The sequence below is a fragment of the Labeo rohita genome, chromosome 19, assembly GCF_022985175.1.
Source record: "Labeo rohita strain BAU-BD-2019 chromosome 19, IGBB_LRoh.1.0, whole genome shotgun sequence".
Classification (NCBI taxonomy): domain Eukaryota; kingdom Metazoa; phylum Chordata; class Actinopteri; order Cypriniformes; family Cyprinidae; genus Labeo; species Labeo rohita.
Window position 1 is genome coordinate 22,365,804 of NC_066887.1, and position 119,354 is coordinate 22,485,157.

At 37.1% G+C, this 119,354-nt stretch overlaps 10 protein-coding genes and 1 long non-coding RNA gene across 14 annotated transcripts in view; 9 read left to right on the top strand and 2 right to left on the bottom strand.

Annotated features, from left to right (window-relative positions):
* The window catches only part of hibadha (3-hydroxyisobutyrate dehydrogenase a), a 27,205-nt gene extending 20,486 nt beyond the window's left edge, over positions 1-6,719 (top strand). Inside the window, exons 7-8 of the mRNA XM_051137629.1 lie at positions 3,456-3,612; positions 3,693-6,719. Of these exons, the coding sequence (XP_050993586.1) occupies positions 3,456-3,612; positions 3,693-3,848 (313 nt within the window). The 3' untranslated portion in view covers positions 3,849-6,719. The remainder of the gene's footprint in view (positions 1-3,455; positions 3,613-3,692) is intronic.
* A 12,079-nt stretch (positions 6,720-18,798) lies between these two features.
* Positions 18,799-42,913, top strand: hoxa13a (homeobox A13a). 2 transcript variants are annotated; one of them, XM_051137316.1, is made up of 3 exons: positions 18,799-18,826; positions 40,970-41,703; positions 41,856-42,913. In XM_051137316.1, the coding sequence occupies exons 2-3, from the start codon at positions 41,019-41,021 to the stop codon at positions 42,101-42,103; spliced, it is 933 nt and encodes a 310-aa protein (XP_050993273.1). In that variant the 5' UTR covers positions 18,799-18,826; positions 40,970-41,018; the 3' UTR covers positions 42,104-42,913. The 2 variants fall into 2 exon arrangements, with proteins under 2 accessions (XP_050993273.1, XP_050993272.1); XM_051137315.1 differs by lacking the exon at positions 18,799-18,826 and adding an exon at positions 29,038-29,324.
* evx1 (even-skipped homeobox 1) lies at positions 29,312-32,518 on the bottom strand. The gene is made up of 3 exons (XM_051137314.1): positions 32,115-32,518; positions 30,997-31,229; positions 29,312-30,641 (listed from the first exon to the last, which is right to left on the bottom strand). The coding sequence occupies exons 1-3, from the start codon at positions 32,479-32,481 to the stop codon at positions 30,105-30,107; spliced, it is 1,137 nt and encodes a 378-aa protein (XP_050993271.1). The 5' UTR covers positions 32,482-32,518; the 3' UTR covers positions 29,312-30,104.
* Positions 42,914-47,263: 4,350 nt separating the features above from the next.
* Positions 47,264-48,813, bottom strand: LOC127182174 (uncharacterized). Its single transcript, XR_007829852.1, has 2 exons — positions 47,812-48,813; positions 47,264-47,586 (listed from the first exon to the last, which is right to left on the bottom strand). It is a non-coding gene; the product is annotated as an uncharacterized LOC127182174 (long non-coding RNA).
* Positions 48,814-49,215: 402 nt separating this feature from the next.
* On the top strand, positions 49,216-52,646 carry hoxa11a (homeobox A11a). 2 transcript variants are annotated; one of them, XM_051137317.1, is made up of 3 exons: positions 49,216-49,339; positions 49,477-50,042; positions 50,661-52,646. In XM_051137317.1, the coding sequence occupies exons 1-3, from the start codon at positions 49,278-49,280 to the stop codon at positions 50,891-50,893; spliced, it is 861 nt and encodes a 286-aa protein (XP_050993274.1). In that variant the 5' UTR covers positions 49,216-49,277; the 3' UTR covers positions 50,894-52,646. The 2 variants fall into 2 exon arrangements, with proteins under 2 accessions (XP_050993274.1, XP_050993275.1); XM_051137318.1 differs by lacking the exon at positions 49,216-49,339 and having other exon boundaries at positions 49,398-50,042; positions 50,661-52,645.
* Positions 52,647-60,030: 7,384 nt separating this feature from the next.
* hoxa9a (homeobox A9a) lies at positions 60,031-61,947 on the top strand. Its single transcript, XM_051136345.1, is given in 2 exon segments — positions 60,031-60,716; positions 61,011-61,947. Coding segments are annotated over 2 exon segments (789 nt in total). The 5' UTR covers positions 60,031-60,166; the 3' UTR covers positions 61,250-61,947.
* A 5,156-nt stretch (positions 61,948-67,103) lies between these two features.
* hoxa5a (homeobox A5a) lies at positions 67,104-71,041 on the top strand. The gene is made up of 2 exons (XM_051136344.1): positions 67,104-70,290; positions 70,788-71,041. The coding sequence occupies exons 1-2, from the start codon at positions 69,744-69,746 to the stop codon at positions 71,036-71,038; spliced, it is 798 nt and encodes a 265-aa protein (XP_050992301.1). The 5' UTR covers positions 67,104-69,743; the 3' UTR covers positions 71,039-71,041.
* A 6,979-nt stretch (positions 71,042-78,020) lies between these two features.
* Positions 78,021-79,222, top strand: hoxa4a (homeobox A4a). The gene is made up of 2 exons (XM_051136316.1): positions 78,021-78,426; positions 78,897-79,222. Exons 1-2 carry the CDS (start codon positions 78,021-78,023, stop codon positions 79,220-79,222), a joined length of 732 nt encoding a protein of 243 aa, XP_050992273.1.
* Positions 79,223-89,208: 9,986 nt separating this feature from the next.
* Positions 89,209-92,768, top strand: hoxa3a (homeobox A3a). 2 transcript variants are annotated; one of them, XM_051136341.1, is made up of 2 exons: positions 89,209-89,707; positions 90,522-92,074. In XM_051136341.1, exons 1-2 carry the CDS (start codon positions 89,266-89,268, stop codon positions 91,313-91,315), a joined length of 1,236 nt encoding a protein of 411 aa, XP_050992298.1. In that variant the 5' UTR covers positions 89,209-89,265; the 3' UTR covers positions 91,316-92,074. The 2 variants fall into 2 exon arrangements, with proteins under 2 accessions (XP_050992298.1, XP_050992299.1); XM_051136342.1 differs by having other exon boundaries at positions 89,229-89,707; positions 90,525-92,768.
* A 58-nt stretch (positions 92,769-92,826) lies between these two features.
* Positions 92,827-96,779, top strand: LOC127181572 (homeobox protein Hox-A2a-like). Its single transcript, XM_051136343.1, has 3 exons — positions 92,827-94,689; positions 94,830-95,290; positions 95,790-96,779. Exons 2-3 carry the CDS (start codon positions 94,921-94,923, stop codon positions 96,515-96,517), a joined length of 1,098 nt encoding a protein of 365 aa, XP_050992300.1. The 5' UTR covers positions 92,827-94,689; positions 94,830-94,920; the 3' UTR covers positions 96,518-96,779.
* Positions 96,780-99,075: 2,296 nt separating this feature from the next.
* hoxa1a (homeobox A1a) lies at positions 99,076-100,826 on the top strand. Its single transcript, XM_051137052.1, has 2 exons — positions 99,076-99,715; positions 99,887-100,826. The coding sequence occupies exons 1-2, from the start codon at positions 99,076-99,078 to the stop codon at positions 100,237-100,239; spliced, it is 993 nt and encodes a 330-aa protein (XP_050993009.1). The 3' UTR covers positions 100,240-100,826.
* Positions 100,827-119,354: the final 18,528 nt, after the last annotated feature.

Sequence of the window (119,354 nt, forward strand, 5' to 3'; positions counted from 1 at the left end):
AGCATGAGCCTGATTTTTTTGTTTTTGTTTTTGTTTTTTTGTAAATGATGCACATACACACAATTGAAAGGCTTTGAAAGTTCATCCAGCACACAAGCACCCTCACACACACAGCCTGTGTACAGATGTTTAAAAAGATAATTGACATTTGGTAATAAACTCGTTTGTTGCCTCTTAAAGACATTAATAAAATTGTGGCCTGTGTGTGTTTGCTTATAAGACTATGTGTTTATAATCTTGAGAGCACCAGGGTTTGATGAAGATGAAATGAGAACAAGAAGCATAGTGTATAAACATAAGTCTTTAACAAAATAGGCCCCCCCTTCTAATGCAGTGATCAAACATCAAACGCCTCCAGTTTATTTCCTCCTTTCCTTTTTCTTTAACTGTAATTCACTCATCCTGTTTAACTAGACTCTCACATCTGTTTTCCTTTCCCTTGCTGCTGCGGTATTAACCTGCACACACTTCACACTCGATTTCATCAGCCAAATTTTCACAAGCATCCTTTGAAAGTGTCTCTTTCATGTAAATTTGATGTGTAAATGGTTTGGATAATATCCATAGGAACAGAATGAGTGCTATACAGCGTTTTAAGAGTCAAGGCGCCTCCTCTTCTTGTGCCGAAAGAGTGATTTGTGTTGTAGCAGAGAAGCCAGGTTGCAGTTGAGGCGGTAACCTTTTCAGTCACTGACCCAGAACGTGTGTGTGAGCGTGTGTGTATGAGAGTGAGCTGGGGGAAGGAGGGGACGATGTTGAACATATGTCACCGGTTGTCCCCAAGAGACCGAGAGACACAGACATAAAGGGGGAAAGCGAGAGAGCGAGAGAGAACGGGAGATTGATACAGGGTCAGTCAGTGGGCTGTTTACAGACATTAAACCCCCCAAAAACAACTGTCAAATGACAGCGACGTTCACAAACACACACACATTATAGAGATTAGATTTTCCAAAACAGTCTGTAAAAACAGACAGTGTGGGACGGATGGATGGAATAATAGAAAGGGGGAAGAAATAGCCTTTTTATGCACAGCTGTGTGTCCTTGTCTCTTAATTATTGCATAGACTTATAAAAGTCTTGGTGCGTGTGAGTGTGTATATGAAGGCGCGGCCCCCTGAATGAGAGACAGGTGGAGTTACTGTATAACTGCCCTTAAACACTCATCATAGTTTAATAGACATAAGAAAGCTAAAAAGCGCACTTTACTGTCTCACCACCGCTGCCGCTCCGGCGTGAGTGCGCACGCACACGCGTGTGTGCCGAGGCGCTCTTGATGTGGTCATATTTATGTTCTTGTTAAAGCAAGAGACGGCAGCTCTTTGCCCAGTTACACATCATCCTCAGATTTCCCTCTTTTTTCTTTTCTCTTCTTCATCCTTTTGTTTTAAAATGGCTTTTTGTCAACTGCCACCTTTTTTTTTTGCCAGCAAATAGTGCAGGTTGACGTTATTTTTATTTTTTTTTATTAGTGGTGTATTTTGTTCTAGCTGTTCATTTATTCTAATATACAGGGAAATGCGATTCATAAATAAAAATGTTATTTAAACACATTTCTTTAAGCATTGTTTTAGTTTCTGAGTTAAAACTTATTTTGAACATTTTTGGAGGCATAAAGTCAAAAATGTCTGGATGAGACAACTGTCCTGGTATAATGCTAAAAAAATATTATGCCTAAAAATGCAATAAAATAATTATTGAATAAAACAAATACATTCTTTACCGCTTTCTTAAGAAAGTAGTTTGGCAAAATTTCTGATTTAGAATTTTTTTTTTTTTAAATATTATTTGAAAAAGTTCTGTTTTCAGATGACCTATTCAGATGTCATGTGGAGTGACTCCCCAAAAACATATTTAATATAATTATGTACTAAAATAAATATTATGGTAACACTTTACAATAAGGTGTCAATTATTAATATTAGTTAATGTGTTAACTAACATGAACGAACAATGAACAATACATTACACTATTAATTAATCTTAGTTATTGTTAGATAATAAAAATACGGTTGTTCATTGTTCATAGTTCACAGTGCATTAACTAATGTTAACAAACACAACTTGTGATTTTAACAATGCATTAGTAAAGGCTGAAATTAACATTAACTAAGATTAATAAATGTTGTAGTAGTACTGTAGTCATTCTTAGATCATGTTAACTAATGTAGTTAACTAAAATGAACCTTATTGTAATGTGTTACCATGTTGGTTAATAAAAATACAGTTCATTGTTTGTTCATGTTAATTCACAGTGCATTAACTAGTGTTAACAAACACAACTTGTGATTTTAATAATGCAAATCCTGAAACTAATAAATGCTGTAGAAGTAATATTATTTGTCCATGTTAACTAATATAGTTAACTAATGTTAACTAAGGAACCTTATTGTAAAGTGTTACCAATATTAACATCAAATAAAAAATATATATTCAAAAGTGTTTTATGGTGTATTCAGATTTTATAATGTATATTTTATATATTCAAATATTCATTAATATTCAAAGTGTAAGGAGAGTATGATGTTATTTTGGTAACACTTTACATATGGTTGATTAGTTAGTTAATGCACTGAACTAACATGAACAAACAATGAATGACTATATTCTCATTAACTAACATTAACTAAGATTAATAAATACTGTAATAAATTTATTGTTCATTGTTTATTCATGTTAGTTAACACATTAACTAACATTAACTAATGGAACCTTATTGTGAAGTATTACTGTTATTTTTTACTTGATGACTTTACTAAATCACATTTGTAATATTTACAATGAGTAGTTAGATTAAAACATTTTCCTAAATCCTATTAAAATAATACAAAAAAAATGACATGAATACTTGTTTCTACAATACAAAAATTCCACAGTTGTATTAATGTCTTTAAGAGACAACAACAATCATAGTTTATTACCAAATATCAGAGATTTGACGTTTAGCTCTTTTGACTAAACAACTAAACAAGCACCTAACTAGGCCCTAGCAGCCACATAGCTAAGGCCTAGCAATCATACACTTATCATCACAGCAGAAAATGTCACAATCTTTGTGTTGTGTTTGCTATCTTGTCAGTTTTGTTCTATTACACTGTGTTATTTGGGTGCACAATCATTTGTAAAGCAGCAAGGCCCATTTCACTCAGATCTACTTTAAATGCAGGACTGAAATCACCCTAGTCTCTCTTATGGGGGACAGATTGGTGGGGGCGAGTTAATAAGACAGCTGCTTGTGTCAGAGTTTTATTACCCCTGCATTTGTGTGGGGGACAACAAGCGAGAGAGTGGAAAATGATGAACTGCAGCTCCTGTTAAATATCAATACTGTATTATCCAGGCTCGCTTTCCACTTAGGGATGAGCTGGTCCTGAGCCTAAAGGTCAGTGCTCTGTCTGACCTCTCTCCTTTGACCTTTTTTTTTTTTTTTTCCTCTCTTTTCGTCTTTTGATCAGACTGGGTTTGGATCCAAAACTGCTGGCGAAGATTCTGAACATGAGCTCAGGACGATGTTGGTCCAGTGACAAGTATAACCCCGTCCCAGGTGTCATGGAAGGAGTGCCGTCTGCAAACAACTACCAGGGAGGCTTTGGTACAAAGCTAATGGCTAAAGTAAGTGGAAGCATTTTTTTCCTATTGATCATATTATTTACACCAAGGCGAAACTGAATAAAAACACGTTGTGTTCACAGGATCTTGGTTTTGCTCAGAATACGGCGACCAATACCCAGACCCCAATTCCTCTTGGTTCTTTGGCACACCAGATCTACCGTGCAATGTGCACTCGTGGCTACTCTAACAAAGACTTTTCCTCCGTCTTCCAGTTTTTACGTGAAGAGGGGATATAGTAGGTCAAGTGAAAGTGAACCAGACTTTGTGTGAGAAATGGGCATTATGTCTGGCTGGTTTAGTCTTGATATGCATGTGTGTCTGTTTTGAAAGGGATGTTACAGGTTTGTTAGGTTGCAGCCTGATGTTGACATTGAAAACTTCACAGAGCCTTTTTTAACTAGTTCTGTATGACCGGTTCAAACTGTTACTCAAGCTTGCTTACATCACCCGTTTACCTCCAAATGTTTACATTCATTTATTTCCATTTCATTCTACTTCAAACCAGTTCTGAGCCAAAACTGATTTTAGGTCCTGATCAGAAGCTGCTAGAAATGCTTAAGGATGCCTAAGACATACCTCATCAGTTTCAATTTTGCTTAAACTGAATCGAAACTGTGAAAAATTTTACAAAGAAGTAGTGGGTCCCTCATTTTTTTATGGAATCGTTACATTAAAGGAATAGTTCGCTCAAAAAATACAAAATTTATGAACATGTACTCATCCTCAGGCCATCCAAGATGTAGATGAGTTTTTTTCTTTTTTTTTTTCATCAGAACAGATTTGGAAAAATTTAGCATTACATCACTTGCTCCCCAATGGATCCTCTACAGTAAATGGGTGCCGTCAGAATGAGATTCCAAAGAGTTGAGAAAAACATCACAATAATCTTTACAATTAAAAGCTGCATCTTTGTAAGAAATCCATCAAGATGTTTAAAATTCAAACCGCTGTTTCCAGCTAAAATACGAGTCCTCTGTCCATAATTTTGCTTTCTCCAATGAAAAAGTAGTTTCATCTGAATAAGGAGAGAAATATGCACAGATCAAGCACTGTTTACAAGCGAAAACATTTTAACAGTTCTATTAAACATATATGGCGGTGGATTTTGATGTGACAGGACAACACGGGATAGACTTTTTCATTGGCAGAAGCATTGTTATGGATTATGGACTGGTATTTTTGGCCAGAAGTGATGGATTTGTTTATTTAAACAGTGAACACACAGCTTTTTGCTTCACAAATCAATAATTGATTGACTGGAGTCATGTGGATTATTTGTAGATTATTGTGATGTATTTATCAGATGTTTGGACTCTCATTGTGACGGCACTCATTCACTGCAGAGTGAGCAAGTGATGCGGTGCTAAATTTCTCCAAATCTGTTCTAATGAAAAACAACTCTACAATCTACCTTTTGGATGGCCTGAGGGTAGATTTCCAGCAAATTTTCTTTTTGGGTGAACTATTCCATTAAAACTGAACTGTTTTACACTAAATAGTTTATACAATTACATCTCTGTCATTTTTGTGTCTATATGTCTTTGATTCTGACCATACTTTCTATCATTCTTTGTTTCTTTTCCACTAAACAAAAGGCTTTATGTTGCCCTAATGTGTGTACATATACACTATATATATATTTGTAATGGTGCTGTATTGAGAATGAGCAGTGTTAATTGTCTCTAATTAATAGAGGTCCTGTTAAGATTCACACTAAGAAGAGACCAATGTATGTGTATGTATGCTAGACACACACTTACCCATGGCTCAAGAATCATGGTGTGTCTTCTATACAAAAATGTTCTTGTTCATATTATGTCCTCAATAAAGAAATTAACTGCATAAGGGCATAATATCATCACCAAACTAATTTTCAACAATAATGGTTTTTTAAACATTCGTCCCACCCCAAACTTTTAATAAGTCGCTATGTTGGGCTGGTCAGCCTGCTTAAAAAAAAAGAACGAAGATTAGATTTTGATAGCGTTGAAAGTATTTATAGGTGGTTTTACAGGGAAATCAGCCAACAAATGGCTTATTTATATTAGTCTTTGCAAATTAATCTGATACTATTTTAACATTCAAACATTACCTTTATGCTGTTTCTCTGATGTAAAGCTATTTATAACTTTCTCCAATTCATATGAATGTTTAATAAGGCTGCGTTTGCGTTTGATGTCTGTTGAACTGAAGGGCTGGTGTGTTTGGGTGGGGTTAGGTAAGGATAAGGGTGTTAATGGCATCACCTTCAGGTTTAGAGGTTAAATGTAAGAACATGTAAGAAATACAACTTTTTACAGCATATGGCATTTAGAAAAAGAGAAGGAAGATTGTAGGCTCAAATGAATTAGTCTCCTCACTTCCTGTCCTGATGTCGGTCCTCCGATGTCTGCGGTCTGCCCGTTTTTTTTTTTTTTTTTTTTCCATTGTTCTGTCCACATGCTCACACGCACTCATGCTCTACAAATGATGCCCTTATTTCCATCATCACAATCAGAAAGCCAACAAAACAAGGCATCACCCGTGGGCTCTTTCCTTTAATGGTGTTTTTGGTCTTTCGTTCTTGTGTTTTTATTATTCCGGCAGTGCTGTTTGTGTCTGTAGACAGCCTCAGACAGGCCAACCCAGTCTGAACTAGCGCAGAGGTCGTTAAAACCGCTCTTATCCTCAACTTTTAATTGTAGGACTTAATTTTATGACCAATGCTCGTGATGTGCAGTTATGTGGCTGTAGCCTCAGACAGTCCTACACACTATAAGTGCACTAATTGTTTAACTGAGACTGCCGGTTGTTAACTCGGAGCTTAAAGATTGTAGCTGTGTAAGTGTGCGTTAAACTCAAAATGCAGACCTTGGAGCTATTCTGGATAGTGAGTTTTAGTGAATAGTAATGCTCTACTAAATGTTTTAAAAAGATGATGTATTGATTTAGTTTACATAGCTTTATAGGAGCAATAGACGTCTGGTTTACGTGATCTAATTTTAGATCACAGAGTTCACAGTCCACACCGTTTCTTTGAACTTATCAGACTTTCTTTACAAATTTAAACATAATTAAGCTACCAATTAAAAGTTTGGGATTGGTAAGATTGTTTTATTGTTTTTGAAAAAAATCTCACCCACCAAAAATACAATATAAACATTAACACTGTGAAAAACAATTACAATTTAATGTTTTTTTTTTTTTTAATCTTCGTGTATTTTAGTCTTCAGTGTCATATGATCCTTCAGAAATCATTCTAATATGCTGATTTGCTGTTCAAGAAACATTTATTATTATCAGTTTTGAAAACCACTGTGTTGATTCGTATCGTATTCGTATACGATAGTGGGTTTTTATATATTATACTTATATAAGGGTTGTAGAACCTTTGGGAAGTAGCAGCAGTCATACGGACGTGCCATGAATGGATGTCATTAGCTGCCCAGACGATGTGCTGTCCAGTCTGACCTCGGTGAAAATCTACAACTTTTGAGCGTCGGCCATGTCGAGTGTGATTCATATTTGGGTTTTAATTTGTCCTCGTTTACAAGGGGAATGCTGGGTGCTGCGGTTTTCTCATTAACAGGACATGAAAGGAGCTGTAAAGAGAGCAGCGGTGAAACCGGCCCACACTGACGTCTGTGCGTTCACACACATGGACAAGCAGACTCTTTAGACGGGCCTGGTCTCACATCCACTGCAGAGGTCATAACTATCTTAAGCATGTCAACCCACCCAGCCAATCAAGATGTCATCCAGTCGTTTTAGACATGCAAACTACTGTTTAAAAGTTTGTGATCAGTAAGATTTTTGTTTTATTTATTTAAAGAAATTAGGATGAATCAAAAGGATAGTTCTCTCAAAAATAAAAAAATTCTGTGATTAATTACTCACCCTCATGTTATTCCAATCCTGTAAGACCTTTGTTAATCTTCGGGTCACAAATTAAAATATTTTTGATGAAATCCGAGAGCTTTCTGACCTTGCATAGACACCAGCACAACTGACACGTTTAAGGCCCAGAATGGTAGTAAAGACATGTGACATCAGTGGTTCAACCGTGGTAAAACCGCACAAAAAGTATTCTCATTGCTTCATAATCGTAATATTACGGTTGAACCACTGATGTCACATGGATTTTTTTAATGATGTCCTATGCAGGGTCAGAAAGCTTTTGGATTTTATCAAAAATATCTTCATTTGTGTCCTAAAGATGAACAAAGGTCTTACAGGTTTGGAACAACATGAGGGAGAGTAAATAATGACAGAATTTTCATTTTTGGGTTTAAGGATGCATTGAAAATGACAACATGTTTAATGCTGCAAAAGATTTCTAATTCTAATAAATTCAGCGTTGAACTTTCTATACAGTGAAGAACCCTGAAAAAGAAATGCATCACAGTTTCCACAAAATATTAAAAACTGCAGGGTCAGAAAGCTCGCGGATTTCATCAGAAATATCTTAATTTGTGTCCTAGAGATGAACGAAGGTCTTACAGTATAGAACGACATGAGGGAGAGTAATTAATGACATAATTTTAATTTTGGGGTGAACTATCCCTTTAAGGATGCATTGAAAATGACCGTAAAAACATTCCGTTTTGAACTTTCTATTCAGCAAAGAACCTTGAAAAAGAAATCACAGTTTCCACAAAATATTAACTGTTTTCAGCAATGGTAATAATAATGGTTTCTTGAGCAACAAGTCAGTATATTAGAATGATTTCTGAAGGATCATGTGACATTGAAGACTGGAGTAATGTTGCTGAAAATTCAGCTTTGCCATCACATATTTTGAGTCGTAAAAATATTTCACAAAAGTACAATTTTACTGTAGTTTTCATAAAATAAATACAGCTTTGGTGTCCATAAGAGATTTTTTTTTTTTCAGAAACATAAAAAAATTTACCAACCCAAACTTTCGAACTGTTTATACATGTAATTTCCAGTTGGAAGTACTGAGTGAGTTTCATGCTAAGTGACAGAAACTTTCACTTGTGTTTCATCTTGCACGCTTTTTAGTGTGATGTATTATTTATTGAACATTGTTGTTTTGGAAATTTGGCTAAATATTTTACAAATGTAACATTTTCTAGCTGGCTAACATAAATTGTGATAGCCAGCTAGAAAATGTTACATTTGTAAAATGTATTGATGTAATATTTAATGTTTTGCTCTCTGTACATCATATGTGTAGAACAAAATGTGGTAAAAACATAATTAAAAAAAGTTATAATTTATATGTTGTCATTTTATGTATAACTTACTTTTTATTTTTTATTACATTTATAAAGTTGTAAATATTTAAATTCAAAATAAAAGTTTACAAATTTTAAAAGTTTCAGTTTACATTTCCAAACATTCATTTTGCCATTAATTGTAATAATCCAGTAAGATTTTTGTTTGCAAAAGGACGCTGACAACAGCCAGTGCTCCACACAGAGATCTGATCTCATCATGAAGAAACAGAACAAAGTGAGACAGACTAAATCCAGAAGAACTATGGATGTCTTCAAGATGCTTCAAGAGACCCACCTGCAAAGCTACCTGAAAAACTATGTGCAAGTGCACCTAGGAAGAAGGGTCTTATGTAGCGAAAAAATCAGTTATTTTAATAAAAAGAATACAATTTATATACTTTTTAATGCCAAACGCTCGTCTTGTCCTACTCTGCTTGGACTGTTTTTGTTCTGGTTCGTGACAGTTAGGGTATGACGAAAAACTCCCATCTCATGTTCTCCCTCAACTTGTTAGGGGTGTTTGATCTTCTTTGCATATTCACTTTGCAAAGACTGGGTCGGTACTTCTGCAGCGATGTAGGATGATTTTTGAAGTTGAGGGAGAAAATACGATTGGAGTTTTTCAACATACCTAAACTGTCTTGAGTCAGAATACACAGAGTTCATGGAGAGAAAGACAAGACAAGCGTTTGAGATTAATGTATTTAAATTGTATTTTTTTTAATGAAAATAACTGATCGTTTCACTAGATAAGACCCTTCTTCCTCGACTGGGATCGTTTACAACCGCATTTATGATAGTTTGAAGCTGCATTTAAACTGCATTTTGGAAGTTCAAAATCGGGGAACCGTACCAGTCCTTTATATGGAGAAAAAATGCAAAAATGTTTTCCCCAAAACACATAATTTCTTTACGACTGAAGAAAGAAAGACATGAACATTTTGGATGACAAGGGGGTGAGTACATTATATGTGAATCTTTGTTTTGGAAGTGGACTTCTCCTTTAATAGAAGTTAACTGATAAAGAAAATCTATTTATGACATTATTTTTGACAGCATCCTTATTTTACAGCGTTTTTTTTCACACAAGTGAAACTTTTAACAGTATTGTAGCTTTGCAGGTAGGTTTCTTGAAGCATTTTGGAGACGTTGCCAGAATCCTTCTGGATTTAGTCTGTCTCAGTTTGTTCTGTTTCTTCATGTCATTCGAGACAGACTGGATGATGATGAGATCAGATCTCTGTTTGGAGCACTGGCTGTTGTCAGACTCTTTGTGCAAACAAAAATTGATTATTAGGATTATTACAATTAATGGCAAAATGAATGTTTGGAAATATAAACTGATATTTCCTACTGACACACTACAGGAAAAGATAGAAATAAGTGACTTAAAACCATTTTTAGATGGTGAAAATACTGCTGTTCTAATAATTTTGGCCACCACTGTATGTCAAGGTATGGACTATTTCGACAAGCATGTATGCATTTCAGAAAACTCCTTTATTTGGGAGTATTCTGGGCATTTAAATTTCAGCATAGTTTTGATTGTAGCTGTGGAAAGTGTATTCCTGTATCTCACCTGCTCAGTGACAACAACATCTTCAGAGCTTGGATACCCTTTAAAGAATATACAAGGAGAGCGCTTAAACAGTATTCCACAGCAAGGCTGTCAGAAATGTACAGATGGGAAACAATTGCGGATTAACAATTGCATTTAGGAATCGCTGATTAATTGTTAAAAAGGGAGGATGAAAAATAGAGAGAGAGCAGCACGAAAAAGGATGAGATATTCTGCACCACTGGGAGTCTGCGGTTTTCTCTCATTACGTTCCTGTTGCTCAGGCCTTTAAAAGTGCTTAAGATGATTAAGTGTGTGAGAGGCACTAGATTAGCCAATTAGTCACATCCCACGACATATCTGCATATGTACTCATGTTGTGCAGTGGGAGGTCCCTCTCTGTCTTCTTGTGTATGTGTGTGTGTTATGGGGGTCAGGTAGAAAGGCCTACACTAATTGCCCTTTCCCCAGTGAGTGTATATGTATGTAGACTCATTTAGATTCCTCTGTGGTGAGCCCTCAGTTCATTCCACTGTGTTCATTATCATACTCTAATAACTAGAACTGCGGCTTTTACAGAGAGAGAGATGCATGCGTAAGTGCCCTAGGGGTGGGAGGTGGGGAGGGCTGTTCAGGCTAGTGAATCAAGGGCCCTTGATTCATTTTCAGTGTCTTGAAAGGGCAATCTGTAATTTCAGACACTGCATCACTTTGTGCTACCTAGTGCGTCTTGTGTTTGAAAACACAGTGGTGGTATTTCTAAACAAGAGTATGTTCAATATAAAATAATATTAAATTAAACACTAACATAGTATAATATAATATAATTTTTAAGCTAATAATACAAGCTAAAAACTGCAGCTACAGCAATTTGCCAAAACACATCTTCAACCTTGGTACTCAAATTTACAGGGAGATGTTTTCTTCCTTTAATTTGCTGTATTACAAATGTGTAGTGCCTTTCCTGAGCATTTTTTCTTGTGCGCCTGTGCTTGTTTTGTGCATTATGTGAATCTTTTCCCCTCTCTCTGTCTGGCTTTCTCTCTGTATGATGTCATGTATGAGTAACGAGCGATGGGCACCGATATTCATCACCCACTCCTGCACGTGCTCGGAGGGTCTTCATTATATTAATTACTCTTATTGGAAGAGTGATCATCGACCCAATCAGAATCCATCACATGCTGGTTCCCGTGGTGATCAGAATCCATCGCCAGCCGGATCCCATGACGATTGGTCTGGTAAATGATGACAGTAGTGTACGGGCTGATGGCACACTGTACCCCACGGGGCGTTTCTTGTACATTTATTTATGTTAGCACAGGCTAGGCTAACAGCAGTGTGCTGTTCGCCAGTAGTCCAGTAGTGCAACTCGTCTTAGCACAGGTTTATTCAAATTACCCAGTGTTTTTGTGTGGAAATATCCAATTTCTTTTTGGGTTTTGTGCAGCTGTGTGTACCTTAAAGGAACAATTCATCCAAAAATGAAAATTCTGTCATTAATTCCACACCCTCATGTCGTTCCAAACCTGTAAGACCTTTGCTCATCTTCGAAACACAAATTAATGTGTTTTTGATGAAATCCGAGAGATTTCTGACCCTGCATAGACAGCAACACAACTGACACATTCAAGGCCCAGAAAGGTAGTAAGGACATCGTTAGTCTTGCGTAGCCAGACCTTCAGACTGACAGCAGAAGGTCTGGGAACCTTGGTCACTTTGAAAGACGACCAAGCAGCCATGACAGGTAAAGCAACCAACTACGTTTCATCTTGTGCTGCATCATGTTTAGGGGCGTGGAAATGTCCACATAATAATAGGCCGGTGTGTAAAACTCTTTAACGTATTTTAAAGATTTTGTGGTGCAAATTTTAAATATTTCATATATTTTAAAATGCCATTAAAATGCCAACTTTACAGCAAAAAAAAAATGTTTAAGTTCTGCATAATTTAAGGTGAAAGGTGGATTCCCGCTGCTATCACCACCGCTGAGCTAGGTGGGCGTGGTTTTTGCGACCAGCTCCACCCACGTTCCACCTCAGGAGTAATGCGCTGCCAAGACACCCACTTTGGGCTTCAAAAATGCTCTTCACAAACCTAAGGATGACATCACGTCCATTTTTTTTACAGTCTATGTTGTAAACTCAACAACTGTCTTCATTCGTGAGGGGGTTTGGCATCAAGGCATATTTGTTTCTAGGCTAACGTTAAAGAACGTGACACACATTCAAACAATCCGATGATGACTACGAAACTCCGGAAGTGTTTCCTCTATTTTTTTGTGCTGTATGCATCAGACGTTCAGCCAGTGGTCTGTGGGCATGACGTCTGAGGCATCGTTAAAATAGTCCATATGACATCAGTGGTTCAGCCGTAATGTTATGAACCCACACAAATATTTTTTGTGCACAAAGAAAACAAAAATAATAACTTTATTCAACAATTTCTTCTCTTCCATGTCAGTCTTCTGCGCACATTCACAAGAGTACATGACACATACATAGAATGTCCATCTCTCTTAGTTCATCGTCTGTATATTCTGGTTCAAATAAGTAAGGCTGGGAAAAAAAATTGCTAGTCATTCTCTCTGTCAAAATCTTGAGAAAAGCTTACAGTTCTACGCTTCTGAATTCTACACATGCATCGTGGTACTGTCGTGAATGTGCATCGTAGACTGACACGAAAGAGAAGAAATTCTATACTTGATATGCACACAAAAAGTATTCTCGTGGCTTCATTACATTAAGGTTGAACCACTGATGTCACAAGGACATTTTAACAATGTCCTTACAACCTTTCTGGGCCTTGAACGTGGTAGTTGCGTTGCTGTCTATGCAGGGTCAGAAAGCTCTCGGATTTCAACAAAAATATCTTAATTTGTATTCCGAAGGTGAATGAAGGTCTTACATGTTCGGAGCAACATGAGGGTGAGTAATTAATGAGAGAATTTTAATTTTTTGCGTGAACTAACTCTTTAATATGGTATTTGTAGCTTCAGAGGCAAACACATCCAATACTAAAATGCTGTCAGCCTATGATATCGCATTCTTCAGACCATATTTTACAGACCATATGCTGTGTCAGTTGTAGTACCTTGTTGGCCTTAATTTTTCTTCCAGACAACATTTACTTTATTTTTCTTCTTTTCATGTTTCCAAATTTAATTTGACAGCATCTAAACACTGCTTCAGGGCTTGTTTGGCAATACTAATTGGGTTGGATGAACCAGGGCAATCAAGTTGTATAAATTAGGCAATATAACAACGTAATCAATACACCTAAGCATGTCACTTTAACAGCGGAATTCACATTATGGAGATAAAGCTCTTCAAGCCATCATGTCGTAATGAAAGAACAACTGTTTCCAATACCTCTGCTGCTGCACTTGATGTTTGCTTCATGGTCAATTGACTCGGCAGTTCATCCATGCCTCTGTTAATTGAACGAGGTAAGAAGGCAAGAGTTAGAGAGACTGAGAAAGGCACTTGGTGTAGAAAAGATGGTAGAAAAATGTGTGCGAAAGAGAGAAAGTGATTTAGCACTAAAGCGCCATTGATTAGCTGTTCAGCTTTGCAGTGGTTCTCAGCCAACTCAGCCTCATCACAGCAACACAAACACATAAACACCCATAATTGGCTCATTTAGAGATAGGAGGAGCCTGTGGATAATGGACCTGGGGATTAGCCACTGTTCTTTAGCAGAGACAGCCAATGAAAAGCTGGTAACTGTATGCGTGTGCTTGTTTGCATCTCAACAAAAGCTATAGCGAGTGTTTCGAGAAAAGATACAGAGGACAAAGGTGGCCACGGAGTATTCTTTCCCTCGTTTTCTCTCCCTTCTCCCGCAGCTCCAATCATTCATCACCCCATCATGCCCTCTCGATGGGGTGGAACTGGCCGGGGGCTTCTGGGATACGCTGCTGGACAGGGAATGATGGGATAGCGTAGTCGCGATGTCATCACTAATCCGACGCTCTCATCCACTGAGCTAAATCTTCATCTATCAGCGAGACCCTGTGCCATTAAAGCTGCTGCACACACGTATACACACACACATACAGCTCAGTGGAGCATTGGGCTGGGCAGATGGAGTAAATATAGATAGAATTGGTTTGATTGGAATAGAAAAGGCCAGTGAGTTCCTGTGTGGCTGTCAGAGGGTAAAGAGAATAGATGGACATGGGGGTGCCCTCTCACTGCCTTTCGAACACAAATACACACAAAACTTTTTCCTTGCACATAAACATTTTAAAGCCAAACAGGACAAATCCTAACTCTTCTTAACAGTTCATTCTGAACAAACTGTTTACATTAACATATAATGAAAATTCTGTGCGTCTCTTTTGTATTATCTGGTGCAAAATTTCTATATCTGCAGACATGACGCATTAAGTATAGATATAATACCATTTAGACACATAGACACTTTTTTTCTCATGGGCTCATGGGCTTAAAAACCCTTTTCATCTCAAGCCTTAGTTTTGTTTCAGTTGAGATGAACCAGATAGTGAAACAAAATCAGTCAACAGGTTTCCAAAATGAGAACTGAACACACAACTTGCCCAATTAGACAGGATAGTTGTTACACTATGTCAGGCAAGTTGTCACAGTGAAAACTGCCATTAAAGTTTCAATATAACAAAAGTGGTGGCAGAAATCTTTTCTTCCATATTGTGGTGTACATCTGAGTGAAATAAATTATTCAAACTGAACGGAGGCATATCTGTATGTGAGCTTGCAGTAGTTTATCCACCTTATTTTTCCCATAACAGCAATTTTTTAATGTGTCTGGCTTCTGGTGTTATCCACTTTTGGCTATTTTTAGCTGTAAAAAACAGCTCATTTTGTGACCTGATATTGCAAACTGGTGTGTCTTACCATATTTTTTAATGTATTATCTTAATTATGAAGACACAGTTTTTTTTTGTGCAAACAGTTTTACCGTTTACTGCACTTTGTTATTGATTATTTCCCTACAGCGGCTAATGACCCGGAAGTCTCGCACATTCACAGAATACGGTTTTCTTCCACATTGAAAAATAAGGTGAATAAGATACCAAATGCAAGCAGACCAAAAGTTTCGTAAGTTTAAATAGAGATGTCTTTCATAAGTCACTAGAGAGAAGTAACCTATGCCTTTTCACCAGAAGACTGAGTTATGAACTTTTGTTTAAAAATTACAAGGTCAAAAAAAGTGAAAATAAAATAAATGAAACACATGTAAGGTTGCATCGTTTGTAATAAGATCAACAACATGCATTAAAAATAGATTTCATTTTATGTTGACTTTAAACAGCTTTTTTCTTTAGCTAAATGTAAACACTAAAACAGTTATGACACAAAACTTAATGAAACAGCAAATTAAGTTAAAGGTAACATTCAAAATACACATATTAATCATTATAAATGAAGATTTAAAACGTGAACTTGACATTTTCTGATGGGGTAATATCATAAAAAAAAACTTTTTATAATTTATTCTTTTGAAATAAAAAGATAGTTATAATCAGTAATGTTCAGAACTGAAAACGTCTTCTTCATTCCAAAAGTTTGAAAATAAACGCTCGTTTAAAAGTCGTTTGCGATTGTACTTCCTCCCGGCAGAACACTCGAAAAATGGCGGCTCACATTTACACCACAACGACGCTTGTTTGCTGTTCACAAACCTGCCCCGCCCGTTCGCGCTACGGTAAGAAATCTGTAGGACTCACTGATTCTATTTACTACACCAGCAAGTAATATCGTCCAGCTGGAGGTTAAGCAAAGGTTTCATTACTCCGACAAACAACTCAATTTGCGTTACAAACCTGCCAAACGCGGTACTGTTTTCGAGTGCTTAGCAATCTTAGAGCCCTATGATTTCCGCGATGTGGAAATCGCGGAATCCAGTCATAAAAACGGAATTTACTGAATAACGCAGAATGCCACGGAATTTGTCAAAGTTCTAATTAATTAATCAAAAGTATGTCATTACACTTAAATCAAACCGCGATATGGACTAGTATCTGTAAATATAACGCCGCAAAAATACCATTTAAATGCGAATCCTGCATTTTCCCAGTGTCTCTGTTTTAATGAATGGAGCAGAGGAGCGGTTTTGTTTACTACACACACTGAAGCGCCGGTGAGGCTTGCAGTGATTTCAGCATCTGTGGTCTCACTAAATGAGGACATGAATACATGAACAATATCTGCTGAGAGTCACTTCATGAGCATTTGACCGTTTCATTTTAGGAAATCATATACACACAGGAAGGTTTTATCATATACACACAGAAATGTAAAGGTAGACACAGCAACCAGTCAAAATAAAAGTCCAGTTTAACTTAAAGACATTGTGCTAGATATATATTACTACTATTAGTACTACTACTAAAATGAAACAAACATTATTTTTTAGGGTATAATCACACAGCATTTCTTCCATGTTTTAATTTTAATAGTACATTCTCTTTTGTTTGCCAAACGCTTTTGCTTAATTTTCGATAATTTAAAAGATAATTGATATTAATGTTTTATGCCTTCATTTGATAACCAGAACATTTTAAATACACAACACAGACTTTCTGAGGGGAAAAAAAACTTTTGTAAGGCTATTTTAAGAATAAATTTGAATAAATTAAGTATGCATTCCAAAAATTAGACATGCTAAAACAGAATTTGATAACAATAAAACATATGGTGAGAAAAAATAAAACATTTCATAGGGCCCTAAACATGTCATTTTTGTTAAAACTTGATTAAATTGATGAGAAATTGTATACGTTTCATGATTTTAATTCATTAGATATGCTCTTTGATTAATCAAATTTAATGTAACCATTAAAAAGGAGTTGAAAAAAATTTAAATGGGAAAAAACAGAACCTAGAAAAATTAAAATGGAAAAAACAGAATGTGGAAAAAAATAAAACGGAATTTGGGAAAAAATAAAACGGATTTCATAGAGCCCTACAATCTTCATAAGGTTATCAAGTGTGCCTTAAGTTTTAATTTTAAGCGATTCTTGATCATATTGGTTTCACCTTAACAGTTTGAGCAGCTCATTTTAAGGTGGACTAAGTAAAGCAGGTTTCGCAAAAATGTAAGGACTGGGGCAATGCAAACGTTATTTAACTTGTGAGTAAACCCACATTCAGTGAGAATGCCTTAACTCGTTTTACATGCAAAAAGCTTGTTTATGTAGAAGTTTTAAAGACATAGCAGCATAAAAACAAAAAACCTTTTGTGTTTGTTGCAAGAAAAGCAACCTCTAACACTGCAAGTGGGAAAATTTATGATAGCTAAAAAAAAAAAGACTTATATTCTGAAGTCTTCGCATTTCAAATTCAGACAGTGTCTACAAGCCTTTAACACTCATCTGCTGTATCCAACAGAGTGTTTTCACGGCGCATCATCAATTGGCCATCTTGGCGGCACTGAACGTAAACAATATGACTGAACCAAACAAAACTTATTTTGTTGATTTTTGCTGCCGAAAATGTTCAGTTAATGTCATGTTTTGGGCTGTACTAATCGGTCAGACCAGGACAAAATTTGGAGTACTATAGACTGCCAAAAGTTATAAGAAATCAAGTAGAAGAGTGCAAAAAACTGTCTGAGGAACAAAAGGCGTTTGTGGTTGGCCAGACTGAAGGAGGATTTCCAGGGTAAGAATCTTGACAACATTTTTTCTTATAATTTCCGGTCAGGTAGGTGAAATATTAGGCTAATATCTTAATTAATACTGCTCGTACTTGTCTTTACCACCTGTTAACTTTGGTTTGTATTGTGCCCTTTCCTGGTTACAAAGTCCTTCTCTATATGATTTAGCAACTTCCACACATTTTTTACGTGGTTTAGACAGCGTAAATTAGCAGAACAACGTATTTAGTAGTACATTATAAGCCGAAAGCTGCATATTGTACGCAGACATGGCAACACTAATACACACACACTTTCCCGTTTAGCGGAGCACCTTGAGGCTCTATCTATCCTCTAAAGCTCATTGATTCTGTCAAGCTTCAGATGGAGAGGAGTCCATTCAACCATCTCTCTCTTTCTCTCCCCCCTCCTGCCTTTACCACCCCAACATGCTCTTTTTTTCCCCCCTCTACATCCCCATGCATCCATTCCTTCTCCATCTCTCTCCTCTATTATTCCCCTTTTCACACCCTCTCACTCACTTAAAATCAATATTGATTATTATCTTTTAAGAGTCATGTCTAGTCTGCAGCATAGAGAAAAGGGAGGCAGCATAGCTGTATTTTATTTCACATCATCATCATCATCATTTCTACTGTGCAGGAGTTACTACTTATCAGTGAGCATAAATTGCAAGAGGAGAGGAGGAAAGAAGGATGCGAGGGAAATGAGAATGAGAAGGAGGAGGAGAGGAAGACTCACAACCTATAGGGCAGCCCATATTGATTGCTTTTATGAAGTGAGAAGAGAAAAGGTGTGTATGTGTTTAAATTACACAGCAACTTTATATGTTAAGTTTTCATTTTAGGCTTATTGCATTCAAATAGCATTTTCAAATGCATGACCAGCATTTTAATACATGTATAGAGAATGTGTACTTTGAATTTGTGTTTTAACTTCAATGTGTGCCAAGTGTGTGTGTGTCCTTTCATGGCTGGTGCTCCATCACACTGTTTCTGATTGGTCCATGATTACTATTGACACTCTGATGATGGACATGAATAAAAGTGACTGTGATGAGATAAGACTTTTACAAGGCTATCTCTCACCCACCTTTATCATCCAGACTGTGTGTATGAGTGTGTGTGTGTATTGGACAGGGCATTCAGAGAACAGGGAATGAGAATAGAGTGAACTGGTAAGAGAAAGAGAGATGGAAGCTCACATTCAGTATTTTTTTTTCAGCTGTCGCTGATAAATCTGATGCTGTTGACAGTTTAAAAATCTGCAAAATCCATCAAAGTGGAGGTCAGCCATTAATACCCATATACCTTATTGTTCGAAGTATTACTGTCTGCCATTTATGAATGTCGTGCATGTAAGGGAACTGTAAATCTGCTTGCGGTATGTGGTTTGTGTACTTGTCTGTAAAACTGACCCTGGATGTATTATTTGAAAAGGGGATGATCTTGCAGTTCGTGAAACAACATTTTCCAGTAGGCAAAAGAGAGACTGAATAGAGAGAGAGTAAAATAGACAGAGAGAAACTCAAGAGGTCAACTGATTGTAAGAGAGACCTATAAAACTTCCATTAACCTGTTCAGAGTTAAGAGCTTGTTCAGCTTAGCTACAGACAACTAGCACAAACAGAACATCACCATAAAAACCAAACACACATACAGGTTATACTCAGAGCCCTTCTATCTTCAACATACTTTATCTGGCCGAGCTTAAAGCTGTGCATTTCCTCTGAATGAGTCACAACACAGAGACGCCAGTATGTGTGTGAGAGAGTTTGCATGTGCATGATTTAATGTGCTTGACTCCCACACTCAAAGTGAGTGGCTCAAACACAAACAGTGAGTTATCTTTAAAGTTGTCCATTAAAGATGGAAACTCAGATCCAACCGCCGTGCTTCCATTCCTTGTTCTTTCATCCCTTCTTTTCTATTCTTCCCCTTCTCAAAAATTATTATTCCATTGGAACTTAAGTTGCGTAACATACACTTGAGTCAGAGGACTTTTTTGTGTTTTTACTTGACTAATTTTCTGTGTTTAAAGGGATAGTAATGTTATGTAGCTACAAGAATACTTTTGTGCACAAATAAAAACAAATAACAATGTTATTCAACAATTTCTTCTCTTCCGTGTCAGTCTTTGATGTGTTTATGAGAACTCAGATGTACTTACAAACACGCATAAAAAACTGACACTGAAAAGAAGAAATTGTCGAATTAAGTTGTTATTTTTGTGTTAAAAAAAGTATTCTCATAGCTTACTAACTTTACGATTGAATCGATGTCGCAAGTATTATTTTAACAATGTCCTTACTACCTTTCTGGGCCTTCAACATGTCAGTTGCACTGATGTCTATGCAGGGTCAGAAGGCTCTCAAATTTTAACAAAAATATTTTAATTTGTATTCCAAAGATGATTGAAGGTCTTACAGGTTTGGAGCGACATGAGGGTGAGTAATTAATGACAACACTTTCATTTTTGGGTGAACTATTCCTTTAATATTCTTTCAAAGTGTTCGTGTTATGTAAGTCTTGCCATTGCCGTAACTAAAATGGCAAGTATTTATGTGTCACAGAAATAGAAGTTATTGTCATGCATTATTTGAAAGAAGTCCTGAATTTTTTTGAATGTTGCAAAAAAAATCCTAATAAATAAGTAGAAATAAAGTGAATTAAATGTGAACAAAACTACTGTAATATCAAAAATGAAAAGTGGATCCCATTGCAAAATACTAAAAAAAAATCCACATCCAGGCACTCACATAGTAAGCAAAATAAAAAGCCTTTATTCTAAGACAGGGCTACATATTAAAAACTGTAATTAACTACTGTAATTTTTAAATAGAAAAGCAAAGATTGTCAAGACAGACTTTGTAAGACTGTAAGAACAGTTTAACAAGCATTGAAGTTTGAAGATATTTGTCTGTCTTGTATAGAAAATAATTTTATAATTTTTATAACTAAAGGATTAGTTTACTTCCAGAATAAAAAATTCCCTGAAAATTTACTTACCCCCATGTCATCCAAGTTGTTCATGTCTTTTTTTCTTCAGTTGCAAAGAAATTAAGGTTTTTGAGGAAAACATTCCAGGATTTATCTCCATGTAGTGGACTTCAATGATTCTCAATGGTTTGAATGTCCAAATTGCAGTTTTAATGCAGCTTCAAAGGCCTCTACAAATCCCAGCTGAGAAATAAGGGTCTTATCTAGCGAAACAATCGGTCATTTTCTTAAAAATAAAATCTATATACTTTTCAACCACAAATGATTGTCTTGACAAATGCGCGACTTGACGCATTACATAATCATGTTGAAAATGTCACATGTACTTAAATTAGCGTAGGGCGAAAAACTCAATCTCATTTTCTTCCGTAACTTTAAAATCGTCCACCATCGTTGTTTTACCTTTTTTGTAAAGGGTGTTTGACTTTCTTAACATGTTCGCTTTGTAAACACTGGGTCAGTACTTCTGCATACATCCTGCGTGACCTTTCTAATATGACTATGTAATATGTAAGGTCGGGCTGGTGCAAGACGAGTATTTGTGGTTTAAAAAGTATATACATTTTTTATTTTTTATGAAAATGACCAATCGTTTTGCTAGATAAGACCCTTATTCCTGTCGCGTAGAGCCCTTTGAAGCTGAGTTGAAGCTGCAGTTTGTAAGTTCAAACCATTGAGAACAATCCTGGAATGTTTTCCTCAAAAAATTAATAAAACGCAATTTGAACATCTTGGATGACATAGAGGTGAATAAATTATCAGGAAATTTTTATTCTGGAAGTGAACTAATCCTTTAACATTTTGGAACAGGGTACATTAGAATGCATCACCAGTGTTAAATTTCGTTGAGTTACAATTTAGTCAAATTCCACTTTCTGTCAATTTTTAATTTAAACTTCAGTATTTCAGTTCTGCATTTTGCACAACCCTGGAATTGTTACAGTAATGTGAAAATGTCATGGCGCTTGTTAAAAAAAAAATCGGTTAAAGTGTTGCTCTGTCCCATCTGAATATGGCGATCAGAAAAAGTATATCATAGCTATAGCTTAATACAGTCTAATGAAAGCTTGAGCAAACAGCTTAGCCACTGCACATAGCTCATGTCTTGAATCTTTAACAGCAGCTAGCGTGTAGAGGGGGAAAACCAGGACACCCCTGTCATGCGCCAATGATTCTCCTGTCAGTGTGCGCCTTGTCCTGTTGCCTTCTGGGGGTTGGGGGTTGGAGCATATCGGACACAAGTAAAAGGGCCAGAGAGCTGTAATGAAAACACATCACTTGTTCCCAGGGCTACACCATCACACGCATACAGTACTTGCAAACACACTTCTCTACTTGTATAACATTCGCCAGCAACATTCACCTCTCATCATCCTTCCTTAAAGTTTAGGTGGAATGTTTCTCTTTATTAGCAATTGTCAATCCAGTATAAATACTGTCAGTATTTGTGTATGAGAAATGTCTTGAACTGAACATTTTTGTAACGTATATGTTGATATTCTTCAGTGTTTTGATATTTCACAATACTATAGATTTCTTCTATGATAAAGGACTGAGAAAAAGATGGGAAAACTCAGGGTTTGGCGTGGTTGCCGTGCAGCTCGGCGGCATGGTTGCCGAGTAATAAAGCGTAGTGCTGTAAAATAAAACGAGGTGTGGAGAGAGCTGGAGAGCACTGCAAAGCCATTGGCTCCCTGAGTCATCATAAAACAATAACTCACTCCCATAAAACAAAGTGCTTATTAAATTATTTTAAACAATATTGCATGATTTGGGCATGCCGAGCTCACAGCGGCATGAGAAAATAGAAAATAAATTTAATTATTGGCACTTATCAATGTACATTAAAGTAAAGACTATCAATTAAAATATGCGTATGCATATGCATATACATATAAGTATTTTGTGATTACAAAACAGTTGTTGTAGGTATAATCTTTCCAAACCCATAATTTAGAACCAAGAATTTAACAGATAAAAGTAATTTTGTAAATAAATTATAATAATATAATAAACTGAATTGTCAAGTGTGGAATACAACAATAAATAGTTTAGAAACAATACCAAATAAAAATCTGATTATAATTCAGAAATTTGGTAGATTACAGATTGAAAAGAGAACACAAGACTGGTTTGTCTCAAATCAGATGGATGTTTGAAATGTACTATTGTTGCAATAGAAATTCAGGGTCACGCTATGTAATTTATTTGCATTAGTAGACTAGTGCAGAGACATAATAAAGGGGTGGAGTTATCTGAAAAAACAGACAACCATGACCTTGACTATTGATTTTATATTGTTGATGGCACCAAATGATTTTCGTGGTTGTTTTAAATATGTCCTTAGAGCCTCAAATAAAATGGGTTTATTTTAATAGAAACATTTTATTATTTTTCCTTCATAATTATTAATGACTTAACCAGTGTGTTCTTACAAGTCCAATTTATCCAAATAACAGTTTTAAAGCATCTTAATCACATTCCCCGTGTGAACTGTATTTGGACTAAAAGCAAATTTGCTCAACACAGTAGTCACCAAGGTGAATTTTAAAAAAAGAAACCTTGTACTATTCATGTGTACGTATTTTCTTTAAAAAAATCAAGATTGAAGTATTGCTATGGCTTATGTGGCCATCTTACACAAATCTCAATTTGTTTCAGTTTATTACTTGAAAAAGGGTGTAGAGCCAAACTAATAGTCAACACAAAAAGATTATCCTATTTTACTTAAGTGAGTGGTGAGTGGAACATGTCAAAATCCAAGGCTCATCATTAGTTAATATACAGTGTGAGTATTCGAGGCTAATCTGTATTATTTAGACTGGCATAGTGGCATTGTAGCAATGTAAAGCACCTTAAAGGGATAGTTCACCCAAAAATGAAAATTCTGTTAGTAATTACTCACCCTCATGTCAAACCCGTAAGACCTTTGCTCATCTTCAGAACACAAATTAAGATATTTTTGATGAATTCCAAGAGCTTTCTGACCCTGCATAGACAGTAACGCAAGAATATTGTTAAAATAGTCCATGTGACATCAGTGGTTCAACCTAATTTTATGTAGCTATGAGAATACCTATGGCATCAGCAGCACCACACGGATGCGTTGTGTTGCTCTTGTGAACGCGCATCAAAGACCTGCATGGAAGAGAAGAACTTGTTGAATGAAGTCTTTTTTTTCTTTACACACAAAAAGTATTCTTGTAGCTTCATAAAATCACAGTTGAACCACAGATGTCACATGGACTATTTTAATGATGTCCTTACTACCTTTCTTGAACAATGTCCTTTCTACACCTTGAACGTGGTAGTTGCGTTGCTATCTATGCAGGATCAGAAAGCTCTTGGATTTCCTCAAAAATATTTTAATTTGCCTTCCAAAGATGATAGAAGGTCTCACGAGTATAGAACAACATGACGGTGAGTAATTAATGGCAGAATTTTCATTTTTAAGTGAACTATCCATTTAATTAAGAGTCTATGTAATGCATAAATGCAAAATATCTGTATAATTATTTCTATTTGAATTCCATCCATTATTTAATCATTTTAATGTTTTGGCATTTGATAATCATAAAATGTTTTCTCCGATCACTTTGGTATACCTCAGAAAAGCATGTAAGCTGCTTGGAAGGTGAAAATAACACAGAGGAAGCACCAAATTTGTATCTTCTACCTCCTGAGACAAAATTGTGAAGGCATACTCATAATTCGTTTTTGTGGATTTTAATAACAACCTTCTAAGCAATGCTCCTATGATCCATGTTGCACCTTAACCAGTAGGAGATTCTGACTTCTTCTCAGCTCTGAGCATTGACCAGGTTAAACACATTGCTTGGCCTCTGTCTCTCTCTCTCTCTTTCACTGGTAAATGAAGAATGTGGGGGCATCGACCGGCCGCTCTTCTGATATGTGAATCCATCAGTATAGGCAATGAAGAGCTGGACAGAGCTACTATTACTGCTGCAGCTACTGAAGAGGGCCACAGTAGATCTATATAGAACAAGACAGAAAGAGAGATAGAATTAGAGAGAGAGAGAGACAGAGAGAGGAGAATAACTCTACTGGGGGTTTATAGCTAGAAATTATTTATGGCTCTCTGTGGTGAAATTGACCATACATCCTTAAGTGTACATTGACAGTCGCGAACAAAACACCGAACAATAGTGTTCTAATACAGCACTGAATATATAATTTGACTGTGTACCTAATACCAATATAATTTTACACTATGTTCTGAAGATCCCCAGAACACATACTGCAGTCTAACATTATAGTCACTGGGATTTACATTTTAGTTTTTAGCCTTAAAAGATATTGCTCAGTGTTGACAGTTATGCTGAAACCCTGACAAACAGTTAGATGGATATCATGTTGTATCTGGAGTCTTTCTCAATTGGGTCTCTTTCATGGATAATCCACAACATAATTTTTGTATACCTTCAAGATTCTGGTTTTTATTTAAGGATGCTGTAAGATAAAGGTTTAAATCTCCACCTCTGGCACATTAGGTCTTGGATCATCTAATATATAAACACACTGTTGTGAATTATCATTTGGGTACTTAGTAGGGTTTGGATCTACATTTTGCAGGAAGGTACATATCCAGAGCAGGTTTGAGTATGCGATTATGTTAATTCTTATGGTTAAAAAAGCCTCAGCAGCATGGTTTTCTCAGTAGATCGATGTATGCTTTGGAGAAAATCCAATTACATTCCCTTGTCGAGCAAAACCAAAGTATTTTTCATTCATTTATTTTGATGTATAACAACATGATTGATTTTGGAATATGATATGTACCTCTAGTTTTATTGTGGCTTGCTGAGGAAATACTTGAGATAATAATGATAACCTAGTCCAAATTTGAGTGAAATTTAAATTATTAGATGTAATTTCACAAATATTTCTTACCATAGTGAACATACCACAGTACTATATTCAGTTAATAATCACAGTTTTAACTTCTGCTGCCCCTTGTGTTTCTATAACAATGTTTTGCTTGAGTTCTCCAAAATGACTAATGATGTGACCTTATGTAGATAATTGATAGCTTTTGTAGCAACAGAACAGATCCATATATAAAGACAAGCATGTTCTTTAGAGGATTGAATAGACAGTAGTGGACTGAAAGCTTACAATCAGTGATATTTCTCCGTCTTTTTCCTGAGTAATCGATGAGCGGCGCCATGAAGGATTTTAACTTCCCTTTGGATGCTTTCGTGTTCCGGTCTCCATAAAAATCCATGTTAAAACGGAGTGAATTGAAACTTTTTCAGTATAACTACTTATAAAAAATTGCACAGGTTTGACTTTATATCATCGGCTCGGAAAATATGTTAATTTGACTAGAAAAACCAGAGCAGTCGGGCGAGATTTCCGTGTTCAGAAAAAGGTGGATATTTGTAAATGTTTACATTACAAATTCAATTTCAAGGCTAGAGTAAAGCAGAAGGTTTGAAAAATGATCAACCCATTTCTTAGAGTAAATTGTGCAGATTTGTTTAATATTCTTAAGGACACTTTTATATCATATTTTGAAAAAAAAAACTTGTACTAAAATTCTCATGCTAGTGAAAAATAAGGTTCATTTTGAAAAATATTCTCACTAAGAGGATGCAAGGATGAGGTTTTACTTAGTGTGACTTAAAATCTTGAATTACCCCTGATCAAGACTCTTTGGAGACAGAATCTTCCCTATTCACCTGTAATACACTGGAGGAAGCCTAATTTGCTAAGCAACACTAGAAGCCTAAACTAGAAGCCTATCCAAGCCCAAGTTGACTGCTTTCATAAACAGTGTAATAAAGAATAGACTGTGAAAGAAAGACATGCTCTGCAACAACATACGCTTACATATAGTAAGACAGCAGGTCAGTTCTATACCAAAGAACACGGTACCCATCATACTTGTTCTCTCTTGAATAAATTACAAAGGCCATTTTTGTTGGCCTGCCTGACGATACTGTTTCTTCAACCTGGATTCACTGTCTCCGGTGCACCGTAAATAACGCTGATAGACGCCGGATGAATATGACTTTCACACACCCGATTGATTTAATGTGACCTCTACTTTCTTAATGCTATTGGATGCCTATTTAACCAGATGAAGGCTCAGATTGTCCCGTACACTTGCGCATTAATTCCTCATTCATCATCATTAGGCAGTGAGCGGTCCATTCACGCCTCGCTCTGCCTGCTGTAAATTAGAACGTAAACAGGCTTTTAAACAGTCGCCGCCTTGAGATGCGCTCTAACGGACAGATGCGCGGTTCCGCCCATGCCTGTGGAGTACTGTCGCTCCAGAAAAAAGGAAACGAGATGTCAAATCTCATTCTCACAATACAGTCATCCACATCTTTACCACTGTTTTTTGTTTTACTTTTGGTGTGTAATGTGATCATGGTTGCAAACATGTTTTTAACCATGGATTTCTAGGATTTCTAGATGATGGACATGCAACCTAAATTCGCATAGAACAGATTAATCAATCATACAGCTGAAAGTAATATTATTCTGCTACTAGTGCTACTAGGCACTAGTGAAAATACACTACATGAACTGACATGGATTTCTTTTTAACCCACCTGCTCATTGGTGCTGGTGAACTGGCGTTGGGTACGCGGATAAAATGTCACATTTTAAGTGTCGAACAAGCTTAAATTTATTAGACGGTGGTGAACTATCAGCCCCATATGGTATCTGGATTTTTTTTTCTTTTATTATTAATTGTCAATTTAGTCGTTGGCCATTTCTTATACCTACGCCTTAGGTAATTTAATGTAACAACCAGACATAAATCCGTCTTTGAGTTAACTGCTCCGGTTTAAATGGCATATTATTCAAAACATATGCATTTTAATCAACTTGGTCACACTTACAAGAACTGCTTCTAATAAGGCCATCAATCACGTGCGCAACCAGGACCTTCTGGCGCGGGCTTGTGTGTGTGGGAGGAGGTGAATTGCTTGGGCAGGGATCACTAGCAATTGTTGACATTTTGTTTGTATAATATAAGATGAAAGGAGCAATTCAAAATCAAAACACATCGTTTTAATGAATCAAAAATCTTTTGATATGTAGTTAAAACTGACTTAAGATTATATAGTAGCATATGCACGGTTAATGGAGGGAAAACAGCAGTAAGATTATTATCCCCCCCCCCAAAAAATAGCTCTAATTGCAGTAACTTAAATTCTGAAATTTGTAATGTATTTTAGGTTGTCTAATTGTGTAATTCGGCTTGGAAGGTGGGAGTCAGTTTTGATCTCATTTTAATATTCTAGTTTGTGCTTTGGCAGTTCGACGTGTGATGGTTAGACACAATATCCAACCTTCTCTATTATGTCCAGAAAGCTTCAATTTGCCGCTCCAGGTGCCACAATTACGCGGACAACCCAGCTAATTAACGTGAGTTGATTGGTGAGGTGGAGGCATCATCGATCTTTTTGCATTCCAATATCTCCACAAGACATTTCATTCCAATCTTTCTATTAACAGCGGCGGAATATGGCTTGTGCTGGGTGTCCGCGGGGACTACTTAACAGCTCGTTCAGATCAAGAGGTCCAGTTATGTCCAAGTTATTAGATCATTTCAGTGTTTCAGAAGAGAATAATAGAGGCCATATAACAGATAAAAGTGACAACACGCTGTAATTTTAAAACAATATATGGTGAAGATTGCTGCTGTCGTACTTTTATTGTCGAAGCCTGCGTGTCGGTTTTTATTCATTTTCGTTCTCACATTCTTCACATCAGATTGATTTGCCGCTTGTATGTCTTCCAGAATTTCTAGATTGATATATACATATGGATACATATATAGAATAGATTAAAATCATTTACAAGAAAATAGCTTAACAGTGTTTCACTAGTCACTAATAGCGTAAAATCTTTTCAATATATACCTTTGTCGCTTCAGGAATGGATACTAGTCACTCTACACATTTCGTTTGAAATAGTTTATTATGAAATTCATTTTAATCAGAACACTACTGACCCATTTTTCGCGCATTTTCCAAAACCTGAAATCAACCTAACTGAGCAGAATAGGAATACGTAAACTGTACAATAAAGAACTTGATGCAGCAGTTGAACTGAAAATACATACAAAATATTGCGGTCAATAAATCAATAAATAATGCCACGTCTGATGATGTCCATAAATATGATTTGATTTATCATTTTTCTTGTGTGTATGTTTATTGTATTGTGTGTCTCAGAGTGAAGGTGAAGCCAACAGCAAGGCCGGGAAGAGACGGTACTGGATGGGGGTATTCAGCTGACGGTATGCGGGTAAGACAGGCATCTCTGGCTTGCCCCAATTTGCCGCATGTGATTGTCCAATGGATCTCTAGCGCATGTTCTCCCGTCAAGCCAGCAAGCCTCGCATGGAGCTTCTTAATCCGCTCCCCTGGCGCCTTGTTACCGGTTTGGCAGACAAGTCTCTGAGCGTGCAGCATTATCATTAATTCAACATTCAAAATTTCTCCCTTCCGAATACATCACTCCTTAATTTCCCTCGCATCTGCACATTTCGATGTGCTATCGGGACCGGGTGTTCGTGGAGGAGGAATAATGAGCCAACCGTGCTCGGTTAACAAATCCCCTTGTTAAAAAGCTAGATGAAAAACATCGTTTAAATGTGAAAGAAACTGCATGTGGGTCAATTTGTATGGGTATGAAAGAGTATAAATTATGATAGATTTTTGCGCTATCCTCCAGTTATTTCTCACAAATACATTTCCTTGTCTCCTATGTCACATTTTTGTTTATAGGGTGTAGCCTACTTAAAATGTATTTGAGTTAATATGATATCTCTGTTATCAATATCTAATTTCTCCAAAGATTATTTAAAAGTCCGTGGCCTGACAGTGTATAAGTAGTCTCCGTCTGCACAACATATAGCTTCTTAACTGGAAAACATCCACAGTTTCGAAACTTAACTAAAGCAGATTGCTGTTGTGTTGTGCAAGCTGCTTTGAGTAGTTCATGCGATGACTTATTAAATACTGCCAAAGTGCCCAAAGCTGACCCGGATAGTACCCGAAGAAACTGTAGCCTCTTGCTGTCGTCTTATCTGGTTAGTGGCACTTCCTCCCTCTGGTCCAAAGACACTGAAGATGATTTACTGATGACTGCTGGCGAGAACGTGAGGAAGGCCTCAGTCCTGGTCGTGGGCGAACATGAGAAGTCTGCGCTGTTGGACCTGTGTGGGAGCCCGTTTGACTGACTGGCAGCGTGACAGGCAAGGCAGGAGCATGGGCTTCCCCCGGGACCAAGCCCATGACCCGGGCTGGGGTACAGTGATGGGTGTCTGAAGGCGCACAGCAGCTCAGGACGCGGGTATGGATGCGAAAGAACCCGAAAACTGTCCAGCGAGCGCAGAGGATTGGAGAATGGACCCCCGGTGGCAGAGGCTGAACCTGCAGTCACACCGCTGAGTGGAGAGTAGTAAGGTAGAGGAAGGTGAGATTGAAACGGATAGGGCAGGCTGCCCGTAGCTGCAGCATGGCTCATCATATAGGTGTAAAAGGCGGGGTCGGCAGGATGCGGCCAAGTCATAGCCAGCCGCTGTCTCTTGTCCTTCATGCGTCGGTTTTGAAACCAAACCTGTAACCAAAAGTAGCGAAGTAGGCATGAGGTAATACAATAATGGCTGAGGCCTGGTGCATGTAGGCGAAGCCAATTTCGGTAAGCAGCAAACTAAGAGAAATGGTCCCATAATTAAACAAACAATAAGAGGCCAGACATATTTTTTTTTAAATTATGTTTTTCTGCCATTAAAAAAAAAAAAAAAAAAAAAATCTCATCGTTTGATCAGCCTGCTCGTATTGATTGATTGGAGCAATCCTGGCAGGGTTATTTTTATACTCATAGTAGCTGGATGGTAATCTATCAGGCCACCTTTATCGAAATAAATATCTATGAATTAACGTAAAATAGAATCGGAGGCGCAGTGCATTACCTTTATTGTTGTTTCCGGTAAATTTAAGGCAGCTGCCAACTCGCACCTACGTGGCCTGGACACGTAATTTTCCCGATAAAACTCTTTCTCCAGTCGTGCTATCTGCTCCCTCGTGAATGCTGTTCGATACCTTCGCATCTGGTCAGAACCATAGTTGAGAGCACCGGGGCCTGTGCCCATCTTGTTGTCCACACCGACTTCTTTACCGTGGTTCGGCGAGTCCATTGCCAGTCCTTACAGAAAATAAATATTAGTGAATTTATGACATACATTGCAAGGTCACTGATTACCGATTTATTTATGTAGCGTTCGTACTGCATTCCTTGCGAAATAAATTCGATATATTTTGTTTCATAATAATCGAGATTTCGGACAAATAACCAGAATAATAGCTAGCGCAAAAAATAACAAGCTCAGAGATTGAGACTGCATGCTTTTATTAGCTCTTCTCCATCAGTGTCCAGTCAAAAAAGGCTAATAAAACATGTCTAAATTTTTGAACATATTATGAATATTTTCAAAATATGGACTAAACAAACCGGTTTTGATAATACATAATTGAACTAATGTGCACGTCCGAGGATTTTTTTTTTTATTAAATCATTGTGTTGTTGATTTATGCATGCTTAAAATAGCTATACTTAATATATTTTTTGCTAAAATAATACATTTAATTCTAAATGATGAAGCATAAAAGTATAACCTAACAATTTAAGGTACATTATTATGTTAACTGTTAAACAGCTAAATTGAACCGTATTTACAATGGACATTCTTAAATATTGTTTTTGTAATACAGCCATCACCAAAATAAAAAAAAAGTTATTAAGATGTTAGAGATTGGTGTAAGATGATTTGACAACTTGTTAAAGTCTAGACAACACCCCAGATCCAAGGTGGCCTTGTAATTGACTTGTAAATTCAAAATAGCTTGCAATAACATAACAGGAACTGACAATCGAACGCGGTCTCAAACAGTGGGATGCAAGGCAGATCGATTAAACGTGGTAATATGGTCGCTTGTATTTTCAATCACTTCAAGAGATGAAACAGGAGAAGAAAAAGAATAAATATATACAATACAAATAAACAAGAGTACTATGAGCCGCAGTTTTTACCTTGCCCGCTCGAGTAATCCATGCTCTCTGGGGTACAACTGACATCTATTTCCTCATAGAGGTCTGATTCCGCATCTGAGCTGCTGGCATCTTTGTTAGGGATGTCTGACAGGTCTCTGTCCGGCGCGGAAGGCTTGCTAGCAAGTGTCACGTCTCCGTACTTTGCGCTACGTTGTCCCATTGTCGCGTCATCCACTAGATTTTGCGAATAAGGCACAGGGCTTAGTCTGTTTTGGTTAATCGGTTTGTCCGGCAGCTTGCGCATGGAGTCTCCATTAGCCTCGGTCAAATTAGAGCCAGTTTTGGCAGACAGTGTGCCAACCTGACCACCCTCGGCGCGCATCAGCATATCCTTAGCGCTGTCCATAACCGTTAGACGAAAGCAGAGTGCCAGATCTCCCGGAGCTTGGTGAGACAGTTTCGAACAGCAAGCGCAGACGAGAAGCTGTGCGATGCGAGCGCTCGAGAGTGCTGCACGAACTCTGGGAGGGATCACCATTGCCCTCTCTCTCCTCAAGCGCTGTCATTCTTAATAGGGCAGTCGTCATAATAGAAGGCTCAGTGACGCCACACGTCGATTTGGAGTGAATAAACAGAGCGGCAGAGTAGTCTAGCAGAGACTAGAGGTGAATTCAAGGCTATAACACAAAACATCACCAACGGGACCAGCTAAATACTAGATGCATGAAAGATGCACCAACTTTAACTTTGTATGTGCTTTTTCTTACCACACGTTTAAGCGTTGGATAATCACATTTTTTATTTTTATTTATATATTTTTACTGCTAGTATATATATAATAATATAATAACCCAACTGTTCTGCTTCAATGAACTCGGATAATTTGGTTAAATAATCTTCTCACATAAGAGAACAAAAAATGTTTGAGGGCTTATTTGATGACTGAAAAAAAACTAATGTCCATTAACGAGGACAGTCAGGGTTTGAATAATGTGATAGAACGCAGATATGGTCAAACCCTATCTATTATCTCCCTGTCTTGAGCCCACTTGGATAAGAAGGAGTCATAATGGCAGCTTTTCGGAATATATTAGCACATGTTCTTCGCCGATCAACACAGTCACTGCGCGTTGGAAGACGTCAGACTGAATGGGAATATTCCAAAGATGAGGAGGGCTGTCTCACCGCCAGCAGCGTAATTTGAAGTGTACAAGTTCCATCCTTTCTTCTTTCAGCGCACCATCTCAGTCACGCTCTCTTCCCTTTGCTCTTTCTCCCGCCCTAACTCGATCTTCCAAAGTGGTGTCAAGTAAAGTGCAAAAAGGTCAGGTCCCCGTGACCAAGAGTAAGAATAACAGGCTATTTGACATTTAATTAGATTTGTTTGAGCCGCGCCAACAATGCATATACCCTCACCGTCTACTGGCGGGAGGCAGCTGTCCAGTTTCATTTTCTGGAATGTTTCAATTGTTTCAATAGATTAGTCCAGTCGCAACACGTCCATTTCGCCATTTCGTCATTTGTTATATTTAATAGTATGTTTATTTCATTCATGACGAAATCAAATGAATCACAATAAAAAAAGTAATAAAATAATGAAGGAACAGATAAAATATTGGTCTTCAAAACCTACAAAATGCAAATTAGTTGTTTTTTTTATTGTATTTATTATATTCTCAAACGCGTTTTCTTTCTAAAACTTATATTTGACATCAGATCCTATTGTCTTGTTTTTATTTCAGACTTGTTTACATTTAGTTTTATCTTCATGTCTTACACATAGTTGAAAGCATGGTAACTGACTATAGTGGACAAAGTTCAAAATTCTGTTCTCTCTCTTGGTCATTGACAAAACCAACACTTTAATGATAGTGAGGCTTATGAGTTTCGGGCTCCAGGAGACGAGTCTGTCGGCTATATTATAACATATGCAAAGATAACCTAGAGCACTGCTTGCTTTCAGGGAGGAGGCCGCTCCCTCCTCCGCTTTGATGTCGGCGTTCAGGCAGTAAAAATTCACAACAAGCTGTGATGAAGTTCAATAGCTTTAAAGAATATAGCCTCGGGAGGTTTTTACTTGATATTAGTTCTCAACCCAAATCGCTTTCATCGTTTTTGGTGGCGTAATATAGCCCGCTACAACTGTGTGGCTTTTCCTTATAACCGCACTTAACAACACCGATGATGCACCACAGAGGCAGCAATAGGATCATAACTAACTGGGATGTAATTAGTTCGACTTCTTTATCTTAATTGCACGCAAACCACCCTCTCTCTGAAAAAACAAAAGACGTTTTCCCAAAGTGAGCCCAAATGTTTTCATTAAAATACGTTATTTGATTGTAATTATGTTCATTAAAATAGTTAATTAAATGCTCCTGTATTTCTTTCTGCAGCGAGCAAGTGGCCAGAGAGCAAGTAGCCAGGTTAAGAGTTAAAGGAGTATTTTTGGAATGCTTTAACAATTTTTCGTTTCAAAGGCTTTGTTGAGAAAGGTGGTTATCTTATCTTATATGCAGATCAAAATTACCATCTTCACATTTCTCATCAGTCATCCATGTCCTCCCCTATCGTTTAGTGTATGGGAAATCCGGGGATGTTTTACAAGCGCTTCTACACATAACCGCCCTGAGTAGATGGGACACGCAAGTTGGAGAGTGACGTCAGATGCTCCATTTGTGTGGCCGCTGTGACACAATCATCAAAGCTGTCCTCGTGCGCCCTCGCCTGTTAGAAAAAATAAGAGCACGCTCTCTCTCTCTCTCTCTCTCTCTCTCTCTCTCTCTCTCAATGGTCAATTTTGGTGTTCCTTATTGACAAGAAAAAAACGGTTCATGTGTGTTCCCAAAACATCTGAGGCATAGCTGCCTATAACGAGATACATTAAAAAAATTATAATGCAAATAAAAAGTAATGTTAACAAATAAAATATGAGTAGTGCACAAAACGTAAAATAAAATGAGTAACTGCAGCAGCTTTCCTGTAGCCCAAATTTTGTGTAGCAATAGCAACCCTAAGGTTGGATTCAATTGTTCTATATGTGTGAATGTGAACTAAATAGGTAGAAAGAATAATTTAACTAAGAAATATTAATTGTAGAAATAAGTAAAGAATAATTCTGATAATAAGTATTAAATGCACAAGTAATTCTAATTAGTTTCTCATAAAAAGACGAACTTAAAAAGAATAATTTTATTGTAATGAGCATAGGTTGAGTATAAGAGACCGATTCAGTTGTTTCATACATAATGGCAGACAGACACATAATATTACACAACAGTGTTTGTGCTTCCCTGTAGTAAGGGTAGTTTCTCACTGTAAGGTTGTCAGATGTGCAGTGTATGTGTTTAAACATTCACTTGATGTGCTTGTGTTTTGTGGATTTTGTCAGAAAATGAAGCTATGACTTCTGTATTGATCACAGTGTGGGCACAAACTTTCCTCTTTTGGCAGCCATGTTTTCATGTTCATTTCTAGTGAAACTGTGTCCACTGAGGCTTTACCTCGTAAAGGTGGGGGAAAAAAAAGAAAAAAAAAACTGGTGTACTTTCTATGGCCATAAAGTATTTTACCTTGTTGTTGTGTTTCCCTGTGGATGACCTATTTTTTGTTTAACTTTGGTTGTAATTTGTTTAATCTCATTTGTTTGACAGTATTGTTTTGGTCCAAAGTGTCAGTGTGATGTGGGTGAGTGGATGTTAGTGAAACGTCAGGACTTAAGATAGTTGTCCCTCATGATATTGCAGAGCTTTATAATGTATTTTAGATGTTTTCAAAATGTGATTAATTGCTTAATAACCTTTGTTATGTTTCTTGGTCTTTCATAGACCCTTTCTAGCTTGCAAAAAGACAGTTATGTATTAATGCAACAAGTTATTTTTTTTTCACTAATACTTTAGGACACCAAGTACAAAATCTTTTAACAAGAGGTGCCCTCCAATCTTTAAGGTAATACAGTAAGTATTAAAAGGTAGATTTCAATTGCGTAAAATTGTTAATAAGCCAGTTTGATTGGACTTGACTAAATCGGTATGTTTGGGCTCACTATGGCTCACAAACATGGACCCTGATTCGCATACTTTGTATCTTATTTTGTGTACATTCCTAAACTGCCAATAAACCTTTTTGTGGGCGGTCCTTGCAGACGTCCTTGAACTTTAAACAATCATATATTTGTCATTCTCTCCTGGAAAGCACAGGCACATTTACTGCATCCTGTACATTTTTGTGCAGTCAAGTCATTAAATTAAACGGACAAATTCGCTATATTGATGAATTTGTGGGCTAGACCTGCTTGAATATATTTATTTCATATATTCCTCCCACACCTTATTCTGGCATTTTACAACGGCTATAATTATTATAATTATACTCTGATTATTTAATTACGACTGCCTTCTCTGTCTGATACTTTATTATGTAACAACACAAAAATTCCTGCATTAAAAAATACAGTAGTCAACATCTGAAGTGTATCAAAACCTTTCATCAAAGTTGTCCTAAAACCAAAACAAAACCCGTTCTTGTCTTATAGGGCAACTTTTGATTAACTTTTTTGATCCATTTCAGATGCTGACTACTATAGTATCTTAGCAAGTTTATGTACATGTTTACCATTTTATTTTGTAGTGTATTCCCAATATTTTTTTCCCACGAAGCTTACATAGCAATATCCATGTTTTATCATTTGCATTCACTTTCAGCTACGCGTACTGTCAGTACTGTCACCTGCAGGCCTATTAATCAGAAAGTCATACACTTAGTGGAGCAGATAAAGTATTAAAACTCTTATCGGAAAAATGTTGAAGAGTTTCCATTGTCATTACTCCCTGGCCACCATGCATCACCATGCAACATGCTTTTTGCAAGTGTTACCTTTCTTTGGTTGATTAACACCAAGAATGAGAGCACTTAACTAAACCTGATCTCTGGTTTACTGTGGCTTCTTATTGACAAGTCGTTTTTCCTTGTCAGGTTTAGTGGGATTAAATAACATAATAGACTAATAACATGTTGCGGTTTCGGTAATTCTGGTGTGAGCGCAGATCAGAGGGGAGTTTTAGGCCTTGTCGCGCGTCGACTGCACCAGATCCGCCCATAGTGCTTACCGAACTTCCGCTAGAGGTTTAACAACTGTGCCCAACTTGAACTTGACCATGGCGAACACAGAATGTCGTCTCTTTTCCATTTTAAAAGTTTTAGAGGGCGATTTTTTTAAGTATGTGGCCAGTGTTAGCAGAAATGTGTAGTACTTTAATACTCTTTAACTAGAACAAAAGGTACATTCTGTTAAACGAACACCTTCTACCACACGTCTGCAGTGATCCAGTGGCCAAATAAAGGACGCTTATCTTATTTAGAAGAGCCGGATGTCAAAACACGGACACTTTGGTTTCCATTTATCATCATATTTTTTGTAATTTGAGAGAGGCTGCCCAAATAAAGTTATGCGCGTGAAATTAATGTTAATGTTATGATTCTTGCTTAGCATTTAATAAATGCTTTGAATTCATCTTCAACACACAGTCTAATTTTTGTGTTTTCTGAATGTATTGTGGATAAATACAAGACGAATCGAATGAGTTTCACAAAAGTGTCTGTTTAAAATGCTGATCAAAAAACATCGAGAAATAGGCGACCTTTCAAGGCCTTCCTCGAATTTGGACTGCTTAGCAGACAACGGTTAACTCGACGAATAATTATTAAACTGTGAAATTTCGTTTTTTAAAAGTGAAATTCAATAAGATTAGTCATTAAGGATTTATCTTAAAACATCGTCATTATTCAATGTGATTTTCTGTAAATGCACAGAATCTCTATTTCTTCCAGTGTCACTGTAGGCAATTTAAAATATTGCACATTAAAAAAGAAACATATATTTGTGGATTTTACATTTATAGAGTTCGGTTTATTCATAAATTGGATAAAATATTGCATTTGCTTTCTATGGTTTGTTGTGGGTGAGTACCGTTGATTATTTCGCTTTAGGCATTCGTTAAATACACCATTATTTGTACACGGGCAACAAAGCAATTGAGATACAGCTCGTGAAAGTCCTGCATCTTTAGTTTTTCTTATCGAGAACAGAAAAAAAAAAATTACCTAATGTCAGTGAACTATAATTTAACATTATTTTTGTTGTTTTAACTAAACACTAATGATTAATATACCGAATAAGAAATGTTAAACGCTCAAAAATGTTAAATTCTCAGTTCTCTTAACTATGAAATGCATTTTACTTTCCAACTGGTTTGATTCAGTGCATCGTGCATCTACAGCCAAACATTAAAATCTATTTAGGCTCTTATCAGTTTGTATTTTTTTTCCCATCAACAGTTGATAATAAACGCATGACCGTATTATTCTTCACTATCGCTAAATATGTTGTTTGCAGTTATTTCGTAATATTTATTATAAAAATATTATTTTCAAATATTAATTGCAGGCTATGTTGAGGTCAAAAAGTGTAAATTCATGTTAAAATATATTATATAAAAACATTTTGGATTTGCAGTGCAAATCACCCTTTCGATGTTGTTTTTGAAAACACGTTGCTGGCTAAACAAGACATATCCCAAAACATGGGAGTAAATTTAATTTACTATAATAAATGTGCTCTTACTCCCGTTTCAGTGTCTATACTTAGAATCACGCATGTATCCCACATTATTATCCAAAATACACAGTCCTGCTGCCCGTAGATCACGCTATGCGCACCCCACACTATTAAGCTTATTTTCTAAAAAAATAAAAAATAAAATAAAATCTGAAACCCCAATTTCAGTTCACTACAGCGTGAAATCTTTGTACGATACTTGTTTTTTAAAGATAATAACAATGTAACCCGTGATGTGTGTTTCTCTGGACAAAAATACTTTATTTTATTTTGCCAATTTATTTTCTAATGCGTATTTGGTAGTGAATGAATCTGCAGGGTCTTGTAGTGCAGTTGAGGTTCAAACATCATTCGATAAAGGCAACAGATGCGTTTACTTTTGTTACCTTTAGCAGGTTAGCCGTGTAGAATAATGAGAAAATAAAATTACATTGAAAATATTGATTTAATGTATGTAATTTTTGTAATTCATAATCTGATTGTCCACCTTAATAGTATCTTGTGTATATTTCGTATTGTGGATCGTCTTCGAAAAAGCACATAGGAAATGTTTCACATGCACGCGATTGTGTAGTTTTCTACCAGAAAACAATCAGTGTCTGAGCTACCCAGACAAGAAAATTAGCCCAGTTTACACATCAGGAAGAAATTGTGTTTGTCTTTTCTTTCTTTCTTTCTTTCTTTCTTTCTTTCTTTCTTTTAACTACTCATGGCAGCGTTTTTCTTCGAATTCACAGTGTGTTGTTTTATAGATGAGCATAGAATTACATTTAACATTAAGCGCGCTTTGGACTCCAAACTCATAGTGTTACTGTTCGAAATTTCTGCAGAAAAAAAAAAAACAAATCACTACTTTCATGCATTATCATAACCAAATAGAGTGTGTGTTGATTTTTGTTCCTGCATTTGAGCAGTCAGAAAACACGGCGCCCATACAGTACAATGCTATTTAGTTTGACACTTTTCAACATCCGTATCTAAATATACGGTTTCCTTCCAAAAAACAGCTGCATTCTAACCCACATCCAACTGGTTAAAAGACTAAATCGAAAGTAAAGCGTGTTAAATTGTATAATAATTCCTCACAGATTCGCTAACATTTCTGATACAAAGTGGTAGGCCAGTAAAAGTAAAAGGCTTCTGTGAGTCTCTCATTCACCAAAGATTTCTCACCATTCGACTCTTCTCCTTTGTACGCTTTTAGGCTGGCCATCAAAGTCTGAATAGGCCAACAGGCATGGTGTTGCGGCCAGACGGCAACTTTCAACTTGACCTTGGCCTGCAGACGCGTCAGCCCCGCACGTAAAATACACAGACGAATACAGGGGGTGTTCTCTGTCTCCGCATCTTGTAAACAAAACGGAAGCCGCCGCAGCAGGACTTCATGCCACGTTAAAAAATTGGACCTTTTTCTTTAACTGCCATCACTTGCAACCAATTTTCTAAGTATCGTGAAAATAACCTGTAGATTTCGTTGTTAACCGTTAAAGGGCACACCTGGCTTGCTTTAGCACACTTGTATTGCATCATAAGACATGCAATGCTTACAGTCTTGTTGAATGAACACAGTTTAATGTGTGAGGATGTATAGAAATTAGAAAAACATTTAGAGAGTAGCTTTTTTGACGAGTATGTACTTACTAATCCCCTTATTAAGCAGATAACACGACGAGTATGTACTTACTAATCCCCTTATTAAGCAGATAACACGAAGAACAATAATTAGGATTTTTAAAACATTTTCATTGTGTATGTTGAAGCGTTAATCTTGAAGTTGATTGAAGGGCCACCAAGGACTGCACAATGGCAGCAACCCACAAATGGCTCTCGAACGTACTTGGACGTTTGCAAAAACGAACTGGAATGAGGTAGAATAAGCTTACTCCTTTACAATTACGCAGTGTTCGTTCAGTGTTTACGCAGTGCCCAGGACTGTTTTAAATAACAAAACACTAATGCAACATTGGTTTTAGGCTGTCAATAAAGTGGATACAGAGATGAAATCTCATGAAGGACTGCATTCTTCATTTTTCGTTTATTTACTTACGCATCCCTTCACCTTTTAGGGCTTCTTGAAATGGATGAAATCCTTTGACAGACTGTCATCTCACATCACTGCATTTGTGCTCAGTTTAATTGTTAGCACTTGAGCTGATTATCGTCCTCGTTTACATATCACATGACCAGTTTTGAGCCAATCAAGGCGTGATTCTGGTTATGCGCAGGGTGCGTCAGAGTCGCTTGACTCTCGCGGAATCGACTATCTCCTCTTTTTCAGTCTCGGGGCTTCTCAAAAAAGAGCCATACGTCTCAATGTCCGACGGGCTATGACAACGTCACTGCTTCTCCGCCCGCGCTGGATTGACCCGGTCATGTTTCTCTATGATAACGGTGGCGGCTTGGACGACACCGGTAAGAATATGGAAGGGTTCACGGGAGGTAACTTCTCGCCGAGCCCGTGCAGGAATTTGATGGCTCACCCTGCCTCTCTTGCTCCCAGCGCTGCTTATCCGTCAAGCGAAGTGGCTGCCGCTGGAGCGGGTGAGCCTGGGAAGCAGTGCAGCCCCTGCTCAGCCGTCCAGGGTTCAGCCAGCGCTTCAATTTCTTACGGATATTTCGGTGGCGGTGGATACTATCCCTGCCGAATGTCCCACCACCACGGGGCTGGTGGAGGTGTGAAGACATGCGCCCAGTCCCCCGCCTCTGCCTCACCTTACGGGGAAAAATACATGGACACGTCCGCTTCTACAGGCGAAGATTACACCACCTCCCGCGCCAAAGAGTTTGCCTTCTACTCGAGCTATGCCTCGAGCCCGTATCAGCCAGTTCCGAGCTATCTGGATGTGCCCGTAGTCCAGGCAATGAGCGGGCCCGCAGAGACCCGGCATGAGTCCTTATTACCAATGGAGAGTTACCAACCGTGGGCTATCACAGCTAGTGGCTGGAACGGGCAGGTCTACTGCACCAAAGAGCAGCCACAGACGGGAAACGTGTGGAAGTCGTCTATACCAGGTGAGAATAATGTCAAACAAAAAATTCCACAGTATTAATACATCTCTTTTCGCTGTCAAAACAGTATGTTCATGTTGTGTGTATATCAAAACATCCTTAAACTCTTATTCTTAAACACATTTGAATACTTTTATTGTCATTTTTATATTCAGAGGGAGTGTCTCACGGAGGGGCAGACGGTAGCTCTTTTCGCCGCGGGAGGAAGAAACGTGTTCCATACACCAAGGTGCAGCTGAAGGAGCTTGAAAGGGAGTATGCTGCAAACAAGTTTATCACCAAGGACAAACGCAGGCGGATTTCCGCTCAGACCAACCTGTCTGAACGTCAGGTTACTATCTGGTTCCAGAACCGACGGGTAAAGGAGAAAAAAGTCGTCAACAAGTTAAAAAGCAGCAGTTAGCTCTGCTCTGTGTAAATGCAATTGAACAGTGATGGCCCACACACATTCAAAGCAATGAAATTATAGACGTTTTAACGAATATTTGTTTCCCTTGGACTACCGCTTTGAAGTGACACACTTTGGATCGGACAGGGTTGATGGTGACGCGGTGCGTCATTTCTGGGCTACACGGTGTATGGCCATATTCCAAACTCAGGACAAAGAGGGCCAAAAGATAAGTTTGTTTGTTGAGATTATTTTCTGCTCACCAAAATATCTAATGGAAAGAAATACATTGGATGTTGAAATTGTGATACTGTAACTCTTCACAGTGTGGTACGACGTTTCCACCACCTCCAGTGTCGATTATAATTGAAATTATTCTTTGCTTGAAATCTCAAGTTCATGAAATGAAATTTCGTCTCATGCTGGAGAATATGAGGTATGGAGCCTGTAGTTTATTAAGGTCATGTACAATCTGTGGTTATATTTGTGCCAAAATAATATACACTATAGACTTACTGTGTGTTTGTGTGTTAAAGAGTACCTTAAGTGTGTTTTGTCGTTGTATAGTGGTGCGCAAAATCCGTCCTAATAAACCATTCATAAGAAAAATATGTATGGCGACGTAATTAATTTATACTTTTGTATTGCAACATCAAACCAATCATAATATTAACCACCAAAATGGCAAAAATACCTGAACGTGAACTGAATTTAACACGTTGACTAGCTCTTTGTAAATGTAGTAGTTGGTACAAGCAAGTAATGGACCTGATGGATGGTGTCCGAAACTAAGGACTGTAAATATGTATGTCTTCGTGAATATACTATTTTTTTCTTATCCACAGACTGACAAGAAATGATGCGTTTGGATTTGCTCTTGAGTGCCTGCGAAAACTAGGTGACCGCGTATCTCAGCCGTATGATAGAGCAATTGCGCCATCTTCTGATGTACATTTGTAAGTGAAGCGGCTGGACTTGGTAATGTTAATTATTAAATTTAATAAAGCTTCAGTACAAAAAAATTTACAAATTGAATTACACACACTAATCTGTTATGTATCAGTGTATAACTCATTCACTTCAAGTTTACCTGTCTTATAAGTTATTTTTTAACAGAGCGTATGTGTAGTATGTGCAGAAATTAATCATATAAAATAAAAACAAGAAAACAATAATAAATTCCAACAATAAAATCTACACAAAAAATAACCCAACATAGTTACCATTTTGTTGTTAAAAATTGTATTATTAACAATAAAGTTTCGCCTTATTATATTGTTATTAATTGTTATAATTGTATCTTATATAGTTGTTGAGATAACTTGGATCTAATTGCCGATTACGACAGTTAAGTACTACGTTCATGCAGATTATATATTTATTTTACATACATTAAACATTTAACTTGCCGAGTATTGGACTGATTGAGACAGAAATTAGGACTTGTAGATAAATATTAATGCATTCAAATTACACAAGAAGATAAAATAAACAATTCAGATTCATTTAAATCATCGTGTGTTTATCAAGCCTCTGGCGTTTAAATCGATCCTATTAATGGCAATATCAGTCTTGAGAAAAATAAATAACTTAATTCGCACCGCGCCATGTTTTGCTCTACTGTTATGATATACCAGACAGAAAATGTAATTTAACTTTGTGTTAGTTTTTAAAATATACATTTTAGATCATTTAAAAAAATGATTTTAGAACACCTAGAATTTGGAATCATTTTTGTTTGAAAACTTTCTACGGCTTTCTACTGCTGCTGCTGAATCCCCTCGAATTCTGGTGTTACGATCTGATCTTTCATCTTATTTTTGGAGTAAAGTTGGCCTAGTTTATGGAGTAGTACTTTGTTTATAGTCATGTCATGGTTAATTTCAGATCAGGTTTGATGGGGTGTTACTGTATTTGTAGTTCTGTTTGGCATATAGGAGAAGCCACACGCACACGATCAGACATGCATGTTAAAAGCTTTTTTATTTTATTTTATTTCTTTATTTTAGCTTTGCTTAGCAATAAGCTGTGGTTTGCTAAATTATACAATAAATTAAACCTTATAATCAACTAAATTGAACAAGAAATTATTCTTTTTTATCAAGATGGGAATTCAACGGTAAATTTAAAAATCTGCTGACTGCTCAAAGTAGCATGCATTATCACAAACACAATCGGATGGTCTAAAGGCCAAACATTTAAAGCGTAATTTGATTAACTCGTGGTTGACACAATTATGAAAGTGAGTTTCAAAGTTTTAGTGGAAAAATGGTACCACCCTGGTGTCAAGACAACCATAATTTTGTCCTATTTTACAGCTAAATCTGCAGATGACGTTTTCCCGTGTGAATTGTCATGTAGGCGTACCTTAAAACCTCCGTGGTCTGTTAATATAATTGCTTGAAACGACTGTCTCATATCTACTTTTTACTTCCAGCATTATTACTATTATTATTATTATTATTATTATTATTATTACTACTACTACTGCTACTACTACTACATGTAAACAAATAAATGTAGAAGGCATTCGGGTTATTTTTGTATCTCCATACACATCCATATTTATATTCATATTAGCTCATAACCACGTATTATTTAAATCACAATAAGACAATGAATTGACAGTGGTAATGTGCTTAGGCGTTCCAAACTCACGTTTCAGTTTTCTGTTTCGGCATGTGTGTGTAAGGTCTGTTGTGTTGACGTAATGTCTCAAGTGCGCGCACGTAGTCTAGGGAGAGCGAATGCATTTTAAGCATTCACGAGTCCTGTGCTCATTAGTAAATGTGGTTTCTGGCGCCATCTAAAGAACAAAAATGGAACAGCACCTGCAATTCTTTTCCAGGGGAAATTAGTTTTCTCTTTGCATTTCGTTTTTTTCTATATAGAATTTGTTGTTGTATTAGGTAACGACTAACGTTATCTAATTCATCTATTGTATGTTACATCTTAATAAGGACCTGTCCAAACTAGAAACACTGATTTGTTTTAATTTTGATGTGATTTGTTCTGTATAAACCATAGTGTTAAGATTTGACATGTCTGTATTGATAGAAAAACATAAAACTGCAAATAAAACAAAATATTAAAAACGTAAAAATAAAATACAAATGTAAACCTTTACCTTTGGAGATGATTTAAATTTAGACAGTTGACGGAAGGCGTTTCAATAAATAATAATAGTAAAAAAAAAAAAAAAACATTTTGTTTAGCTAAACTTAGGTCATACTCGGAGTTTGGATTAAACAAATGAATGGTTCATGAAAGAATGTCGGAATGTGCTGTCAGACAGATTCGGGTTTTGTGAATGACCAGTAAAATGGCGCAGGTTTTTTCTCAGGTTTCATTCTGTGCGCCATTAGAAGGGGTTAAAGCTTGGGGTGGTCGTCTAGACAATGAAAGCCAAGGCCACAGACAACATCTCAAGCATATATCTGGTTCTGGATGTTCTTAAAAAATAATAAACAAATAAATAAATAAATAATAACATTTGATAACCGTTTCTTGCCATTATCTGAACAATGCATTTGATGTAGAAAAGTAGTTTTTTTTTTTTTTTTTTTTTTTTTTTTTTTTTTTAGCTCTAATGAAGGCCTGCTCTCCGAAACGCGTTAACGCAATAAAGGACCTTAATTCATTTTTTATTTGATGTGTTGCTAGTTTTGTGTTTAATTAGTATTTTTGCTTTTTCCACACACCTTGTGGTTTTAAGTTGCACTAGAATAACTTCAGAAGACGTAGAAATTAATGACGCAAAGTCTTTGTCAGATACAGAAATACATGTGTGCTCTCATTTTATCGCGCTCATTTTCAAAACAAGACTCCAATCATTTTATTGCTATAAAGTACCAAACACACTTCTAATGGTGAAGGATGTAGATGGTAGAGATAAGCAGCGTTGTTAGTTACAGACTTCTTTGCATTTATGTTTAATCAGTATGAATCTCAAATTAAAACAGAAAAAAATGAAATGATCTAAAATGTGCTTCGTGTGGTAACACTTTATTTAAATGATTTTGTTCTAGTTAAAAACAACATCGCTAAATAGCTTAAATACGTTTGGTTATGGTTATAGCTCTTTTAGTTTATATTGTCTTAAACTTGCAAGACACTAGTCAACAATGCGCGCTACTCTCAAAATCCCACGACATTATAACAAATAGTTGTTTTAGCTTTAACATTTATAAACAAATCGTTTATTGTGCATGTAAATATTTTAGCCATGAATTTATTGCATTCTCAGTCAATCCCTGAATTGTCGTACACTTTCAAAACAGTTTTGTTAGATACATTTTTAAAAGCTACACAAAATACAGAATTTTAACCGGTAACCTAACTTCCAGCAAGACTGTCAATTACGCCTCAACAAACGTAGATAACACCAGTCCAGCAAACAAAGTTACGAAGACGTAAAATAAAGTCCCTAGTAGTTGTAGTTGTTGTTTGTTTTTTTTTGTGTGTGTGTGTTTGGGCAGCACACATTGTCATACCCATTTCAAAAGTTTTTGTAATTTAGTTCAAAATTGGGTCAAAATCACTTAGAATTTTTACCATCTTGCTATTTGTTTTTTCGTTTTATATTTATTCGACTTAACAAAGAAGACAAATGCTAAATTACATTATTTACCTTATTTGTTTTATTATATTCGTGTTGTTAATTACTGTGTACATTACACTATTGTATTTAATAATCGTTTTAATTAAAAAATAGCAGTGTAATTTAAATAAAAATTGTAGTTAAAGCTGCAGGCATTTTAACAAATACATTTCACTTCATATCAATTGTAATCTAATTTGTGACTCTAGAAGTAGTCTATTAATTTTCAAACATGCCCAAACATATTTAATAATGCACAGGGTTCCAAACAAATAGCTTTAATCGTTCTCTTGTGCGTTGTGTGACTACAACAGACATAGTTTTGTCGTACCTAAAGTTATTTCACACTGTAGATGTAAACGGACATTCCATAGTTCCACATACAAAAGCTTGGCTGCAAAAACATGATTTTTGAACAAATGAAATATTATTTAGCTTCACACTAGATGTATACAGTTATATATACAGTTACAATTATAGTTACAGTTATTTACACTTTGCACTGTATGATATACATTTACTTTGTGGCGTGTATGTGACAGAGACTATGTGTAATATGTTGATGGGAGGTTTCGTTCGTTTTTTTTTTTTTTTTTTTGTTTTTGTTTTTTTTTTCCCCCAAGTGCCTGTTTTCCCTACTTGTCACATTATATTGCTCTCTGTCGTTCCTTTGTAAAGTTCCCTGATGTGAAAGCGACGTTTGTGAAACTCCATCCGGGGCATAGAGTGGCTTGCGTGGCGTTTGTTGTTCATTCTCTTTTTTTCAGACTTGCACGGTGGGCGGTAGCCCGTCCCCCTCCCCGAACTTGAAGTCGACCGCACAGCCAAGTCTGTGCGGTAACCCTGAGGGAGGGGGGTGCGGGCCGCGGGCCGCAGTGCCCGACTAGACATAGATACACTGTGGAAGACCAAAAAGTGGGAAATTTTATCGTAACTTTATATAAAAGCAGGTTATATGATGCAGTATCTTTCTTTGCATAACATAGGCCTATATAGATTATATTTAAAGATTGTTTGATATATTAATGTTCATATGGCATTATATCCTATTATTCATATATTCTTATTTTAATCCATGTTCTAATTTATTATAATAATTTTTTTTTGTCTAAACTAATCTTACCTTATTCTGAATCTGTTGTTACACAGAAATCGTTGTTTTTAGCTGCATCTTGCGCTACCTCTTCATCTTGGTTGACCAGTTTCGCTCTGTTGTGTTAAAAAAAGAGAGTAAAAAGGAGGTCGCATTATGTAGACCCTACAAATTGCATTAAAATCATTACTTTCCAGGTACCAATCGCAGGTTTCCGTTGTACTCGGGCCCTAAATTACTGCTGAAAGCTTTCCAACACACGGCGCGGAATTTGTCATGAGTTGACGAAGAGGCGGAGCGTCTTGTCTCGGAGCCACCGATTTTGTATTTGTGTCTTTCTGCTAATTATCGTGGAGAAACTATTACTTAAACGTCCGACAATCACACCTTGCAAACATTATGAATGTTGCACTAAATGAGGTTCATGTTACTCACCTCCCTGTGCGTTCCTCAGAGGCACGTTTGGTGCAAGGGGATTAAGAGTTATGCGTTGTGGAAAAGTGAGGCCTTTACCGGCCTAATCCGGGTTTAAGACCCACGGTTAAACTCGTTTATTCTCGGGCCTTTCAAAACTCAATTAAACTGTTTTCTATAGTACTTAATGAGCTGTCGAGACAAAATGGCACACACGTGATAGTTAAAATACTTGCCAGAATTGTTATATAAAATTAGGCACTGTTAGGTAAGTCCACAGAATGTGTCGTTTTTTTTCAGTAGACCTATGTCAAAATGAAACGGCGATAAATACTTTCCGAATGTAGTTCGGTCATCTTTTTACATTAATTAAACTTAGAATGATTTTGTATTGCACATTTTGAACAGAGAAGCACTGGTCTTATTATTTTGAATAAGCATGTGTTCTGATTTACAAGCATAATCACTGATCATCATACTCCTGGCATTTTGCGTCAAATAACTTAATAATAATAATCAAAATGCAAGATGTAAGACTGAAAGACTGTACGGTATAGTGCATATATTTTTAAATGTATTGTTTTGTATGAAGTCTAGTTTACAGAAGCTATATACACGCTTCTCATACCTGCCTTTATTTTCTTCGTATTGATGCCGTTTGTGGTATGATAGACAGTACTGATCGCTCGCATTCCATGTTAAGTCATAAACACTGTGTTTTTGACTCATACATTTCTAAGAATAGATTACAGTACTTTGGCAAAACTTTGTATATATATATATATATATATATATATATATATATATATATTTCATAAAGTCTATTTGTCAGTTTAAAATAGGACGTCAGTAAATTGAACACGATCCAAATTATGTTTAAACAGAGAATGTTTTAATCTTCACAAGATAGTGTTCGCAAACCCATTAGAAATTCATTCACAATTCCGTTTGAACTTCGTTGCACAGTTTGGATCTGCCATTAATTACTTTCCCTGTCAATATACAAACAAAACAAGTGAGCGAGGATCTGTCAATTTCTTTTCTAGATCACGTGACCCTGGCCTCAGTTGGACTGGATAGAGATGGATTTCCACGTCATCTTACGTCTCAAAATTTCTGCCTCGCGGATACCCCTACAACTCGGGTAAGAAGCACGCGCACATGAGAGCTATGTTGTGGGCGTTGCGTATAGGTCTCGCTAGCCCAAGCTAGAAGCTGCGCGGGTACAATGATGGATTTTGACGAGAGGGTTTCTGTTGGTTCCAACATGTATCTGCCCAGCTGCACGTATTACGTTCCGGGGGCTGATTTTTCCACGTTGCCCTCTTTCCTTTCCCAAAGTCCGTCTTCTCGTCCCGTCACCTACTCCTACTCATCTAACCTGCCTCAGGTACAGCATGTCAGGGAGGTTACATTCCGAGACTATGCTATTGACGCGTCCGGTAAATGGCCTCATCGGGGTCCACTGGCTCAGTGTTATCCGTCGGAGGACATAGTGCACAGGGAGTGTTTACCAGCGGCAACGACAGTTGGTGAAATGTTCCCCAAGAATAATGCATCTGCGTATTATCACTCATCGAACTCGACCTCCGCGTCCAATTTCTACGGCAGTGTTGGAAGAAACGGGGTGCTTCCTCAAGCATTTGACCAGTTTTTTGACACCGCCTACGGGGGCTCGGACAGTGTAGCGAACAGCGACTATGCAGCAAGGGATAAAATGCACTCCAGCAAGCAGCCAACGCCGACGCCCGCACCGGAGCAGGAGTCCGAAGGAAAGGAGCGACAGGAGACCAGTAGTCCCGAATCTTCTTCCGGAAACAACGAGGAAAAGACTAGCGGTGCGAGCAGTAAGTATGAGCTCAGCGAGACTGTCATGCGAGAAAGTTTGCAATCTTGCGCGCTCCTGTTAAAATTTTTATATGCTGTTTTATAAGCGTATAAGGTTTATGGAGGGCCTGAGATTTCCCCAACAAAACCTAGGCTACTTATAAACTGTGAGAATCACGTGCTTGGAATTGAAATTGGCCATGAAAAGACTCAAGCTAGCGCATTTTTAACTTGAACTTTAAAATGCATTTAAGTGGCCGCAGTGATTTCACAGGATTGTTTACAACAGTCAGAGTAGCATAAGCCTACTATTTCTCTGGTAATTAATGCATGTTTTAAAAAAGGAAAAACGAGCTATTTTATGTTAGTATAACAATATATATATATATTAAAATCTACAACCCTTTAGATAAAAAGTATGTGCTTTGTAGCCTAAATAAAACTGGACATTTAGATACATTGTCTTTGTATTTATTAGTCTTAACAATGGCAATAATATTTAGATAGATAGATAGATAAATAGATAGATAGATAGGTAGATAGATATTACGTGCACTGTACGTACTTCCTTAACTTATTTTTCATAATCTAACCCTTTGGAGAAATGACGATTATTTGTTTATTGGTCTTTTTTTTAGGTGGACCCAGGGTTCGCAAGAAGAGATGTCCCTATACAAAATTTCAAATCCGGGAGCTCGAAAGGGAATTTTTCTTCAGCGTGTACATCAACAAAGAGAAACGACTTCAGCTCTCACGGATGCTTAACCTTACCGATCGCCAAGTAAAAATTTGGTTCCAGAACCGGCGGATGAAGGAAAAGAAACTAAATCGGGACCGGTTACAGTACTACAGTGCCAACCCACTGCTCTAGGGCAAGGGAATAACGACAGATACACATATACAACAGCTGCAGTAATGAGATCACATACAGACGTTATACAGCGGTTAACTTCAAGTTCGTGACAAGGCACCATTCACTTGTATACAATTACAGAGATCATATAGGACATTGAATTTCACAGTTTAAATACGGGTTGTTTTGTGCTCGTAATAGATAAACGTATACAATTTTGTGGCGAACAGCAATGATTTAATGAAGAGCTCGTGATACACACTGAACATGGACTATTCCGCTTGCATTTGTGATGGACTACACGCGAAGACTGAGTGCAACTGGCTTAAATATTTGGGTCTAAACGAGGAAAGGTTTTTGACAAGCCATTCGTATGGCGTGTTAATTTGTGTGGAGGAATGTAGTACAGGTTGGCCTATATATAAACTGCTAAAATGTTAGCGTGACTGATCCCAGTTTCCGAATTATTTATTTGATTTGCCACCAAATAGAATTTCTTCCATCGTTGTTAGTGAACGTCTTTAAGCAATAACACTTTCTTCTACGGCCGTCTCTCGGGAATGTAAACGACTCATTACAAGCAACTATGTACTGATTATATTCTGATCATCCAAAGTTTTCACTTGCTGCAAACTCTGTGAACAAAGAAATAAAACGGATCGTGAGCTTGACTAAATGGAGAATATGCAATCTCGATTATAAACATTTCCGGACTCGGAATTGTAATCTTCGAAAGTGGACTTTTTCAGGCTTAAGAAATAACGTTTTCACGATTACCTTATTTGCCCATGTTCTGTTTTGCACCGCTATGAACATTGTCCTGGGTTTAAAATAGGGTTTGGCTGATTGTAATTCAGAAAATAATCTGTATGACATATATTTCCTCAATTAAGTAATTAAAGGGGTACAACGTATATTTGTAGCACACCGTCTTATTTTCAAATATATCTATAATTGTGTGCATATACATTGTGCATGAGTCTTCACATGCGCATTATGTGCATTTATGAAAAGCTTTGTTTTGTTTCGTTTTTCTTCTTTTTCTCAAGAATTCTCTCGGACCATGGCATGAAACAATAGTTACCTGACAGTTTTACCGTCACAGTGGTTACAGTATTTGCAGTTATCATCTGAATGTTTATGGCCGTACTCGTAGTGTTCATATATGACAGCCTAAGAGCAATAAACTAAAGACAGAAGGAGAGAGAAAGAAAGTAGAAGAGAGGGGGAGAGAAAGACTAAGCTTTATGGTTGCTTGCCGCGGAGCGACTTGGCCTGGCTGGCGCATCCTTTGAGGCGCTGAGGAATATCCGCCTAATTACGGGGACATCCTCCTTGTTGCTTCAGCAACACGACCATAAAAGCTGTCTGTGTCTGAAGCATTTGGGCAATTGCAGTGTGGTGCCATAAACCGTCTGAGAACCAAGGTTATTAGCCACGATTCCAAGGGTACAGAGGCAAAGAGATTTTGAGGTGCGGCTTTCAGGAGTGCTCGTGTGCTTTCTGTCTGTTGTATTACTTTCACACTAAAAGTTTTTCAAGACGCGTGTTGTGCTGTTTCCTCTGTTTTATTTATTGATTATTATTATTTTAATTTAGTTTTTCTCTATTTACATATTGCATGCAATGATAACTCTTCCATGAGTAGGTTCAAATGGCTTCCATTGGGAGGCACTCGTGAGATCAATGTCATGGCCGTGGATCATCGACTGAACAGAAGGACATTTGCAGACTGAAATATCTGAACGTCAAAAATATTTTGAATCGTTGTTTTAAGGCAACATCATAAGCAATGCTTTTATAAATTATATCGATATTTTCTCTATCTATCTATCTATCTATCTATCTATCTATCTATCTATCTATACATACATAGATACATACATACGTATATAGTTGGTTGGTTTGGGTTCGTTGAATACCAAATTCCCTGCAGGTGTTCCGACCGTACTGCCTTAAATTCAGACAGTCACTAAAACATTCCACAACTTTAACCGTCTGGAACAGAACACGCATTAAATGTCCACCGGTCTTAATATATTAAATATGATAGTGTAAAATATGAGGGTATTAAAATTACCACTGAATCAAAAAGTTTATGGCAAATGAACTATGCTCCGTCGATTAAGAAATCCATTAAGGATAAGTCTATACCAAAGACTTTTTCGCTTAAATCTCTGAGCAAAATTGTTTGATAATTTTTTTTTTTATATATATATAAAAATGGCCAAGCTAATTTATAGCCAGCTGTAATCAAGGATGTATTGGTCTCAAAAATGACGCATATCGTTCATGCGAGCTTTCAGCGATGATTGAACATTAACTGGAGAATATAACAGTGACTATGCTGTCTGAACAGCTCTTTTTCTCTCCTGTTGACAAATTGAATTATGTAATTTAAAATGGTGTTTGTAATTTTGATACATTGTCGTGCCTTTCCGCATTAGGACTTAAGTAACAGCATGAAGAGGTGAGAGCAGGCGGACGGGTAGTGTTACGGTGCGTGTGGATTATTTGTCTCTAGTGCAAAATAAATGCTTCCGCTGATAGCAATAAAATGTGAGGTTTCTGTTCTTGAGTTTCTCTTACAGCGAACTCGATCTTGGGAACAAAGAAACGTGAAAATAAGAGGGGTGAGTTTATCTGGCATGTCAGATTGGTAGGTATAGGGCATAGTAACTAAAACACATAGGCCTATCAAATATTACATTTAGATCGACAGATATTAAACAAGTAATGGGTACAAACTGTTGTTATACAGAAAATAGTAATGTCTGTATATGCATCTTAGTTGTAGTCCCCAAATGAGGCCTAATTTCATTATTAAACCAAGTCTAGACTATTTCCTATAGTGTACTCGAGTGTAACCACTAATTGACATCAAATATGGATTATATATGGTCTGTACTAAAGACAAACAATATACAATATACAACCACAACCAATAATAATAATGAGTTTTTATATAGCCCTATCACATTTTAAACTAAAGGTTTATAATATAGAAAAAGCGATTTGATTTTGATATCCACAGTTCCTTTAATTTCATTGTTACAGTAACTTCTTAAAAGGTCAGTAATAAGGATTAGATTACCCTTATTTGTATTATTTTAAATATAACAAATAAAAAACTTAAAATATCGAGAGATAAAGGGTCAGAAATGTGGCCATGTGGTGGAATTTATGACTGTTAAAACTGTTAAAATCTCTTTTTCACGTTTATTTTTAAACTTGAATTTGAACAAGCCAGTGTCAGTGTCAATCTCACGGCGTGGATTTTGCAACCTAAGAAACGTTGCACTGTCGGTGTTTTGTTTGTGTTGTTTTAGCATGTGGATGTTTAAAAGATTTGAAAAATTAGTAATATGTTGAGTTTGAAGACGGTACTTTCAAATGTGTGTGTGCACCAGAAACGCCAGTAGTTATTTTGTTCCAGGCATAATTCTACAAATACTTAATATTAATTAAAGAATTAATATTTATGTTTTGTTGTTAACACGTAGGCTGTTGGTAAACTGAACTCTTTCGAGCTATATGTTTTACAATAAGCAGCTATATCAAGTGTATCTTAATATAGCTGTTTGTTTGGCTTTAAATGCATGTTTTAAAACGTTGTGTATTTTTCAAACACTGAGGGTGGAAAAAAAGTTTGTGGCAAACCGCAATTTCACACGTGCACACATGTTTTAGCTCGTGTGCGCGAGGTTGAGCGCAGAATGGCGCATAGTTCGAGAATCCAGGCGTCCTACATCTGGTCTTCTCTGCAGTCCAAACGTTGCAGCTATACAGACAGGTGACGCAGGCCTGGAAGGGGTGTGGCTCTTTTTGTTGCTAGGCTCCTACTGGTTGAAACGTGCGCACTGAACTGAACGAGGGCACCTCAGCACACCCACCTTGTCAAACGAAGTAAATGACCACCAATGAGCTTTCTCATGCACTATCCCCAAAACACTTCCCGGTAATGGCGTGCCTGGTGTTAGCGCAAAAGGGAGTGAGTCTCTTTTGGATTCCCTAATTAATAAGCGGACTGAACATGGCAGCTAGATCAGCGTCAGTAGATGGAGTTTGGCATTACTCGCAATCCAGTAAATTTAAGAAAACTGTGGCTGCTCAAACCATAACTGTGGCCAGCATAGCGATGTGGTTTGGAGCAGCTCGTGTCGCATCGTTAATACAGTTTGCCTCTGTCCTTAGGACATCAAAGGAGACGGGGCATTGTTTTTTTTCGAGCCGCTGAAGTGCGCAAAAGTAGCAGCCAGTCAGAATGAGTGAGGATTATGGTTCACGGGATGCGTCGGGCTTGTGCTAGGATCCTATAGCTTTTCAGTAGTGTCTTGCAGGGATCAGATAGGCCACCAGACGTCGAACCTTTGACTTCCCTATCACTAAGAAAGTATTATCAAGCGAACAAGATGGAGATTGTATTAGTGTTGTCTAAACGCCGGATGACAACGATGAGGAAAAATCACAGGAAACGCAGCACATTCGGGAAATATGTCAGACTTGACAGGGGTGCTTGGTGCAATGTGGCAAAGGTAAGGTTTTAGGTCTGTTATAGGTCTGGTCTGTAATATACATTTTATACAATTACTTTATTACTAATAAACCTTTTAAGTCATTAATGTATTGATCTGGTACAGAGGCTATATAATATATAATATAAATAGCTTGTTAAATAAATTACAAATTTGAATAAAAATCCAAATTAATTGATTGAATGGAAGTAATATATTTCCAGAAATTTACTGAGAGAAAAATACTCAACAATATTAGTATAAAATGCTATACGATAGAATATGTGGTTCAATAAAAAAGTTTCTATACTAAACGGTGTCTATCGAGTGCGGCGTCAAATAAAAATAAATAAATTATAAAGGTGTATTAATTACTAAAAATGCGTATATAGGCTACCAAAATGTGCTACAATCAGGCTATATCATTTGAGTTAAGAAACACTACAGAAATATTCCTGTTCCTATTCCGATATTCCTTTCCTAAACTTTCCTAAATGTTTGATATTCCTTTCCTATTCGAATCGTGATCTCAAATATTGTTGCTTTGTGTTTTATTTTGAAACTAAACATCTGAAACAACACAAATTTTATTATATAGACCATAAAACAAACGCTGTTCCATTTTGCTGTCACTAGCGTTATTAATACATGTGCTATATCTTGTACTTCGAAATGGAGTGTTCAGCAAACTGGATAACGGAAGACTTGCCGGAAGAAGCGCTGTCCTTGCACCAAACAACAAACCTTAGAGCTGGAGAAGAAGTTCCTCTACAGTCTACATGATGTACTTGACTCAGGAGCGCCGCCTAGAAATCAGTCGCAGGGTGCACCTGACCGACAGGCAAGTTAGTTTCCCAGAAGCCCCGTTTGAAAATGGAGAAAATTACCCGCGCAAAGATCATTTTCTAAGTCTGTGAGAGTTTATTTAGCAGTATATACATGTATATATGTATGATTCATGAATAATGTATACCAGTACGATTAAAATAAAAACGAATAATACATGCCATTAAAAAATGCAATATATTCAATTATACAGTTTCTTTTGCACAGTGCTAACATGCTAAACATACCTACTACTAAACATAAGGCATTTAACATTTATATTCCATACGTTGTGTGTGTGTATATATATATATATATATATATATATATATATATATATATATATATATATATAATATGAAGAGTTCAGATGCAAAAGCCTCTAAATTAATCTGACATATTTCTTTAAAATGAGCATTTCTTTCTGGCTACTTTGTATAGGTTTCTATGTAAGTACTGGTACTTCTGATTGGGTTGAGGCTGGAATTTAGCGAGTGTGAAGTAAAAGTATTTGATGGACGTATACTAGGTGTCAGGAGCATTCACTCAGTATCATTCTCATTTTGACCGAGATGGCTTTTAGCTGGTTTTGCATCTGAGCTTTTATATATATATATATATATATATATATATTTACCAAAGTATGGAATGAATGATAAGCCATGCGTTATGTCTAGTAGTATGTTTAGTATGTTAGCACTTTGCAAATATTTCTTATTTTCTTTGTTTTTTTTTTTTTTTTTTTTTTTTTTTTTTTTTTTAGTCGTGATGGTAGGCTACGCATTATTCAAGAATCGTGTAGCAAATTGTTTAAATATTTAGAATTTGTGTGCCCGCGCACGCGCTTTATTTTTATACAAATTATCCTTGGCTATACTACAGCATAAGCTACTTGCAAAGGCGACGTTGTGAAATAAAATCGCCACATAGGCTAAACAATGTGTTTTGCATAAGGAAATCGTAAACCACTGTAATGTTTGTGAATTTAGTGGGTATCTATCTATCTATCTATGTATCTATCTATCTATTAAAACTGCCTAGGTCGCTGAACTACGAATTATGAATCTCTGTGAGGCGAAACAGAAAGAAATGATTTAGGGTTTTGGCATCGGATAAAGAATGTGTATGTGTACAAGCTTACACATATAATGTTGGTTTTCAAGGTGTATATTTTACATTTGTGCTTACTTGACCTCTATTGAGCTTTGCTGTGAAAGCGCAGTGTCTTAAATATATATATATATATATATATATATATATATGTGTGTGTGTGTGTGTGTATATATGTGTGTGTGTGTGTGTATATGTATGTATAATTATTATTATTTTTTTTAATTTAAGTCATATTTCGTTTTGCAATGAAATTCCGAAATGTATTTAAGCATAATTCAGCAAAGGGCCACGACATGTATAGACACCGTAGTATTATGGCGACTTTCGTCTGCTTTTGTGGCATTTTATTGCTGGCTACTTTATGAGGCTCGTCACTTTTCTGAGAGACTACCCTCAGTACAGACTGGATAGAGGCAGGAATATAGACGTTCGGATTTCAGGCGATGAAAAACAGTCATTTTGTGGTACGCAGTTTCATTAAAGTGAAGTGAAAACACAGGTAAGATGCTATTCTGACATGAAAAGTCTTGGCTGTTACGAAAAGTGCATGTTGTCTGATAGAAAATGCAGATTAAAGATTAGATGAAAGGTAATGATGGCGATTTGTTTAGATACCATTAGCTGTTTTGTCTTAAGAGTTGAACCAGACTGTCGAGTGGTTTAGGTAGTTTCATGTTGTTGGGACTGAATATTTAAACTCTGCAACACGAAACTGTCTTAATTGCCCCAGTTTCATTCGTCGGTAACCTACGATCTGCTTATTTTTACCTAGTGAACATCGAAACGGTCCGAAATCATTTAAATTACCATAAAATGTAAAGCATTATTATTATTTTAGAAAGTGCCTTTTGAACACAATCGCCATGAGTTGTTTGATGTTTGAATTTTCGGACTATTCAGACACTGATTTGTCGAACTCAGTGTAGACAGTACTTGACAAGGCCTCGGTTACGTCCAATACACGGCAATCGAGCCTTGTCTGCTGTAAGCAACAGCGACCTCGGTGGCGTGCCACTGAGCTCGAGAAATTGCGTTCCCGGCTTCCGCCTAGCGCCGTAAGAACACAAAGGGCAAGACTGGCTTTATGGTGGCACTCCAGTACAGCTAAAGGAAATTTATTTGTGTCTAAAAAGCATGAATAACGCCTATGGTAAAACTCGGTTGTGTTAACAAACACCCCCGAGCAGTTTACGGCCTCAAAGGGCCATGTTGTTTCCGTCTCTCTCTTCTTTTTTGAGAACTAGTGCCGTTTCCTGTTGTAAAATAGTAAAATCCTTCTGAATGCCCTTCTGGTAATCACGAATGGACTTCTAAATGGTGTGAACAATTATTTAATTATTTGAAGAAAAAACATCGTTTTTGATAGCCTATTTCTGCATTTCCATTGTACGAGGCTCACAATTACTGAGTCGATGCGTATTAGACTTTTTTTGTGTACTTGTATGTCTGTAGGAAAAAGGTTTTAAAAGTTTTTAATGGTAATTACTCGTTTTTACTTGAGATTCCCTTTATTGTATTACGTTTTTATGTTAATTTTGCTTGTGCCGGTAAATGTTAAAGTAATAGTTAACTTATTTTAACTGCTTTTTTTTATATGTAAACGATATATAAATGGAATTCATTTATGGCCAATGATTGCAGAATAAAACGTACAACAACATTTATAATAATAATAATAATAATAATAATAATAATAATAATATTTTAGTTACTATAATCTGTTATTTTTATATAATATAATTAATAATAGTATTAGTATTAATAAAAGCTCTTTAATTTTTTCAGTGGCAATTACATTTACTGTACAAAATCACCGTTTTGACGTTATCTGTTCGGTTGTGCAGATTAAAATTATTTGATAAATGTATTGTAGTAATTGCCAAATTGTATGTTTACATTTTCATTTTAAGACATATGTTTGGCTTCGACGTGTATTTTGTGTATTTTTTCTGAACCATTTATAAATTTGCAATTCGAAGACTTTGTATCGATATAAAGAAAGTACTTTCTTTCAGTCAGTCATTACAATATATTATCATTCATTGTGAACATTCTGAAATAATGTACTATGCGAAAGTATATTTTAATGCATGAAGGACAAGAAACTACTGGCATTCTACTGATATAATCGGTAGTATACCAGCAGGTCGGGTCGCCATGTACACTGCACTGTAACATTTTTTTTAAATGCGTAAATTATGAAAACTAAAACCGCACAACCAACAAGTAGAACATCTATTATTCAGTATTCATAAAACAGGCCGTTCCTATCATAGTGGTCTAATCCCTCTCAATTTCTTTGTCAAATATAGTGTCAGTTTGATTACGTACATTTATGCCAATATCTCCTGTCCATGCTGTTTGTCTGCAGAAAAGTAGATTTTCTAGTTTCGAATGCAGTCAACTCATTTGAGACATTACTTTTTGTAAATAACATCCTTGGGGTTGTGCTTTGAATTTGATCTAAACAAATTTAGATATTTTTTTTTTTTTTTTAGTGTTTACATTTTGCAAATATGCCTATTTATTTATTTTAATAGCTTATTCGATGATTGTTTTATTAGAGAAGATTACAACCAAAGCAATATTATTTTTTTTTTTTCTTTCTTTCTTTCTTTTTTTTTTTTTTTTACAGAAATTCCATTGATTTTTTTTTTTTTTTTTTTTTTTTTTTTCCATTGTTCTGTTCCAGTGGTCACGTGCGCACCTCACCCAATCAAATGGCAGTTTGCTCTCAACTTATTAGCTGACTGGGGCTTTGTGAGGGGGATGTTGCCTCTCCATTTTCACAGATTGTTATTTTGTGAGCGTGTTACTGTATGTGTGTGTTAGTGTTTTTATGTGTGTGTATGCATGAGAGTGCGTCCCTGCCATGTCGACATCCGGAGCTCTGACAGGATATTATGCTGACTCTCTTGTTATGCCGGACAACGAGGAGACTCGCTTCTCCTCAGGGTCAGGGCTCATTCAGCACAGGCCCTCCGTTCTACCCACAGACCATACAGAGCTCGGTCCCTGCACATTCCCGGCAAAGCAACCCGTTTATGGTGGCTCGGGTTGGGGCCACATCCCAACGCATTTCTCCAGCGGTGTACCGTCAGTGTATCAGCCGCATACGCAACCTCCAGTAGCTGGGGATTACGTGCAGTCTTGGCTCTTGGACTCTGCATGTGGGCTGCCTCTCACTGAGCTACCGACGATCCATCATCACTTTCATGCCAAACCTGATACAAATAGAACGAATGATAACGGCACAGAGGCCAGTTCACATGCCGTACTACCTTCTGGAGACTTCACTAATGGAGGATGTTCTGCCGACACTGAGACAGTTTCTGGCCGGACTGCTGACAAGGGAGGCGATATAGAGAAGAAACCGGGCGCTGATCCAGGTAAGGCTGGCCAAATAATGGGATATATGAGTACAATGATATTAAACTTATATTAAGCACTATTGATAAATTCCTATGTTTTAACATGATTCTTGTTCTAGTTAAATGCTGTAAAATCGTGCGACATATTTACTTCGGTTTAGACGTGATTGTTACGAGGCCCTGAGATATGTTTGGGTAACCGTGATTTATGCCATGGTCTGGATTTTAGATATATAGGGTCTTGTATTAAAAACATTCTCTACTCGCTTATGACTTCGAAACCCTCATTCCCTTCCCTCTACCTTTCCCCAGACAACCCTGTGTCCAACTGGCTTCACGCGAGCTCGACGCGTAAAAAACGATGCCCTTATACTAAGCACCAGATCCTCGAGCTGGAGAAAGAGTTTTTATTTAACACTTACCTCACGCGCGACCGGCGGTACGAGGTCGCCCGTCTACTGAACCTCACGGAGAGACAGGTCAAAATTTGGTTCCAAAACCGCAGGATGAAGATGAAAAAATTAAACAAAGATGGAACGAAGGACGACTAAGAATGAAGCACTTCGTGTAGGTGAGGATGTGAGATAATCCATCCTTTTACTGAAATGATCATGTCGTGGGATTTTACATTAGGTCTTGTGTTATTCAAGCATTTTGTTAACGCATGCTGGGATCCAATAGTTTTATATATTGGATTAGGCTAATTTTTGTCATGAGTGGTTCCATCTTACTGAATACGGCACAATTATTTTTTCCAGACGTATTTTTAAATACTCGCTGACGCTGCATTCTTCAAAATTTCAGTTGGACCAAATTTATTAGTAATGAATAAACATGTTGGAACAATATGCTATACCTCTTCAATTGTAGTTAGTATATCCGTGTGTATTTCGGCCCGCAAATTAAGTTCTGTAGCGTTTCCTAAATTTTCGCTAGAGTGAGAGAGAGGGAAAAATATGGGCCCATGTATATGTAAAGTCAATACACTTGTGTACATGAGATATGTACCATTAGAAAGTATTTCCTTTTTTTTGTATGTGCTATTAGAAAATTTTGTTTTGTATTGACAATTATGACATTACCACTACCTAGTCACTTCACTACCTATTTGTTTTGAATCGACCAAAATTTTCACGCCATATCAGCCGATATGATATTGGGTGAAGTCTGTGAACTTCAGGGAACCAGTAAAAATAGATACTGAGCTGTAGAAAAAGCACTGTAGGCAACTTTTTAAATACCTCATGGTCTGTTGGCCATCATATATATATATATATATATATATATATATATATAGTGTGTGTGTGTGTGTGTGTGTGTGTGTGTGTGTGTATATATATATATATATATATATATATATATATATATATATATATGTGAAGAGTTCAGATGCAAAATCAGCTAAAAGCCATCTCAGTCAAAAATGAGATAATGATAATGAGTGAATGCTCTCGACACATATTATACGTCCATCAAATACTTTTTCTTCAAACTCGCTAAAATTCCAGCCTCAGCCCAATCGGAAGTACCGGTACTTAGGTACAAACCTATACATCTGAGCCTGATAAAAATGCATTTTTTAAAGAAAGACGTCAGATGGATTTAGCTGGTTTTGCATCTGAACTCTTCATACATACATACATACATACATATATACATATATATATATATATATAGTTAGTTAGTTTACTTAGTATTTGTTTCGTTTACTTTTTTTCAGATGTAATCTGTGATTTCATTTTATTTATTGAATAATAAAAGCATTTCATATCTCCAAACAAGTCTCCCTTAGATTTTGTGGTCCTCGTGACATTTTAAATAAGAAATACGATGAGAGAGTGAGAAAGTTGTATTCAGTTTGTTAGAATTTCTTGTAGTTTCCAGATATTTAATAGAGTTGTATTTTGCATCATAAGAAATAAATATTTATTTTTTTGTAGAATTGTTTTTATTGTATATGTGTATCTGTTGAGTCATTGGTTAACTTTAGTTAAACGATGCTGTGTAAACATGAAAAAAAGAGCGTAAAACGTCCTTAGATGTAAATAAAAATATTCAAGTCTTATAAAAACGCAACTATATATTTTACCCATACCAGGAGATGGGTATTTCACAGACCTGCCATCAACTCTTGCGGAATGTGTTCTGAGGCCAGGCTATGCTGGGCGAGTTCGTACTCGGGGAGAACAGGTCTGGCAGATGAGGTTGTTAGCTGCATGCTGCCATAAAAGACAATTACTGCTATAACCGTTTATGGTGTGCAAAGCGCTGCGAGGCGAGAGAACGCAACACAACAGAGATATTATAGGACTCGACAGCTGGGGCCAGTGAACAACGCACCATGTGTGTCTGAATCTTTGGAATTAAAAAAACAGACCTGTCGTCTTAACCTCCATGATTATGTGCTTTTGCTCAACGTGATGTCTGTTCAAACATAGAAACATTAAAATCTAAATCTGAATGTGTTTTATTTTATTTAAAGCTTACTGTATAACCTGCTGGCGGCATAAGGGGCACAGGTATAGCGCGGGACTTTGACTTCAAAGTCCTCACCACGGAGACAAGGCAATGAATCGCAGACACGGCAACAGACATTGGCATTCCATTTTCAATGGCTTTATGGCCGTCCAGACACAATTAGACCGTTTCCAGAGGCCCGACACCCATTTGGAGATTTTTTTTTCTTCAGTCACCCTTCGCTTTAAGAGAGACTCGACTACGTGCACAAAAAGCCAGCGGAAATAATCTAGTTTTATTGGCCTCTGATTGCAGTTTGCCCAACGGCACCCTTTGTGTAGGTCTACAGTGAATTGGAGGCGTCAGTGCAAATTCTCCAGAGGTTTTAAAACAATACTGACGAAATGAAAATAATGAAAATCATTCATATTCTTGCATTCACTTGCAGAAATTAATTTGCCCATAACACATTGCCTTATCGTGGATGTCCAAGCATAAATAAAACCACTCTATCGTCATAGCAGTTGCCTGCGTTGTTATACAGTCTGACCACTTGATGTCAGTAAAACCTCAAAATCGCGACTATGTTTGAACGTCTTAACACGTATTTTCATTACATGTTCCCGCTTTCTTTTTCAAGTCTTCATTAGTTTATTTTTTGTCTGAACTTACAAACAAAAAATCTTCTTGAGGCTCCCCGTTTGTTCTTTTTCTATTCATTATCAAACCATTGTTTCGTGTAAAGCAATATTTACAACGTACGCTAACGCTGAATCAAAGTAATTTGAGTAATTTCTGCATTTCTGCATTATGTATTAATAATGTTCTTTTTTCTGCATTTAATTAACAATGCAACCCCATCTTCCATTCATATAGCCTATATATAATGATAGAACATGTCAATGTATTCTTTTTATGACGTTATGTAAAAATCGCTGTTTTAAAAAAAAAAGTCCGCGACTGGGTAAATTGTGTATAGAACACATGTTGGATTAAACTAACCCAGAAAGGGATTATAGAAAATGTATAAATAAACTAACAGTGAATTTAAATAGACTATTACGCCTCCCAAAAATTACACTTAATAACTGGTAATGGAAATCTTTATTTGATAATGTCAGTTAGACAAATTTATTCTTCTTAAGTCTTTTTTAAAAAGAGGGGAAAAAGAAGCACACAAGAGCAAACTCGGTGCACTGGCATCTGTGGAAACACAATTGGTATCGGTATAGTGTGGTCTGGAAATCATAATAAAAAAATAAAAATATGAAAACTATATTCGTGTTTGTAAAATGACGTCGAAAAAATATATATGCAACGTTACCTTGTGTGCTCTCCTATGAAAATAGCCTAACATACTCGACAACATCGTTAAGTTTCTTCTTTTTTTTTTTTTTTTTTTTTTTATGTATGCATGTATGTATGTGTGTGTGTGTGTGTGTGTCTTACCGTACTATTACTATATTACACTAGTTAGCTTTAGGCTACTGAAGGTTCCTTACATTGGATTGTTTTACGTTCAGTATTCTTTGTTTTTCTTAGTTTTTTCTTCAGATATTTTTTTTTTTATTCAGTGTTTTTTTTTTTTTCTCCAAATAAATGAAAACAAATAAACATATATTAATTAAAAAAATCTCGCTTTTGTTACACCTCCAATCATATTTGATCATGTAGAATAATTAATTATTATTATTGTTATTATTGTTATTATTGTTATTATTATTATTATTATTATTATTATTGAAATCATTGCATCAATCAAGCTGTTGTTAAAAATGACTCTTTTGACTTGTGTAATTTCTAAATCTGTTCAAAACAAATTTGAAAATTTTGGGGATACAATATATTTTGATATACAAATTTTCATAATCGTAATCATTATCGGTCCTTGGACTAATTTATAAGATTAACTACTGTTCTTACAAGCTGATGAAAAGGCAAAAGCAATACTTATTGGCTGTCTAGTGCTTGCGGAGTGATCATGTGACTTCATGGGCCCAATGCCAGAGAAGTGGGATTTAATATGAACTCCAGCTATAATAGGATTGTATATCAACCTAGCTCGTAAAAACGACACCGAGGATTTCTGCTCAACAACCCAGTAGGATGAAAAAGTATATGAATTATAATTAAACTGGAATGTCTTACAGTCGTACGCAGTGCGCACTCACTCCTCCTCTTCAACACTGCCCAAAAAATGTTGCTTTGTGTACGATTTGTCGTCTATACTACAGGAGGAAATGACTGTTTCCAAAATGTTGCTCATACATGACGTGGTCAAGCTGCGGCTTATCGGGGATTTAAAAAGAACTGGGCTCAGATTCATATAGCAAGCATAAACGGACGAAACCTCTCGAATGTGTATCTTCAAATGGGAATGTAAGGTATGACTTTCACGTTTATTTGAAACAGCTTGCGGTGTATTTGGGTCAGAGGCTATAGAAACGTGTGCTGCAACTACATCCATTAAACCACCGATGCAGCTGTTCATGCATGTGTAAAGTCGTAAACGTTTTAATGCCTCAGCTTTGTGGTAATAAATTAATTACTCTGTGTGTCTTAATTTAGAGGATCTCCTATGCGTGCCTGGTTGCATAATTGATTTCTCTCGTTGTGTCCGCTTCCAAGATTTATAGCCTACCTTGTTTAAGAACCATGGTTTCTGTTTCTTGTAACTAATGACCAGGATCTTGCTCAGTGGCATCTAAACTTTCATAATGTATAATAAAAAAACAAGAATAATAATTATTATTTAGGCGATGACGTCGCCTAAAACTAGCTAAGCATTAATAAAATGTAGCGCATGTCTCTCCTTAAAGCAATTGTGTAGTTTAAAAGGAAATGCATTTTAGCCCTAGGCTATATATTTCGATCATTTTACGTCAGTACTGACAAGGTGACAAGCCAACATGAAATCAACGATGGGCCTGCTGTAAACTGTATGTCACAAAGCGATATAGTCTCAGGATGGGACACCAAATGTATATATTTGTGCATGGACTATTTAGATCTTATCATGTAAACGCGTTCAGTTAGTCACATAATTCAAATGACAACAACATGACTTTATTGCTCTATTAACATCAGTAGTAAGTTTCTAAATTCTGGGAGCATATAAACTTAACACCCACCGTGGTGCTGTGGACACAAAGAGCACTGGTCGTACATAATGACAGCTTAACAATTAAATAATGCTTTTTTTCTCACTTGTTCTCTAATTCTATTGTAATGTATTTGTTGAGGGTCGAGTATTAATTATCCTTCACAATTATTTGGAGACTTTTTTAGGCCTATGTATAGAATATGTAAGAAATATTTATTTAAATCTGTGTTTACGTCATTAAATTAATAGCAGTATAATAGAAATTCAAAACTGGTGGGAAAAAAGTTTAGTTATTTCACTGTAATGCGGATAAATCTATAGAGTTACTTTTCCTGTGAGCTCCTCCTATTTGTAAAATGGCGCCTGGCTGCAAACATTGCTTTACCAGCCCCCACCTCTGTCCTCTTCCCTAGAGAAGCTATAAATCTGTTGTTGTTTATGAAAATTTACTACTTCGCCGTACAACTTTATGAGCTGCCGCTAGCTCCTATTGGCTACCAGTTGGTCACGTGTTTTAAGGCCACAGGAACGTTAACTTTTTATGTGTATGCATCCCTACCCAAAATAGAGCTGCATTCTTCTCCTGACCTTGCTTTGTCTAGCCTTCTTTTACCTCCGCTTTTCCACAATTTCGTCGGTTGTTGATTTCTTGTCTTTTAATTTTGAGGTAATATTTGACATTCGCTGCCATCGAATTGGGCATTGGGTTGGCTGACAGTGAAGATAAAACTGCACATCCTGTTTGGCACACTGTGAGATGATAAAGCAGCTTTCCAAAAAGCTGTTAAGCATTTTTCGTCACCAACCTCTGTTTCTTGGACCAACCGACACACTGAACGGTAAGGACTCTGGTTGTTTTGTAGGCTACTATCGAACTATCTCTGATGTCATGTAATACTGCACAATAATTTTCAGATTTAATATTAGGTTGGTTTGTTGTTCTGGATAGAGAGGTCGTCGTTGTTGTTGATGTTGCTTGTCGTTTGATGTCCCTGTTGTGCCTTAAAAACTGTAGGGCATGTCATATAACTAAAGTATGCAGTTTAAATGTTTCAAATATTGGTCATGTCTTGATAAAAGCGGCTTAATTAAAAATAGAAGGCTGAATAAAAGGCTAAAGGTTACATTCCCATTTGGAACAGCTTTTATTGCATAAGTAAAACAGTATTTGTATTTGAAGAAGTTTCTGTGAGAGGGTTGTACAATTCAGTATGACGATTAAACAATTTGTTTAATTTGATTATATTAGCCTATTCCGTGCATTGCACTTGCGTTAAGTGTTGTGGTCCTTGTTTTAGAAAAATTTGATGTTTCGAGCAATTACAATTTTGCCTAATGATGAGATTCGTAATAACGGTCTAGTTCGTGTTTTTTTAAGTAGATAATTGAATCGATGCTACAAATAATCACAGAAGTACAGTCTTTACCCCAAAAGCTTCTTAGTTAGGACTTGGAAAATTATCGTAGGAGTGCTGAAGTGTACGATAAAGAGACAAACTATGCAGTCACCTGCAGGACAACTGCAAAATTACACCTAAACTTATTACAGACTATTTAGTTTATATATGTACAATATGCGATAGACTTTGCAATGTGACTTTAAAATTATTCAATTCATTAAAAAATTATATAAATATTATGTATTTATTTGTTCAGCAAGCAAAGCGTAGAAATCTTCCAGAACGCTCCTAAGCGCTCATTTCCGTCGTTGTCAGGGAAAGGGGACCTATAGGATGTTAATTTTTTTATATGTAAAATCTTTCAATACAAAAGAAGACAATTAATAACAGCTGGGCATAATTCTGCAAACCTTTTATGTGAATGACGAGGTAAATGGTGGTACATTAAAACTACCACTAGGTGGTGATCTACTACTTTGCTGGCAGCACAAGCAGGTTTGAGTTCGTTTGTTCAAGCTAACCTAAAATGTAGCTGATGCTGAAATATGGAGTGAAACGATACGGAATCATTCCAGATCCTGGATTTCAGATTATTAATTTTTTTTCATAGCATTTTAGTTATACAGAGAGTGGTCTTGTCAGGTTGCTTGGAATATCTGCAATACCAGAATGTGTAGACCTCTTGGTATTGCCACAGTGTCTCTGCTTTGTTTTATCTAACGGAATGTATACATTGCTGTGTGTAGACTGTTTCACTCGTTCTTAAAAATCAGTTTCTAATTTTATTTTGTTAAGCTGTCACATTTAAACGAAAGCTGCACGATGAATGGATATCTGTATCTTAAATCCACCGGAGCTGTCGGAAAGGTGTTGAACTAAGGCAAAAATAGTAGAAAAAATCGTTGTACAGCTGAATTTTAACAATGCACTTTAAAGCGTTAATTCTGAGGTTCTCATTAATAAATGAATGTTTCTACGTATTGCTTAGTAATGTCGGTTACAAGCGTTTTCATTTAAATGTGTTTGACCAAAGACCAGCTTCTACTTTGTCACCGCTTAGCGCTTTTCATCATCCTAAGATGCTGATGTTTTTTTCTGCTGGTACCTCAGTCCGTCACGGTAACAGGCAGAACAATGGAAATTCCATTAAAGTTCTGCTCTTTTTAAATATTTCAATATTTTTTTTAAATATTTCTTTAGTATTTAGAGACATTTTCTCGTATGCTCTTAAAACATTTATTGACAATTAAATGTATTTATATGCTAAAATAAATTAGAAAAGATAGGCCAGACTTTTATGTTGTGCAGCGTCTTTTGAATCGTTTATTTTCGAAGACATATATTTTTTAGAATTAATCAGACTGAATCATAACTTTAAAAAACATCCTGTTTTCAACCAAATATAGAGGAATTATCGGGAGTATTTTAAGTGAGTACACTATTCTCGAGATTCAAATGTTTTTTTGTTTTTTTTTTGCCACTGATTTTATATTCTTGTTGACGATTGTTTATTTCAAACGTCTAGTTGCGCATGTCTTTGAATCTGCTAAATCCGTTAGACATTCTGGTACGCGTGTTTTGTGTGCAGGTCACGGCGCATTGTTTCGGCAGATACAATTTTTCTACCGCAGAGTCGTTACCCTCTGAATGACCCCATCGCGTGCTCGCCTCCAGTCTGATGGTTTAGGTAGTCCCGCTTCTAACCAGAGGGTGGCGCGCCGCTACAATCTTGCGGCGCACACATCAGCTAGTTCAGTGAAACTCTTGTTGCGCGCTCCCGTGTCCAAACAATTCCACCCTGATTTCCTGCTTACGCGTGAGTTTACCGCTGGAGGTCACAGAATAGGATTTACGACTGGTCAACAAAAACACGTGACTCTAAGCCGTACCCCATATTTGGGAGTCTACGTAAGGGAGCATTAAGTCTGTGTCTCACTCATTTCCATAATTCATCATAAATTGTGCAAGGGTGCAATAGAAGCTCAAAACCATCAAGAGACACAAATCAAACACACACGGTAGAATTCTTCTCTCTTTAAGGGTAGTTGTAGCAACTAAAAATAATTATAAGGTAATTGTCAACCAATGAGCTCTTATTTTGTGAACTCATTTTGCGGTCGCTATCCAAATGGCGCGGACTATCCCTTACATAACTATGGAGATCACAGCTCTAGTGGCCAATGCAGAGATTCTACGGGCATGCATTCGGGCAGGTATGCTTTTGGCTACAATGGAATGGATCTCAGCACCGGGCGTTCTACCACCGGACACTTTCTCTCATCTGGTGAGCAAACTCAAAGCTACACAGACAGTCCAACTGCGACGCCTGTCCGGTACAATCAGCCGGTTACCGCGGGCAGCGCTGAGCCTTCCTCTGACCCTCTCCCCTGCTCATCCATAGCCAACTCTCCTGTCAGCGAGCAGTCACACCGCGCCCTGAAAACCTCACTACCGAGCACAGCTGGCTCTGCGACCAACAGCGGCGGGACGGTTCTCAGTCGCGAGGACGTCTCTAAAGCGTCCAGCACTATGGAGGAAGAAAAGCCACCGGGAAGTGCGCAGACAGCTGCACAGAATGTATCCGAGGCGCCGCAGATTTATCCATGGATGCGAAAACTTCATATAAGTCATGGTAAACGGCAAACATAGTTATGTTTTTTTCTTCTGTTTGTTATGAATGTTGTAGTGTGGTGTGAATGACCCACTGTCAAATTTTACACAAAATCAGTTAGGGAAGTTGAATGTAAATACAGTTAGTTGACTTTGGTTTTCGACTGTTATAACGAAATATGTCACAGCCAGCATGCTGTCCCAGTTTACTGGCTCCATGTCTCCTGAAAAAAAAAGATTTTCTTTTGTAAAAATTAAAGGACCTAATTATATTGTTAACTGTCTTGTCGATTATCCAGTAATGAATTGTCCGTGCTGTTAAATTCATTAAATAATTTTGTTTTCATCTGAGGAAATTACCCGAATTAAATGTTATGATTTCTGTCCCTGAGAATGTCACGCATGCTTGGAGGTTGATGCATGTTCTTTCAACCATGTTTTGTGTCGTGCATTACATATTATGTATTATAGTACGTTAAGATTATAAAAATGAAAATGTCACACTTTTGTGTATCACAGACAGTTTGGCCGGACCGGAAGGGAAAAGGCCCAGGACAGCCTACACACGCTACCAGACACTTGAGCTTGAGAAGGAGTTCCACTTCAACCGCTACCTGACACGTCGCCGACGAATTGAGATTGCACACACGCTCTGTCTCTCAGAGAGACAAATCAAAATATGGTTTCAAAACCGAAGAATGAAATGGAAAAAGGACAACAAGTTGAAGAGTATGAATATGGCGGCTGCAGGGAGCGGATACCGGCCGTGAAAAAGTGTATATATTGTATATGTGCATATAGGAATTAAATCTGTTAGTGTTTGAATATGTGTGTGCGCGCGGGTGCGTGTCTGATTCCTTATTCTAAGTGTGTGTTCGAAAAGGGGATGAAGACTGTGCCCATTTCACAAAAGAACTTTCCACTGGTCTTGAGAGAGTGAACGCCCTGCGTTGCGTCCTTGGTCAGAAAAAAATAAAATAAACACTTCCTCTCTGTGTTTTCCTGTAATGTTGCGTATGTGGGTAGATCTTTGCATTGTCTTAGAAAAGCCACATGAAGGTGTAAATTAATATAACACGTATTGAAGAAAAACGCTTCTGAAAAAAAGTTTCTGAAAGGTGCTTTTGGTAAGCCAACCTGTAAAAGTATTTGACTCTTACTAAAAGAGGCAAAACAAAAAATACTTTTCTTGTTGTTTTCCTATGTCTTTTGGTTTGTAAATATGAATTGATGTATTTTATTGTATTTATTTCATTTCGATATCAAATATCGATTGTATTTTACTTGTTGTGAAGCTGAAGTAGAAAACCTGTTTTGTTCGTGTTGTACTGTCATCTTTGTGTATTGATAAAACCGTTCCGTTCAGACTTGTCCGCATATTTGTCGTGTCCTCATTTTTCTACTTGAATGTTTGAGTGTTGTACGTTTTCATATGTTGGGGGAAACGCGAATTATTTATTTTCCTTCTCGTGAAATTTGAATGATAACTGGAAGTGCAGAATACAGATTTGCCAATGATAAATGCAGTGTTCATAACAATAAAGTTTTTACTTCAAAAAGTAGATCTCAGTGTTTGTCAGATGTTTTTTTGTGTAAGTGACAGTCGTAAAAATTAAATGTATGACACAGTTGTTTGATTATTAATGTGAGGGTGAGCATTAGTAGTCATAAAACTGCGAAATACTATATTCCGGTTTCGGAAACTTAGATAAAATGATAATGCAAGACAATGTTTAAATTCTAGTTTGTTAAGAACAATTTCCTAATTTCTGTAAAAGTTTGTTTGAGTGGTTCAACAGGTATGAGACGCTCTATAATCACTACTTTACTCACCCGATGTGGAAAGGGCACTTATGGTCCCCCTTGCCAACTTCTCAACAGGAGTGTGCGTCCACGCCCAGTGTCTCGCACTCTTCTTTGGAAATCTGGACAGGGTTTTTGAGCGGCAAACTTTACTAGACCTTTTACCATTCTGGATCCGTGACATTGGCGGGTAAGATAAATAATGAGGTTTGGTCCACGAATTAGATCGTAAAATTCACCCGGAGTGAGACGGCAGATAGGCTCACTGGCCATAAAACAGTCACGTGGTGGCAATTAAAGTCAGTTTTATGGTTTTGGGGAGTCGACACTATATCGCATATAAAGTTTAATCGCACTGACGTGGAGCTTCGTTCTCTTTTTCTGCAGACCGTAGAGGTGTTCCTTGAATGCATCCACAACTGCTTCTGACAAACCAGATTGCTATGGACTGGAAAAACATCGACCGGATTCACTCGAGTAAACGAAAGTCAGCTCTTGGTAAGTTCGAGTTTGTTTGTTTGTTTGGGGTTTTCGCTGCTGTTAAAAGACAAAAATTTTCTTTAGGCCCTCGGTGAAACAATGAGCAGAACATAAATGCACTCAAGTTCCAACTGTGTTAATTAGGGCTTGTACTGTGAAGACCTGCTTGTCCGGCAGATGGGTGGTAGGGGGCATTGCTCTTTGACTGTAATTGCTTCCTTCCTATACTGTAACATTCTCTGCCCTTTGTATCCAGGAATTAAATAATGATTTTTAAAGACGTTTTTGATATTTGTCAGTTTTTCTAGTATCAAGCACACCCTTCAGAACTTTTTGGTAGATGTTCATGCACAAATTCTCCCCACCAGAAATGCCTAAAAGTTTTGAGGAAGAGGATTGGAGTGTATGTGTGTATGTATGTATGTATGTATGTGTCTAGCTATCTGTCTATCTATCTATCCATACATGCATATATAGTTAAAGGTTGGTTTGGGTTCTATCAATCTGTCTATCCCTCTGTTAGTGAGATATGTTTATACACTCAGTGTAGGTAATTTGTTAATGTTTCTGCACATTTTGACCAGTTTGCAATTTTGTGACTTAAATCTGATCAAATTGAGTAATTATTAATCACAAACATCTTCAAGCACCACTACTGCTCAACAACAAAACTGTAGTTGTCATAACTAACAATGCTGTTTTATTTTATCGTCAAGGCACACAAAACGTAGTATAGGGGAAAATAAACACGTTAATGCAGAACACAAAGATGTGTTTTTGCTTGCCTTTTTTGAGGAAATGCGCATATAACATCCGCATACTTAAAGTGAAGTGTGAGAGCGAGTGGGAGATAGACAGAATTCGATAGACAATGAAGGAGTGAGAGCGACTGAAGAAAAATGTCTTCGCTCCTGGTTCACCGTGAGGTCAGCGGCGGCAGGAAGATGAATGTGCACACGCCGTAAACCACCAGCAGAGCTCGCTTTTGGCCAAGTTCAGTGTCACCCGCATTGGCGCCCCTTCTCCCTATAAGGATAGAAAAGACAGAAAGAAAAAGAATAATAACTCCCACATACACCTTTAATTGCAGGGACTCTCGGTAGAATAGAAATGGTTTACAAATCTGGGTGCAGCATGGATATCAGCAGAACGAAATTGATGGCTACAGCAGGCCAAGCTGTCTGGAGATATAAAGGTTGTTTGATAACATATTAATAGTTTTGGCCTAATATTAGTAGTCATGATAAATGGAAGATACCAAAGATGTATGAGGAAAACAACAGCATAGAAAAGAATGAAAGAGAGAGAAAAAGGGAGAAAGAAAGTTGATGAGCTCGAAGGCTTGTTTGTGTCCATCTGTTTATTTGTGCTTGTTTGTCTGAGAGTGAGAGTGAGATTGTAAAGGTAGGGGGAGGGCCGGGGTCAAAAGTTTACAGCAGAACAAGTAGCTGTCATCTGTTCTTGTAGAGCGCAGTGCCACTTTTATAATAGCACAAAAGATGGAATAGCTGTGAATCCCGTGAGTTCTGGTCTAACCTCGCGATGAACTCTGCAAGCTGGGTGACCCTGGGTTAGCATCCCCAAGAGACTATCTCCTCCGCCTGTGCCAGAGATTGAGTATTCAGGTTTTATTAAGGGGTTTGATTGGTGAATTTCCTTTGAATAAATCCCATTTGATGACCACAAGTTCGACGGGACATTTGCATTTAGGATTGATAATATTTCCGCAATGAACATTTCTTTGTTTGCATAGTTCCGAAGAGTATTTTTTTCATGTTGTAGTATCTTGAAAACTAAACATTCGTTAATTTTAACAAAAGCAAAGAAGAGAAAAGAAAAAATATAAAAGAAAAATATTCTGTCCAGTATTATTTACCGGTAAATCAGGACTAAGCGAGGACGAGACGATATGAGATTTGTAATAAAATTAGTTTGCATTGGCTTACAAATAATTTTATGTAATACTCATCACTTTGGGACAAATCTAGTTTTAGACATGCGAAAAAGCATCGACGATATATATACATGTATATGTATTACTATGTATAGTAGACTATGTTTTTGCGAATACAAGCCTTGAATAGTTTAAACAATAAATCCTCCAATTTGGATCTTTTTATTGGATATCCTTTTTTTCTGTTTAATATTAATTTTCATTTTTTTTAAAAAATGCATAGGCCTACATTTTGTGCAAATGTCTGACCTGTCCGAAAAAAAAACAGAATCATTTTGTAATAAAGAAAAGTTAAACAACAAACGGCATTATAAATAAAGCTAAAACCCCATATTTGTGTCCACAAAATTTGTTTAATGTAAGTTATTTCGATTAATTTTGTCCTAAAGTTATATATTCGTTTAGACTGCCTAATTTAAAGGTTTACAGAGGGCTGGGGGACGCGATGACTTGATACGGCCGTATTCCTTTTTATAGGAGACCGGAGCTAGTTGTTACACTGGGAAACACAACGGCTGTAGGCTCTATAACTGTAAGATTTTGAGTAAAAATCCAATTACATAAATGCTCGCGATTTGAAATGATTTTGATTTTATATGCTGGTTTCAGCCAAATGCAGTTTAAATTAACAGAAAACTGGAATTTTTATTTTAAAATTATCCTCAAATCTGAAAGTGCAATTACCATTGTATTTTGTAAAAGCAGTTGAGCCCGTTTAACACGATAAGACTACACTGGATTAACTTAAGACAGTTCTATAGTAAAAGTAGGTTTTTAACAGAACATTTAAACTGTTTTAGAACAAGGGTTTTAAAAAAAGGGGGGTCGGTGCAGTTTGCTCCGTATGTTTCAGTGTCTTTTTATACAATTTCCTGGCAAAATATATGTTACCTTTTACATTTTTTCGTGTTGCAATTAATGAATTTTACTGATTTATTGGCTTAATGTTTAGGCCTCCTTATAGAAAATGTATTGTCAGTTTCTCATTCTTATTTTCTTTCATTTAAATGACTTTCAATACCCTCAGTAATAGTCACTGGAATAAAAATGTGACAACTAGCCCTGGTCTCCCCTGTTTATGTTTTATCATATATATGTAGAACATTAGAGTTTTACATATTCATAATCAGAGTTTTCTTTCATCTGATCCTGTGATGAATTGTTAGTCTTACTTGTTTTAAATATGTAAATATTAGAGCGTGTTTAATTTTAGGCCTCCAGTTTTGTACACAAAGGAGCGAGAAGTATATAATGAATAACAGACGATGGTATTATTTTATATGCGCCCCAGAAAACTAAAGCCTTTGCTTAGAGCTTTGTGGTACAACCGTACGGTTAAAAGACTTTTCGTTAGCAATTTAAATTTATCAAGAAGTTAAATCCTATAATTTAACAGCATTCTAATAACGGTTATTATTAGTAGTGGTAGTAGTAGTAATAAATATGTTGTTACTATAAAGATAATATATAATGAAGATTATATATATATATAATACATACCGACCTCCAGAAGGACCCTGTTCCCTGAGGGGATAAACGAAGTCCAAGGCCGGGGTAAACGCAAGGTCACTGCGTCTAACAAATATGAAAATGTCACCTTTTCAGAGGGCACGCCTTGTTGTTTAACAAAGACTGTCAATGAACAAGATTAATAAGAGGCGAAATGGACATTGAGTCACTGAGAGGTCAACCCGAAGTTATCTCTGTGTAGCTATTAAAGAAAGGTAGGCAGAGCGGTTCTGAAGCTGTGGAACATCATGTGGCTTTCATAGTTTAGTTAATGCAAACTTGAAGCTTGCGTGGATACTTAGACAAGAGTTTCCAAGTCAGAGTGGCTGTCGATTCACTACATGGAAATGTTAAAGATAAAGAAACATTACATGGAAACTACCTGTCGCGCGAAGGATGTGTCATTATTTTGGTTTATCTGGGCAGGGAACCTGACATATCAGCTCAGGGATAGTATTTGCTCACGAACTTACAAAAGGTAGGCATTCTGCGTTTTATTTTAGTGTCCATATAAACATTGCTATTTAACAAGTCCAATAGGGATATGGAAAAGTTATGGAATTGAGTCTATCTGTGTTGTGCATTTCACAGGAAAGGAGAATTAGGTGACAAAAAATAGTATTGGCTTGACTTTTTTTAAATATGGATGTTACATGTTGCGGTCTGCATTATAACGATTCTGTATAATTTCCATAACCATTTAAGCAATATCAATACGAATATAATTGCACGAAGATTGCTATGTATTGCAGTAAACTAAAAGGCCAGCTGCAATAAACAATTAGTGGCTGACTGCAGACTATATATGGTAGTTCAATCGGTCCCGAATACAAATTCTGAGTTGGTTTTGGTCTGCTCTTATATAGGTAGAGTAAAAGACGAAATACAGTGGATCTAAGACGAAATACAATGGATCTAAGCCACCGTGCAGAACATGAAAGGTAACAAGATGTCCAGTTCAGTTTAACTGGACAGTAAACAAATATTAGATGTAAAAAGCCAAAATATTTCATTATGGAGCTTTTATGAGACAATAAGGAATGCCACGTTTCTTTATTTAGACTACATGTTATGTATTTTTGCTTTTGCTTAAGATATATGTGAGATATATGTGAGATTTTTCTTAGTAATTCAGTGATTATAATAATAATTTAAAAGATAACAATCAAAAGATGCAAATGTGTGCAACTAAAAGGCTCATATAGCATCCTTTCGTTGTTCTTGACTGCACATGCTTGGGTCACTTTAATGTAGAGTAAATCGTCTAACTGTTTGTCCTTCGCAATATTTCTTTGACAACGCCGGTGATAGAACCGCCAAAACTAAGTCTTTTTATTGTGTTGTTACAATTGTTACAAAGGACGTGTAAACTTATTGGTTGATACGGTTGCTGGCTTGAAAATACTCTTTGTGCTATTCATTAACAGGTGCATAGTCACTGGGTGTACTGATACAGTTGTTTTCGTGCAAGTGGTTGTGGGCCTTCTTGAAGGTTCATTTGAGGAACCTTTAGAAATTTGAAAGTCCCTGGAGGGTACAAAACTGCAGGTCGTGATACACAACAAACGAGATTCTTTGTACATTTATCATCAGAAAGGGCATTAACACTGGAAGGGGATGCTTTCGTGATAAATCACGTTCTCTGTTGAACTCAATTGTTTATCACTGTATATAATGCATTTTAAAATACATCTTGTACATTCACTCAGTTGTTTCGTTTTCTATACGACCTATATGCTAACTATATCGAATTAATCTATTATATATTTTGATTCGATAACAAAAACAGACGCAGAGACCGCTCGAACACATTTTTGCTGTGCTGATGCCTGGCCTGCTATTGGTGCTTGTTTACACGATGCCCACAAGAGGCGCTGATTGGTCGCATTTCTCACGTGACCGACCAACTTTGTACATTTGACAGAGGAGTAGGTGGGTTTTGGAGAGATCAGAAAAACGACAGCACGATAAAAATTAGAATTGTTGCACTTTTCAAATTAATGATCATGAGTTCCTACTTGATCAATTCAAATTACATCGAACCTTCTTTCCCACCCTGCGAGGAATATCAGCAGAATGGATACATGCCCGTGTCCTCTGATTATTATGAGCGGCCGAAAGACGCGGGCTTCCCCCATCACGAGGAGGCATCATACCCGCGATCAAACTACCAAGAGCCGAGCTATGATTACGGTAATGTGTCAACCAACGACCTCAACGATTTCACCGACCGTCATCACGCGCAACCTCAATCCGTTCCGCAGAATCATGGACCCCGCCTCACCACAGAGAGCTGTGCTGGTTCAGCTGCGAACAAGGATTGTAGCCTCGTGTCAGAGGCTCTCCCAGGCGCACAGAAGGGTAAAGAGCCGGTGGTGTATCCCTGGATGAAAAAAGTCCATGTTAATACCGGTAAGTAATGTGCACGGGCAATAAAAGCTCTAGGAGCCCTGTGGAGGGCGTTCGTCGTAAGGCATGTAGGGAACATACCCTGTTGTAATTGCTCATTTAGAGGATTTACTGCCATCGAGATGAAGTCCCGGTGCTTAGGAGTTCTCGCCAATTTTATTTCCCTCGATGTTCCGCCCGGCCCATTTGCGTTTGTTTCTTATGACCCACAAGAAAGTTTATGGTTGACCAAGTTAGCACCGAAAAGGCCTTTTAATGTAGTTATTTTCCATGTTGCTGTGCTACCAAATTAGTTACAGCAAGGCTGCGTGTGAATGGAATGCTGTCGTCGGAGAACGACGCATGTCCATTGTTTCATACTCTACACGTTTAGTGCCCTTCTAAATGTTTAGGAAGTGTACTAATTATCCGACATCTCGCCAATACCTGAGAATGTCAATAACACCTGCTTGGTTATGTGTTTGTGTGTTTAGTGACCGCCAGCTACTCTGGAGGAGTGCCCAAGAGGTCTCGCACCGCCTACACGCGCCAGCAGGCTCTTGAGCTTGAGAAAGAGTTCCACTTTAACCGATATCTGACTCGACGTCGACGAGTGGAGATAGCGCACACTATGTGTCTTTCTGAGCGTCAGGTGAAAATCTGGTTTCAGAATCGCCGCATGAAGTGGAAGAAAGACCACAAGCTGCCTAATACAAAGATCCGCTCCTCGAGCTCTGCGCCCTCCAACCATCACGTGAAAACGGACGCCACTCAGCAGCAGCAAACACTGCTTCCTACGCCTTGTTCCTCGAACCTATAGTGCTAGAAGCAAATCGGCACAAACGGAACTGAACAAGAAAGAAGAACACATAGCAGTATTAGGATCGGAACTTCACAGGGTTACTTTTTATTCAGTGTCCGATGAGGCAACTTAACCTCGCCATCCCAACCTCTTCCTCCACTCTAATTTGAGCTGGAAATCACATCCTTCCTGTAAAAATAGTTTTTCCCCTCCTCTCTCTCTTAAAGGAACAATAGTAGAATGTACTTTAACTTGGACAATGGATCGTTACGTTTTCTGTCTTTAACCGAGACATACCGAGTCTTATTTGTGAAGATCTGCGCTATAGTTACGCGTGTACAAATGGACATTTTAACTTGAAGGCACAAGTATAGGAACAATCTTCCTGGAGTAGTTACCTTATTTGTCTTAGTCCCATATTTTAGAGTATTGTTAAGTGTATTTACGTCATCAAAGCTGTGAATATTCGTGTATTTGGTTATTTGTATATTGGTGAATGATGTCAAGTTGTTTTAGTAAGCCTGTATGCAAGTAATTGTAGGCTTCCCGTGGAAATAATAAAATGACTTTATTGTGCATTATATATTTAGTTTAATCCATAGACAAGACTAACGTAGGCGGCGTAAATTAGCTGTTTCCTGAATCATGTTACTGTTTTATTCCAGCATATCTTGATAACGAATAACAAAAACTTTAAAAAGTGAATGCAAAATTTCGCTATTAAACTATAAGCTTGGCTCCGAAATTTCTATTACGTGAATTGCGAGACTAATGCTGTTTAGGCCAACGGTTTAGGTGTGCTTATAGAATTCAAGATGCTAGCCTATAACATCGCCAATGAAAAAGTTGCACTTTACAAATCAAATTATTTTGCCACCAATCTTGTGACGTTTAGTTTTTTATTTATTCCATATGACTATTCTTTTGGCTTTGTTGAAAAATGATTAAAACGCGCATAACACTTAAATATTAGTGTTTCCTTAAGCTGACCTGTCATACCATACAGTGTTGCAAGATACCGGATAGTTGAGCTTGCAGCGTTGTTGTTTGAATTATATGACTTAATGCAGTATCTATTTCTAAATATCCAAACTGTTGTAGGCTACTGGGACAAAATCACATTCAACTGATATTAAACACTGACTAGTTCGTGAAATAATAATAATTTCAGTACAACCAGACCTCGTTTACGCCGGCCAGTCTCTTTGTTTGTTTGTTTTTTTCTTCAGAAGAATATATTCTTAGACTTAAATTGACGTCCATTTTAAATTTGATCCAAATTTAGATATTTCTCTTGTGAAGGCGCTTTCCAAAATCAAAATGTAGGCTATTTAAATTACAAATATCATTAACTTTTCCCCCTGTAGAAGTCTGTTGAAATAAATTAGGGATGGACTGTAGGCTTACTAGTGTAAACTACTGTTGGGGTCAAGCAGGGGACACAAACGAGCTGTTCAATCATCAAACTGAAGCACTGTGTACGACCCCTTAACCTCTGACCCCGCCATATTCAGCACCCTCTAGACCATGGTCTATTTATTTCTCGAACGCATGGGGCAGTAGTGGAACTTGAATATGGCCTGTATTTGGAAAAACCGGGGGAGACCAAACCCGTAGTCTGTTTGTGCATTACTTACTTTGCACGACTTATTTGACAAAATATAAAGTAAATGTTTAAATCTGCACTTTAACAACTCTTTTTAAAAATTATCTAAATCATTTATTATAGAAAACACGAACTGTTAAATTTAAACAGGTTGAAGAAATCATTGGTCGATAATTTAAGGATGGCAATTTAAAGATCTAAAGTGCAAAATTATTTTTGTTTGTGTGCGGTTAGCCGAACTTTCACCAATAATAGCAGTTATTCCACAGACACAACAACAGCCATAGATCTCAAAATATAAAGAATGTCTGGTCTGTTTACAACTTTGTGGAATTTGAAATCAGTATGGGTGGCCGTGTTTTAAATATTCAGATTTAAGAAAAAAAAAAAACCTTAAACTTCAGCCGTTAAGACAGTCACAGTCTGTCATCATTGATTCAGATCTTGACAGACAGGAAATTTAAACTTCCATCATGACACCAGCACCTCACCTCTCAATCTACCATGCTTAAATTTTAATTGACTGGCTCACATGACCTTATTAAATAATAGATACCTCTTGGTTAGAAATAGACACAGGAGGTTCGGTAGGATTTTTCATTTTGCAGTTGACCGTCGACTTAGCGAGACCTCTCAGAACCAGCCAGCTGCTCCTATTCTGGTCAGTCTTCAAAAAGGGGGTTTGGAGTAAGTAAACTACGCTTTTTGAAATCTTAAATTTTGGATGTTATATATGGCAAACTATGCAGCACATGTTTAAAGGACAGGTTATATACAGATGTTTGTACTGATGTGAACTAAACCCATATTTTCGCATTACCGTTATCCAACAGTTCAAACCTGATGAATTTTCTGTGAATGATTGCGAATTATTTAAGTGTAAATGGTCACTTTATATACAAACGTTAGACAGTGAACTACTGTACTTTTAGATGTAGGTATGGTTATGTACTTTCTGAAAATCTTATTAGGCAATTGTAAACAACAATAATAATATTTAATAATAACTGTGTTCTAGCTGTTCATAAGCTACTAAATCGCTTTACTGTGTATGTCAATCACTTGTTCCCAGAATTATCAAAACACAGGCTACAAAGAAACATAAGATTTTTAACTACGATTTTTATTTCATTCACATTTAACAAACATTTTTGAACTCATGAGTAAAACCATCAGGCACTCAAAGATCATTGCGGTTTCGCTGGCATCATAGTCAAACTGCGTCGAGCTGTACATCATTAATAGCTTTGATGATGACCACGGTAAATCCAAGGAAAATAATTATCTTCGTCTGCGTGTTGTAGTAATCTTAGGCTGCTTCAAGAGCTCCAAATGTCAGCATTGAAAACAGATTTGTTCTGTCCCCTGGCGAGACTCCACGAACCATTTAGACTGAAAATACAGCCCTGTCTGTTGGCTTCTAAAACAGCAGACCACTTTGTTAAGGAATAAAAAAAGCTAAATGGTTGAAATACATTTATGCTGGTCTGCAGTTACTAATTCAATGATAATAAATTACATTTTTAAAAAGTAAGTGACGTTATCAAAATTTTATAAAAAGACGGGGATTGTTTGCACCCCTTATGCTCTGTGCTGGTCTCGAATACTTTGTGTAAAAGCGTTCTTAATGAACTTCGTGCTCGGGTCAGTGGGAAGTTTAGGAGGCATGCTGAAATGTATGAGAAGCAAACAGACAGACCCTAGGGACTTAGGAGGTTCGCGTTGCGTCTCGCAACACCCCAGGGCTGTTTCTAGTTATAGCAGGCAGGTGAATACTCTTACAAAAAGGTCTAAGCAACACAAACAAGTCCGAAAAAAGCGGTTTTTGAAGCATGTTTACTCTTTTAAAATATGACTTTCATAAGTCACACTTGATAAAGCGCACAGCACATCACAATAACTCTACGTCAGAATTAAGATATATAATGCATCGCCTTTGTGATGTTCACTCAAAAAGCGGGCAGCGCTGGACTCTGTCCAAAAATTCTTTGCATGAGTATGGAAATAAAATCATAACATAGTTCAGCTCATGTTAAAATCTGAAAAAAGTTTGTACTACTCCAAGTTGTGGCTTTTGAGAGAACAAAGCATTGCTGCAAGGGGGAGAAGCGGTCCTGCCTGGCTGAGGTGATTAATTATCTACAGGGCTTCACCACGTCTGTTGGATGAGCTTTCAGCCTAAACACTCTGCTGCCGGAAAACAAGCACCAAATGGTAGTAAAGAGAAGGCCCCTTTCGGGACGGGTCTTCTTTCATTTGTTTGTTGAGGTAGACTTGATAGATCACTGCTCTATAAAGATGTCAGAATTGTAGCTTCAGATCCAATGACTCTTGTAACTAAAGGTTACTATGTCTAAAATAGTACCTTCTAGTATTAAAACAAACTGTTACATATGCAGATTTATCATTTTCATATTGCAGTGTTGACACGAGCAAATTCTAAGGTCACAGAGAGCAGATGCTTGGTAGGTCCGCTGATAACTTCCATTCAGTCGTGTTTGACTGATACACCGTAATCACCGAGAGAGGGCCACCTTGCACACACGAGTTCTTTAAAGGTATTCAGTAACAGTGATTTATTAGATTTTAATACATGTAGCTGTGAGCAAACATTTTGATGGTGTATTTCTAAGAGATAATGCTAGAGAGGTATAATGATGATAATAATAATCATTATTATTATTATTATTATTATTATTATTATCATCACTTTAATAAATCATAACGCCAGCTATTGTTCTATTGCGAATGTGTTTGTTTCCTTTAACAATGGCACAGAAGAAGACTAATAATGTTAAGAGGTCTATATACTTGTGGCATACTGTTGTATTTATGGGGGGACATATACAACATCATATGTTCCCACATACAACGTTCTACAGCCAATCATCTTGTAACGTGTCGACTAATCTGTGATGTGCTGTTTTTTTCTGGTTAAAAAATGCTTGAAAATAAGACTGAAATTTTACATTTCGAGGAAGTGTTTTCTGAACACACTACTTCCATATTTTCCGTCTTTGTGATCATCCTCAAAGGGGACTAACCACAGTCTCTATTAATGATTCACAGTTCAAAAAAGGTTTCCTTTTTAATAGACACTTGGTCACGTGAGTGGGGCGCATAATATGGTTGCGATATTATGATGAAGGGGGTGGATGGCATGCGAACCCCGGTCTGCTGCTGTGCTGATAGCGCTAGCCTACTTCACTAAAGTGGGGTTGGGTCATTGTGGACTTGCTGAAAAGCCGGAGAGATAGGGAGAAAAGAAATTAAAAAGAACGAAAGACCCTGGTACGTTTTGCGGATGATGTTATACAGCTGTCATGAACGGATATGTTTTTCTACACAGAAAAAGACAGAAAGCCCTGCGCACCATGAGGATGGATTTTATTTTGAGGTATTTCCGCTGATTGTTCATTACTCTAGTGAGTTTTTCGGCTCAAAGAGAAGGTCAGTTACCGTAGAATGGCGGACGAACACACGGGAGAGTCAAACTTAAGATCATTCAAATAAACTACACTTGGAGCATATTCGTCAATCAACTTTTATTCTTCACTTAACAGCACTGAAACAACCATTACACACGTACATAAAAATCTAATTGTTACATACGTTTACATAAATGCTACATTGGCAACACTTTACAAAACTAATATTGTTTTACAAAATTAAGGCAACTTAGACTAAATTGTTATATAAGTGTTTTCCGTGATAAGTCATAAATCAGAATGCATCCGCAAAACCGGAGAAGCAAATGCTGTTACGCTTGTTATTAAAACCTAGTCTGTATCAAATAAAACGTAATGTAAAATATGTAAATAAAAATAAGAAATTAAATTAATCGTGCAGGAAAATGCAGAGCAATTTATGGACTTCATGGAGTAAATTTTATCTTCTTTCTAAAAACATTTCGAACTTTTCAAAATTTGTCTGCAGCCCAAAAACCTCGGCTTGTTTTTTTTTCGGAGTAGTATTAAACTATTTACGTTTACCCAAACATTTTTATTTTTTGAACTGTGTGAATAATTAGTGATAATGTCTTTGTATTGCACGTAGTCTTAAATCGGTAACACTTGTGTGTGGCTGTGTAAACCCTCTAGGTTGTAGAGGGTGTGTAAACTGGGTTTTCCCAGAAAGAATAAATCACAAGACAGCGAATAAAACTCAACAGAGCAGTGGCCCGTTTGTTGTGGAGGCTCGCATGGGAAACGAGGATATAATATAAGGAGTATCATCCAGAAGCACGCTGCCGCACGAGGTCACGACGCTCCAGTCTTGATTTATGGGCTGGGGGACTTAGGGCGGCCGCTGCTTGAGAGCTAATGACTATCTAAATTCTCTAGAAAGGAAACAAAATGGAGGAGAACTCGATACATTTGCCGAAGTGTTTTATTCCTTATGATATTCCTGATGATACATTCTTATTTTCACACATGCGTCAATATGTTTTATCTTTAACTGTAAAAATGCATCCATTAATTTGATTTATTTGTGCTGTTGATCTTAGGGTTCCCCCACCTATTAATTATTATATGCATTACATCTATTAGTAGTGTAATTAATTGCATTAGCGAAGCAAAGAGTCGAAAGTAAAGGATTTTAATACTGATATTTCTCTAAAGTCTGGGTTGAGTATTAAAGATGTCGGGCTCGTTAATATTCGTTTATACAAAGTTTAAGGACACATTATACCAAGGTAGTTTTCAGTAAGCTAATACATTTTTTAATGATGTTAGTTTATTACTGTGCTGGTGTTAAATACATGTTGGAGTTCAAATAAGTAACCATTCGTAATGAGTGCAATGGATTTACTATGAAAACAGCGTAACTCATTTGTAATAAAAACAAAAGGAGAATTCTTAGTATTTAATGTGCAACTTATTTTAAATTAAATACACATTTTAAATAAAACGACATAAATGAGTGATGACAGACATTCAGAAGTGTGTTTATTTGTTTTTATTTAGAGTGCACTCATTGAATTGTTCAGTTAAAATACATTTGCATTAATTACTGTCTACTGTCTATATTTCTCCTGGCTGTTGAGACAAAAAAAAATGTAATACTTTTATTTCTTGCCGTAGATCTACACATAAATGAACGTGACCCATCACCAAGCCTACGAGAGACTGTGTTTTGCTTAAGGTGAGCTTTCTATTACATTACACAACTGCCATGTCATGCTATATATATTATTTACTCTCATTTCATTTATTCAAAGGCTTACACATGCTACATGCACGCATACACACACACTTAGGCTACATGAAAACTGAAGACCCATAATTTTTTCCTTTCCACGTATCTGGGGTGCAATTTGTCACTATGAAGGAGTCTGTTGGATCAACGCTCAGGAGCTAACGTGAGAAATGTCTTGTAACGGGTTTAGGCTGTTTAATGCAGATTAATTGCAGATTAATATATAACATAATTTATAATATATATACATATATATACATATATATACATATATATATATATATATATGGAATGTTCTACGAAAATCGCCGAACATTTAATCTAATTTTCATCTAGCAGTTTCCGCGCCATTAATGAAATCTCTTAGTCATCGTTTTAATGAAAGAAAAAGGAAACAATTGCGTAAATGTCCAAAATGCTGAAATTGTCAAAAAAAATCGCAGACGCAAGGATTTTTAAAATCCCACTCACCAACCCACGCCGCCCGCTCTTTTCTTTTTAGCTTTGGTAATCTGTAATCCAGTGGGCAGCGCTAGAACAGAAATCAGCCTCTGTGTTTACTGCCGTGCTGCGTAAAGACATAAATCTTCTAGTTTGACCGAGAAAATACACAGGCTGATGCTGGTAATTCATTCGTATGCAGAAGAGTTTGATCCATAACCTCCCGTCCTCAGCTCGCGGCTCTCTTTTTGTTTCCAGCGACTTTGGAGGTCCGGGAGTTTCACAACCTTCTTCTGTGTAGCGAAAAAGCATCCTTTACTTTACTGCCGATAGTTCTTGGTTCAGGCTTTATAACCAATCATTTATTAAATCAATGAATGGAGTTTATTGAAATGTTACAGTATATTATTACAGTATGTTATAGTATAGTATATTATTATTATTATTAGAATAAACCCACCCGTTGGTGTTTTTTATTGCTGCTGCTGCGATTAATAATCTCCTAAACGATCTGTAATAATATATCAGTAAAATATAAGTATTTCAGTCCTTTTAGGCCAGCAGTATCTGCATTTCAGTTTTGAATTATTTAATAACAATTAAGCTTATATTTGACACATAACTTGTGTCTAACAAATAGTCTATAGTTCTAAGTTATAAATTATATAAAGTTGTAGGTATATCGCCCTGACTGTGTTCACAAGGAGTGGAACTGCTTTCTGTGCTTGAGAAGGCGCTTCATTTGCATAATTTTTCTTGTCTACGGTGACGCTCTGTTTCGAGGGAGTTCACTGGGGTGTGCATGAGTATGTGTTAACGTACTAGTTTGTGCACGTTAGTGGTACACGAAAGACTCACTAGAGCGCAGCCCATGGTGGCATTTAGTATAGGTCCGAGAACACAGGCGTTCATTTAGTAGTATGTAATATGTGTGTATGTGTGAAGGTGCTTAATCTTTTCGACCAGGGCGCACGAGACAACTTTTGTTATTTGGCTGCTATACTGCGTCAAAAAAGAAAAAGACAGAAGGAAGGAATTTAAGTCCTCGAGCACGATCGAGTCGCCGCTTTACTGCAGATACGTCCCATGACTCCTGCAAGTGCAGCACTGGCTTTGTTGTCTTCCCGATTTAGCTTTACCCTGGACCGCTGTTTGATCGATTTCTGCCGCTGAATGAGAGAAGCTCGCGCCGTGCTGCGCGCTGCTCGTCAGAGAGGAAGGTAAGCGGGACAGAGGCAGAGTTCTCGCATGGCTGTTAAATGGCGAGTTTGTGATTTATGACCGCGCGACTGAAATCTCGGTTCAGGGAGAGTTCATACTCGCACATACACACACTCACTCACAGTCAAGCCAGATTCCTCCCGTGCAGCAGCTGGGTCTCCTGCTTTGTGGCTTTAGCGTCTTTTCTTTTAGCTTTCCATGTGTACGATAGTGCCAGTGAGTGAATTAGTGGAAGTCAAGCATGGATGGGTCGTCTAGAAATTGAAGAGGCCTCTTGGTTTTGTTTTATGCAATTATGTGGTCTCAGTATGCTATTTGGGCCTGATTTTACCACAGTTTTATTTTTATTGGTTATAAATGTTGTTTTTTAAATTATATATATATATATATATATATATATATATATATATATATATATATAGTTAATCGGTATATTATTATTATTATTATTGTTGTTATTATTATTATCCTTGTTATTTGTTTGCTATTATTAATGATATTCCTGAAATAGACTATGCTTTCCATGTGGTTTATTGTGCGCTTCAAGTAGATCATGATTCTTTTCTTTTTTGTAATCTTGTCTTCCTTTCGTTTTTAATTATATAACATGTCTACTTGTAGGATATATTTAACAGGGTATTTATCGTTGATATATCAATAATATAAAATATAACTTCAGAGTGGAAAAATGTAATAGGCAAATATAATAGGTTTCAATGGTTATTTCCGCGCTCTGCTCCAGTCTCGGGCCGTGGCAATATCATTTTCCCGGCTTGGTGACCCCTCATGCATCCACCGGTGCCAGTTACTATTATCCATTATTTTGGGTCGGCGAGGAAGAGATCATGGCGTGGTTTGGAGACGCGCGTCTGCCCGGTTTTTCAGGTTTCCTGCTACTACAACTTTCGAACCCAAACAATACACGCAGGGGCATGTATTTATGTAGACTAAAATGTCATGAACACCTTTACACCTTAGGAACTAAAAATCAGACGCAAGTAACTTGAATGCTGACCTCTATTTAGAACAAAATAAATTTATATTAAAATAAAAAGTTGCATAAGCTGTTCTGACAATGAAAATGAAAGTCGCATGAATTCACGATAATGATTGTTGCTTCTTTATAGCCGTAATACTTTAAATTAGTTCACACTACCTATTTACATTAACGCAATGCTCTTTTTTTTTTTTTTTTTTTTTTTTTTTTTTACAGAAAATATTGATTTTATGTGTTTATTTGTGTATTGCTTTTTTAAACGTGTTAACATAGCCTGTAGCTTATTTTGATTAGATAGTGTGATTTATTTAAATACTTTAGGCGGCCATCATGTTCTCAGTTATGTTGGCTATTGTTGCAGCTGGCCATAAGGTAAGTGGTGACCGGCTCTCCCAGTCTCGCCACAGTGTCAACTGAGCTTTGAAAAGTAAGATGGATAGGCCTTATTTCACCCGCTCACGGTATCTTCTCTCACCGTAGGTTCACCCGTAGAGCCCATTGGCGAAGAGGTGTCACGTGACTACGTCGAGCCAATGTTCTTCTACGAAGGTGTCAGGACCTTGTCAGAAAGTGAAATAAACATTGGGAAACGGCGAGATGCAAAAAGCGACCTATTGCGACGGCTCGGCAATTTACAGTGGCTTCCCCTATCAAAGCGCAAACGGTTTAGGTTATGATGCCAATCAGCAGCAATATCTCCAGGCCCTTCATGTGGAAAGTGAGTACCATCGACCGGCCTGCTCCCTGCAGTCCCCTGGTGGCTCTGCAGCTCTGCACAAACCCAATGAAATCTCCGAGGGCTGCCAGCGGAGTAACGGGACACAAGCCCCAGTACCAGATATCCCCGACAACAACCAGCCCCCTACTGCCCCTTCCGGACCATCTTCCCCCAGTTCCCTTAATCAAATTCCGAGCAATGATACCACCGGCAAGAACCCAGGGCACGCATCTCCAACGCCAGCCACAAGAAAACACATTTTTCCGTGGATGAAGGAATCCCGTCAGAACACAAAGCAGAAATCCTGTAGCACCATTTCAGGTGATTACATCAACCACATTATAGCACCTTAGATGAAATAGCCTAAATATAAACATGTTTCTAAAATAAGATATAAATGAATACGAAGCATAATTTAGGTAATCTTAGCTAGACTATGGAGAATTTTTTTTTTTTTTTTTGTCATGAAATATGTAAATGTGCATCTATTGGCTCCATGGAACTTATCATTTATATCACCTTTCCATTGGCTGTTTACTGTCTTGTTTATTTATAAAACATTGGACCACATGTAAAAGGATAGTTATATTAGAGGTAATTGGACAGATTTGATGGTTAAATACCGAGCTTATCAAATGCTGTGCACCGATGACACCCCCAGCACAGTCCCCTGTCTATCTGCTTCACAGTTACATATTTTCATTCATAGGCAACAATTTTATTTGTTAATTACTGTAAAACTGCGAACACAAAGTAAAATAATAGTCATAATACAGTTGTGGAAAAACAATACAGTTGGCTAGTGATTTCATCCTTCCTCTGCTCTACTACCGGAACAGACTATGCCACTTTTTCCTGCCTATTTTTAATTAACCTACCAAGAAGTAGTATGCTATTATGGTTTTGATACAGTTATAATGTGCTTGCTTTACCAGTGATAGCCGGATAGTATTACCCTATAATCCTTAAAATGATATACATGTATGACGCTGTACCAGCAGGGGCTTGAGTGATTCAGTCTTTTAAACAACAGTAAAAGCAATGCATGATGAATATTGTAGCCTACAGTGAGGTCCATCCAGGGACATGCGCAATAACGTTTTCTTTTCTTTTCTTTTTTTTTATCCTTGTACAGTAGAGAGCTGCGCTGGAGACAAGAGTCCCCCCGGTTCGGCCGCCTCCAAGCGCGCTCGTACTGCATACACCTCTGCTCAACTTGTAGAGCTGGAGAAAGAATTCCACTTCAACCGTTACCTCTGCCGCCCGCGAAGAGTGGAAATGGCAAATCTGCTCAACCTGACAGAAAGGCAGATTAAAATATGGTTCCAGAATCGCAGGATGAAGTACAAAAAGGACCAGAAGGGGCTAGGGATGATGCCCTCTCCTGGAGCACAGTCTCCTCACAGTCCCGTTGCCCTGTCATCTGGTGGTGGAGGAGGGGGTGGGAGTGCATATTTAAGTTCAATGCATTCTCTGGTTAACAGCGTGCCCTACGATTCACCCTCTCCAGCAACGTATAACAAACCCCAGCCAAATGCGTACAGCCTTCCTACGTCATATCCACCTCCTCTGAGTAACTGCCCGCCTCCTCAGAAGCGGTATCCGGGGACTGGCACAGCCACGCCGGAATACGACACGCATCATCTTCAAGGCAACAACAATTACGGGACGCAAGTGCATGGTAGTCCGGTTTACGTCAGTGGTGGTGGAGGCTACTCGGATTCTTTGGTGGGGATGGGGGCCTCGGTATTTGGCCTGACACATCTACCGCATCCACCTCAAGGCAATATAGACTACAATGGCGCTATCACCATGGGAAACAGCCATCAGCAAGGAACGTGCGAACCAAACCCATGCACATTCACAGACCTTACACCGCACTATTCTCAGGGAAGAATTCAGGAAGCGCCCAAACTCACGCATCTATAGTGCCGATACAATGTATTTCTCTCCCAGTCCACGGCACACATTTGCGCTCCGTCTGGCTTCGTTTTCCGCCACCTACAGCTGCGTATATTTGGTTAATATAGTTTTCCTGACGTAGCCACAGGTGAAACAACTTTATTGTTGGTTTTACTTAATACATAAAAAGGAAATTAAAGTTCATTAAAGCTCAAATGTCATGACATCATGGGAATATGTAGGCCTATTTAAATTGTTTTGATGAAATCTGAAACAGGGTATGAGAACACATATTAGAATACAGTTTTATGGTAGTTTTTTATGTGAATTTTAAGTCTTCAAAATTCTCCTCAGTCCACGATTTCTTTTCTGTTTTGCATTTTGCACTTGAGGAAGGATGCATATGAACACGATTTCTTATTCAACAGTCTTATACAGCGTGAGATCGTGTCTTTTAGGTCTTTCAAATGTATTTATTTGTTTCCATGGACAGTAGATTGTGTTATTTAGCCCAAATCCTTCAGCTAATGGGAACCGAATCCTGCGATTCTCCCAGTCACGTCAGTGCTGAAACAAGTGCTAACAGGCAAAGCTGTTCATCAAAGATCAGTGTGTTCGAATATTAATGGATGTGTGCGAATGTTAATCATGTGTTGCTTAAACAGTCGAAAGAGACAGCGATCAGATACTCATACTTTTTATTTGTTCGAACCTTTTTTTTTTTTTGATGTCATACATTCCATGCTGCTCCACTTCTGAAGAAATAAAAGACACTAATTAACTTATGTATTTGCTTTCATAGTAGAGGGGTTACACAAAAAACATCATAAAATTAGCAATAAACAGGTAATTTTATCAGTACCTGTCGCTGTTTGGTTCAAATTAAGAAAACTGAAAAGAGAATGATATATTGTTACAACAACTGTAAAGCACTTGAAATAAGAGAGAAAAACTTAATACTGATGGCTGTAGTGAGTATGAATGGTACACCGTCATTTCCTGAAGTCTTGCAGTTAGTGAAAAGTGCAAGAAATCCCATCCATTGTCGTGACAGTCTCCTACTGGCCTCCAGCAGTGCCTGTGGGAGAAAAAAAGTCTTTAAAACTCCGAAATGCTCAAGCCCAGCCCTCGTTTAGACCAGCAACATTGCAGTGCATAAAATACATATGCAACATAAGCAATAAAGAGAGAGAGGAAACACACATCAACGCACACATCAAAAGCAACTCCTCATTTGAGTCCAAACTTTATGAGACATGGGCATTAGTGACAGTACTCGAGATTAAAACATAATTCTTCACAAATTTAAGTCTAAATTTAGAGAAGCATTCTTTAATATCAATAATGTTGTTTCATAATTTGAATGAAATGACGTTAAATTAAATGACTATGAATAACAACCTCGTTGTGTAGTACACTGGTTAAAAAGGTAATTGCTAGTAAAAAAATAAAAAAATAAAATAAAAAAGCAACAATAATATCAAACAAAAAGTTTTTTTTTTTTTTTTTTTTTTTTTTGCATTAGCCTATATTTAGCCCATCAAATTACATTACTGTCCGTCTTAATGTTATAAATAAATGCAATACTTGTACTCTCACATGGCATAAGGTTAGCAAGGGCCTGCGTGAGACAAAGTTAATCAATTTAAGACATGTTAACCCAAGATGTGGTTATGGGTTTCACAGAAAAAAACGAGGCCATGTTTTCGCCGAGTTGGAATGAGTGCCACCTCCCACAAAGTAACCTATTTTCTTGGCTACTCCAGAACCCTACGTGCTAACGTACCCTAGCGCGTCATTTAACTGATCAAATAATGCAATATGAAAGAAACTACTTTCTCATCAATAGCAAATTATTGCTCCTTAAATGTTTAGCCTATGTCTGTGGGTATGTAAATCTGAAAATGCCAGGTTACTTTAAGTCTGCGATTATAAGCGAGAGAAACGGGCAAATCTCTCTAAAGTAGCCTTTTCCAGCCTCTCCTTCTACCAGCATTTGATTCGCGTAGAGTTAGAAGGTTTAAATGTGTTGTGGGGGCATGAGGCTGTCAGACCTTTTGGCAAGTAAGATTGATCGCGCGCATGCTTCTAGAACTCTTTGTTTAGTATATAAGCACTGAAACTACAAACGACCAAAGTACTAGTTTCCCCTACGTTTAAACATAATCCGCTTATATCCGCAAACCGGCAAAAAAAAAAAACTTTAAAAATGTTAGTAGACACAGAAAGTCCCCTCCCTGTGTAGAACGAAACAAAATGTAACAAAATTAATTTTAGTTTATTCTAAATCCAAAACATCTATATTGAACGCCAATTGCTTTGTTTCAAAAATAACTTCACTTATGTTTACATTTTACATCCATTGATTTATCCTAAGCGATTTACCAACTGAAACAATTTGTCACAGAGCCAATAACATTCATAGTAGACTTCACAATGTCGGTTTAGCAGAAGCTAAATTAGGAAACAAGCTAGAGCAGAGGTGAAATTATTATTTGATATTAACACGCTAGAGCAGAGGTAAACTTTTATGTGATATTAAGGTTTTTAGTACTTACTCTAATCCTCACTGTTCAAAATTACGGGTATGCTCGGAAACAAAGCTTCCAGTTGAAAACATCTGGTATCAGGAAGCGTTTTACTTCAAATATTTACTCAGCACGACGTAGGTCCCCATCGAAAAGACAGCAAGCGAGAGTGTATCCTTCATAATTAAATATGCAGTCTTTGAATCTGCATTTTATCTTGCGCGTTCTTTTGTAAATCATTTTTAATAGGGGTTGATAGAATGATAATGCATTTTAGGATATATTTCAGTGCGATTATCTATCGTTTATGATATTACAAAATGTTCTGTAAATAGGTTTGTTTTATGGAGCTGTACGTTTTTGTCTAACCAGTGTATGTTACGAATCGATAGGCGGAACGTTACGTCAATGGATTTGCGTGTGGGGGAGGGGATATGTGATTTCGATGTATTTAAGTGCAGTATTAGTGGTACAAAGAGCTAGGCTGAAACAGCTGTCTTTCAGGTCAAATGAGAGATTAACAACAACAGCAGAAGCAACAAACTTATCTGTCAGTAGCAGGCGTACTTTATTCGGCAAATGTACTGTAGCAAGACTGATTCCCTCACATTTTTTAGGAAACCAATACACAGAGAGAATGCATATGCCTGTGCAGCAGGCAAAAGGGAGGTTCTAATTCTTATATGCACCGGCTACCGGTTTTGAGATTGACTATGAAGCTTCAGGGCTATTGCCTTTAGCGAACACAATGACACCGATGTACATAACAACATTGACCTCCCTCTTAAGAGAGGAGTTGCTCGAGGAAGTACTACGGATCGATCTGTCAAGCTGGATCCTTTTGAATAAACCCCAAATTGCCATTGGGTAAAGGTAATCATGTGACATGACTTTTCCGTCCAATTTCAGCCGGGTCTCTTTTTGAATGCAATATTGTCAATAGAAAGCGGCCCACACGGGCATAATTAATAATTATCGCAAAATATTTTTATGTTGCTTTTTTCTCCACACAGCCTGCTTATTTTGAAAGCGAAAACTCATAGACTTCAAGGAAGCCAAACTTTCCCTACTCGCGCTCTCGGAGCATGAGACAACAGGTTTACAATGAATTACGAGTTTGAGCGTGAGACGGGTTTCATCAATAGTCGGCCATCGCTCGCGGAGTGCCTTACTTCTTTCCCCCCTGTTGACGACTCATTTCAGAAGTCATCAATCAAAAGCTCAGCGCTCAGGAACCCTCACCCTCTTATCCTACCTCCTTTCGAGCACACCATCCCAAGCTTGAGTCTCGGGACTCAGCCACGCTATGCAGGGCCCCGGCACAGCTTAGATGGGGGAAGCCCACTGTACGCCAATTCTCTGACCACGGAATACCCGTGGATGCGCGAAAAGAAGACCAACAAGAGAAACTGTTCTCTTACACCAACCGGCTCCTTGACTCCTACAGCGGGAGTCATTTGCTTCTCCCCAAAAGGTGAGTTTTAGGAAAAACCTAAGCGAAGAGAGATGGGAAGAATTAAGGTCATTAAATGTGTAAGACAAAATATGAGCATCGCCGTACATCCGCACTATCCTCTCCACGCTATTTACATTATAATATACCCATTTACCAATACTGTAAGTTTTTTTTGACTCTCTAGCTTAATTTAAATCAGTAAGGGCTTTCTAATGTCTGACGTGTAATGGAGAATGATAGATTACTCTTGCGGCGCAAGGGGCCGCTCAGACATTCATTAGAAGATGGTAGTCGGTACTACGCACACACTGGTGATGCTTTTCGCGGTTTACAGTATTTTTTTAACAGTACTTTTTGGTTCATCAGATTGTATTATTACATGTTACAGTTAAGATTACCATGAACGTTGCAACAGGCAAATACTAGGTGTTGTCATGCTCGCATATCATATTTATATATATTTGTCTAAGCAATATAACAAGTGTTCGTGTGTTCCGTTGTGGACTCATTTTTTCAGGCTCACCCGAGCTTCCCGAGGGCGGTTTGTCTGGTGGAGAAGGAGGTTCGCGCCGCCTGAGAACAGCATACACAAACACACAGCTTTTAGAGCTGGAGAAGGAGTTCCACTACAACAAATACCTTTGCCGACCACGCCGTGTGGAAATAGCCGCGCTGCTCGACCTTACGGAACGCCAGGTCAAAGTGTGGTTCCAGAACCGACGGATGAAACATAAACGCCAGACTAAAGACATCCACGGAGAGCTAAGCAGGATAACTGTCGGGGAGGATAGTGGTGCACAGAGCGACGAGGACGCTTCCATTTGTGGCCTGAGTCATGGTAGATTGGGCGTTGTAGATGGAGAGTCGAATTCCTTTCAAAACGACCTGTCAACAGTCTCTGGGCAGTCCTGTAATGATAACGACATGCAAACTTTTGAGATGTTTTCTAACAGCTTTATGGAAAGAAATTTAAAAGATGTTTCCAGTCAGTCACCTACTGCTCTAAGCAAGGGGACAGTAATATGCAATAGTAACCGAAGTTCCAGTCCGGACAATTGCGGTTCCCCGCATGTTATGGACATGTCTGTGCAGGACTTGAACTTTTTTTCGACCGACTCATGTCTGTCTAATGCAGATTCGCCAGCGCTCTACACGTCTCTGGAAAGCCCAGATGATGTTTCAACAGACTTTTATTTCTTTACGGACTCTCTGACTACAGCTGATTTACGAAATGCAAACTACTGATTAACAAAATGGATCAGTGAACAAATGGAAGGATAAATCAGGAGTTTAAATGTTGACTTTTTTTTATTTGCAAGATGGGTGTGATTAACTGACGCGATTATGATAACATACAGAAGGTAAGCTAAGCCCTGTGCGATGTATTTAGTAATACATAATGCATTAGGCCTAATGCATTCATAACAGAAGTATTAGTTTAGATTACTTATATTTTTATATCGAGTATGTTGTATACTGCTTATTTTTGTAAGAATAAATAAATACACTTTCTAAATACAAATGTCAAGACAATATTGTTTTATTATTTTTATTTTTATTATGTATTATTAAATGTTCTCAAATTAGAAACTGCAGCAACTATATCTATATATGCAATGTAAATGCATTATACCAGGCATAACACTTAACAAATAAAGGGTTTGTGGATACAAAAGGGCACAAAAGGTTTGTAAAGAAAAGTCATACAAATGTGTGTGAAATGTTCACGGATTTGATAATTTTACATTTCCTGTTTCTCACTTGTGTGTTCTCCATGCTGAAACAATATTATTAGATGTCATGAAAATAACAGTACTTGTTAGGAAACATTTTAAACATCTATTTAAACTTCTGAAGAAATATTAATATTAATATTAGTTTGTTCATTTTGGGCGAAACTGCAAATTAATATAAACTGTATAATTATTCCCACTAGGTACATTTTTCCAATCTTTAATTTAAATTTTTAAGTCACACTTTAAGTCAAAAACCGTGTTCAAATATGGCTTCTTCGCCAGAGCTAGGCTCTTTGTCTCAAACCCTTTTCTTCGCTCCGCGTGGGGAAATGCCGAGGATGTTTCTTTCCATAACGAACTCATAAATCACAGTCTTTCAAGCAAGCTGACAGCACCAAGACAATCACTGCCTGTGAAAAGTCTGCCCAAATAAGTGGTTTCACTCACTGTTTATCATTAAGAAGATTTTGGATCTTGAAGCACAACCCACGTGGACGGTTAATAATAATTCATTTTTATTGGCGTTTTAACACCCGGCATTAGGATTACACAAAACACTCATAAACTACATATTTCATTGCGCGTGGCATACGCTATTTGTCTTAGTCTCTTTTAAGTTTTTTTCCTGTCCTTCTAGCATGACTGAAATAACGTGATAGAAATGGTTTATGAACGCTATATTAATATTAATAAAAAAGTATTATAATCGTAATGACAAAAGCATATGTTTATGCTCACATATTTCTCATCCACACTTTCTAAACATCTTCCCTAAATATTGTCTTATGTGAATGTGACTGAAAGACTCTTTAGGCGGTTCTAGCTAGTTTTTAAACTTCAAATGACGGCTTTGTAGTCACGTTTTTGCTTAAATGCATTAGCTATATGTTTTAAGGTTCTAACTTGTACTGTTAACATTCTGGCTCGCTACAAGATGAAGAATAGCCGCAATAAACAAACAGTAAGTGCTTTACAACAGCTGATATTTTTCTTGCCTTGTTTGTCAGGGACTATGTCTAAAAAGGATGTACTAAGAAGAGAGGATGAGAAATACTAGGCCGTCAGAAGCTTGTGGAAAGCGCCATTTTGAGGACAAAAAATAACATTGGACATCCCTAAAAAAAACTCCTTTTCATCCAGAAGGGGCGCACGTCCACCCTGCTCAACTACAGGCTAGGCATAATACACCCTCTTTCTCGTGATAACTGATCACTTTGTGATCACTAATTACAAAACATCATTCAGCAAAACAAGCAATTGTTTCTTAGCGAATATGTGACAAAGTTCCTTTTCATTTTTGCCGAATGATAAAATGTACATAGGCTTTACACATAAATGGCTTATAGCAATACATCTACAGTGGGCTAAGCACAGGTTTTTAATCAAATAAGACAATTCTAATGAAAAGATAGCCTATATTTTAAAAAATACAATCAGTTTTATTACTAGTTTAGGCTATCATTTGTATTCACAAGTCCAAGTTGAGAAATGCTGATGACTGCAGCCTAGCAGCCTCACAAAGCAGCGCAGCTGACTCATGATATACAATAATAAGAGGAAGAAGAAGAAGAAGAAGAAGAAGAAAGACATTCACTTGACAGCATTTCTCTGTGGTTTGGAGCTCATCTTACCTGACGCATTTCTTCAACATATTCCCCACACCAGTACGTTGCTGCCTGTACGCTGTCTGTGAGACAACGTCCCTCCTTGCTCCTCTGCCAGCGAATCCATCCTTTCAGTGGGGGATAAGGTGGGCCTACGTCACGTTGATCGACAAGAGGTCGGCATTTACATAAGCCTGGTCTTTAACGACAACCTGTCAGTGCAAGGCCACTTAAGATCAAGATGAGACAGAACAACTGATCACTGGCTGACCCAGCCCACGTGACTGTCAGTGGTCATTCATATCACTGGCGCGCGGGCACCCCCCAATCCACGACTGATTGAAGAAGGCAGAAGGGTGGCTCGGCTCAACCCCGGGTGAGTGGTGCGACGTTAATCAGTCCCCGGGCCCAAAGATCTGTCAGTGTGGCAGCCACGCGCAAAGACGCCCAGGAAGATGCCACAATGAGCACATTCCTAGACTTCTCGGCCATAAGTGGTGGTGGAGATGGAGGTGGCGGGGGCTCCTGCTCAGTCAGAGCGTTTCATGGCGACCACGGACTTTCAACATTCCAGTCATCATGTGCTGTTAGGGTAAACAGCTGCAGTGGGGACGAGCGGTACATGTCCAGTAGATCATCACAAGACGCAGTTAACCCTCAGCCACATCAAGCCGGCTCGTACCAGTCCCCCGGGACTCTGTCAATTACCTACAGTGCCCATCCAAGTTACGGGACTCAAAGTTTTTGCGCCGGATACAGTCACTACGCCCTAAATCAGGATGTGGACTCGTCTGTGAGCTTTCCCCAGTGCGGCCCGTTAGTGTACTCTGGAAATATTTCCTCTACGGTTGTGCAGCACCGTCACCATCGCCATGGTTACAGTAGCGGTAACGTTCACCTCCATGGTCAGTTCCAGTACGCCTCAGCCACATATGGTAATAGTTCGGATCAGGCAAACCTTACGTTTGTGGCGGGCTGCTCAAATCCGCTATCCCCTCTGCATGTGGCTCATCACGATTCGTGTTGTTCACCTCTGTCCGATGGCGTGTCAACAGGGCATACATTTGACTGGATGAAAGTTAAACGGAACCCGCCAAAAACAGGTGAGTGACTACAAGATACAGTGTTTATGCTACGACTGAAAATATGTTATATTAATATTAATAGTGCCTTTCGAACGCCCTGGTGTAAAAGTCTGGAAAATAATTATATAATTAAGTCAAGATTATGCATGCACACACTCATTTATTCATCTATTTATCGTCTCTCTTCAGGGAAAGCTGGAGAGTATGGATTTGGTGGGCAGCCAAACACTGTACGCACCAATTTTACTACAAAACAGCTGACAGAGCTTGAAAAGGAGTTTCATTTCAATAAGTACTTGACCCGCGCAAGGCGGGTGGAGATCGCTGCTGCGCTCCAACTGAACGAGACTCAGGTGAAGATTTGGTTCCAAAATCGGCGCATGAAGCAAAAGAAGCGAGAAAAGGAAGGTCTTTTGCCCAAATCTCAGTCCGAAACGAAGGATGGTCACGAAAAACAGGAGGACGCATCCGAAAAGTCGCTCTCCGCACCACCTAGTCCCTCTCCAACTTCCCCAACTGTTGATGCCTACTCCTCAAATTAAAAGGCTCTCACGTTTGTTCTGACAACCTGTTAATGATATTGCAGTACTGTTAGTGACTCTCATGTCAAGGTTATTGTCAAAATCTTCATGTGACATCAGTACAAGTGTCATACAGAGACCAGTGCCCAACTTAGAGATTTTGACCACTCAGTATTTACCTGTGCTACTTTGTGTTATTGTGAAATGACTGTTAATTGTCTTGGGCACCTTGTCAAGCACCTAGAAATATGTTGGTTGTGCATTTTCGTGCACAGTAATAGCAAATGCTGCACTTTTACACGTCTATGGTCAGACTTGCACCACTTGTCAAAATGCCTACCTCAAGAACCAAGAAAAATAGTGCAATATATTTAAAGGTTGTATTATTAAGAGAGACGAATCAACTGTACTTTTCGCCAAAGGATGGTTTAAACATGGTGACAACTTTTTCTGGACAGTGCTTAGTGTTAACCCTGATGTTGTGTATGTGTTGTGAGTTTTGCAACATGATGCGCAACTCTTTAAAGTTGTCATCTGTTCGTACTGAGTTTTATCAGTCAAAGATGAAGACTCCAGTCTCCTTTAGAAACATGCTTTAGAAAACGATCAAGATACGGGTGAATTAAATGTGTGAATTAAAATTTCTCTTAATTACAATTTATTTGAACACTTGTGTTTTACTCTTGATGGTGTCTAACTTTAAATAATCTACAAGTTATTTATATAACGTTTAGGTTTTTTTTTTTTTGTTTGTTTGTTTTTCTGGCCGTACTGTTATGTTTGATTCATCGATTCGCTTGTTTGCATAGTCTCAATCTATGGATAACTCGCTCTCCGGCTCTTTAACTGATATATGCATCCGCGCATGGTTTCCTCCTAAGGGACGAGGCTATATTGGCACATGGTAAGCATGTTTATCCTCTTAAGAAGATGCGCAATGCTGTCACCGTCATTCGTGATGACAACCCTATTGACCTGTTAGTTTATCGAAGGGAAACGGAGGACAGGAAAAAAAAGAGAGAACATCGATTAAATCATCTAAACAATCGACAAGGATGTGTCAGTCTGACCCCATCAACCTGTAGCCTTCAAAGTGTCGAGTGAGCCAGTAGAGCAAAGTAACGAACAAAAAGTCTTAATAACAGATATGAAGGCCAGGCATCACGTTCAAGTAGACTTCAGATATCTTCAGTCCTTTCCTCCCTCCCACTCTCGCTCTCTCTCTTTCCCTCTCTCTCTCTCTCATTCACACACTCACAAATACAGCTATAAAAGCATGACCAAACAGTTGTCCATAGAGCACAGAAATATCTTCTAGGACCCACTGGCATGCTGTGTTTAAAAAACACCATATATTTTTTCTTAAAGTTAATTTTAAAAAACATTAAAAGTACAGAGAGCGCGTCTTTTTTTCCACCCTCACAACGGTCTTGTTGAGCTTCACCTTTACCTTAAATCCACATGAACATGAGGGTTGCGTGTGAGTCTGCATGGAGCCTAAATATCTCCTGGTCTCCTGGGTGCGTAAGTTCTACTTCCTAAGGCGAGACGCGTGTTTGTTTGTTGATGTTTAGAACGATAATCGTTTTAATGTACTTTATCAAGCAGTGCAAAGTATTAACTTAGATGTAGGCCTACATATTAATAATATCAAAGGAATGATTACTTTCCTTTAAATTTATGAATAAGATTTTTCTACATTGTCGGACATGGGCACACCTGTGAATGCACTGAAAATAATGTGCACTATCGACTTGTCCTCATGCTGTGAAGTGACGAAAAAAAATCAACGCAGAAGAGGGCCCTCTGTGCCATTTTTATTACTTTAATAATAGAAATATATTTATTATGCATTATTGCACTGTTGAAAAAAGTTCACAACTCGATACGTTTATCTAAACAGTTTTTCAAAACATGTTTTCAAAAATGCTATAAAAAAGTAAAACTAAAAATTAGCATTCGAAAAAACATATTATTTTAAATTATAAATAAACAGAAGAAAGAATTAGAGGAGATAAACGCAAATCAATTTAGAATTTCTATTCCGAGATTTGAATGCCACCCTGTTCCGTCTCTAATCGCCAGATTTAAGCAGCAGGACTCGTGACTGTGAAAACATAAATGCGATTATATTCTTTGCAGTTTAGGTACGCCAATAACAAAAACGGGTTACAAAATAAATAAATAAATGAATAAATAAAATCAAGAAACGTTGAAGAAATGTGAAGAAACAGACATGTTCGTTATACAATATGTTTGTATTTTGCGATATTTAATCGTCGGGCCGTGTTTTTAAGAGGACTAATAACAAAGTATTGAGAACTGAAATGTTATTTAAATTTGTATAAAAGAGACACTGGATCTATTATTATAACAATTACTGAAGTGATACATTTGTTTATTCATTGAGTTAGCCTATTTATTGGCAGAAATATTAAAGCTCTTGACAATCAAATTTAATTAAACATTTCGTTCTTAAGCAAGAAACTAAGAGAGCAAATTAACGAAAAGAGAATTCGTGAAAATAGAATACACTTCTAATAAAAAAAACAGAACTCACCTATATTAATTATTCCACAGTTATAATAATAACAGCAACTTTAATAATAGTAGTAATAATAATAATAGTGTTTCTATTGTTGTTAAAATGAGAAAATGAGAGATGCGACTTTGCATTGACCTGACCCTCGAAAGAAAACCTCGGGGTCATTGAATGGTCATTGAGCCCTTAGATTATTGTCTATAATATTGTCTATAAGATGTTCACACTGTGTTTTATAATTTTTCAAACAAAAAATAACTTAATTTACAGCTTTAATTTACGCAATTCTCTAGGTGTAAAAGACACTCAGGCGTCCACATAAACTAATGGATGTTTGAATGCCATTACAAAACGAAAGAAAAATACATAAACGAGTGTTTTTTGTTGTTGTTGTTTTATTTTGTTTTGCTGTGTTTTTTTTTTTTTTTTTTGACAGATGATTGGGATAAGAATAATCAAATTGTCATGTGAATCAGGAATGTAGTCATATAGTCATTTTAACATTTAATTCTCTCGGTCTTTGCCTGTATTAAATTTTATATACGTGACCTTTACAGCAAAAAATGTATTTCACAAGTCTTCAGTCATTTTCTTTGTCTGTGTTTGAGCAGGTTGCTGAAGTAGGGTAAACACCTGTTGGTCACTCTGGATTATGCATGTGTAAGAGACAGAAGAGAAAAAATAGCAGGGCTTTTTAATATGGAAACTTGCGTTTTGATGTTACAACAAACTCTAACATTAATTAGTTTTTCTCCCCTTCTTGTCTGATCTTACAGGTCTTTTTTTGTACACCATTGTTCTAAACTATGCTATAGTTTTTGTCTATATTCAGTCATCTTATTAAATGGTGTTGTTTTACTCGATTATGCTCTCCTGTTTTAATGGAAATTATGAATTGAACCTTTACAAACTTGGCAAATAGATACAGAAGAAAATTACTTAATTAAAAAATTACTTCAAAGATCAAACTCACTGTGACAAAATCTTGTTTTTTTTTGTTTTGTTTGCACATAATATAGATAACAAATACTCTGTATGAAAATACTTTGACCAGAAGTTTGACTGTTTAAAATAGGCAAAAAAACGAAGAAACAATAATCATTGAAATCTTTCATTTTCTTGTGGCCTTGCTTTGATTAATCACTACAATAGCCTTAAGTTTTAGGACTAATCAAGTCAGCAAAACAACCTAATGCTTTAATTAGAAAGAATATTAAGCATTAGCGCGCGCGCACACACACACACACACACACACACACACACACACAGATACACATAAATAACAACACACACTTAGCAACACACAGATAGCAAAAATACTTCAAAATTACTTCAAAAATCAAACACACTGTGACAGAATCTTGTTGTTTGTTTAGTTTTGTTGTATTAGCACACAATATAGACAATAAATACTCTGCAATGTATGAAAATACTTAGACTTGGAATTACACAATGAGATCTTTTTCAAATAGAGAAGCAATTAAATTAAAATGTAAAACTTCTCTTTCAATTTTATAGTTGTTTTAAGGACATTATGCTTGAATGATTTTTGAAATTTCAGACATTTCCTGTGTTGACAAAAACACTAGCATACGAAAACATTTCTAAATGTCTATACTTAAACAGCTAATGCTGGGACTGGACCGCACATGTAGAAAGCTGAAGAGGAATGCTTTACATATTAGCAGCAGTTGTATTTTTAAGACATGTTGTTTCAGGTTATAAAAGGACCTTAACTTCAGTGTGAGCTTCAACGAACTGTACTGTAATAACACAAACAGAACACAGAATTTCATTCTCATTGTCACTGACATAAAGCATGTAACTTTGACTAAAATTTATGAGAGCCAGCTGATATAAGAAGAACATTACAGAGGGGTGATCAAGCAAGCATCAGCTAGAAAAAGAAGAAGAAATGGGGGGTAGAGAGAGGCAGATAGAGTAAAAAGGACAGAAAGAGAGAGGTCCATCCATCACACTGTCTTAACCTCACAGTGACCCCAGCCTGGCAGCCAATGAGGCACCTCCCGTCTGTGCAGGAGATCGGGTAACCGTGGAGATGGACTGAACGTTTTAGCATGCTCTTTTTGTGCGATCTGTCAACACCTCCCAGAACGCCTCACTACAACTTAACTGATGTGAATGCCACTACTTGATTGAAATGACTGGAACCACAATAACTTAAATAAACCAAGCGTATCAGATTATATAGAAGGATACAACCATTCACAGGAGGGGAAAAAAGAATACACACATACACACACAAACTAGTATTAATTTTAGAATATTTCTTATCTGAAGGGTCAGTCTGATCATACATTTAATAACAAACATTTCTGCTGCATGACATTGCAATGGCTGTAGGGCCTAATTTTGAGTCATATGCCTGAACCTCTTACTGAGAGTGATTGACAGGCTAATATGAATTAGACACTGAAAAAAGACCACTTTACAATAAGCTGTCATTTGTTAACATTACTTAATGTATTAACTAACATGTACAAACAATGAAAATATATTTATTACACTATAATAAAAATACAGTCGTTCATTGTCCATGTTAGTTCACAGTGCATTAACTAATATTAACAAACACAACTTGTGATTTTAATAATGCATTAGTAAATTATGAAATTAACATTAACTAAGATTAATAAATGCTATAGAAGTATTGTTCATTCTTAGTTCATGTTAACTAATGTAGTTAGTTAGAACCTTAGTCCAGTTTTCACTATTAGCGTTTGCCTCAATAAACTCCTAATTAACTGCTTATTACTAGTTAATAAAGTAGTTGTTAAATTTAGGTTTTTGTAGGATTAAGGATGTAGAAGACGGTCTTACAGAATATGTGCACTATAAGTACTAATAAACAGCAATTATGCTAGTAATAAGCATGCTAATAAGCAACTAGTTAATAGCAAGAATTAATCTTTATACTAAGGTGTTAGCATTTTTGACAGTACTATATACAATTATTTAAAACTATATGCAGCTTTGGGCTACACTTTATTTTAGGGTGTCATTGTTACAGTGTAATTCTACAATTCTACAATAATTATAATTATACATTTAAGTACTGAGTAATATTACTTAACTATATGTACTTACTATATGGTTAGGGTTTGGTTTAGGGTTACTTGCATGTAATTATGCATAATTCATTGTTATTATAATAGTAAGTACATGTAATGTGTAACAAGGACACCTTAAAATACAGTGTTACCTAACTTTTGAAGTCAAAATGCTGCAAAGCTTTGAAATATGTTTTAGGGAGCTTCTGGAAATTCATGTGCTAAATCTGCAAAATATTATGGAAAGTTAAGTTAAAATTAAGTCAGAGCACCTGCCTAACTTTACATTCTTATAATATAATATAATATGAATTGTTCAAAATGAATCAAAATGTTTTAGGTCTATGTATTTATCTAATTGTAGTTTGACTTGTTTTTCATAGTCTTTATCTACTTGTAGTCTTACAGTGTGCAAAAACAAATGTACTGATGCTGATCATGTGAAAATGCCCTTGAGTGCAAAAACAGAAAGAGAGAGAAAAGATAGGTGATGAGAAGCGGGAAAGATTTCCACAGTCAGTTTTTCCCTACAAGCAAAACCGTGGTTTATCAGATAAAACCGATTCTGTTTCAAGTTCAGCTCACCTGCACCAATTAGCCCGGAGGAAGGAGACTTCCTCCCTTGCAAAGCATTCACACACATACACAAAGAATACGAACACAAGATCAAAATGAAAAATGAAGCTCACATGCCTTTTGACAGGCCTACCATTTAAACATTGTCTGAGGATTTGGTGCAATTTGTCATCTGTCTGACAAATTGATGATTTGATGTTTTTTTTTTTTTTTTTCTTGGAGCTGTCGGATATGTAAAGATATACAGACATTTCAGCTATCACAAGAGTAAATGTAATCAGTCTATTTAAGAGACTTTTTCAAAAGTCTTCCTCTAAGATTTAACGTATATATATACAATATTCTAACCACTGTTATAGACACACATACACACATACATGCAAATGTATAATTATATGCTCACATTAAGGTACAGTCTTCAATGACAAGGATGACCGTAGGGATAGAAGTCCATTTGTGTTATCATTTGTACATCATGGTTTTCAAAAACTGCTTCTCTGCTCCCCATTAATGCCAACAACAGTTACACTGTCAGTGTCTGAGTAATAATGATATTCTTGTTCTGAAAAAATGGAAATGCAGCCTGAGGCGGGTGTGACACTCAACTATGTTTATGAACTGAAACATCTTGTCTTTCACACACCTACTCACTCTCACACTAAATGTCAAGAGAAAGGCAAAGATAGACAAGCTGTCAGACACTTACAGTGAAGCTATGCAAGAGCAATTATTGTATGTCCCCTCCAGGCAAAGCCAGGACGCACCTGACACACACCTGCATGAGACTGGATTGACATGCAAACTACATCTCCCACAAGGCAATAGGTGTTCATGGTTGACTGGATGGCTTGTGTATGGTGGACAGGTTACTAAGCTGAATCATCACCAGGTGCTAGACTTGGAGGACAAGATGCTGGAGACATTAAACTGATTAAAAGGGATAGTTCACCTAAAAGTGAAAGCTTCATAAAATTAAGGTTAAACCACTGATGTCACATGGACTATTTTAATGATGTCCTTACAACCTTTCTGGGATTTGAACATGTCAGTTGTGTTGCTGTCTATGCAGGGTCAAAAGCTCTTAGGTTTCATCAAAAGTATCTTCATTTTTGTTCCCGAAGACAAAGGTTTTATGGGTTTGGAACTGTGGAGTGACGAGCCTGTTTACTTTAGCCGCATTTAGCTGCGTTAAGCTGCTAAACTTGCTAACTACAGCATGTTATTAGGAAAGGCGATCGCAAAGATTCATAAAAAAACCTTTATACTCACTTCTGCTGTAGGTGAAGCTGGATCACGAATGATTCGCCCGAGCATAGACGCATTTATGTAGATCGGGAGGTGAATTCCCTTCACAAACAAAGGTAATCCACTGCATCTTCAGCAGCTCAGATGTCAGGAGTAAATGACGACCACTATGTTCATTATTACATCCAGCAACACAACACCTTAATCTCTCAATCGGAGATATTCTTCTCTAACTTACAAACCTGCTCCGGCATCGAAAAACAACGGAGGTCAGACTGTTACAACTGGTCTGAGGTAAAACGCTCATGTCAATCAACTATCGTGGGAGCGGCCTCTGTCGGTGTGACGCCACAATGACAGGCATCTGAGAATGGCTCGATTTGAAAAAGGGAATATTATTTTTACAGATTAATTAAAAATCACTGCATGGATTTTTAGCATTATAGGGTAGACGTGTACATACACTGCCAACACACATTAATGTTCAAACAACATGTAAAAGTGAACTTTGCATCTGATGACCCCGTTAAAAAGGCACGTTAGATGAGAGGATTTTTGTCAAAACTGACTAAAAGTGATGGAGGACAAGTTGACGAATTTGATGAACCTGTGAAAGGAAAAGCTGAAAGCTGAAACTTTTTAATGGAAGTTTGCAAATGGAGCACGTTACAATGGTGAGGGAAAAGCTGCTCCCTGTATTATTGCGTTTAATCACAACCATAAAGTTTTAAAAAAAACATACAGCCTATGATCACAACAACAACGTGTGTCAGGCGTCTACATTGTCATCTGAGGAGATTACAAAGAATTAACAAGTGTTTTGGTTTAACTCTGAAACATAAGATGTGGAGCTATCTACTTTTGCTATAAAACAAACTTTTGAGATATAAAAAACATACTTTCAGTTAACTTTCATTTTGTAAGTTACCTGTATTTGTTTAAGTTATCATTACTTAATCAAAACAACCCAACTGCAGTTTGATTGATATTACTCGGAATGCGCAATAAAAAAAAAAAAAAAACATGATTTCTGAAAATAAATAAAAATGGAGTTATCTGTTTTTGCAAATAAACTATTCAAATGTACATTATTTTTTTTTCCATATTAAGTTATCAACTGCTGAAAGGACTGAGATTAATATAAACCCTCTGGCAATTCCTTCATCTTAGTTATAGGCTAAACTAAGGATTGAGCCTAGTGTTGTGCCATTTATTCTTACAGACCAGTAGCTCATGAGGATGAGCAAACCAAACATTTTGTTTAGTGTTGGACCAGAAAGCCTCAGCAGGCCCCTTGTTTTTAGATACTTTGCATAGACAGCCTAGGTATATGTGCAGATCCTGACCTCTTTGGACTTTTAGGCTCACACCTGTACACTATTATCTCCCCACATTATAATTTGTGCAACAGTGGCTAAGTGATTCCCAGTGCACGCAAGCATTTAATGACAGAGCTGTCTTTACCCTGACCATCACTGCCGGACGTTGGCAGGGATCATTCCACCGGAGCGTGACGTGTCACCCGTGTGTCTGTGTGGCCGCTGATGTGATCTTTAGTCCCCTCATGATCTATAGACTGGCATTTTGGTCGCTCAGACACCAGACCCCAGCGTGCATGCTAAACACTCTGTCAGCCAATATCCTGACAGGAACTTAACGCAGTCACGGCAATACTGAGACAGGACAGGGAGAGGCTGAAGACACAAGCGCCAATAGCCAAATGGCAGCTGGCTGCACAGAGTCAAATTATGTGAGGAGGTCAAAAAAAAAAAAACACTTCATAAGTCAGTTTCAAAAATAATACATACAAATGCAGACAATTTGTCTATTAATCACTGGAGAATTTTAGGACAGTCTGTTATATTACTGACTGAATACAAAAGAATGCCATGTGGAAGAACACGGTGGGAATGCATCATGATCAGCTCAAAGTTGTCTTGAATGTCTTGAACTGAAAATAAACATTTGTATGTTAAAGATCTACATGTTCAGTTTTTAGATAATTTCTTAATTGTGTGCCTAGTTAATAAATAAAGCTAGAGCAAGTTGTGTTCTGAAATTTCCCTGTTTTTTAAAACAGCATTCAAGTAAATAATAAAAAAAAGTTGAAAATATATTAGCCTATAGCCTATTGAAAAAACCAAGCATGTCATACATTGTGTAATTACAATAAAAATGTAATAAAAATGGCTACAGTTTTGAAACATGACTAAGAACCCGAACATCACTGAACATAAGACTATAAACTATAAACATTCCCCCATTTCTAAAAAATTTGTTGTCTGTCAATTAATCTGCAAGCCAGATGACCACACAGTTAGAAAATATTATAAACATAATATTTTGGTACGAAGAAAAATGTTTTATTTACAAGTTTCATTTTCTTTTTACTTCTATTGCATTATAAAAATAAAATAATTATTAAGAAGATAGAAAATATATGGTTTCTTCTGGTAACTTCTTCCAAATGTTCAGCTAATTCCTAACATTCAAAACAAAAATCTTTTCAGGCAAAAACTTTAAATGATTCAATATAAACAACAAATAATAAATACACATAATGAATTATTATAAAAAGAGAAAACAGGTAGGGTAGGGCGAAAAATCTAATTTTCTCCTCCAACTCCAAAATTATTGTTTTACCCTTTTTTGTAGAGGCCGCTTGACTTTCTTTGCATGTTCGCTTTGTAAATGCTGGGTCAAATATGGGTAAAATATGGAACCCCAACTTTGGGTTAAATTTTTGTAATAAAATTTTTTAATTCGAAAATGAGCAATTGTTTTGCTAGATAAGACCCTTATTCCTTGTCTGGGATTGTGTAGAGCCCTTTGAAGTTCCATTGAAACTGCAATTTAGACCTTCAACAAATTGGCTTCCACTGAAGTCCACTATATGAAGAAAAATCCTGGAATGTTTTCCACAAAAACCTTAATTTCTTTTTTACTTAAATGATCAGCTATTTTCTAAAGAAAATATTAATTGAAACATCACATTGGAAGGGTCATGCCTGCCTAGTTCTTCAACTGTGTATTCCGGTTCAGAAAGGTAGGGTAGTTTTTTTTTTTTTTTTTTTTTACTTTATTTGCACGTTCACTTTGTAAACAGTAAACAGTACTACCACCTACACGTCACGCGTGACCTTTCCACTGTAATCCGTGAAGTTGAGCAAGTGGAAGAATTTTAGAATTTTTTTTTTTTTTTTTAATGACAGATCATTTTGTCAGATATTCCTGGGATTGTGTAGAGCCCTTTAAAGCTGCATTGAAACTGCAATTTGGACCTTCAACCTGTCGGCTCCCACTGAAGTCCACTACATGGAGAAAAATCTTAATTTCTTTTCGACTAAAGAAAGGAAGACGTAAACATCTTGGATGACGTGATTAAATTATCAGGAACTTTTAATTCTGGAAGTGAACTAATCTATTAATGTATGGATATTTTATTTATTCATTTTTTTAGCTGAATGATTAAAGTATAGGCTTATAATCGGTAAGAGGGGAACATTTCTCATTCAAAATGATTGCCTTTTTCCAAATAGGCCCTTTTAATATGCCCTCTCAATCGTGATGTGAACCAGTGACCTAAGGATGAAAAAAAATATCCTAACCTAATGGGATCTCGGTCATCTTGGTCAGCCCCCTGAGAGATTGGGAATGGATTAAACCGCTGTTTACGTCGCTAAGCTAACAGGCTAACACCATGCTAATCCCGCTAAGCGGCTGTTTATGTAAACGCTCGAGCTGAAGAATCCCTGATGAGGGCTTTATTGACCTAAGGCTCAGACATGTGCGCGCACACCTCCACGCATTTAGATCACTTCACAGTGCCGTGGACGTGTCAATGGAGGGATGGACAGATGGTCCCAAAGGTACTGAAATGGACACGCACACCCTGTCCGTTTCTCTGACCCTTATCCACATACAAAAACATAGAAAAGGAGACTAAGTTAAGCTAAGTTGACCAGATTTCTGAAATGAAAATAGGGGACATTTGTTGTTCAGGGGTCAATATATTACTGACACTTCCAGTGTCATTTTTAAGACAGGGAGAAAATTTAAGTTTTGTCTATTTTGTCCATGGTAAATATAAAAATTTCTCTGATGATTTGCCTACCCCCATGTCATCCGGGATGTTCATGTCTTTCTTTCTTCAGTCAAAAAGAATTAAGGTTTTTGAGGAAAACTTTCCAGGATTTTTCTCCATATAGTGGAATTCAATAGGAATCAACGGGATGATGGGGTTCAGTGCAGCTTCAAAGGGCTCTACACACTCCCACCCGAGGAACAAGGGTCATATCTATCGAAACAATTGGTCAAAAAAAGAAAAAGAAAAATATACATTTTAACCACAAATGCTCATCTTGCACTAGCTTGACTTCATGCATTACACTCTTAAAAATGCTGGGTTGTTTCAACCCAACTTTGGGTCAAATATGGACTACAAAATTTAATGTAAAATTCAGTGAGCAAATTATCAGGAAATTTCTGCAAGTGAACTAATCCTTTAATATGCAAAACACATTCAAACATTTGTATTCAGTAAATATTCAACTTTACATAGCAAACGGACATTTTCCCATCGCATATGGTGCTAAAGATTAGGAAAATAGTTCCTCAGATGATTATAAAGGGAAAAGGAGCAAAGTATCTCTTTAAACTAGCTGGGTGTTTTCCCTCCTGGGTCCATGGTTTCCATTGTTAATAAAGTACTAGTGGAAGACAAAATAGCTCATGTTCTCAAGACTGATATTGTGTGACAGGCCAACACGAGACAGAGTTAAATTACATTTTTTTCCTCCCAGGACCCATCTTAATGATTGAAAGCTCCTAAACTATGCACTGTACAACCAACACCACACCTCTGAAACAGTTTCAAATGGGAATTTTTTTCAAAGCCCTGCAGCCACATATAATGCAGAGATGGAGGTAATATGTTTCATACATTTTGGTGACCCACAGTGGCTCTTGTTGACGTTCGCAGCTGTGATGTCTGATGCCTCAAGGGCATGTCTCATTTCAACCCCTCTTTGTCTTTTGAATAATTATTCGTTGATGTGGTTTTCATGCACACGGAAAATACCTCTTTACGGTAGTTTACTTTGTTTCGGCTCACATAAAGTACTTGGGTGTGTTTTAGAAAGTATAGACCATTATAAGAATGGAAGACATAAATATGCTGGATTGTGCAGTATTTTCATTTGCTAAAATTAGTATTTAATGCTAAGACTAGACACTGTGTAAATGTGACTAATAAATTGGAAGACTCATCTCTCTCTCTGTCTCTCATACTCTCTCTTTCTTATGTTCAACAGGCACATACAACATACTACAGCTCTTGACTACAGTTATTCATGAACTGGAATGCAGAGACTGCATGACAAAGATTGCCAACCAGCCCGAAGCTACAGTTGCCCATCCACTTCCTTTTTAGATCAAAGTATATGTAAATGTTTGTTGTGCTTTGCCAGTTTTTAGATGTTTTGTGTGTGTGTGCATGTGTCCATGAGGGTATTGTTTTGTGGATGATATCCAGCGTGCACAGGTCACGACCTGAACAAATATTTTGCTCTCTGTATTTTCTTTCCTTTAACCATATCGTGTGATAGAGATAACGCAAAGCCAAAATCACATCATCATACATGTTTGATATACAAAGAAATATTATTCAGTATACTGTCTTATTCCAGCCTGCCCCAGATATACCAACAAGTAAAAAGAGCTATACAAAAATGTTTTCAGGGGCTGTAGTTTACTTGGTGCATCTGCTATTATATACCTAACATTAGCAGGAAACTGTAGGCTTTAAAGGGGCCCTTGAAAAGCTTTGGGATTTCACCAAAAAATATGTTAATTTGTGCTCCAAAGATGAACGAAGGTCTTATGGGTTTGGAACGACATGAGGGTGAGTAATTAATGACACAATTTTTATTTTTGGGTGAACTATCCTTTTAAGTTGCAAACTGTGATCATTATTAACATCAGAAGGGTATGATAAAAACATCAGAAGATCCTACATTTGTTAAACCATTCATATTCTCTCTGTTCTAAAATGCCACAGAGTACAGTGAGAGAGCACTACTGCCCCTTGTGTTGACAATACATCATAACGGCAAAGATCCTTTCATTGTGCATGCTTGTGTACTTTGTAAGTGAAGCATCAGTATTTTATACTCTATATAAACAGTGCACAGGTCAAGTGCTGCTAACAGACATGTAAGTCGGATGTGTCTAATGTGTCAATCTCATCAACAAACACATCCTCTCACCCATAATATTATTTGTTGTTTCTGAAAGCAATATTGATATTGGCTTCATAGAGGTAGACACCTTGATCTTACAGAACGGGATGTTGTCTGTTATATATGAGTGTGGCTGTGTGTGTAAGAGAATGTGAATAGAAGCATAAGACAATGCAAAAGAAGATAATGCAAAATGTAAGATAAAACATCATGTCATCTGTAAAAACAGAATATAATATAATATAATATAATATAATGTGTGCCGCTTTAAATATACACCAATTAAATATCATGGTCTTACTCTTCCTAACACACAAAACCAAAATTATGACTTCAGTCCAAGGACATACAGAGGTTGCAAAAAGGCCAGTGTTAAGGTCTGTGTTTATATTCCAACTCTTCCCCCACATGTAGTCTATAATGGCTTGTCTGTGGAACGCATATGTTGGCTCATACTGTGAAGTGACCATCTTGTGTTTTGAAGGCATCACACCCCACTAGGTTCACACAGGGGTCAGGCCCCAGTCCTCGCTCTCATCCCAGCTGTGATAGAACGGTGCCAAGGCATTGCTATGGCAACCTGCCACTTCTGTGCATAGAGACAAACGTAAGAACGTGCGTACAAAAGAAATGGAACACAATGTTTCACTGCTGCCCTATTAAAGCATTAATAATCTCTTAAATAATAAACAAATCACCATAATTCCATAAATTCATATTCTGTGAAAGCAAGAAATAATGGCAATGATATAAAACAATCTGCCTCACTCACACAAACCCAGAACGCTTTGTCAAAATGCCCCATTACACCTGTCCCAGCAGATTGCATGTTACCTTGACAACCAATTTTGGTCTATTTTTCTATTTGTGCTGGAATTAGAACAGATGGTGCTTTAATTTAAACCATTTCACCTCTCTAATACAGCTCTGCGGAGAGCTTAGATGTAAAAAATGGAAAGTAGGGTCACCCAAATCAAGGAGCAGGACTCTATACGTCACACTTTGCCAAAGTGACCTTTTTCACAACTAGATTGAGAGAAGGAATGGTTCTAATATCACCAATATGACATTTCTCATCAAGTAACGCAGGTGCTGCTGGTACTGACCCCTACAGACGTGTGTTGTAATTACAAAAACGTTTCAGTAGTCGATTTAATGAATACACGTTCTAAAAGAACGCACTTTACTTTACTGGACCTTTTTCACATTTCTGGGTTTCTCAGCAGAAAAGGTCATCATTGTTGGGGGTAAGCTTGGAGAGCAGTGAATAGGAGAGTAAAAAAAAAAAAGAATAAAGAAAAACTGTGAATGGGAGAGGAGTACCTCAAATATATTTTCCCTTTTGCTCAAATATCAAAAGAAAAACTCCATGATAGTGTTTTAATGACTTTCAAAAAAAAAAGAAAGAAAAAAAATTGAGAGAGACTGAAGAAGAGAGAATGATGTCAAAATTACCGTCCCCCCATCCACCTTTTTCTTCCCATACAAGTGGACGCGGCCATTTCCAAATTTTATGGGTGTGGCTTCCGGTCACGTCCAGCTTTTTTTTAGCTGTACAAAATAGCTTGTTTTGCTGCTTGATACTGCAAATTGGTGTGTCTTACCATATTATTTTAATGTATTATCTTAATTATAACACTGGTTTATAGTGTAAATAGTTAACTGCACTTTGTTATTCTTCTCATTATTTCCCTATTGCAGAAAATGAACTGGAAGTCTCACCCAAAATGGTGGATAGACCAGAGATCGTCTTGCTATATGGAGATGAGAGGGTCTGTATTACTTACTATGGACCTTTCTCACATTTCCAGGTTTCTCATAGCGGAAGTCGTCATAGTTGGGTAAAATCCCAGAGCAGTAAATGGGAGAGTACCACAAATATATTTTTTGCATTCCCATTTGCTCAAATAGCACAAGAAAAACTAAACGATTGTGTTTTCATGACTTTCAATCAAAGGAAAAAAATTGATATCGGCAGTCAGAAGAGACAACAATGTCAAATTTACCGTCCCTCCCACAGACGCGGCATTAGACACACCCTCGCATAGCGTTAAGTATTTTTTTTTGTAACTTGATGAAAAGGTGGTATAATACAAAGTATAGTGTTATAAATGTACATACATTTTTAAAAAAATCAAAATATAAAAAAAACTTTAAAGGATTTATGATGATGATGACCGTTGAAACGCGTCATCACAGGCTTGTGAAAAGGGTCCATTGGAGTACTAGGATCATGTGTCCCTTAATAACTAATCACATTACAGCCTGGACATCACTGAATTTCAGTCAGAGTTGTGCAACACTCAATTGCCGTTTACAGATACCATAGGAATGAATAAGCAGTGCCGTAAGATGAATCCCACCTGTCCCCAAACAGTCAGTGACTTCTCTTATAAAACAGATTTTTTTTTCGTGGTAAACTCTAAAAATAGTTCAATCAAAAAGTATTGTTTAGTGTAAAACACACTGAAGATAAGCAGATAGGCTGTCGATTCATTAAATGATAAGCCATTTCCTCTAAAAAGGCTATTAATTCAGTGTAGTACTACCTCTCCTACTACTACCTCTACTTATTAATGTACATGCATTTTTAAAGAAATCAAAATCTAAAATACTTTCGAGGATTTACGATGCTGATGACTGCTAAAACGCGTCATCACAGTCTTGTAAAAGGGTCCATTGCCCAGTTTTTAAAACACAGAATATTCTCCTTGCATTTACAGTTGTTCAAAACTATATTTGCAGTTAGTCAAGCAAATATATATTACAATGCTTATTTCAGTTCATATAAATTAGACAGTTCATATAATGACTTTTTCATAATAATAATAATAATGAAGCAAGCTACTTTTACAAATTAACCATTTTATCAGATTGCATGTTTTTTTTCTTTTAATTGACCACTGAGTCACAAGCGCTGGACTGTAAGTAGTATTGGCAGCCAAGGACACATCTATGCTATACTTTCAAAAATCGAAGATGACGTTGTCTCAGTAGAAAGGATTTTATGCCAACATTTGATTCGGACTTGCCTTGATGAGGCAGCATTTTTACATTTCAGGCTCTCTCATAGTTCCTCCATAGTCTTATATTAAAACAGTATCAAAGGATATAAGTCACATGGAATGACAGTAAACAGGAGGAACCCAGTGTGAAAGAATCCCAGAGTGCAATCATAGTTCTTCTGGTTGTCAGCAAGTATACTCTCCTGTCTTTAAATGTGTGTGTGTGTGCGTCAATGTCCAATGTTCAGCATGAATCTTAAATTATTCATCATGTCAGACTCTCCTCTCCCAGGCATCACTATGGAAACTGCTGAGCAAGAGCTTTCACCTGTCCCCACAGATACCCTCTCTCTGCCTCTGATGAGTCAACATGTCTGCCTTATGCTCCTTATGACACACTAACCTTATACATTTCAATATAAAACCAACACTGAAAAAAAAAAATGCTTAACACATTTTGCGTTCTAGTCACCCTGAGAGGATTTTCTTGCTAGTTAATGTTATCGCATTGGACTAAAACGTACTAACTTTGCTCACACTGGGTATAACAACAAAAAAAGTTTACAATTTTTTACATAATTTTTTCCACACCTTGTCACACATAGAATGTTCTTGCATGGTCAAAACTAACCAGCCTACAAAATTAATGCATTTACTGTTATAATATATTACTTGGTTTCAATCTTTTTGTAACATGTTTTCTTTCAGTTAGCACAGGTTCTGTATTTTGTTTTGGAGCTGATTGATCGTAGGTCTCATTCATTTGAGTTTATGCTTTTTTTTTTTTTTTTACATTTTGAGTGGACAAAAAAAAAAAAAAAAAATAAAACTTAAGATGTATAAGCTCAGATCAGTGAGGGCTATGACCAAACAGTCCCCAAAAAAAAAAACAACAAGTTGACAAAAAAAATGAATCCCAGATTTGGTGATAATTCAGCATAATGACAGATTTACGAGCAATTATTAAAAGGCAGATGATTTTTTACTGGGAACACCAAATTAGATTGATTTGATTTTAAGGTGATTTTGTTTTATAGGGTGACTTTTTAACATTCTGTCAATGGTCTACAGATGAAAAACAGCCTTTTTGGCTAATTCTGGCACATTTACGACCATGTTTATGAATGTGCATTGCCCCTGTAAACAAATTAAGGAAACTAAACAGAAATCAAGCATTTTTAGCACAGTAAAATGCCTGGTTTGTTGGTCTTAAACTGTTATCCCAGTGTGGTCAAGTCTAGCTGGTTTAGCTAGACAGCCACCTACGGAAGTTTTCTAGTCTGAGCAGGTGAAAAGTGTTCAAATCCCCTCTAAAACCAGCCATGAGACTATAACAAGCAAACCAGCTGTGGCTTTTATTAATAAATTATATGTTTCAGAGAAGCAAACGGTACTCAAAAGGTACTTTCTGAGGCAGAACTTGTTTAACTTGGTATATGGAAACTAAATGATTCTGCCAACCGTGACTCTTCAATTAAAATCCTTTTTCAGATTCTAAATGTTAATATGCCAGTTTTTGACCTGCAACAGCAATTATATATGTCTTGAATATAAGAAAGACAGTGGTCGTGGTGTTTTTGTAGTTGTTTGAGAGAGAAAAGTTATGGAGGAGAGAAAAAATGAGAGACACAGACAGTAAAATGGCACAGATGAGAGAGAGACAGGATGAGCATGAAGCCTATGGAGACCCAAACACCACTGCGAATTCTCTCTTACTTCTTCCCTGTTCCTGTACCATGTGTGTGTGTTCCTTTGTGAAGTGTGTGTGTCATGGGGCCTCTGATTCTGACATGGCTCATACATCACAACTCTGAGTGTGTGTGATTACAGAGGGAGGTTCTGAATGATTTATCGCTGGGCTTTGAATTCGACGCTCCAGACACACACACACACGGACCAGAACTCTAAACTCTAACTCAGCCAACCTCCCACATACAGAACACACCTGTCCAGCTTCTCTGTGGACCATCGTTCATATAAAGGCCTCATCACATATGAGCATACATGCCCACAGGAGCACATTCACTCATTCACTCACTCACTGAGTAACACAACCAGGAAAAAGGGATTAAACCTGGAGAGAACTATATTTCTATATTTTATGTACTCATAAAATAAAGACTACTTTAAAAGTAAATCTGAAATCAAAATAAGAATCATTGTTACTTGAAATAAAATAAAATGTAAACTAGTTGTTAAAATTGTTTCTTATTTTAATGTAGTTTAACTTGATGTACAAAAAATAAGAAAATAAAACTAAGAGAAGAAACACTAAAACTGATAAATTGGATAAAAATAAAATTGGACGGCGCCTCGTGGTTAGCGTGCCGACATATAGCGTTGTTGCGGTGCGGGCGTCCCAAGTTCGAATCCCGGCTTGTGAACCTTTCCCGATCCCACCCCCTTCTCTCTCTCCCTCTTTGCTCGCTGTCAAACTACACTGTCCTATCTTAATAAA

Bases quoted from the DNA above. Each gene is read 5' to 3' on its own strand.
- evx1 (XM_051137314.1), bottom strand. From the start codon at position 32,481: ATGGACAGCGCTAAGGATATGCTGATGCGCGCCGAGGGTGGTCAGGTT. The intron at 31,230-32,114 runs GTAAAAACTGCG...ATTTTCTGTAAG, and splicing joins GGATTACTCGAGCGGGCAAG to GACTGGCAATGGACTCGCCG. The intron at 30,642-30,996 runs GTAATGCACTGC...TTTTGGTTACAG, and splicing joins TACCGGAAACAACAATAAAG to GTTTGGTTTCAAAACCGACG.
- hoxa13a (XM_051137316.1), top strand. From the start codon at position 41,019: ATGACAACGTCACTGCTTCTCCGCCCGCGCTGGATTGACCCGGTCATG. The intron at 41,704-41,855 runs GTGAGAATAATG...TTTTATATTCAG, and splicing joins GTGGAAGTCGTCTATACCAG to AGGGAGTGTCTCACGGAGGG.
- hoxa11a (XM_051137317.1), top strand. From the start codon at position 49,278: ATGGATTTCCACGTCATCTTACGTCTCAAAATTTCTGCCTCGCGGATA. The intron at 49,340-49,476 runs GTAAGAAGCACG...GTATCTGCCCAG, and splicing joins CGGATACCCCTACAACTCGG to CTGCACGTATTACGTTCCGG. The intron at 50,043-50,660 runs GTAAGTATGAGC...TCTTTTTTTTAG, and splicing joins AAAGACTAGCGGTGCGAGCA to GTGGACCCAGGGTTCGCAAG.
- hoxa5a (XM_051136344.1), top strand. From the start codon at position 69,744: ATGAGCTCTTATTTTGTGAACTCATTTTGCGGTCGCTATCCAAATGGC. The intron at 70,291-70,787 runs GTAAACGGCAAA...TGTGTATCACAG, and splicing joins AAAACTTCATATAAGTCATG to ACAGTTTGGCCGGACCGGAA.
- hoxa4a (XM_051136316.1), top strand. From the start codon at position 78,021: ATGAGTTCCTACTTGATCAATTCAAATTACATCGAACCTTCTTTCCCA. The intron at 78,427-78,896 runs GTAAGTAATGTG...TTGTGTGTTTAG, and splicing joins AAAAGTCCATGTTAATACCG to TGACCGCCAGCTACTCTGGA.
- hoxa3a (XM_051136341.1), top strand. From the start codon at position 89,266: ATGCAAAAAGCGACCTATTGCGACGGCTCGGCAATTTACAGTGGCTTC. The intron at 89,708-90,521 runs GTGATTACATCA...ATCCTTGTACAG, and splicing joins ATCCTGTAGCACCATTTCAG to TAGAGAGCTGCGCTGGAGAC.
- LOC127181572 (XM_051136343.1), top strand. From the start codon at position 94,921: ATGAATTACGAGTTTGAGCGTGAGACGGGTTTCATCAATAGTCGGCCA. The intron at 95,291-95,789 runs GTGAGTTTTAGG...TCATTTTTTCAG, and splicing joins CATTTGCTTCTCCCCAAAAG to GCTCACCCGAGCTTCCCGAG.
- hoxa1a (XM_051137052.1), top strand. From the start codon at position 99,076: ATGAGCACATTCCTAGACTTCTCGGCCATAAGTGGTGGTGGAGATGGA. The intron at 99,716-99,886 runs GTGAGTGACTAC...GTCTCTCTTCAG, and splicing joins ACGGAACCCGCCAAAAACAG to GGAAAGCTGGAGAGTATGGA.